Raw genomic sequence first — 141,381 nt, 5'->3', positions numbered from 1 at the left:
TGTTATTGATCGTGAAAAAGATGAAGGGACAGTCCACTACCTTCCTCTTCCCACTCTTAAATCCACTACCTGGGTTCCTCAAAGGCACACTGGTGTGTGCTTACCCTCTCCCATGCCCCTGGTGCTCCCTGCCATGTGGCTACTGATATGCAAAGGCCATCAAAAAACTTCCAAACTTCTGAAGAAACAAAATGACACAAGATCGCATTGCTAGTTGCTGCAGCTTGCTAGTGTGTACTATGTGTGGACATCCTGCTGGCTCATCATTGGCTTGGACAAATAGAAGAACTGACTACAGTTTAAAGGCTGTGTTTTAAACCACTTAGCCCTGCTTCGGTGTCTGTACCTCTAAACTTCCCTGCACTGGCCCTACACTGTAGGGTCAGCACCACACCAAATCCCATTTGTCCCAAGCACTAATGTCATGGCCTTAAAGCAACATATCATGGTGGGGGAGAAAGCTGGCTCCAAATGTAATTGAAATGGCCCAGGGGGATTTCCTTGGTTCTGGTTGGGTCTTCATCACCCCACCCCTCCACCCGACATCCATCACTCCAGCCCCGGACCCTGAGGTGCTCTTGTAATGTGGAGAGGTTAACAGCGAGATCGCCATGCATTCGCCCACTTACTGCTCCCTGAAGCACAACCTTGCGACACCCCCTGCACCTGTACATACAGTATGACACGAGCAGAAAAAATGCATACGCCGTCATGTCAAGTATATGTATTCATTTAGCTGCCATGTGCCAAGTAGCATTAGCTTGAGAGCACCGACTCAGACACGCTCAGCAAATGGATGGACTTCAATGGGGATGTGATCAGAAACGCCATTCTTCCTTCAGATGTGGAGTTCACAGGCTTGATTACACAGCCCCCTCGCGACGCATCCTGCTACAGATAAAATTAAACACCAGCGATTACATACTGCTTTGAAATACCCTGGACCACGATCAATGTGATCCCCCCTTTTTTATAACTCGTCCTCAAAAGATGGAGATTTAAGAATTCATAGAAAAACTATTCAAGTGATATATCTCAACAAAGATTCAATGTTACTAATGAAATGTGATGTGTTGAGAGACAGCAAAGACAACAGGCACTTGGGGGTGTCCTGGTTCTATCTTTGTCATATCTAAGAGACTCAGCTCTAAGGGCATTTTGATCAAAGGCTGCATAGCATTCTTTTACAAGTGCTCAAAATGCATTCTGTCGAATGTAAATCATTAAGTATCAATATTAAAAAGTAACGTCTCATTTCTAACAGATCGAATGCGATGAGGCAGCAAGAGAGTAGAAGCTAATATATCTACTCTATAACGTGCTGTTTTGAGCATATTCATCTGGCTCTCCGTGTACATGAAAGCTGCCAGTTGCCCTTGCCAAGAAGTGGAGGACATTAAGGGAGCCATCCTAGTTGATCTCTGATGACTCAGATCGGAATCGAAGATCAGAAGAAAGGGAGAAAAAGTTGGGGTCACCCCCCTGAAAGGATGGCAAAGTCCCTTGCGGGTACTGGGCTTGCAAGACTTTGCCCCATCTTCAATCGCCCTAACACCCCACCACAGAAAAACGTAGAGACGTGGATTTTGAATGACAAACACAAAGGGTTCACTTTGCGTTGCCCTTTGCAACACACAGAGCCACAACTATGGACCTCCTCTCTCTCTGAGTCCCCTTTTGACTTGTTTTTGCATCCTGCCATTAGATATCCATTGTAAGTCTCGTAAGCAACCTCCTGAGCTGATTGGTTCAGAGAAGACCTTTAAAGTCTCCATGGCTTCCCAAAGACTGGCAACTGTCAGAAACATCTCTTATGTAAGGCATGGATAATGAATTAAAAAAGATGGAACTGTTTTGGGGAACCATCCACAGGGGTAAAGTGGAATGCATCAAAAGAGCAAAATGCATTCGATACTGCGATGGGCGTGGTCTTCTTCCCCTCCATGCTGCCTCAACGCTGCTTCTACGATATCCCTTTTTTCGGGGGAAATCTGGACTTGCGACAATAGTAGTCAGAATCAGAGAGCTGGGTGTTTGAGGGGCTTGGGCTTAAGTTGACAGTGGAGCCCCAGATGGGGAGTGTGAATAGAGGACTGTTTTAATAAGGCTTGGTACCAACTGAGCTACACAGGGGGCTGGCACCACCACTGACACCAAAACACTGCACTGCAGATGAAGATGAGAGGGAAATCTGAGGGATCAGTCTGACCACATCATAAGATCAGAACACAGTTGCTGCTCTCCGAATCTCTGCTTTGCCATTCGCCAAATCCTCCAAATGATTCCGCTCTTGTTTAACTGTAATTGTTGCATTGTCTTACATAAGAGCCCTTCCACTGGATGCCACGGTTTTAGAAAGCGCATTGATAAGCGACGCGTAACAGATTACCTTGTGAATGTTCTTAGGAAATGTCACGTGACTCAGTGATACACTTCTTGAGTAATATTTCCCACTAACTCTAGCGTTTCATCTCTTTGACAGGCTGATTACGTATTGTACAACCTAACCTTTACAATCAACGTCCTGCCTTCCCACAACCACCCTCATTACGCATTGTTAGCATCAGAGTTGCACGTGTGCCAAGCCCCTGAGACACTCACTTGCTCTATTTGGAAAGAGAATGAGAGTGAAAATGAATGAAACAACTGGTGACAGAGCAGAGAGCTGCTGCATCCAGTTTACTGTGTGGAACTGTCATTTTTTGTGGGCAGGAGGCAAAGACCAGAAATACAGTATATGGGAACAAATAAGTGGAGCCTGCTGTATGATTGGGGAGAATAAAGTGGAGGACACCTACCTGCCAAGAGACCACACTGAAGAGAAGGCACAGATTAGGGGGCCAGTGTGAAGGAGTCATGGAGGGTGAAGTTAGCTGAGAGGAGAGACAGATGAGAGAGAGGAATGAGAGAAGGTGACAAAAAAGAGGGGTGTGTAAGGGATGGATGAAAAGAAATCGAGTTGGGGGGTAACAACACTACTGGCTTGACCTGGGGAGGATGGAAAAAACCACGGATCCAATTAAAATCACACTTGGTTGGCCTCACTCCCCCCTTACCACGCCGACGCAGCCACGCACTGGCGCTGGTGTAAGCACGCCGGCTGTAGGTTGGGTAGAATGGTAGGGAGTAGACACACATCAACGCTTAAACAGGAAGTGTAACAATGATGAGATGATGCAGCCCATCTACAGCCCTGGTGCGACAAAGCAGGCCACCCTCCGGTACACTGATGGAACCTGTCCGTCCATCACGGTATGGTTTCACGGAGACCTGGGCACTATATACAGGCCAAACGAGCAGTGATTCCGTGGATGGTCATACGAACGCGAAAATGAGCTATGCATATGCAGCCCAAAAGCGCTGTTGATTCTTGTTGCTAGGCAGAGTGCACACCAGTAAAAATGGCGGACATTAAACAGCAAACTGGGAGGAGGAGGGCCCATCATCCAGTAGAGGTTGTGATTAGCGGGGGGAGGGAAGGGTGTGGTTGAGCTTGGTGGTTATGGAATATTGCCATTGCTTTGTCAGGGAAAAGAATATAGAGCTGAATCTGTATGTGCTTTCTGCATAGATTAATTGTGGGTATTAGTGACGAGAAAATCTCATTTCAGGGTATTCCGTTCTGGCCTTCCAGTGTATATATTCCAACTGCGCTTGCATAACAGATCAAATGGAGAAATAGATTTTTTCATGCTAAAGAAATCGACATTTTCTAGGCCACAATTATGAACACAATGGAATTGCTGTCTTCCCCCAAACAAAATGTTTTCAGAGAGAAGATTTGACATTTTGAATGGGAAAAGAGAAATATCTATTGTGATTTAATAGAGATGTCATAGTTTTTTGGGCTGAGGTTTAGGTAGGATGAGCTTTGAGTTGAAAGAAATACTGCAGCTTTGCTTATATGCCTCAGAATGGTTGCAATCACAACTGGTACTGGAGTGCCATTTATTATGAACCTGTGACAAGCTTATGATACAGAGAATACGTATTAGAAATCTCATTTATCTGCTTCATTGTATTTTGGATTACCTTTGACATTTGAAAGGTAAAACTGCTCATAATAAGTCACAAATCAGCTGTGTGGAAACGGTAACGGATGTCATTTTGATGACTGTATATCTGACTTCCCTTTGCAAAGAGTTGTATTGACCTGAGAGCTGAGCGCGGAGCGTGAGGAGACAACGTAGCTCCTTTAGTAGTTACGACCCTCTCACAAAACCAAACTGTCTCACGTCCAGCCACCCAAACTGTCTGTCTTATCTTTGGGAGGGATCCTTGTGGTGTGCCTGGCTGGACAGTCCAAGCAGATGGCTCTGGACTCTGACACGTTTGAGTATTTATTTCCCTCGGCTGACATGGAGGGCGGAAACCCAACCGTGGTCTAACTCAGTGGGGTTTGCAAAAGACCGCATCAAAACACTCTTCTTCTTTTTTTTTTTTAAAGAAAGCCTCCTCATGAATTTTGTGTATGGCATACTGTACCCTAATGCAGCACACTTCCGCTCAGATGAAATTCCCCGTAAGTGTATACCCTTTTGCAAAGTGCTTCCATGTAAGGAACTAGACTGTGTATGCTGAGGTAGTGACGGCTAAGGTACTGAAACGAAAAGCAGACTGTGGGAAGAGAGATTTAGTAAGTTTAATACATAATGGAACACAAACACATATGTACATATATATATATATATATATATATATATATATATATATATATATATATATATATATATATAGTGGCAGTGGCCTATTGACATTAAGAGGTTGCAAGTGATGGGTGTACATATGACTGAAAAGAGGATGATAATTTATCCATTAATTTTCAGTTGTAACCATGACATTTCTGCAGGCTCTGACAGCATCATTACATGAACACTGTGGGAGGAGGAATTAGGATACGAAATGGAACATTGGGGGTGTTTCAGTTCAATACATTTTCCACTATATTGGGTGAGATAAAACCTAGCGTTCTACTCAAGTCATTTAGTCCATCCTGTGACTAATGTAACTATGCTGTTATCCTCACTTCAGTCTAACAAAAAATCTGAGATACATTGCATATCTCCCAATTAAATTAGTTAAACTGCAAATAGGTCAAAAGTGTAAAGAACCGACACGGGTCCCTTCCAAAATGAAGGACTGCCAAAATATTTCGGTATACATATTTTTTTTATGTGTCACGATTCTTACATGGCATTTTGTCCAGGTAGTCAGGAACATCCCCACCAACCTACTTGAAATAAATGGCCTAGTTAGCTGAGCCAAGTTAGCTGAGCCTAATTCTGTGGTCACTGGTTTTCAGCCACTCCCTTTTAAGTTGACGGTAAAGATGACCTATGTCTGACAGTTGGAACTGGTATGTAAACTATAAATGAGATAGATATCATTGTAATACCTACCCAGGAATAAAATAAGATTTTGGAACAGTAATACACTAGTCATTTGATGCACTACATTAAGGCAAATTGTGTACAAAGGCAGACAAGAACTATACTCTGATCAGACCGGTAGTATTGTATCAGATTCAAGTGATTCAGAAGCTGGAATTTTGGAAAGCTACAGACACACAGATGTGTAAACAACAAGACGTGGCAGGACACTCTGACGTTAAGACCTAGAAGGGTAGGAGACTTAATGTGAAGAAAAATCTCCCCAACCTACTATATGCTGATTGTATTACTTCATTGAATATTTTGAATGTAAATAATGTATTTCCAGTGTACTAAAATGTTCAATACATTACTCAAAATCATGATGAGAACATGTGTTGCAATACACCATAATTCATAAGTCATTGCATAAGCCTTGTGTTGCCAAGGTCATAACTGAAAGCATCCTCTGTACAATGTAATTCTTAAACTGCTGTCATGCATGTTTCAGTAATTTATAGGAGTGTTCAGCGTTGTTATAATGCAATGTGGTCAAACTTTGGTTTTCAATATAATTTGTCTACATAACTAAAATCTAACAAACTCACACAAGACAATACAGACTTGAAGAATTATCAGGTGGAGTGGTAGTTAGGCTTGTGGAACAACACATGAAATGCATTGTTTAGAGACCAATAGGATTACTGGAATAACACAAAAAATACTAAATTCTTTATTCAACTGTGTAAATGTCATACGTTTTGATTTTGACGAGCATGCAAGCACAACATGGCAATTTTGCACAGAGGCAGCCTATAATCATCTAAAATCGTAAACAAGCCAGAAATATCAACATTTAAATACATGTCAGTGAAACCTGACTTTGTCTGATTAATTTGAAATAGGTTGTTGTTGGCCTATGTCTTACCTTAAACAAATCACAACTTCATTGAGCGCGCGCCTAAGCCATAAAAAGTGACCATGCTTGGCATTCGCTGTACCATGACCTGTGGCCTGTGGAATATTTCTGAAAGAATAAACTACTTTTTTCCCCAACAAACCTGAACTGAATATACGTAGCTAGTCACTCTGAGATAAACAAAGGGTGCATAATCTGAGAGATGTAATTGTGGCAATTTTGCATATATTCCTGGCCCAAGGCATTGATTGGTCTAAATCACATAAGGCTTGATCAAAGAAAATACACTTTAATGAAATATTGAATGCATAATTATTTTACAGTATGTACAGTATCATTCTAATTTAACATATTAATTTTCATCCATGGATTGTGCTCTCAACTGATTGTGCTCCCTAAAAAACTTTCAAACAGGAGTGCATAAAATATACATATGCACAGAAGCTTGGGTGTTTGGGGGTGTGGGGGGGGGTTGTCTTCCTTGATAAACTATACTCAATTCTTGCTTGGAAGAAAGCAAAGCAGCTGAACTCTTTATAATTAGAATGCACACTGCTTTCATCCGTAAACATGATATTTAACAAATCTGTTAAAGAGCTCACAAGCACTTCACGGAGACACAAAACCGTATGAACCATGGGCTACAAACTGAACTTGACCAAAAAATGATGCTTAAATGATACTTTTTATTTTCACTTTCTGACTTACATTTAGAAGTGCATGTTTAATGCATGTTTCCTTTCCGACAATACAATACCCTAAATTTACATTCAACGAAATACACTTTCCTTGCCTGCACACAATACTTTCTTTTGTAATATTTCTGCTACCTTATCTCTTAAGAGCCCTACAGCCTATTAACAGCAAACATTCTCACTGAAATCCCATCTGCTTGTTTTTATTTAAGTATTGGTTACTGGTTATCATGAAAATGATAATCAGAAACATTATATAGCTTTATAGTTATGTTTTGAAATTTGAACAACCCAACAGAGGAAAGATGATTGTTCACTGTACACGTGTTACATAGGCACGTCTCACAATTGATTCAAGCCGAGCCTACAATAGGTCTATATGCGTCACACACAGAACAAATAAAGCTTACAATGACACATTTTTCAACGCTGTATAGCCTTTTTTTTACTATGACGTATAATAACTTCAACGTGGCATACATTTTCATAAACAACCACAGTAAATACAGTAAATAATATGTAACCTCACTATACCAATTATTTCATTACAAAAGGTCCATATTCAAGCATATATTATGAGGGCAATACCGTAATATGCTGACATTCAAATCGAAGATATGTTGTTATTACACTGCTTTGGTGAGAAAGTATCCACGCCACTATGACACGTATACCACCCATTTACAATACTTTTCTGAAATGTAGAGCCGGACGTAAAAGTTCTGGAGCTCTGAGCAAAATTATGGCCTGCTTGGCTGCATGGGTACTGAGGCTCGGGCCTGTAACTGCTCCGTTGTATCAACAATGGATCCAGGAGAGGCTGTGACCTGTGTGTGGAGTAGTCCAAAGTGTTGTCGAATGTGTGATGGAAACGTGACCTCAGAGATGACTCCTCACGAATCTCTGGGGATAAGGAATCTTGAGATGAGGTGAGGGGCAACACGCGAGTCACGGTGTTGGAAGTGGATGGGACTGTTTGAGCTTGCTCCGTTAATTCAGGTGACCTGGCTTCTGAAAGGTGCTCCCTGTCCTCCGAGCGCCCATCAATGCTTTTGGCCATGTAGGACTTGCAGTGTAACTTCATGTGCTTTCGAAGGGAGCTTGGGTGGGTGTAACACTTCTCACACCCTCTGACCTTGCACATGTAGGGTTTATCACTGGAGTGAACGTGAGAATGCTTCTTTCGGTCACTGCTGTTAGCAAACCTCCGATTGCAGCCCTCGAACTCACATTTAAAAGGTTTTTCACCTAAACATGCAAAGAGAGAAATGACCGCTTGTTACTATGTTATTGTTCTGCATGTGGTGAAAGACTGGTTCTTGCAAACTAAGGTTAAACCCCCAACAGATTATATGTTCATTCCGACATATTTGTCTGACCTGTTCATTTAAAAATGAAAGGTCTCAATGTGACATGGGTTCTGTATGCTAACCAAGTATTTAACAGCACACATAAAAAAGTCCAACAAGGCAGTAGTAGGCTTACTGGTTACATCCAGGCTAATGAATAACATGTCAACATATTGTAATGAGTGAAGCTGTGTAAAAATAAAGGTATACCTAGGCAACATCACTCTCATTGTGATTTACCTCAAGAGTATTCACAGGCTAAAGAAAGGGGGGCCATTATTTGCTAGATTGCCAAGCTGAAGGGAGATGAATGCGATATTTATCAGCATGTGTTACACAATGTTACAACAACTCTGTCCTATTCAGACTTTCATGAGGTGAGGAAGTATAATATAATATAAATTCTAAACCTACTGCTATGGAACATTTGAATATTGGCCTCAGCTAGTCAAAGCATGATTACCATCTCTGAATACAAAAGCATATAATCTGAATTTAACCAAAATGTCTTTGACGAATGACAGTTTGTAATTGATGTGCAGTTCAATTGAAGACAAATCTATTCCAACAAGTCATGGTGAAACTAATGTTAACAAATCAATTCCACAGTATAGGCCACAAAGATGTGTGTGTGTGTGTGTGTGTGGGGGGGGGGGGGGTGTCTGCGTGTGTGTATGTGTGTGTTATCAATATATCTTATGATGCAGACTTCTTATTGATAAAAATATACTGAGACAAAAATAAAATGACACAATGCTCAACTACATTGTTTTACTTGGTATTTGCAATGGCAAAACATATTTCCTTTTTTCAGTATTTGTAAACCACATACGTTTTCTTAAGCATTTAAATCCAGTTGATATCTGTGAAAAAACTGACTTCGACTATAAAGGCACTGTGTTGTTTATACCTCATAACCTACTTGGCGCTTGAGCTCTTTACTAGCCTTGTGCCTGCGCGAGCGCAGAAGAGAATCGTCCCAACTGAGACTGCAACTGAGCGAATCGTAAAAGCTACGTCACAACTCTCCGGTGTCCCAGCATTTATTTATATATTTCACTGAATGAGTGGGAGCGGCACCCAAACAACCGGGCCTGTATCAGCCTTACTTCAGGTTCTCTGTCGAACTATTTTTCACTCCCTCACGTCACTCCTTCTTGATGAGTGCAATTACGACGGCAAAAACAGCCACTCTTTCATATAAAGAATTGCTAGTTGCATACAGTATGCACACAATAAAACACCATATTTCATGAATAATAACTGTATACAAAATACTTTTATATGAAATAAAGAATATCTGAAATAAAATACCATTCAATAATAACAATTTAAAGATAGGCTAATCTATAAGTGCTTTCCCGTAAACATGAACTGTTACCGTATCAAAAGTTGTGAAATCTATATTTCAGTTTCAAGAACATTAAACAATATATTTTACTAGTCATATAGGCCTCTACTGAAACCAATAATAAATCATGCATGTTTCCCCAAATACAATTCAGTAAAAATATAAACTCCTAGTTTTTTGGGACATAAGCTAATGTAGCCTAACTGTGATCACACATATTTAAAAGTTTATAAATACATTATTAAAATATTAGTATCGATTATCTACGATTGTAGAAACCTAGGTGGCTATTATTAATATTTGTACCCTTGTAATCGTACAATTATTGTTGTTTGTACTAGGCTATTCGTTTTAATATTATTACAGTACAAAACCATTTAACAATTTGTTGTGTTATTATTATTAAAATCACTGTTGTTACTAACCTGTGTGTGTCCTCTTGTGGATCTTGAGATTCTCTGATCTTGCAAAAACTTTTTCACAGCCGTGGAAAGGGCACGGAAAGGGCTTTTCCCCTGTGTGTACTCTGACGTGGTTTACCAGCTTGTATTTGGCTTTGAAAGGCTTTCTTTCCCTCGGACAATTCTCCCAGTGACACACGTATTCAGAGTGTTCTGGTCCTCCGACATGCTCCACTGTCACATGGGTGACAAGTTCATACATGGTCCCGAAAGTTCTGGCGCAGAGCTGCTTCCCGACCCCTTCTTGGCCGTCACTCCACTTACACACCAGCTCGTGCTTGAGGCTTTGCTTAGAGCATCTGAGGAAAGCGTCACCCCCTCCACGTTGAATTGCCATGTTCAGCGGTTTATACAGACCGAGAAACTGGGTGACAAGTTGTTGGCTGTTTCCCCTTGGGCCACTTATACTTTGACCGTAATGATGCGTCCGAGAGAGGATATCCCCAGGTAGACCTAACATCACTTGGCTTCCGAGGTCTCGGGTTGCGTCGGTGGAGCCATGGGCCTGCTCGTGATAAGCGGTGAAAAAAGCGTGGCTTCTGGTATCTCTATAGCTCGGGAGGTCACGATACCTCCCAATCCCGCCATGTTGGTTCGTTCTTGATGCCAGTTGATCAGTGACGGGTGGCATGCCGGCTCCAGAAAGATTGGCTCCAATGATAATGCCCCTAGGGCTGGGCTCTAACCGGTGGCTGGGGTATCCAGAGTCTGAAAAATGGGGAACCGAATGGTCAACATATGCACTGGACCTCGTCTCGGGATAGTCTCGCAAATTGTGCGAGGGGCAGAGTTTTAAGGAACTGCCAGTGGGGTGCCCCATGTGCTCCCCTGCCAAAGGTGGCAGCCCCACGCTGGGATCAGTATTGCTCTCCCCGGGGTTGACGCAAGAAAGAGGGCAGCCACTAAACCTCGACAGGCTTGTCATGTTTTGTTGTGAGTTTGGCTGTGAGTTTGCAAAATCAACCAAATTAGTGCTCAAGATTTACCTAGAAATCTTGTTTCCATTTTCCCTGCTGTATATCATCTGCATGTGAAATTCTTGGCCGTGAACTTCGCAGGAGCAGGAACAAGACTCAAGTTCGTTGAAGTTGGTGTGAGTCCCATGCCGTTCACTTTGCCCTCTTGATTTGTGGCAATAACCGTGGTAGTAAAAATGCTTCGAAACAGGCCATGGAGCAATATAAAAGCACAGCAGGCAAACCTGTTTTAAAAAAAGGGCGCTTTGGGATTGGTTGGAATGTGCTATGATTGACAGGCCCTGGGTTTGTTTTAAAAGGGACACGCAGGCGTTCACTGCACGACTCCGTTTTCAAATATCGCTGAGAAAATGCTTTGAAATGTGCCGCGTATACACTGCCAAATATTGGTGCCTCTTTAACTTCAGGCGCCATATTACAACGCCTTAAAGTTCGACATTATTTCTATTGCTTATACTGTCTGAGAGAACATAACTGTCGAGTTATGAAAGCTTATATAGACCAAACCCAACCCAAACATATGACAATGACATCTTACGTATAATGGTTCAACCAAATTATTGATACGGAATCAGGAGACATGAGTCCCTATGCATTTGCAAATTAAATTAAAAAAGCCCCAGGTGTTCTTCATTTGGCTCATTCTTAAATATTGCCATGCATTTGGAATAGCAAAGGATGTACAGCCGTATTATGTTAACTCTGATTGGTCTGCCCTGCTAAAACGCAATTCTTATGACTAACAGGCTGTAAACAAGTGTTACGCAGCATCAACTCATGCTAGGATTGTGGTTCTCAAGGTACAGGATTCCTTTGTAATTCATGTTACTTACATACGGTTAAATATGCTCACACTACCAATAACTCAATTAAAGAAGCACAAACAAATATGCAACAAGTAGGCTATTTCCATAGCCTACGTATTGATCAACACTTTGGCTACGACCTCTTGGTTTGAAAATTACACTAAGGGGTTAATTAGTGGTGAAGATCGTTTTTTGGGACTGTCCCATTGAAATTCACATATTATCATAGTCGGCATGTTCTGTACTGTTTGTGGATATTACAGCTGCATTTAGACACTTTTTCTATAACTCGATGAAAACCAACATCTAAATTAATGCCACAGCCATTAACTTACCGAGGTAACAACAAAATAACAGCAAGGATGTAAATGTTTCCAGCGTTGCTTTCAATGTATTTATGGAAGAGCGACCTGGTTCAGTCAACATGTGATTTGATAGTCTATACATGTATTAAAGTATAGGCTGTGCAATTATAACACAATAAACTGAATAGTTCAGGGTCATCACGTTTTTGAACGTTGAACCATTAATTAAGTAAGGCCATATTTGTGTATAAATGCAAAAATGTCTTTATAAAGATAGACTACAGCTTTGTCCAAAGTGACACTATAGTCTTACTACATGAGAACTAGAGCACCTGCTGTCCATTCGGTTGTGAAAAATACAGCTTTCAGCAAATGATAGCTGAAATACGCTGTTGAAAAGTGCTTTGTCAAGAGTGGGTCCAACATGTGAAAAAAATAACTAAATAACACACAAAATTCGACTGGATAACTGGATTAAGCCACACGTGGTCAGTAATCAAATAACAGATTTTATACATTTGTGTTTTCATTATAGTGTTGCACATTTAGAAATAATGGTGATTATCTATCCTCCAACTCTTAATTAGTTGTTCCTATGTCAATTTCACAGTCCTAGGCTGAAGGGAGCAGTAAGGGGCCCTTACTGGGGCATCAAAACCTAGGCCTACACTGCAGGTTGGAGGATTCAAAAGATTTACGTAATCTTCATCTTAACAGTAACATAGGACAATAAATCTGAGAAATAGGCTATACATACTTTTTTTTATTTGTATCTATCTGAAAACAGTCTTTATGAATGGGGTAGTCCTTCCTACCAAACCGTGTCCCTATATTTCACCTTTCCAGTCAGTTCATTTAGTAGGCTAGTGGTTGAGGAGTGGCAACCTGATAACAATATCACGATTGTGACCTAATGCCACAAATACAGCCAATAACGTTGATATGAGACTAATCACATTTTGGAGCATTTTACATTAGCTTAAGCACCTTGTGAGAAACACATCTCATTATAACACATTATGCAACCTCGCCAAATGTCTATGGAGGTATGGGTATACTTAAAATCATTAGAATAGTATCATTAATTTCAGCACAGAGATCATTCAATCTGCAATTTTGAAGGAAAGGGCACAAGGCTGCTAACATTGAATGTGAGTAATTTGCCTCTTATCTGTTAAAGAATAAGCTCATAGAAATCCTCAACCTTCACACTCAAAGACATCAGACAAAGATATGTGTCAGGTGCTGAGGACCACTGGCTTGTTATGATAAAAACAACATTGAGGAACAGTCTAGCAGGTAAAAACTGCATGGTAATATTTTGAGTAATACCTTATATTTCATACATACCATCATTCAAACATAAATGTGACCAAATACAAGTATATAGACAGTATCTGTGGTTTCATGGTACAGAATAAAAAGTTGAATGAAACAGACCAGACAATCTTTCAATCACATAGAAAATATCACACTTCAACACGGTCATTTAATAGACTTAATCCAAGAAGGTCATAGCATCGTGACCTCAAACAACATTAGAGCGAAGTACTGGAATTGTTTGATTCAATATTAAAACAGTATTGTGACAGGATGTGAATGTGACTGTAATACATGGATAGGGTACCAATCTAACTTAAACTTGATATTTTTGCCTCCTCAACAATGTGCGATTACAAATATTCGGGTTAAAATGGCACCCGTCGCCATGTTAGAAAGACGCCTCAGTACAGTTTATGTACAATTGCACAACCGTGTACATCAACCTTCACTTGAGAAAAATCTAGTGGTGCAAGATTGCCTGTAGACATGACATTGCCCAAGCACATCATTCATATTCTATGATATTGTGGCACTTTAAAGTATTCACAAGCTGGCGACTTTATGGATCCATTTGAAGTGGGACATACCGTACCTCCTGGTACTGCATTCATTCTGTATGTGTGAGTGAGCGTGAGTATGTGTCTGTCTGTGAATAATATGATAATGAAGGAGACCACATGTTACAGTATTACCATGACTTTATGAAATTTAGATGAATTAGCAGGTTTGGGGTGAGGCCATTTGCAGACAGATGCTCCAATAAACCACAGCAAGGAGTCAATTAACTTGTTGAGCCATATCACAGCAATTCTTATGAACAGCTCACAGGCAGTAGAAGCCCATCCAGGAGAACTCACCTCTAGACCTCAACTGAGCATATACAGAAATATAGCAACTTTTTGTCTTTTAATGTGGTGTGTGTGTGGGAGGGAAGGGGGGAGGGGGTGGCTTGCTCAACATGAGGATTGGTAAGCCCAATGAGGACTAAAAGTATGTTTTTTGAGATAGTTTACTACCAATGAAGGACTAATAAACTATGTTAATCCTTCCTAAATCACCAACTAATTAGATGAAACGAGTATTACATCTCTTCCGGCACAGTAACACTGCACTCATGCAAGTTGGAATTTAACAAGGATGTAGCCTTTAGTCTGAAAATACAGGACACATGTATCATTATGGCTATCTACAAGAGGGCTTGGGTTGCTTTCATTCCATTGTCCTTGTACATAGTCAGTAGACGATGAGGCTAAATAAGACCATGGCTCCATGATGGCTGTGTAAAAAGTAACCTCAAACAATGTACAAAAGCAGTGCTATGGATGGACTTTTAATATCCTGGTATACCAATATTTCACTGATCATTCACTCTAGGAAGAGGTTAACATGAGTGAATGGTTTAAGAAATGTGATGGTAGGTTCACTCTCCCTGTCACTGTAATTTCAAAACAATCGCAAAGTCAATGCATCCAAGAGGTTGAGAATCATTCATCATTTTTAAGGCCACTGCATTGATGAAGGCCAGTTAGGAAAAGCATATCCATCATTCCCATATCAAACCAGAACAAAGTTACTTTCGAAGCTCTCTCTTTCTTTTTTTCCAATACAAACATGCATCTTGCATCAATTTGGAAACATCCAAAACAGAAATATATTTCTTTCTAAAACACCTATGTTTCCTAATAAATAAATAAAAACTACTTGTGTATGACTGTAAAGTATCGCTGTCATTGAACTTATTTGTATTATTATATTGTATAGCAAATAAGTTGCTGGACCAACGCATGCATTTGTTTGCACAATAAATATGTGTAGCAATGTAATTCACTGCAATGCGTAGTTGTTGTCCAACTATTGTTTATTGCGTTTCAATGAAGTTTCTTCAATGAAGGCTCGTGCACATGCGGCACCTACATCTGCTTAAATATGCAATTGATGGTCAGATTTAGCCTATCCTTCCAGTAGGCTATTTTGCCTATAGCCTACATTGTCAAACAAATATGAACTATCAAATACAGCGTATAGTGTCTGGGAAGACACCATTGCTGATTGTGGAAAATCAAATTTAAACTGTCGTGAGCTTTTTAAGGCTTACGCATATAGCCTATAGTCCAGAAACAGATTCAAAGCGCATGCCCGATAGACGTTTAGACCCGCTGTACCATGATGCTCGAAAAAGAATCCTAAATTCATATTTTTTCTAATTTAACAAATGTGGTCAAATTGAACATGATAATCCAGCATTCAGTATTTTAACGAATAGGTGTGGTTTGCTCATTTTAAACATTTTAGAAACGTTTGTAATTCTAGATTATTATTTAGTTTTTACCATAGCCCTACATTGTAACAATAATAATAACCCGCAACATCTATGGCATGAAATATATGGAAAATATATAAATCTATGTTATGTATGATAAGATAAATGTTAAAGGTCAAAAATACCTTATGACGCTGCAAATAGGCTAATGAAGAGAATCAGCATCAGCATATCACGAAATCTGTTGGCTATTCTAAAAATATATCGTCATATTTTGTCTTTACAAACAGAAATCTAGGCTATAGCATTTAAAATGTATATTCAGAACTATTTATTTGCCAAAATAAGTGAGAAACGACATTGGTTGACTTGAACGTTGCAACTGGAAGGCTGGTCTTCCAACCTGCGATAGGTAGCCTGATCAGGCCCAATTTGGTATATTAGTTAAGTCATTAATTTAAGTTACAGCTTTAGACCTGCATGCTTCAGTTGTCCAGGCCTTTGATATCCGTTATACATAGTCTCCTTATTTTCATAAGTATTCAACTCAGTAACTGCTATTGAAAAACACTGAACAACTTGGTCTTTAGTGTTTTACTACAGCTCATGTTTTTGTCTCTTCTCTGTGCAACAGTTGCTTTCGATTATTTGACGGAGACAGTAACCTATAACAACTTGTGAGTCCATTTCAGAGCCAAAGGTCGAAGCCTCTTGATTGCCATGTTGTCCGCAACCCACAAGTTCAGGAAAGGTGGTAACTAGATGAATGTGTTTCGTTGTAGAGACAACGGTGCACGTGCTTCTAATCGTTAATCATTTTATAGTAACACTCTCACTGTGAACATACCATATACAATAACCTTGCCGACTCCAACAAGCCAATAAAATATCGAGGAGGGAAAGTTAAGGAAACTGAACTGCCTGTCACATGCGAAAGTTCACGAAGGTCGCCATAAATCTCATTCTCGAACACTGAAAGGCAAACTCGCAGTTAACTCATGTTCTCTCCCTCTGAGTGTTGGATGTGTGTGCGCGCTTGTGTGTGTGCGACAAAGAGAAGGGGGGGGGGGGGGGTGAAGGGCAGTAGAGAGAAGGGGAAGATGGGGGTGGATGCGAGTGCGCGTGAGTGTGTAATAGAGAGAGTGAGTGAAGGAGGGAGGGTATGAGAGAGCGTTTGTAACGTGTGTAAAAGAGAGAAGGCAAACGAGTAAGCTACAGAAGGTTTGAGCACGTGAGGCTGGTGAAAAAAAGAGGGAGAAGGAATCGTTTTGCCGTTTATCGTTTGCAGAGTTGGTTGAAATTCTTAATGCAGTCGTGAGAAAAGCGGTGTAACTTACACAAAAAGTTATAGCTACCGCTTGAAATAAATAAGTTAAATGTTTAGTTTTTTGTCAGTTAGCCTACTAAGAATCCCTTTAAATATGTTAAGGTTATGAACACGTGCACAGCTTAAACTTTTATCTCAAACGTCTTTCAAGAGGCAGCGAAAATGATTATTAGGCTACATAATAAATCAAACTCACCTTGCATTTTAAAACACTTTTCTCGACGCAAATGTTGTGGGAGTGATTGCAGGGTGCATGCGGGCGAAAGCAGAATGAAGACTGATTTGAAGACTTCTCTTTTTTCTTTTTTCAGATGCCTAAAATAAAGAATGTGAGCTCCTTCCTGGGACAGATTGAGGGGAAAGGGATGTGAAAGGCTTGGAGTTATAAAGCGCCGCTTGAAGCACTCAACGCGTCTCTGAACTTGATCAGATTTTATGTATCCTGCAGCGAGTCAGCGGCAACCCTGTGAAACTCGCTCAATGGCACGGATTTTTGGCTAGGCAAAAAATCTCAGGATATTACAATTACTGCCATCGTTCTTTCTGTCTTTTATTCCCCCGTCTTACACCCTATAGAGCTTTGCAAAAAAAAATACCCCCCCCACTCCCATCAAGCGGCTCAAGAAAGCCACATTTCGGAACTCTGCCAAGAACATTCATGTTCTCATAATAAGAGCCAAAATGCTCAGATAAAAAGAGATAGATAGATAAACAGATAGGGAGATAAATACATAGATACATTGATGTAAAATTGTTTAGGATAAACCCATATTACAAAATTAGCCTGGATCGTGGCAGAACTATAGTGTTGGTAGTGAATAAATGGGTTTATTCGTTAGGCCTATATGAAGTTAGGCACTGAACTCAAACCGCCAGTCCACTTTCACAAAGTATGTTGTATTAGAACAAATATTTATAATCATTACTGGCCTCTGGTAATATATTTTAAAATGAAGAAATTATGTTTATTTAACTTTTTTAATCGTTTGTGAGATCAACATGCGAAATAAAATAAGACCCATATTTTGCGAGTGTCCCGTTACTTTACCTGCAAAAATAATGCCTGAACCAACCAATCAAATTAAACCATTGAGACGAACTGCCATTTTCAATAACAAACTGTGCCAATCAACAGAAATCTAGCCAATTAACTCCCTTCGTTGGCGTCACGTGCTAAAGGGGCAGCTGAGCTCTCATTGGCCATCGTAGCACTGCCTCCCGAGTTCATTTATGTGCAGGGAGTGAGTGATTGACTTTATCAGTCCAAGGACATCATTCTACTGGAAAGGGGGGGAAGTTTGATCCTCTTTCTCACGGATTGCAGTTACGGGAGTTTTCTCCCCGCTCTACAACCGAAGGATTGTTTTTTTCCCCGATGTGTTTCATTCAGTTTTTTTTATTTTGAAATTTACTGTTTCAGCACACCGCAATCGTGTTCCCGTTATTTGCACCTAGCGTAAGCTCCACTAACCTGGGCTTTCAGTTTAATTTTCTTTTCTTTCATTGTCTACGTTTGATTTAGCCCAATGACTATGCTTCTTGATAGCGGTCCGCAGTTCCCTTCGCTAGGAGTAGGGGGATTCGGAACACCACGACATCATGAAATAGGAAACAGAGACCCAAGCCTGGGACTGAATCCCTTCGCCGATTCCTCTCACTCCGCAGCTTTCAAAATCAGCCCGGTGGCTCACGATATCGCCTCCAGCCAGACTTCAGCTTTTACCCCGCAAGCTACTGGGTATGCAGCTGCCCTGGGACACCATCATAGTGGACAGGTTGGTTCGTACGGCGGGGGAGCGTTCAATACAACCCGGGACTTTCTCTTCCGAAACCGTGGCATGGGAGAGTCCGCTGCTTCGAGTGCCCAGCATGGGATCTTTGCCGCGTCTGCGGGGAGCTTGCACGGACCTCCTGGAATCTCTGATAACCCTGGACACTTGCTATTTCCAGGGCTTCACGACCAGACGGTAAGCCATACTTCACCAAGTGGACATGTAGTCAACAGTCAAATGCATCTTGGTTTACGCGGGGACATTTTTGGAAGACCTGACCCGTATCGCCCGGTCGCAAGCCCTCGGACGGATCCTTATGGCGCTGCTCAGCTCCACAACTACAACCATCCAATCAATATGAATATGGGGATGAATGTGCCGACACACCATGGTCCAGGGGCCTTCTTTAGATATATGAGACAACCAATTAAGCAAGAAATGTCATGTAAATGGATAGATGAAAATCAGATGAACCGACCCAAAAAGACTTGCGACAGGACTTTCAGTACAATGCACGAGATGGTGACGCACGTCTCAATGGAACACGTTGGCGGCCCCGAGCAAAGTAACCACATATGCTTTTGGGAGGATTGCCCGAGAGAAGGGAAATCTTTTAAGGCCAAGTACAAACTTGTGAATCATATTCGTGTACACACTGGAGAGAAACCCTTCCCCTGCCCATTTCCTGGATGTGGGAAAATATTCGCCAGGTCGGAAAATTTGAAAATTCACAAAAGAACACACACAGGTAGGCCTAAGCACTCATTCAACAAACGACTGTCATTTATTAGCCTAATCATAACATGTTGTTTTATTTGAACAAGACGATTCATGGGTGTTCTAATAATTAATGACAGGCTAGATGGTTTGTTTTAGCAGCGTAGGCCTGGGACGCAAAGGCCCTATTGTAGGTTATGTTTTGTTATTCTTGGTTTCAATTAGAAAATATGTTGAATAGAAGATTGGGTTGTCCAGCGTTAGGAATTTATTGTGGCCCATAACATTTACTACGTGTTGTTAAAATTGCGTTAACTTGATCTATAACTTAAAACAAAAACTCTTAGTGTCACCCTGTGCATATGCGGAAGCCTGTGTGTGTGTATGTGTGTGTGTTGAGGTTGAGTGGGGCACATATTGCCCAAACGCTAAAGTGTGAGCAAATTAGCCTAACTAAATTTAGACGGAGCAGTCCTGGTGCGGGTGTTTTTGTGTGACTGAACACTTGGCCAGTTTGTCACTTTCCTTGTTTACCTTCCAAACCTTGGGCTAGCCTATTAGCCTAAACCCAACTGTGTTAATGAACATAACCAGTTAAATTAGATTACAGTGTTTTAGTACTACTCAAACTCGATTCATAATAGGGCACTTCAATGCCACAGCCATCTTATTTGAATGAAAAACGCTCAGTAGCGGGCAAGCAATGTTTCTGTCATCAAGCTTGTGAGCGTGCATGCTTGTTGCAATTACAGTGGTTAAACTATATATGCGTTTTATACTAAACTGTGTTTATCCCATGTTACAGGTGAGAAGCCGTTTAAGTGTGAATTCGATGGGTGTGACAGACGCTTTGCTAACAGCAGCGACAGGAAAAAGCACATGCACGTGCACACATCTGACAAGCCATACATCTGCAAAGTGTGCGACAAGTCATACACACACCCCAGCTCTCTCAGGAAACACATGAAGGTAATTAACATCTTCATTACACCTTAAACACATTAACACAACGTTGTCCCCTAGCTATAGTTGAATACACCCATTTAGCTTTCAGGAGATGCCTCTTCAAAGTAATTTCTTTTCGAGAATTAAAACAGGAAAGTAATGGAGTTCATGTCTTGCATGACCCTATGTAATAGCAAGCAACATATCAAATGTCCAGTTAAAGCGTGCTAACCAAGAATTCAGCCTAAAGCAATCACCATTGGAACCCCTCATTTATTGTCATTTTTCACTCTCATTACTGCAGGTACACGAGTCTCAAGGTTCCGAGTCGTCTCCAGCAGCAAGCTCTGGATACGAGTCGTCCACACCACCAGTGCTGGTGTCAGCGAACACTGAAGACCCGACAAAAACACCACCGTCAGCTGTACAAAACACGTCTGCTCACAGTGATGGACTGCCACCCAACTTTAATGAATGGTACGTTTGAAGTCAGAAGCAGCCTTTCAGTGTGGACCAAGAGGTTTAGGAAACCTTAAAAACTACTCACGTTAAGGTGTATAAAATGGGATTTGAAGATCATGAGGAAATGAGAGCAATCCAGCGGAAGCAGCCCGCATCTGTTCTCAGGATACGAAATTTGACTTTTATTCCGAGTTCGAAGAAAACAAATAAATCCTAAATAATAAAATAATACTTTCTAAGAATAAATAAAATGTTTTTCCTTTTTTAGTTTACAGATTCCAGATTATTTTATTTTTCATTTTATGTATTTTCTCAAAATTTATTTAAAAAAGGAAATAAAGAATATTTCACGGTGTTTTATATAACGGTGATACATACTGTCGCCTTTCAATTGATTGTTAAAACTTCAGACAGTCTTAAGAAACGTGCCAAAGTCTTTGTCTTGAACTTGAACAAAAAATAAATCATAAATAAATATATACTCGTGAATGTATTTCCTTGTTTGATGGGGTCGAATCTGTTGTCAACGTCCGTTTTCAGGTGGAGAAATGTGGTATTAGGTTACGATTGTTACCGTTGAATATAACGTTGCCTTTTGTTAATAACGTTGTAAATACATATCCATGATGCCATATTTATCAATTTGTAATTTAATTATGGGTATACGTTCTGAAACTGAAATGATATTTATGGAAATGTTTTCTAACAAGTCTGTACAGTTTTGGGTCATAACCAGCATAACATTGAACAAAATCGTCAACTCAAAAGTTCCAATATTGCGATTGTATCTTTTTTTAACCAATACATGTGTCTTATTTGGATCTAAGATATCATCTATATAAATATTATGGATTTGTCTATATGATGCTGATTTTCCATCACCTTTTACTTTAGCTTATGAGACCATTGGTCATGTAAATCATCAATTCTTTAAAGCTGAATTGTTGTCAAGTGAGTTGACAAACTATATAAACTATTCTGTCGATATCCGCATTTTGGTCAAATTAACCTTTTGTGTACTTTACTTTTATAGAATCAGAGAGTAGACTTCAAGTGTAGCATAACATCAGTATATGAGACATCCATCAGCCATTGCACTCGCCGCATTTGCAGATGTATGAGTACAAACTACAAAGTTCATGAATTCTAAACCAAGGTGACAGTATTTGGAGTATTTCAAATTAAGGTCAAATACCCAAACATATGAGCGAGTATGGCAGTCCTTTATAGTTCCAGCAATGTCTTTGTGCAAGTATGTTTAAATGTGTCCATCGGCAACAATGGAACTGTCACAACACAGTATCTTCAAAATAAAAGTTTTTTGTCTGTCAGCTTGCATTGTTTTAAATGTAATTATTCTGTGAAACTAAGCGTGTTATCTGTTATAAGTACTGTGGTGTTGCATATAGAGCAGTTTGATTACACATTTGCTTGTTTTGTGTGAATAACTTGTCAATATGACATTTCTGTGTGAACAAAATTTAGACAAAGGAATACTAGATATATGTGGGTTGGGGAGAATATGTTCAGTGGCTCAAAGAGTTACAGCATTGCATTGTAACCTATTCTCAAGAATTGAATCTTATGCATACACAAAATATATTGTGCTTATATGAGAACGATTTCAGACCACCAGCATTACTCTTAAAACAAAATGTAAAAAACAGTACCTCGTAAGTGACAGTGATATATGAAATACGTTTATTTAAATAATTTAAGGAATATATGTTTTATATACTATTTTATATACCTTAATTTAAAACAAATACCTTTTCTTATTCCACCACCTTTCATGCCCAATGTTCAGAAGTCCAAGAATATTTCTGATGTATAAAAGCAGCTAGAATGTGATGTTGTAACACTTTCTGGGAGAAATGGGTCATGCTCCAAGTTATTCCTGAAAAGCAAAATGTTTTACTGATGAACTGTGTCACTGTGCCACAATCGAGGCAAATGACAACAGTAAGCCTATTCGTTTTTAGCTGACAGGGACATTGGTTTCTTGTACTTTTTAAAGTAGGCAATTGTTTGTTGGTTGATTTGTTTTACCAACTATTTATGAAGAAATGTGAACATCAATTTTGACTGAAATTAAAAAAAACTGAAAAGCAACAGCTGCTACGTCGATTATTCCTGTCAGTGGTGTAGCCTATTGCTCACAGTTCCGAGGCAAATCAGTTGTTTTCCAGACTGTTTGAGGCGCCAGTTCACTTGAACTTGACACTGATGAAGGCGCCATTTTAGCATCTTGTTTCTGGGGAGAGGGATGGCAAAGTTACCAACTGTTAGCTTTCCTACTTGGTAGGCTACTCTCTTGGCAGTGAGCGAATCATTAACCCATGGGAATGAAAGTTTCACTGCAAAAAGAGTACTTGCAAATCAGACATGTCTGATCAGTTGAGTTAAAAGATGGGCAAATAAGGACACACTATGACCGTGGAAGTTTGATGTAACGTCCATAAGCCAAGTAGAGCAATTCTTAAAATAATTCAGTCCAAAACATCACGGACTAGAGACCACTTTAAAGCAAACAATGCTCAGTAGCGTCGCCAAGTATGGAAATACATACATGACTTACTTAAAATGTTTTCCTTTTCACATTATTTACAAACTATTCACTTTGCTGTCAAACGATTACGAAACTTGCTTTAGTTGATACTATTGCATTGATGAATAGTATTTTTATTTTCATAGTTTATGAATAAAGCCCATATTGCGCAGTATACGAACCCCCACAGTGTCTAACCCCATCTCAAGCCGGCCCTACCCCCATCTTCAACTATAAACAGATTTATTATTTATTTAAATTCTGTTATTCCCTCTTGCGCAAGCGCATTCCTGTATTTCACCAGGACATTTTTCTTAGTCGTGCAGTTCAAGTTCTTTTCTGGTGGACCCCATGACGTCAGAAATGGGACATGCTTTCTCTACGAGTAGCTCTGAGAATAACGGTGTTCATTGCCCAGCTCACAATTCTGAACCACGCGGTGAATTATAACGGAAGGATAGACGGATCATACCTTACATTGCACATACATCCGAAGTCCGATAATGATGGGGTATGGTCTTTTTGGGGAGAGAAACTGGGTAGGCTATATCCAAAAGAAAAACATGAAAGGGTTCCTTTCGTAGGATTCTCAATGGATTAGAGCGCACTGGTAGTCACGTGGTAGGAGTTTTGTGGCGGCTGTGACAGCAGTGCAGGCTAGATGAATAGGCTGCAGGGTTATGTTTGAATACCAGTGTTCATTCATCTAGATTTCTCATTTAGACTTGTTAGATTAGGTTACGGGCACCATGCGCACAGTCATATAGGATAACAATGATCCATCTTGGCACCTCCTATAGGCTAATACCCACTAAAAGCTTCATGCATAGACAATCAACTATTTTAATGCAACGGGCGGATAGTCGTCCTATAAGTAAAAACGGACATGCCATCAAACCTGTTCTGCAACGAAATGATTCTCATAACTCGTAGTTTTATGAATTGATTGACTCAGCCTGTCAACCCTCGCCATACCTTCGTTAACCCCCTCTCGCCTCAAGCTCATAGCATTTGCTGGCTAAGCGGGAGAGCGCGCTGTAAGAGGATAAAGCGATACAAGCAGGTTCCAAACGGTTTCTGTCACGCAACCGAGTTTGTGATCTTAATTAACTCAGTGGCTAAATTATGTTGCCTTTGGAGTGCTTCAAAGGTACTCACAATGTATATTCTAGTAACATAGAGCATTGCTCTCTCTAAATATTTGGAACTCACGTCTCAAAGTTATCCCCGTCAAATAGCCTGTGCTTCTGGGTCTACAGCTTAGAGGTAGACCAGTGTGGCACAAATGCACACAACTCAGTAACCATCTTTTTCAGTGTCTTATTGAATCCTATTACGTTTTACATTGTTTATGGCATAACAATGGTGGTCAACCCCATGTTATTTGCTTTACGAGCCGTGGATATCACTGACCTATTTCTCAAAGAAACAAAAACTCCATGCATGCAAAGCCAAAGTAAGATTCAGTTCCTAAATTTGAATTATTTAAGCATCCTTGATATTGGATATCAAATTCAGACTATTCCCTGATGTATATTTATATTTATTAGAATTTGATATATAGTAGATAATACATAGTGATGATAGTATAAAAAAGTAAATACTAAGTTTTTTCCAGAGGAACAACAATCAATCAACATTTCCTTCACCATAGTCATCAATTTGCAGGGCAATTGATTGCCTTGACCCTTGTGTATTCACCTGCAGATCGCCGGACGGGTGTTGATATGCAGGTAGGCTTGTTCATTGAGCACAACAGGATGTACTTCAAAATCTTCTTTTCTCCCAAACGTGTTACACGGCTTTTGTGATGCTAACTGAGTTAACAATGGCATTGTTAAGCTATTTACAACAATGATTAGTACATTGAGTGTTTAGAGATATTTACATTTCCAATATATTTGCATGTTTTCGGAAAAGATTCAATTTGCAATGTTAAGGAGGCAAGGAAAAGTGCAATTTTGAATCTGGGAAGATAATAAACAGGGGAGATAAATACTTACTATAATTCTGGAACATACTGTAGGACATGTAGGCTACATTGCTGTCTCGGTTTCTATCTGGGCCTACCATTCGAGTGTTATCTTACAAATAAAGTAGGCCCTAAGTTTCTATTTTAGTGCCCCCCCCCCCGACATACACACTGTCCATTACAAAACTTTCAGCTTCATGGTGTCATCACTACTTGAACATGTCAACCCTCCCCCTCGCCTATTTCGCCCCTAAATAATGTTTCTAGTGTTGAATTGGCACAAAGTGTAAAAGTATAAATCACACGTCGATCAAGAAACGTGTATTAAATTTCTAACATCTGGGAGTGTGTCAAGGACTTGATGAATCTCTCATCGGAGCAGGCGTTTGAGTCAACACTAATAGGTCCCCAGAGTCGGGGTCGAGGCAAACGCTCTTTCAGCAAAGCAGATGTTCAGCAATATTGCAGAGCGTTTGTCTTTTGACAGATATATTCTCAACACTTTTGAAAGGTGTCAAATGAGCAATTGACATCATTTTACGCTATAGCCTACGCCCAACACATCTACTGTTCCCTTAAGTTGCCTTGCAGGCGCAAACTTGACGTTTGGTGGCTTTTAATAATTAAATTAAAGAATGTGCTAATCTGCATGTGCAAAATAAAATAACATTGACCATGTCACGTTTATACTCTCAAGTAAGTTTACGTCTGATACAGCCTTCAAGTTACCTATGCTGTTGTTAACCTGCATAGTTTTGCTCTCCAATAATGTTTGCACCTGAAAGCCGCCCCGTCTTTTGTTATTGGGCCACGAGAAAACCCCACTGTGCCAATGTCTCGCCTTGGGCAAGGGATTTCAAGCAGATCACAGCTCTCCCGCCCTCCTCATCCATACAAAGAATATATAGGACAATACGAGTTAATGTCATCGATTTGAAACGGTTCCTTAAAAAGGGGGTTTAAAGGTTATATACATCTTTAGACTGGGGACATTTTACATCGCGCAGAGACGTTTACGCAGCGCAAATTCCAAAACGTTCTGGGCACAAACATGTTGGAAAGCCTTTACATACCCACAGATGCATTCCGTCGCCACAATACACTCCACATCAATCATAAAGTTTCCATTGAGGCGTTGTGTTATACATCATGGTGACGAAGGAGAAATCACTTTCCAATAATTATCATTTAACTTTCCATGCATTAGGATGCCTGGAGTTGGCACAATTAACCCGAGTCGCCAATTTCAGCAGGTGCAGTTTTACGTTAGTCAGGTAGCCTACATAATTGTTATAAACATGCCTTTACAGTTGTAGTCTTTTCTCCCAAAGACAAGCATACTGGAATTCCAAAGTTACACTGATACAAACGGCCTTGCTCCGTATAGTCCTATAATGTTATTTAGCTTATTTAATAACCTCAATCCTTGTGTTTTTGGTTGGGTTCAGATAACTATCAACCAGCTACACTGGCAGGAGATGAACAGACAATGAAGTATGAAAACAAACTGTATCATTAAAGTTTCCAAAATCTTTCCAACATATCGGTCAAGCACAGGGTTAGCAAAATATTTAATAAGTCAATGCTCATGTATCCATTTGTTTTCAGTCTAGAAACTGAACATGTTAAACTCTCGTCTGACTATGGAAAACTTATCCCACAGTTCTGCTCATGTGCCATGTTTAGTTTCACTGGAATCATTTAAAATGTTTATATGTTTAAAGTAAAACAATAAAAAACACATTTGGCTGTAGTTATTTGGTCATACTTCTGTTATCTGCTCAAATACAGTAACTCTTGGATACCTTGGACACAGTATATATATTTAGGGTTCCATCTTGGTTTTATTTAATTCTAATTAATTACATATGATGTATGACCAACAATGGCCGTTACATTTTTTTATTATTGATGGATGTGAATTTTTATTAAGTTTTAGTGTGTAATATGCACTCATCATTTTGCACAAATGAGACTACATTTCTATATAGTTCAATCCCCACTGGGAATTCATTTATCAATTAATGGGTATTAAAACTCACTGACATGTTATTGTTTTTCAATATGTTTTGGAACATTTCCACTTGGTAGTAATGTGTTTAGTTTGGGGTGTAGGTGTTTCAGGTTCGATACACAATCATACAGCAATTTTTTACATTGCCGTGCTCAAAACACACAAGAGACCCCGGGGGCAATGGCCTAGCCAAAGGGGGAAACAACACAGTGCCAAAGAGTTTGATATTGAGTACAGGGGAAAATAGACAAATCCCAACACCATGAGGTTAGGGCAGGTCGTAGGTGTGCTCTGAGTGTATGCGAGGGTAACTATGCAGGACCCCAGGTGATCAACCCTGTTGGGGGGGTCTGTGAAGGATGGTCTGAGAGCATGCTGATGAATCACTTATGATCCATCACAACTGTGCTGAGGGAACATCTGGAGATGGAAGAAAGATGAAGGGGGGGGGGGTTAATGTAATGACACCTGCTTGGTGTGAGAGAGTCAGATATTCAACAAAGATACAACTCAGGTTCTGGGGCACTGCACATGCTGCACAGCTGACATAACACAGTCTATGCCCTTCCTGCCTTGCTCTCATCCTCTCCACATAGCAAGTACAGCTCATATTTTCACTGCAATAGTTGAGTGTTTTCTAGTGTCATTGTTATAGCATCGTTTAAAACGGGTTCTGGACGCATGTGCTTTGTCTACAATAGATTAACATACAATTTGGCCTTGAATAAGCAAACTTCTCTCCTTATTCACATGGACGTGAAGCATGCGTGTATCTGTCATTAACTTGGGCCTTGCCAACTGGATGTAACCGGTCTTCCACCCATTGCTCTTTTACTATAGCTGCCATTCTAAGAGAACACAATGAGAAAGTGTGGGGTGTATACATGGGTAAAGTAGGGACAGAGGGATAGAAGGACAGAGGGAGGTAGGAAAGGAAAGGACAGGTAGGAGGGCCTGGTAAAGGGGGGTGGGGAGCCAGGTGCTGGCGGAAATTGCCAGGCTATTGCCAAAGCGACCTCATGCCAGGATAATGCAAGGGCCATAGGTGTCCCAGAGCCAATCCCAACCCTCATGCTGATAGTCTTTCAATGCCTGTGGGACAATCTTTCCAGTAATTGCTTTTTCCTGTTTCAATTCTCCACTGGACCAGCCTTATGAGGGACAAAAGATGAGGATATACTTTGTTTGTTTTTTCAACTGGCATTTTAAGAGTGCACAGTCCTGGCATATTTATTGTACCATGTAATTCTAAATGTCTCTATTTTATGCAATTATCATTGGAACTTTTTTTTTCGGTTTGAGCTGAGACATTACTTATGTATCTTTTGCAACTCACTCTAGCTTCACATTAACTGTCTGTTTCTTCTTTTAACCCTTGTGTTCTCTTTGGGTCATTGTGACCTTTCAGTCATTGTGACCCCCCACGTGTTGCAACGACTTTACCTCATACAAAAATAAAGTGAAGCTCTTTCTTTTAGCCCTTTACTGCCTAATACAAAATTCCGAACATTCCATATGCTGTTGAAATATGATATGCATATTAATATTCATATTTTATGGATTTTCATATAAAATCATACACCTTAACTGTTTATACCATCTTGAAGAGGAGAACTAGGGGATTTTTATCATGTAAATGAATATATGATTACTTAAGGCAAATCATATTTTATCAAAGTGGTTTCAGGTAGATATTTTTAACAAAAACTTCTCCATCCACCATACCTCATCAGACAACTGAATTTGTCACCACTTTAATTACAAGATAGAGAAAAACTTTGAGTAGGTGGAATATCCACAAGTCTGTGGGCAATGTAGAACAGAAGACAGATTAGAAATACCTTATTTTGATTAAAAGTTATGACCATTCTTGTGACTAGTGGAGACATGGGGGAAACCGGAATTATCCTGTCCCAAAAGCAGCTAAAAGCAGCTAGCGCTATGGCTAGATACTCCTCTCGATAAGTAAAAAACGTTCGAGTTTCTTCCACAATCGACCGAATTGGCCAAACAAGGCATGTACATTTAGCTTAGAGTATACATAATCTACCTAGTTAATGTTGTTTTTCGAAGTTTTTTAGAAATCTGCTCAAATCGAAGCTAAACAGTGCTACTACCGTCATTGCTGCCTGTCACAAACGGCCAAGCCGGACACGTCATTCTTTCCTGAAAACACTCGCGTCACTCCCACAAACAAATTCTTCGTAAGTAAAAAGTTGAGACTTTTAATAGACAATATTGACAACACATATTAAGGAACTTGTCTTAACTCATAATATCGTCTCCGATTTCAATTCGAAGCTGTATATCTAACACTGTAGGCAATCTCCCATGGTCTCCGCTCTGGCTCCGCCTCAGAAAACAATGGCTGCCGTTGCAGACGATAGATTTATTTCCCCCTCCCACTAACCCCTTAACCAATGATATGTGCTTTGAGCTTAAGTTGTCATGAGTATCTGGCAGTTTTCAGAAATAAAATCGGTGATTGGATGGCAAAGTTATTAAGGCGGGTTCTATGGGTCTTTTTCGACCCATATTTGAATGGTCCGGCAGGAAAGGGTTTAACCGTCGGGCTGTCCCACACACCCCTTCAGCTCGAAGGTTGAAAGAAAATGCTTTTTTTTTTGTATTGGGTAAAGTTGTCGCAGCACAACGATGGGTCGTTGTGAACCTTCGGGTCATTGTGACCGAAAGGCAGCACAAGGGTTAAATTAGAATAAACGTAGGTTGGAGGTAACAAGATTGAAGAAAAAAAATACTATCTGAAATATTGTACATAGTGGAGTTATTTGTGTATTCCTGTAGAAACTTCACGCATGTTCTTATTTCAGTAGTTTGTAAGGGATTGTCCTTGATTGGCAACATCCCTTTTCTCTCCCACAGTTCACTCGCTTCTGAGAACAAGGGACACCTTAATATATGAACGATACTTTAAATTAAATGAAGAAATTATATCAGTCCCACCGTTATGATGAATTACATATTTCGTTTTCGATGGAAGGGCTGGACCATGTGCCAACTGAAACCCAAAACTGTTCTATATTTTACTTAAACTACCTTACAAGAATAACAGACCATTTGACAGTCTAAAATGTTTGAATGTTGTGGAGCTTGTTTGCTTGTTTTTTGGTGATCTGTACGTTTTAAGCCCATAGACTACAAGTTTTACGTAAGAATGCCTAAGCATAATATTAGATTGTACAATGTTTCAAGTAATTAATATTTTTATATCAATATTGTATCCATCCTCAAATAGCCTTTTTGATTTCGATATTGTTGCATCGATATAGTTGCTATTGTTGTTGTATCCGTGTTTAAAGTACTCTTGCCAATACAATATATGACTTATATTAATTTTGTAATCAATAACTAAAACGCAAACAATCAAAATTGCATTTTAATGGACCTAGGCCTAGGCCTATATTAAACTTTCATTAACGTGTCTCGTGTTTAGTTAACGCAACGACTACGTTTTTTGGCACAGAACAGGTGTACAATTTTCTGATGTGACGGTTTTCACATTTTAACCTAGGCCTACTGCCTTGCAATTCTCACGAAAATAAAATGTGCAGCCAGTGGTTCGTGTTATTAACGATTCACTTGGCATGTCCTTGAAAGGCTCAGTTGAACCGAATGTCAAGGAAACCTCAATCATGCACTATATGGGCAAAATTGTACCTATTTTCTGTTAAAATTGTTCATGTGTCAGTTGCTTCAGTGAGCGAGTTGAATGAAACTCTTGCGATATTAGTTGGTATAGCTTATCTCAGTTATTATTGTAGGCCAAGGCGTTTTTATTAACGAAGTCATTGAATGGTGGGTGGAGTGGAAACAGATAGTAGATTTAAATATGTAGCCTATTTTCCACAAATCTTAAAATTACCCATACAGGGATGCTTTGTTGTTGTTAACTGGCTATTTGTTCAACTTTTGCACGTTAATCTTGACATTTTGAAGATGTTTTTCATCCTGAAATAATATTGTCCTACATTACACCTAATGGCATTCTCATGACCACAATATGTTGGTTTACACTTCTGAGTAAGATTGAGATGCAATTGAGCCACGAAACGTCTACAATTTGTGTTTATTGCAAACATAAATAATGTATTACCCTCCTGTCTGGCTGTTACACATTTAATATGCCGTCGTTCATGCATTAGGAAAAGGTTGACGGAGTAGAAGAGTGAGACTAGTAAACTGTGTAAAAGTGATATTAAAACAACTTTCGGATTGTGTTCTTGTAGGCTAAGCGTCCAATGGTTCTCAAGGAAGTTCACTTTTCAACTGAAAAACGTTTCAATCTCACGAGCTTGTTTCCATTTGTAAAAGATTGCTTTAAAAGAGCATAAATTATAGTAAAATATAATCTGTTAGATTAAATGTAGCCTAAGAGATAGTGTGCTTGTCATATACTTTGCTTAATTTACCTTGTACAGAAAAAACGATTTCGCTGTATTACCTAAATAAGGTGAAATCTGGGGCATGTAGATTCTACTAGACTGCTTGTCGGAGTCAGTGAAGTGTGAAATTGCAACACCAGACAGCCGGCATAATAGCTCAGAAGGGGGCTAATGTCCCTGCTACATTCACGGAACATTTTTATAATGGCTAAATTAAAGGGAAAAAACCATAGGTTTATGCTGTAGTCAGTTTGTCATTGTTTTTGACCGTTTTAGTCCGTCTTTATCTGTATGTGTGCTTTCTATATGTCCATTTGGACTGTTCATTAAGATTCAATGCACTAAAGACATGGCGACCCTGAGTGGTCTACTCTAAATGGAAATAATATGGGGAGTAGTGTAATGGTGTATCAGACCTAGTGTTCCCTTGTAGATAATTTGGGCCCTTTAGAAACCCCCCCCCATCAGCCACAAGCAGCCTGACCTGTCAGCAGAGGAAGAGACAGAACAATTAAAATTAATAACTGAGAGCGGTTTTGTTTCCGCTCCATGCCACCTTGCACACTCAATCAAAGGGAGACACACACAAATGTTCTCTCTCTCAAAAACACACAGACTCTCTTCCACATGAACATGTACAAACTCACACCCACCAAAAACACATGTGTACGCTCATATGCAGACACACACAATTAACAAGAGGACTGTGAAGAAGCCCAAGCTCAGTTCTGTAAGAAATGACAACAGGTGAGCATTGTCTCTGTGAACGGGCTTCTCTGGAGCTCCAGCATCCCATGGCATCTTTCCAGCTCTCACTACCCAGCCTCCTCTCTCTTTAAGCGAGGGTCTCCAGCTAGTACAGTACTCCAGTCAGTCTGGTCCTCCATGGAACACCTCGTATCAAAGGGTGTTTTTCCTCCGAGGTAGGAGACGAGTAGGGGGGGGGGGGGGGGGTGTTGTTAGGATGAGTAGGATAACAACCGATTGGCATGTTGGATCTCCAAATCAGACTCTCTAAATGACAGACTAGATCTCTACAATTTCAGCCACCGATGAGTGAATAGGTCAACTATAAACAATGAGTCAAAAACACATGGCACAAAGAGAGAGACAGTGATAGATTTTTCTCTCAAAATCTGTGCTAAAACAGATGATAAAGTTTGTACAACACTTTGGCTTCCTAAATAACCTTCTCCTTAGTTGCCCTAAACTTCAACCGAGTAAAGGAAACACTCGATCAGGGTGACATCGGGGTTTCATATATTGTTTTGAGTAACGAGTAACTCATTGAAGGCAACAGCAGACGGACCACTGGCTAAGCATTGCTAAGAGCAGACAGACAGACAGCCCAAGCGGTTTAGCCTTGTTTAAAATTATTAATCCACTTCTAATTCCAGCTGGCCCCCTGACTGAAGGACCCTATCAAAAAAATCAACGCGTTCATTGTGAGGTCTGGCAGGAGGGGACTGGGCGTATTCCTTCTGCTCCAATCAGTTTCTAGAAGCCCGCCGATTAAAAACAAGACCCCAAGCTCTTGCTCGACAGGGAAGTAACCAAATCATTAATTCTCCATTAATTTCCCTAAAAAGAGACACGTCAACTCGGCGTAGAGCTAGAAACAAGGATGGGGGCACGGAGAACAAAGCAGTGTGTTGGATCTTTTTTGTTCCCTATTAAAGAATTGGGTTTCTATAGCAGTAAATGGAAACCGTTAGAGTTAGCATGCATGGCTGGCCTAGCCGCGCTATGGAGAGTCCCTGCTTCAAGACTCAGAAGAGAGGCCCCCGGGTGAGGAGTGTTCACCCGGGGCCCCACAGACTGATAGGTGTTTATGAGCTTCCTGCATCTGGCAATGATAAAGACGACTCAGCCAGTGGAAGCATACGGAGGCCCCTGCTCTTCCAAGCCGGCACAGACAGACAACAGAGTCACAGACACATCTGGCAACTCATACAGACCACCACTGACAGGCCTTTAGTCACACTGTATACTCGTCTCACTGTGGCTGTCTAGGTGGTGGGGACAACAGAGACACACTTTGGAAGGCGGCCACTGTCACTGTCAATGTCGCCGTTGATGTAAACACTATGCCATGAATGCACTGATCTAGGTATAACTGGTAAGTGGATATGTTTAGTGGGAATCATGGTAAGATGTTGTGTCACACCTAACGTAGAATTAACCCCCCTCTCTCTTCATGTAACCTCAAATGCCATCTCCCATTATAGCTGTCTCTGCCAGCCTGACAGCCTTTCATATCTCCCCAACTCAACATAACATGGTCATTGTCCATACACTCAGCGCAGAAATGTGAGAAAGAGAGAGAGAGAGATCAAATCCAAGAGCAAAGTTTTTTTCTTTTTTTTAAAGCATCAGATTTCTGAAATGCTTTTTACTTATCAGCCTTCGATTACTTTTAATTGGTTCCAATTTTCTCTCAAAATAGCAGAACTCTGTCTTTCTCTCCTCCCCCTTCTCCATCTCATGTCTGTCTCTCATAATGATTTTTGAGTGCTGCTAGATTGACAGAACAAAAGAGATTGTTGTGGAGATACTAATTATTTAATGAATTATTTATTTATTTTAAAGTCGCTGGGTGGTGATGTGCCCACACTGTTACAGTAGATGGAAAATTACAGGCTGGGCGACACTGAGTGGCATCTGAACAGAGAAGGAGGGGCAGGGGGTAGACTGTGCCCGCTCAACCATCCAAACGTGCCCATGCCCTCAGTGCCATGGCGACAGCCCCCATCCAGCCCCGACCCCTGTGTCTATTTCCCAGGACAAAACTGTCATAGAAATCACGTGCGTTCATTTCAATCCAACTACAAGCCCGTTATTGCAGAATTCTTTTCTAACTCCCAATTTAAAAAAATGAATCTTCAAGAAAAAAAAGCCACAACCATTTTATCCCAGCAGGGGCCCAAAAACATAGGCAACTACCAATCGTAGCCCGAAAAACCCATTTTGGAGCTGGACAAGCTCTCATCAAAATGATCTGTCCTCTCCCCAAACCAATAAGTAGGCCATAAGGAGAGAGGGAAGAAACGCCCAGGTCATTATTGATTTGACAAGTGAGTGAATAACTAATCTCCAGTGACTGGCATCAGCTGTGGCCAGGGTCTATGTGACTGCTGCTGAAGTGGAGGGGAGAGGGAGGGAGAAAAGTGGGGCAAGGGAAAGAGAGAGAGAGAATTTATATCCCAAGACTGACCCTTCCTCCAGCCATCAGTCTACTGTACCCCTGTTAAATACCCCATGTCCTGCTCTCCTGTGTCTTCTCAATATCCTAACCTCTCCCTCTCCCCTCTCGTCTCCCCTCCTCTCTTCCCCTCCCCTCCTCTCCCCTGCCTTCCCTTCTCCTCTCCCCAGGGCAAAGCTTCTTTATAAGAGCTACATTTATGATCCCCAGTAATAACTCTAAATGTTCCTTGCAATCCTGGATTTCGTATGATTTCTTCAGCAGAGTGCTGGGTGATTTATGGTCATGTCCAGCCTCCCTAGTGCTTCTGGCCAGCAGTCCACAAGGCCAGCTTTCTTCATGGAGTGTAAATCACCCTCATGTTGGCACAGGTTCCAGCAGCTGCCCTGTACTAACCTGTCTTGTAGCCTTATGCTTCAGGGAAGGCCCCAAGATAAAGCTTTATTAAACTATAAAACATAGCATTGAAGATAAGCCTACTGGCTGTGTGGCAGTGGATGTGGTTAGGAGACGGTTTTGAAGACACCGGAACTTTCTCCTCCATATCTTTCAAAAACAGAGGAAAGAGTGCCATTCTGGTTTGTTTCATTTATTTTTCTTGAGGTGGAATAACTGGGAATGCCTAAATTGGGGAGAACAGAAGTTTCAGAGAACATTTTAAGGGATGTCCAGCCTGTGGGCTGACTGTCTGTGAAGTTTGGAGAACTCTGCCAAGTGAAAGCTCAGACAGACAGCCCCCCTAGCTCGTGGCTGCCATCACCTCGCCAACCTTATCAGATCCATTTCATTAATAAAGACTTTGGGGTAGATAATGAAGACATTTCCACAAAGTTCTTTGACAGTGTACTCCCGGTGAAGACACACACCCACACCCAGACAGAGATAGAAGTGTACATGTGTGAGCAGACAAACACTTACACAGACTACACACACACACACACACAGACAGACACAGAGGGTCTGTCAAGACACTGTCAAGTCACAGGTCAAGGCACTATAAAGACTGCCAAAGCAGGGGCTCAGGGAAGATGAGTTATGTGCTTGAGATGTCTGTGACCTTTGCTTCTTGTCCATATAATATCACTCAGAGCACGGAGAAACCCAGGGGGCTCTTCAGTCCAACACACACCACTGTACACCTGAGCACCAATCACAGCAGTCCTCAGAAACTGTCCCCACCCCCGTCCCTCTTCTTCAACTATGTCTTGCGCTTCTCTCTCTCTCTTTCTCTCTCTCTCTCTCTCTCTCTCTCTCTCTCTCTCTCTCTCTCTCTCTCTCTCTCTCTCTCTCTCCAACTCACTCCCTCTTTTACTTAGGAGATATTTCCCAGCATTCACCCCCACCATCTCTCTCTCTCTCTCTCTGTCTCCTTCTCTCTCTCTCTCTCTCTCTCTCTCTCTCTCTCTCTCTCTCTCTCTCTCTCTCTCTCTCTCTCTCTCTCTCTCGCTCTCTCTCTCTCTCTCTCTCTCTCTCTCTCTCCACACACACACAAACCCGGGGGCCACAAGGAACTCCAAGTTTCCATTCATGCTTCTCATTATCGGGGCATGTTGGGATTTTATGAGCCCTTGTAAAGAGCTGAATTACTGCACTTTAAAATGGATCCTGACACTATTATGTGACCGTGCTTATGGAAAAGCCTTTCATTGCCGGACCGAGGGCCTAAAATGGTGGACGACAAAAGAGCATGACTTGTTAATTATTTTTAACTGCCGGATAAAATGATTATGAACTAAGAAAGGTACACAAATGGCCAGTGCCAGAGATGGTAATTACATCATAAAATGACTTCCTCTTTACTGAAATAAGAACTTGTCTTAGCAGGGATATAAACTTCTAGATAAGTGTATTATTGTCGTGTAAACAACTTCACTCATACTCAGCACCAAACAAAGAGATTTTGATCTTTGGTGACTTGATGACAACTTAAGGAAAACTTGTTTATTTGATTCATTTGTCTGGCTACTAATTATATTTATGTACTCAATAAAACAAAAGTAAAAAATTAAATAAAAATGCATTTAATGGAATTGTTGCCTTTATGGTCAATTATTAAGACGGATAGCAGTAATGCAAATTGAAGTAATTTGTTTTTCCTTTTGTTTATATTACACTGACGAAAGAAAAAGAAAATTAAGAACATTAGCATACTTAGCTTTAGTGAGATGATAATTTGTAAATAATCAAACTTGCAATATTGTATAGGTCCTAATTGTTAATCACACAAAATTGTGTTTCACTCATGACAACCCAGAGGAATAATTATACATGAATTAAATTATTTATTTACTGCTGAGCAGTGGTGTGTGTATGTGTGTCTGTGTGTGTATATGTGTGTGTATGCCTGTGTATGCCGCATGCATGCCATGTGTGTGTACATGTGCACACGTCTTGTCTGAGTATTCCTGTATGCAGAAGCAAGGCAAGAGTGCAAGTTGTCAGACTGGTCAGAATAAAAGCTGTCAACCAGTCACAGCAAGCCTTGCTGCTCCATTCTGATCCAGAGTGCCAATGGAGAGCCTCTTTTCCTGGCTCCCTTCTTATGGTGAAGTGATCTGCTTGACAATTGACGCACTCCAAGAGACCATCATTGGTTAACAGACTTAATAAACAGCACCCGCCCATCCTTTTTTGCCCCTTCATTCTCCCGCCATATCTCCCTCACCCCATCTCCCCTTTAGCCTGCACCAAGACCACCATCTTCCACCCTTCCAGCCTCCATCTGACCTTCAATCCATACAAAGCCTCCTATAATGCAGTGTTAGCGTCTGTGGTAAAGCAGGAACTGTGTGTGGTTTCATGGCTACTAAAGATACTCTACAGTCCAACACAGTAGATGAAATATCAACCTTCCCTCTGATTTCTTCACTTATGTCATGATTCATGGTCTGAACAGCATTGGTCTGAAATAAATTATCGACAACTCTTACCACCGATCTGTCAACTTTTCACCACCCCCACCCCCACCCCTACCCCACCCTGTGCCACCAACCCTTCAACAACAGCCTTGCTGCTTTGATACAAGGGGGTTGGGGCTCACTGTGATGTTAGTCCGGTGTTTCTGCCTTATCCTCTGAAGAAGGCCTAATGTTCCTTGGCCTCCCTGTGCGCTGCTTGGTTTACTGGGGTGACCTGTGTTGGTCAACATGGGGAGACTGTGACATTGTGGGAGAGCCTTTTGAAAATGAACCAAAGTTTGGGGCAGAGAGAGCAGCGGACACGTCTTAGCTGGCCTTGTTTTTGGCCGACAAAGGCGTCAGAATTTGCGTTTTACAAGCATCAACTCAAATTACTTATCTCTTCTTGTCTGCCACAATCACAAAAGGAGGAGGAACATATAATTATAACTTTATAAGAGGCCAGACATACTAATAAGTATGTTTTCCCCAATCCAAATTCATAATTATGACCATAAAAGAAAACTGTTTACAACACAAATAAAAAACATCGATAAGCATTTTCTGCTCAGCTCCCATTGTACAATTGGACTTCAGACTTTTTTGTTAAGCATTTCCATCTCCTTCTTCTTGTCTGTTGAAACATGTGGTCAGCTGTTGTGCTTCCATGTGGTCAGATGATCAAAGCCTGGGAGCGGCAGTAATTGTCCCCCGCTGAAGCGCTGCCCTGGCTGGGATCAGGGACTCAGCAGGTGGGGGGGACAGCCATGAGAACGGAGGGAGAGGGTTGAGGAACGCGAGAGGCCCTGCCTGGCTGAAATAAAGACTTCCTAAGGGCTGGTCTCTGACAACAGAGCCCCAAAGGGAGAGTGAAAAATGAAGCCTCCACACATAAGGAGGGGTTTTCACTTGGGGAGCTGGGCCACGGTCGGGGGGGGGGGGGGGGGGGGGGGAGGGGGATGGAAGCATAAGAGAATGGGATTATAATATTTGTTCAGAGAGGGTGAGAAACGATTGTGAGCACATTTGGCACCGGGGCTTAAAACTAGAGTCTGTGTCGAATGCGGTGGAGAGTTTTTGGACGCTTCATGAAATATGGATGCTGTATTGCTTCACCTGCTAACCCTGGCTTCACGAGCTGCCCACCTCCATGAGCTAACAAACACTTTGACACAAAAACATAGCCAAACAAATATATGCTCTTTCACACAAACAATATACACTCACAACATACACATTTATTCACACTCTATCTCCGTTCTCTATCTCCGTCTCTTGGTTCAACTCTCTCTCTCACTTTCTCACAGTCACACACACTGACTAAGACAGGCAGTCTAAGCATACCTTGGCCTGGTCTTGTTTACCTGCAGACCAGAGGGAGCTGTGAAAGCTCACAAGTCGGGCTACTTCGCATGTTTGTGGGAGCCCGCAAAACACTTCTCACTGCTGTCCGTCATTTTGATTGCTCAGCACGACTCCCCTCCCCTCTACCCAACACCCCCCCCCCACTATCCAACTCCACCCCCCTTGGCCAGATGGCTTTTTTAACTGTCTGTGGTTTCTTGCACCTCCACAGTAGCACACTAAATGCCTAGGAGAAGAGCGGAGAGGGGAGGAGAGGAGAGGTGAGGAGAGGAGAGAGGAGTGTGGACAAATGGTTTGTGGAGGTAGCAAAGCAAAAAAAAAGGGATTAAAAGGGGTCTTTTCACAGATACTTCAAAACTACTTTGGGGCTCATCTCCCCCCCCTCATCTCCCCCCCTGCCCCCGTCCCTTCATGACAGCAGAAATCCTCCAGCATACTTTCACAATATCAAAGCATCTATGCAGCTAACAGACCACCGTGAACACACATGCATACACAATTAAAATATTCTGTAAGATGAAAAGGACACCAAAGTGTTAAAGGAACCATGAAGAACGCTAAACACTGTTTATTCGAATAATAATAAAACTGAAACCGTTTTTTTTTTTACCGGCCATGTCATTAACTCACAGTTCTCTCATCGTACTTTGTGTTCTTTGAGTTTAAGCCCAAGTCAATGACATATAAATAGATACATATTCTGTAAGAGTGACTCATCATGCCAGCACACAGCACATTGACAGGAGCTGCTAATTTAAATAAGCCAAGATTTATCCATGACAGATTGAGCTGTACAAAACAGAAATATGTTTCATTCAAAATGCAGGTTACGTCTATTCCTAAACTATGCTACAGAAAGACTGGGAAAGTGGCTTATTTTAGGCAATTCTCTATTAAATGAACTGGTTTAGTTATCAGCACATGCATCGCAACAGCACAGTAAATTCAAGGAATTACTGGTGAAGTAGATTGTGATGCAAACAAGCGTCAAATGTCACCTCTTGACTCACTCCAGCCAAAGGTTAGATTCTTGACTTCCCGCCGTCAGCTGTCATTACGTTGCCTAGCAACAGGTTACCAGCTATAATAAGCAACACTAAATTAAGATTTCCATTTTGTTAACTCAAAACTACTTATTTAATTACTTGCAGATGTTCTTTGGGCATGGTGAAAGTGACAAATATTTTATTAGTAGACAAACTATTACATCTGTCTTTTTTTCATTGCTCCGTTTTACAAGAATGAAATAAACATTTATTTGCTTTTTGAGAAAACAATCTGGCTTGCAATGTACGCAATGTAAGATGAACTGATAACATTCTAAATTAATTGACCTGAAATCATTTTTCTAATAATACTGTATAATTTTGCATCTCATGCACAAGATGGCATTTACAACATAAGCAGATCAACCATGTAGCGTCACTGCATCTCTCCATCCCTCACTCGTGCATGAGCCAGCTGACGGGTGTCACGTCAGGCGCAGGGTGGTGACCCTGGTGCTGATGTCATGTCACTGAACAGGGACGGCGGGGTCACAGAGATCGCTCAATTAGCGTGCGAGACAAAAGGCCCAGCATGGTCCGGCCCAGTCCCCATCAACCCTACCAGCCGAGCAGCCACCACAGTCAAGCCCCACTGCCAGCTACCAGAGTGTGTGGGGGCGGATGGATGAGTGTGTGTGCCTGTGTTTATATATATGTGTGGGTGTGTGTGTGTAAGTGTGTAAGTGTGTGTGCATAAGTCTGTGTAGGCGTGTATGTGCAAGTGGGTGTTCATAATGTGCATTTGTGTGTGTGCGCATGTTTCCTTTTTCTGTGTGTCTCTATACCTGCCAGGCTGTCTATTCACTTGTCTGTCTGTCTGTCCTTCTGTCTACCCATCTGTGTGGATTTGTTCCTTCCTGCCAACCTGCCTGACTGTATGTCTGCCTGTCAGTGCATTGTTGTCATCCTTGCTCCGAAAGGACAGCGATTCAGTATACTGTCACAGATTATATACTGCTATTCATATGGCTCCAAATACTACACAATGTTCATCTTACATTGACAATTGTGTTAAAGTTAAAGGGATATTGTTCTAGATATAGATGTCGGTAGAATTGGCATCTGGAGCTCTAATTAGCATTTTTTTCATTGATGGGCCCTAACCTAGTCACTGAGATGTAGGGCACTTTAGAGAGAGGCACTTCAGCTGCCTTTGATTGTGAAAGAGATAACATGCACTCACATAGATTTACACACATACACAGAGGGAGAAAAAAGAGAAAGAGAGATCAGAAATCAACTGCTCTCCATATAGCAATCGTAAAAAGTGTGTAACTAACGTGTGTGTATGCTTGTGCGTTTGTGTTCTCTGATCACATGACGGAGTGTGGGTCTAGGTGAGCTTCGTTCAGTAGGAGAGGGGGCTCCTGGGGGAGAGTGTGTGTGTGGAGGGGGGGGGCTGGATAAGACTTTAAGCTCTACTCTCTTTGTTGTTCCAGGCACGTATTCCCATTGCTCACTGGTGAGGATCACGGTAACCTACTGTCACCAAGATAGAGGGGGCTCGCTGCCAATCAAGTTCTGTTTTTGAATCACGAATATGTAAAATAACAATAACACAACAACAATTTCAGTCACTTCCTGGAAGGCACATGATCAAGGAGTGGCAGCTGCCTGTTGCTAGGGAAGGCAGATTTCTCTTACTCCCTCTCCTTTCCTCCTCTCTTTTTTCTGTCATCCTTCCTATCCCCTGCTCGCACTCTCTCTTTTAGAGACCGAACCTCAGTGATATCATCCACAGTCTTGGGATTTGGACCACAAAGAATGAAGATTAAAATGGGTATCCAAACTTGCATGAACCAAATGGGAAGGTACCGTAGAAAGAGAAAACGTGTGGGAGAGAGAGTGATATGCAAAGGGTTATATTCATAGAAAGTAAAGGTTTCCTTAGGACATGGAATACCAGTGTAGTACAGTATTTCCAGGACAAATGCCAGCTCTCATCACTGTCACAATCCAACAAGGGCTCCATTCGACCTCCCAACCTTTGCCTGGGCCCATGTTGAACCAGAGTCACAACAGTTGGCCCTCCAATTAACATGTGAACGCAGCAATGGCAATAGCAACTCCAGCTGCTCTCCCAAAGCATCTGCAGAGTAAATACTGTTATCAAAATAAACATGCCCCGAGACCACATACTCTTATATCTCTACCAGACTCGTTTGCATATACCTTTGCTGATTATCATAGAAAAACTCCTTATGCTAATGCGAGCATTCCAGTTTGTTTTTCCTGAGCCTCTGCCCTTCACCTCACCTCCTCCGGTCTCCCCCCCCTCCCCCGCCCCTCCCCCAAACACACAAACACACCCATCCCCAGGTCCTATCACCAGTTTACACTTCACTAATGGTGGCCTTTTGGTGCCCGTTAATTGCCCCATGATTATCTTTACGCTCTCCAAACAGTCACGCGGTGCCTGGTGTCCCAGCAGACAGGCTGGCTTGGCCAGGGGAGGGAGGAGGGCCGAAGGAAGGCTGTAGAGAGGCCTGGGGAGAGCAGAGCAGGGCAGGTCAGGAGGGCCACAGAAGAGACACCTAGGGTTGGGGCCAAGTCCTGAATCCAGGGAGAGGTTAGACCTTCATCACGCTGATGGCTGATCTAAGCCTGCAGAAGGCAGCTCCTACCTGAGTCCGGCAGAGAAGGGAGAGGAGGGCAACATATCACACCCCAGTGTGTTGACTCAGGTCCTGCATATATTTGATTAGCGGTAATCCAATTGTAGTAGACAGCTTCCTGTTAAGAGAGGCGCAAAGGGTCTAAATAAACAGCTTACAGGGCTATTAAACACTAAAGAGGGTTGTCCGCAGCCCCTTGTCTGCACCTTAGCCCCAGCTCTAGCCCACAAAGGCATCCTAACCCTAGCACCAGCCCTACCCCCTGACCCCATAGACCAAACGTGTGTCACAATACTGCAGTGAAGTGACCGTGCTGGACAATTGTGTTTGAGATGCAGCTACGCTCAGTTTGGGTCATGCTACGAAAGAGTTAGGTCTTAACAAAAACATCAGAAAGAGAAAAAATAGAGAGTGAGACAGAGAGAGAGGTTCACTGTAAAGCTCAATTTTACGTAAAAAGCTTCCTATCCTATCTCCCTTTAATCTTATCTTACCCGGAGGTGCTATTAAGGTGTGTTTTGGCAATTTCATTTTCAAGGGAGATCAAAAAGTGTGTCTAACATGTGTTTTCAACTTGCAAAAAGGTGTTGTTATTAGATTATTATGATAGCCATCTCATTCCCTTCCATCAAAGCCATTTTCCCCCTTACTTTACAAGCACCAGTAGGTATAAGAGGGTATATGTTGACATGACTTTTTCTATGTTCACACATTCTTTATGTGTTTCATTTGTCCTTTGTGAGGAACAAAGAGGCCGGAATGGTCGTACTTATGGCGGAACAATTGGTCTGCTTGTCTAACAGTTGGTTCCTACAGAAGGCATGGGCTTTAAGTACGAATAAATCAAAACCCAAATGATAACGACACACTGACGAGAAAATGGCCGATAACCATGGCAACTGCCTCTTCTGTCAACTGTTCACGAAGGCCTAAGTACAGTAGGAAACATGGTGGTTAGCTGGCGCCAACCCGCCACTAATCAGTGCATACCAACACCTCCGGAGCGACCTCAGTGCCATGCTTGCTAACAGATGTGTGTGTGTGTGTGTGTGTGTGTGCAGACGGTGAGTGTGTGCGCCTAGCGTCTCCTCGCTGTGACACTACTGTCCCACGCCGTAGACATCTGGGGACTATGGGACAGGACCCGCTATGCCCACGGAGGCCCTGTCACTCAAGCAGAACGCTCGCACTGAGACGCTAATAGTATGTGTGTGTGTGTGTGTGTGTGTGTCAAAAGCCAAGGCCTCCCACTATGTCTGTCACTCACTTCTTGAAACAAAGAGAGCACCATTACCCTTTCTGTCTTCCTGTAAGCGCCTTTCTGTGCACAATGAAACTGTTGAACAATGTATTGAATTTCTATGCAATTGCTTAAACTATGGCATTTTCCTTTTTATAGATGGATGGGGGGGGGAGTAGAAAGCATGCAGCTTGGCTAAATGTCAGAGAGATAGATTATGGAACAGAGAAAAAAGTGTACACAGCAAGTTTCTTTTGACAAGGACAAGGTGGATTTCTTGACATCCTCATGAGGCCACCATGTCCTCAACAATTATTTAATGGGCTATCTAGCCAATTAGAGCTGCCCCTACTCGGTGATCAATAGCCAGCAGAGAAAACTGAGCAATGTGTACAGATGTGTCACAAACACAAGACATCTGATCATCTTCAAAGATTCCGAGCCAGACACAGAATTACAATCCAACTCTTAATCAAAGAGATGATGACACACACACCCTACACGAGCATGCCAGTGCTCTCCGCAGACACACTGTTCTGTGTCGTAGTGGGTCTGGACATTCAGTGCTAATCATCCGTCAACACACACTCTGTCATGTCCACAGTGGAACGAACACATCAGAGTTCAGTTCCTTAGGTTGTTTGGAGGTTTTTGCTTCCAGAGAGCAGCTCTCACCGACACCTCCCCACGCCGAGCCACCCTTGGCCATGCCACCCTCGACCCTGCCAAGGAGCGCTGCAGCATTCTCAGCGGCAGCAATGGTGTTGGTGATGGTGGGGGTGGTGGTGGTGGTGGTGGTGGGGGGGAGGTCTGTGCCAGTGCAGATGCCCGCAGACGGACCACCTTGCCCGAGAGACGCTCGAGCTGTCTGAAGGTTCCGACAGAGCTCTCCATCACCAAGCATCCCCCCTCTTCCTTCCTCCTCCTCCTCCACCCGTCCCTCTGCCATCTGTGACACACACACAGACACACACACACACAGATACACACACACACAACCACCATCACCCACCAACCGAGGCCCAAGGATAGGAAGCCACGTTAGCATCCTGGCTAAGACCGCTGTGAGGCTGACTGCTGACACACATTAAACCAGGGCTAGAGAGAGACGGAGGGAGGGAGAGAGGGAGAGTAAGTAGAGAGAGGGGCAGCCAGAGTTGCTGAGCCAGATGGTTGGTCTAAGCTAAGCTAAGCGCTGGAGATTGAGATGCCAGGCAGGTGATTTTTTGTGGGGTTTTTTGACAGGCGAGATAAAGAAGACCTTCCGCGGGCTGCCAGGGATGCCGTGTGTGTGTGTAGCGTGTGTGATGAGTGGCAGGTTGTTGGTTGGCGGGGGGGGGGGGGGGGGGGGGGTGCACGTGTGTGCCCATGCATGTATGTCTGGCAATATTCCAGGTAGGCTGTCCATGTGAGCGTGTGTGCGCATGTGTGTTCGTGATATGGGACATTGGTGAGTGAGAGTGCACGCATTTGCTTGTGCTTACGCTGGGACGTGTGTATGCATGTGTGTGTGTTTGTGTCTAATTGTGTGTATTATTTGTCTGAGTTTGTGTGTGAGTGTATTTGTGTCTGTGCGTGTGTGAGTGTGTGAGTGTGTGCGTGTGTGCGTGTGTGTGTGTTTGTGTGTGTGAGTATGAGCCCTCTCTGGCTCTGCCACAGGGCTGCACTTGCATCAATTACAGTGGATGGCGATGACATGTATAATTACAGACCAGGCTCCACTCATTACACACACTCTGTCATGGAGACTAGCAGTTACCAGCAGCTCCTCGTCTCTTCTACTCTCTGACTCTCCTCCTGCCCTCTTCTCCTCCACTCTTCCTAGCGTCTTCTCCTTCTCAACTCCTCCCTTCCTCTCCTCCTCTCCTCTTGCACTCCTCTCTTCCTTTCCTTCTGTCCTACCCAGCTTGTTGCCAGGTAAAAGTGGCACAGGCTGAGGTGAGAGTGTGTGTGTGTGTGTGTGTATGGGGGGCGGCAGGGGGAATACGAGTAAATGGTAAATGGTGCCGCTAACATAAACACCCAGGTAAAACTCTCTCTCTTACACACAAACACATACATACACACACACGCACACACACACACACACACACACACACACACACACACACACACATGCACACCAACACTCTCTCTCTCCCACAGACGTCTCATTCGCACATATTTGGGTGCTCACACACACACAAGCGCATGCACATACATCCACACACACACACACAGCCATCCGGCCTCAGCAAGCTCTCCTGCTGCTTTGTCTGATAGTGGCAGCTGCATCCAGTCTCTCAGTATCATTACAGTCACAATAACAGAGGAGGATGGAACCAAACCTCGTGCATCCAGCCAGATCTCTGCTGTACCCACGTCAAAGAAGCCTACTGTTTAATACTAGCACTCCCTGTAAGTGGTGAAGTAACACGACTGGTTAACTTTCCAGCTAAATGTATTTGAAATGTAACCCTTACATTTACAGGTTATTCTCATTGAGATGTATCTCTTTTTCAAGAGAGACCTGTTCAATCACGGCAGGGGGAACAATGTTTCAGACATTACAAATGTACCAACCACAAACTTGAACAAGATAACTCAAATTAACAATTTACAAAATACACAGTACATAAAGACAAACTAGAATTTGTACTGTACAAATGCAAAAGCAGTTTACATTTACTTTATGTATCTAACTGACAGGAGCCAGAGAAATTGATTGTTGATGCCAAAAGTGAAATCCACCATTAATATTTAACGCTCGGGTCTGGGTGAGGAGAATGCATTCCGTGATCACTTTGGGGAATGAAGACAGTGCACATTTGCTCATAGAGGACGAGAGTTATCTCGCACAGATGAGCCACACACACACACGTTTACACACACACACACCCACACACACACAGGCACAGCGACACACTTGCATGGCTGTAAGCTGTAACCCATCCAATATGCGGAGCTGCTGGGGAGCGCTCTGGGAGGCAGTGCTAGACAGCAGCACGCTACCCTCCATCCAATCAGTGTCTGTCGTAGCCCTCCATGTGAGTGGACCAATCCAGTGCACCAGACATTGCCCCCACTCCCGCCCCCCCATCCCCCATGGTCACACACACACATTTAAACCCTCCAATCCAGCTGTGATTATTGGCCAGGAGCCGAGATATCTGGCTGACTGGGGTGTGGCATCAATGGCAGGAGTGTGTGTGTGTGTAGTGTGTTTTTGTGTGGTGTGTGTGTGGCTGTGAAGAGAAGGACATTCTCTGATAAAAACAGAGCAGCATCACAGAGTGTATTGACTGGTGGAGTCTACTGCTTGGCATGCACGCTAGACGGAGAGACAGAGAGGATGGGAGCACGCAGGGGGGGGTTACTACTTTCACATGAGGGAGAGAGAGAGAGAGAAAGAGAGAGAGAGAGAGAGGAAGAGAGAGGAAGAGAGAGAGAGAGAGGAAGAGAGAGAAAGAGAGAGAGGAAGAGAAAGGGAGAGAGAGAGAGAGAGAGAGAGAGAGAGAGAGAGAGAGAGAGAGAGAGAGAGAGAGAGAGACAGAGAGAGAGAGAGAGAGAGAGAGAGAGAGAGAGAGAGGGAGAGAGAGAGAGAGAGAGAGAGAGAGAGGGAGAGAGAGAGAGAGAGAGAGAGAGGGGAGGGAGAGAGAGAGAGAGAGCAAGAGAGGGAGAGAGCGTGACTGTAAAACAAGCAAGAACAGGCAGTCAGTGAATCATTCTCACACAAACATCTCTTGGCCCTGATCCCAAAAAGACAGATAGACAGACAGAAAGAGCAAAAGAGAGAGAGACAGAGGGAGAGAGGGAGGGAGAGTAACAAGAAGACAAGGGAAAAGAGAAAGCAAGGGCGGGAGGAGAGAGAGGAAGGAAGAGCACACTGAAGTACCTCCTCTGAGACCACGTTGGGATTTCATATGGCTCTAAAGGATCACCTCTGACAATGAGAAACTCTATCAGCACGATAGCTAGCGTGGGGGGGGGGGTTGAACAACTCAAACACAGCAGCACATCTTCATCACAACTGTATGAGTGTAATGACACCAATAGGACGTACCTGTGCCTGGCTGTCATGGTGATAGTAATGTGACTGACTGGGGTCCCCTGGGGGTCCCAGACTGAGCCGCACAGGTAAGACACCACCAAGGTGAGATCCCACCATCAGTCCTGGGAGGAGACAGAGGGCGTCTGTTAGGCTAACACAATGTCCCCTAGGTAAGCCCCATTAAGTATGCCTTCTATTGTGGACTTGTAATGAGTTCTTGCAGCACGGTTTGTAGGCAGGGGTGGGGGTGTATGTGTGCTGGCTGTAGACAATGACAAGTCAATAACTGTCCATGTGTGAAAGCGATCAATGTACTTAGTCTATAGAATGAGGGAGCCGTGAATAGACTGCCTGCTAGTCTTTCTGTCCTGGTTACCAGGGTACCAGTCACCAGGCTCCACTCAGGAGTTAGGACATTGCCATTCAAGGTGCTGCTTGCCTTCACCATGACCTTTAATAGCTTATTGATTCTTATAAAAGCAACATTGGGCAGACTCCAACCCTCATTTGTGCTTTTCCACATCCCCTATTTTTACTGTGCCTGGAATTATCAGGGTCACGGTTGTTGTGGTAACATGTAGAAGAAAATAGCTGGCTGGCTTTCACTGGTTTAGTGAGAGAGAAGAAAGGACAAAAAAACAAGCATGAACATAAACACGCAAACAACTCCCTTGTAGGGTTAAGAGTGTGTTAAATGTTGAAACATGGCATCAAGAGTGATTTGTCTGAAAGGGTAAAAGGCATAATGGCTTTTAATCCCCCAGTGGAACCCCCAATCCTAACCCCTCTACCCAGCATCAGCTCCCAACAAAAACCGTTGCTCGGTAATCAGCTGTCACATATAGTCCCTGGCTCCCCACTGCAACCTGGCCAGTCTATTGTCATGTTGCCATAGACTTGTTAGGTGAAACCAAATTTCACATGTTAATTCAATGTGGGTTGCCCTGGTGATTAGTAGATCTCTCTAATTCTGCCCTTTTCTCTATCTATCTATCTATCTCTCCTCCTTTACCTCCTCCTCTCCTGCCATTTTCCACTTGGCGAAGCAGGGAATGGGTCTTTGTGTCGGCCATTCCCAGCAGACATGTCAAAGATGCCCCTCCCCCTCTGTCCCGCACACCCTAACACAAGCTCTTTTGCTCTCTGGTACCCCTCTCCCAGCACAGGGTATGGGGGGGGGGGGGCATGGCGTGGTCGGTCGGTCGGTCGGTCAGAGGGGTATTGGGTTGAGTCATGCATTGGTGGTTGGGCAGGGGAGGGGGGATGGGAGGTGGCAGCGTGAAGGCATACAGGCACACATAGGGGAACACCCTTCCCTCCCACACTCGCACACGTGCACCCTGGCTGGTAATTACCCTCACAGCAGCCTCTGGAGTGCAAGACGCCTACAGGGGGCCCCTAACTCCTTTAGACAAGGGCCACAGCACTCCCAAGGCCCACCCTCTTTGTCCCCCTCTCCCCAAACATGTATTAGTTTTGCTCGTCTTAATGACGTTGATCAGGCGACCATCCTCACTTTTGTCCGGCTTCGTTTCGATGGTGCGGGCAATGCTACATCACGCCGCCATCTTTGAAGACGCCACACACACAGCGTGACTAGCTAGCAATTTTTTTTTTTTAATCTCTTCAAAGCCAATTAGGGATACAGTTGACTAAAACCATGAAAATGAAGCATGTTACCCTAATTCCAGAGAGGGACACCACAGGGGCCAAGAGAGTTTCCACTAAGTAACGATGATGGTCGATATTAAGTCTAGCGCATTGACGCCATCTTGAAAACTGAATTGACAGATGCCTTAAAGTAGGGCTCCTTTTGAACCAGAGGGGGGAAAAAAGTCCACACTTTCATTGAGCCTTAAACAGGCACCATCCTAATCATCCCTCGTCACAATTAAGCACAGCAGACAGCGGCTAACACTGGATGACATCTTAAACCTGTCTCAATGCCCCTCCCCTTCCCATCCCTCCCCAGTGTTCAGCACCAACCAAGCATTACATAGACATACATTCAGCAGGCAGGCGGCTGCCCCCCTCCCCTATACACACACACACACACGCACACGCACACACTGTGGAGAATAGAAGGGGACAACACTGGACCAGGCCAGCCCAGACGGTTTAGTTTGCACTTTATCAGACCCCACAAAACGGAGACGCCTCATTGAGCCTAAATCTGCTGGTAGTTGCCTATAAGAGCAAAACAAAGACCAGGGTGGCCTGGTCGTTCTTTTGTGCTGAGGCAGCGAACCAGAGAGAGAGGACATGCACACACACACAAACACACACAAACACACACAAACACACACACGTGCAGGACCGGCCTAGTGGAGAGGATGGACAGGGGAAACACCTGACAACAACAGAGAGAAGACATATTTCTTTAGCTTTGCTTTTGTGTGACGAGCATAGTTACACAAACACCAGAACAACTCTGAAAGGTGCATAAGGACAGTGTAGAAGAACAACAGCAGGGAATACGTAGTAGTAGCACACATGAGTTATATAATAGACTTTCCTAACTGTCTAGCCAGAGCAATGTCTATGACTAGTCCTCGAGAACAGGTCATGTGATGTAACATACTATTCCCTGAGAGTAGAGACTCTAAAAAGCACGACAAGTTTTTTTCATCCTCCATCCACCACCCCTCTCTCTCTTTCTCTCTCGGTTTGTCGTTACTACTACCATGCTCGCGGCCGTGCAAGGGAGTGGGTGCTTGAATGTGTGTGAGTCTGGGTGCGTGAGAAAGTAAGGCCAGAGTGCCTGGGTCTGGGTGTGTCATGAGTGTGTGTAGCGAGGCAGAAGCGCGTGTGAATGAGAGTGTGTGTGTGAGTGGATGTGTGGATGAGCGCTCAAGTGAGTAATGCACATGGGAGGCAGGAGTGTGCCAGCAACGAATCTCCAGTCAGGCTATCAGATAGACTACAAACTACTACTGCTAAAGAAGGTAAGTTGAGTGAGCTAAATTTAAAGGGCCAGAAGGTAGACTCCTCCTGATTCAACTGTGCACAACACAACAGTGATGCCTTCCTATTATGGCCCTTGCGAACGACTGTACAAACACCGTAAACAGACAAACCCAGATACAGTATTTACACCATTTGAATAAATAATCATGAGAAAGCCCAGATCCAGATCAAAAGAGAGTATTCCTCAATGGGGATATGTATGGTAATTAACAGTACACTGATTGAGCCCCTAAAATAGTCTCCTGCCCTCCCCCCCCTCCCCCTCTCCCCCGTTCCTCTTCTCATGTCATGTGCCCCCGTGCAGGCTGCAGGGAGAGCCCCAGGAGTGGGAAGGGGCTATGGCCAAGGGGGGGTGGGGGGTCTCCATGACAACGATGAAGTTGAAACTCCCTGCAAGAAGGTTTGAGGAGGATGGGCTGGAGGAGTTAAGGGGGTTTTGGGGAGGAGGCTGCTGTGGATTTGGGCTGAACTCTTGACTCCCTCCTTTGGGGGCAATGGGGTCGTTCGAAGAGATGAGTGTATTGTGTCTGTCTGCCTGTAAATAAATGATGAAACCAGGGACATAGGGAAGAGGGAAGGGGCGTGGTTTGAGAGGAAAGAAGCGAGGTTGTGGTGCCACTAATTAAAAGGGACAAGATGACATAAATACACTGCAGGGATACCTGGGTTTATCACAGACTTCCTCAGGTTCAAGGCTGGCTGCACACGCAGCACTGCTCATTCATGGTGAGCTTACTAACGCAAAACGTTCACCACAGAGCCCAGTGGCTGGTCTGGGGGGGTCAACTGAGGTACGAGTTGAAGAGTCGCAATGTTGCACACTTTTTAGTTCCTTCTCCAACTGCAACTACAGAGTAAATACAGTCTGTACCTGTCTATCATGTCAAAGCTGTTATCAGGAATATACGGGCTGATCGACATACTGACAAATGGTTCTCTCTTTCTTATCTTCCCGGGAACTGTACAGTCCACAGTGTCTTTGGGCAGATCGCTTTGAAAGAGTAGCTGTCAAACAGAACATTAAAATGTATGAGCTTTGCTGCATCAATCACACTCTGGAAATGGTGCTTCCAAGACCGAATCAATTTCCATGGTGCAAGTCCATCCCGTGCTTCTGATGGTCCATCTCACACTGTGTTCAAGTCTTGCTCCTCTCTCACTCTCACTCCTGGATTTGATAGCAGGAGAGGGAAGATAGGGACAGAGGCAGGGGAGAGAAGGGTGTTTGTGTGTGTGTGTGTCTGCGTGTGTATGTGCGTGTGTGTGTGTGTGTGCACGTGTGTGTGCGTGTGTGTCTGTGCATGTGTGTGCGTGTGTGTGTCCTCCATTTCCAATATCACAGACAGATGTGTCACCATTGCAGGCTACATCACACTACATACACACAGCTGACCCCCCTGGACCCAACACCTCTCTCATGTGCAAGCACACACACACACATCCAAACACACACAGGCAGCCATTCTGGTTCGCTCCACTCGCTTGTAAAGTTGCGATTTACACTTGTGTACTAAAAACAGCTCCACACAAACAAACACATTAAAAGTCCAGACAGCTAAGGCCTTCAATGTATGTTAGTGATTCTGACAAATTGATTGAGGTAGATATAAACCTAATAGTGAAACAAAAGATGCAGCCGTTAAATGTTATGCAAAAAAACAACGGTGGTTAATCAAGCTACAGAGAAGCAGATGAGGCCTGAGGACTTGGGGGGCCAGGTGAATCAGCAGATCCCCCTATACCTCACCCTGTGTGTACCTACAAGGTGTGAGGTCTGCTGAGGGGGAGTCCTTAAATCAAGCGAGGAGGAAGGGGATTCCATTTGCATTTTAAATACACCATGATAATCCTGTTTACCTAGTTTGGTGCTGTTGCTGCTGTGTTGAGAGACGCTGGGTGAATCGAGGCTGGCTGGAGGGAGGCTGGGTAGTGGGAAGCTGGGTGGAGAGAGGTTGGGTGGAGCTGTGTAGAGAGAGGTTGGGTGGAGCTGTGTAGAGAGAGGTTGGGTGGAATGGAGCTGGGTGGTTGGAAGACAGCTGCTGGACAGCAGCCCAGACAGTTCCAGAATAACGCTTTAATACCCCAACCACTCTCTCTCTCTCTCTTTCTCACTCACTCACTCACTCACCCTCTCTCTCTCTCTCTCTCTCTCTCTCTCTCCTCTCTCTCTCTCTCTCTCTCTCTCTCTCTCTCTCTCTCTCTCTCTCTCTCTCTCCATCTCTCACTCACTCACTCACTCACTCTCTCTCTCTCTCTCTCTCTCTCTCTCTCTCTCTCTCTCTCTCTCTCTCTCTCTCTCTCTCTCTCTCTCTCTCTGTCTTTCCCTGTCTCTCTCTCTCCCTCCCCTTTTCTCCTCTCCCTTCATCCAACTCCCTCATCTAAATGCATCTCGCAAAGACAGCACCCTCCGCCCTTGACCTGCTGAGAATGGGGTACGGAGGGGTACAGGGGAAGGGTAGGCAGGGGGAATTTAACACGAGGGTTCCACATTCCTCCAAGGTGATAATTGCCGTGGCCACAGGCGGGGGGCCATCAAGCGCAGGGTAAACAGTCAGGGGGCCCCCACCCCTTCCTAGTCCCCCTGCCATCCCAACCAAGGCCCCATTCCCACCCTCCAAACCCCTCCGCTTCTCTCTCTGATCGACACCCCTGGCAGACTGCCGTCCCCCGGCTGAGTTATGCCCCTGGCAGCCAGACAAGCCTCTTCACACCTACTAGCAACACAGCAGACAGGCAGGCAGCCAGGCCATTAAACAGGCTGGGAGTATCTGAGGAGATGACCACCAGCGCTCCAGCAAACATCAGCTGAGTTTAATCACCCCCCTCCATCATCTCTCCAGCTCTCCCCTCCCCAGTGGATAGGGAGCAGCCCTAAGCAGGGAGTGATGGATGGAGCGGACGAGTGTGCGCCGGGGACTCCCAGACCTGCCTCTGCTTCTCCATCTCCACTGGGAGAGAGAGAGAGAGAGAGAGAGAGAGAGAGAGAGGAGAGAGAGAGAGAGAGAGAGAGAGAGAGAGAGAGAGAGAGAGGGAGAGAGAGAGGTGTCCACACTGCTGCTCCCTCTTTTATCGTTTCTGTCATCCATCACTTACATACCGCCATCACTCTATCCTCTGACCAATCTGTTACTGTCTAATCAGAAGCTGTTATATCCTGAGTCCAACCATGCTGGTGGTGGGTGTGTTCTAACGGTAGCTGAGGTGCCAATGGAGGAACGAGGAAAAGGCGGAGGGAGGGAGGGAGTGAAGGGGGGAGGGGAGGGAGGGGCAGATGGTCAGGTTCAAGGTGTTCAGTACAACACATCAGAGTGTATATCTACAGCTAGGTGGGTGGCTGGATGTGTGGCTGGAGGGGCATTGTTTTAGCTGAACTAGTAAGATCTGATTAATTTTAAAAAGTGTGTGTGTGTGTGTGTGGAGGGGGAAGCTGTGTTCCAGATGAGTTGGCAATTTGAGTTAAGAGACATTGGGAAGGGGATGTTGGCTGGGGGAGGGGTGATTCAGTTCAGTGGGTTATTGTAGATCAAGTTAGGTGGGAGGGGGGGGGCTCGGTGTCTGTGTGCGTGTTTCCTGATTTGCGCCCACATGTGGTCCCCCACCCCCCACCCTCCCCCCCAGCCACACACTCAGGGAGCTTATAAAAAGCTGAGGTGGTGATTAAGAAGCAGGGATAATGGCCTCCACAAAACCAGGAATGCGTTTAACGGCCGCAGCAGCTCGGGAATCGTTCTAAAGCGGAACGCCGCTGCTAATATCGGGAATCATTCCACTGTTCTGAAGCAGTAATGCATTTACTGTAACATAGACCTTCAAACTGCAGGTCTACATGGGTATTAAGGTGGCTTTTCAAAGGGAGAAAGTGTAGTCATCCATGAGAGGCAGAACCGACGGAGTAGATGTATGATTTATGTCTTCCTGCCCTGACGGGTGACCCTGGGAAGATTTGGGTTGCCTCTCTGTGGCAGTGCTGACCTGACTACCAGGTTTTACATTGTTGGAATATTGTGAATCCCACCAAATCCCGGATTAGAAAAGTCAAGCACACACACACTCTTCCCCTCTCCTCCTCTGAGGCCCACGCACACAGACACACACTCTTTCACTCACTCTGATTCCCCTCTCCTTCTTTGAGACAGGCAGAGACAGATACACACACTGACTTCCCTTTTCCTCCTCCCAAACACCCACAGATGCACACACACACACACACACACACAAACACTCTGCCGGTAGAGCATATGCTGCGTGCTCAGCACAGCCAAACCCCATCACTTTCCTCATTACAGGAGCTTCATGGCTTCTTAGGGCTCTGTGCTTTATCAGGGATTTTACATTTCCCAGCCTGCCACTTGACATGGCTCACCCAGCTGTCAACAATCAGGCCCTGAGAAGGGTCCAACCTCGGTCTCCAGGCTGCACCTTGACTGGAGTGGAGCACCTTGGAGCCACAGCTCCTGCTAAGCCTCCATAATTACAGGTCACCGATCTCTCGTCCGCTTCCAGCAACAGAGAGAGAGGAGGGAGAGGGACGCGCACAGGGGCCCCCGAGGATCTGATATTCCCACTAAGTCATTTGCATCCCACTCTGAGTGTGTGTGTGTGTGTGTGTGTGTGCGCGCTTGTGTGTACGTGAGGCCACGTACAGCATGAGAGAGCACATGCCTAGTTCTCGGCACAATTCCATGCATGTGCACGTTTGGTTCACATGCAATGGCACAGACCCGCATGCACGTTTGTGTCCATACGCTGCCCTGTATGCGCCTGCGTCTGTTTGTCTAATTGAGAGGTAGGCAAAAATGTTGCCTTTAAAGTTTCCAATAAATATCCTGCCCGTAATTTCAAACACCTGCCCATAAAGCCCAGAGGAATGCTAAATGAAACCAAGTTTGCAGAGGCAGTCTCCTGTCTGGGGTCTCACGTCAAGACAGCAGGATTTGTAATGGTTGTAACTAGGATTAGGCCGTCCAAGCAGAACAGGAAGCGGGAAAACAGCACAGTAACAACACACCACTTTACTACTCAAACACACCTCGAACTAACATCAAACACCCGACTTTTCATCTAGCTAGAGGTTACTCAGTGAAAATGATGCCAATGATGCAATGCAATTATTTATGTATTAATGGTTGAAGGAATGAATGAGTGGAAACATGATGTCATGCCAGAGCAGTGAGACCTCTTTAGAGGATGTGTCATGGGCTTTTACCAGTCCCGTGGTGCTGTGAAGGGGAACTGTTCCCAGAGCTCTGTCTCCCAGACTGAGATAAATATAGTCAGACAGATGATCACTGCACCCAAAACACAGCTCACTGACCCCTTCAACCCAATGACACACTAGCTAGCCACCACATTAACACGCACATGCACACACACACACACACAACATTGTGACACACACACATTCAAACACAGTCTAACATGGGGTGGGGGTTGTGATCGGGTCGGGTGCGGGAGGGAGGGAGGGAGGGGGGGGGGGGGGGGGGGGGGGAGGGAGGGAGGTTGTTGAACTTCCTCATCTTTGGGACCCAGGGCCGGGGGTGAGGAGCTGACCCCAGGGCAGGGGCTGAGAAGCTGTTGTGCCCCTTCTCTGGTTTCGATTCCCCCAAACTCCTGACGCCTTCTTCCCCCTGCACCTGTCGACCACCAATAGACCCCCTGCCCAGACCATTTCAGCACGGCAAATATATGGCCATGCTCGCTAGCCTGGCCCAGCTAATTACCACTGGCCCCAAAGGCCAGGCCAGGCCAGGCCAGGCATTTAGCTCCTGCCATGCTTAGCCCCAGTCCCTGGTAGTTGATCTCACACTCCTCTGCACAGCCTGGACTGCAGGTCCACACAGAGCCTGACAAGGTCATAGTCCACCCAGAGATTAAGCACCCCTGTCTACACGCAAGCATGAATAATAAAGCTATGACTGCAGACATGCAAGCAAACAGCAGCATGAGTCATACACACTGGTAATCCCATAGGCAGCTGCACGAAGGGCATCACGCCAGTCTATGCAGCAGCAGCAGTTGTGAAGAAAGCATGCAATATTACTCACGTACGCTAATCGGAAGCATCATTTTGCTCGCATACATCAGTTAAAACATTTATGATAAGAAGGCTTGTTTTCACTTGGTCTTTCAGTCTGTATTGAACTATGATGTGATGAACTATTTACCTAGTTAAGTTATAGGTACGATGCAATAACTTTTTTAACAAGATTGTATAATATATTTGAACCCAGTTTACAAATAATAGTAGCACAAATTATGACAAAATATGATATGCTTATTCATAAGATGCTGAATTATAATGATAGATAAAATCAACAATTCCTTCTGAATCTATGCAAATATATACAAGTTATTGGTATTTTATCTAATCATTTATATATCTCAGCCACTGAATTTCAGAGTCCCTCAATGCCAAGAAATGTGTTACGTATATTGCAATCCATTATGACTGTAACAGTTCTTCCACATACTAGGCTATCTAAAAGAGGGCGGACAATAACAAATGCCACGTGACCGACTGCAGCACTTTCAGTCTAGACAGACGGAATTGTCGACTCAAAGCATCCTCGCTGTCCCGCGGAGGAGGAGAGATGCGCCAACTGATCGTCAACACTAGGACATTACACTCCAGTCACCGGTATCTAGTAGTACAAGATAATTTTTTAAGGACATGCTAGTAAAATTGTTTAAATTGTTAAAACGATGCACAACAATGCGTTACAGCTCTTTGTAACAATCTCAGCGGTTAAGTATCCACTTCAGCCGGTCTGACGCGTTTCCAACCCCCCTCTGTTTTCTGACAGAGGAACCTGCCATTCAGGCTGAACTCGACTGTGTCACTTGTCTCACTGCAGAACATCCAGATGTGCCCACCATATCCCTGCAAACACGACACACTCGGATTTCAGGAATACCCTTTTCACAATACCAGCTCTATTCGTTACTGCGTCATTGATGTCAGATGGGAAAAAAAGTATGGCACTGCATCTGAACTTGCGTGGATGAAAGTCACGGTTTTAAAAAGCGCTCAGTCAGCACGCAACTCACTCAGTCTTCAGTGTGTCTGTCTCGCCTGCGTGGTTCTCTCCTGCATCCATCAGCGAGTATCACTTCTGAACCTGCAGCGGAGCATCCTTTAGACAAAAAGGTTCTGGACATGCAAGTCAACCCGTCCTGCGACATGTTCTGAGTTCGGACCCGTTGATGTCACTTCCTGTCAATGTACTACATAACAAACCAGTAATCCAGAAATAAAATATTATAATGAAGGTAATTTATTTCCAGTTCAAACGGCGGACGAGTTCACAAGGTCACGCAAAACAATACGTAATTGAGATTTATGCCGTCTTGACATTTGTGAACATTTAAAGTGGTACCTAACGTCTCTCCGATCATCCGGTGACACCAGCCCGTTATACTTTATATAATCTCAGTGTGATCCAGCCCTATCCCTTCCCTCACCGCAGTCGAGTTGCATTTCCTGGTGCGATGTGCGCATTTACGTTGAGGACATTATGCAATGGAGGCAGCATCATCACCTACTGTTTTCATCTAATATGCAACATTAAAGAAATAGTTCAAGTTGAAAAGCAATAATTGCAGAGAAAAAGGGAGTACTCCCCATGAATCTTAACTTTCTTATACCAAATTACATTACCTTCAAAAATGTGTCTCCTTAATGTTATGCATGTGGTCTGGTACTTAAATTATTAAAGTTTGGCCTTACATAACCGTGGCTGTTGACCGAAGTCTATCTTTACTCTGGTTCTCAGTCACCCAGATAAGTTTGCGCTGATGTACATGAACTAGAGTAAGCTGATAGAGACAGCACCCCTGGGGGCGGGAGGGGTTACATGACTGGACTTCTGGGTAATGAAGAGGAGGTGCAGGGTGGACACTTCTGGGGTGAGGGCCGGGGTCGGGGTGAGGACTGGCTGCTGTGTGATGGAGGTGGGTGAGGGCCAGGGACCCCTGGGAGCAGCCCTATCTTCTTTCCAGACCCAGGTCTCTCCTCTTTACCTTTGAACCCGGGCCCAGCAGCCTATCTCTGATCTACGATGGGGCTCCCCTTACACCCGTCCTCACGCCGGCCCCCCTGATAGATGACCATCAGCATGCCAATACTACACTGTATTTCAATTTCCTGTGCAGGTTGGAGAGGTCTTCCCAGGGTTGACTGGAGTTCAGTGGCCCAGCATGGTGCCTGTAGCCTTCACCACCCCCAAAGCAGCCCCGGCCCCGCGCCACGCAGTCCAGACCCAAACATTGAGCTGAGAACATTCCAGAACCCGGGCCCTCTCCATGTCAGCAAAACAACCCCTGCAGCCCACAGAACCCCCCCCCCCCACACACACACACACACACACACACACCATCCCTCCTTCACCAATCACGCTGCAGCACATCCCATGCTGGTGGGATCCAGAATACCTGAGTGAATAGAATCTGTTCACACGTAAGACATATTGGCTTTCGTACATGTTTTTTCTAATTAGGTATTTCTATCATAACTCAACACAAGTGTAAAGTGTAATCCAAGGGGAGTGCAGAAAGTGTATTAAAGTGGGTCCTTTTCTATACAAATACCTTGATTGGGAGAAAGGCCGGTATCATTGTTTAATCCAAAAAAAGCAAATGTTTCACTTTTTTCTCTGCTACTCTGAAGCACACATAGTGTGGCAGTTTTCTGCAGGAAAAAGAGGACTGTTATGAAACCCATAATAATGAAGCTGTGGTTCAAGTTTGACATTATTATCTGGGTCAGTTATATTTATGTTGCATGGTGGTTCAAGCAAACAGGATTATGTACATTCCTATCTATGTGACTAAAGAGGCAAATATCCAGCGTGTTTTAATGTGTGTGTGGGTGCGTGTGTGGGTGTGTGTGTTTATTATAGTGATTTGTGATTGGAGGAGGTTGTAGTGTGCCCACCACCACCACCCCCACCCCCCTTTGAGATCCGTGATTGGCTGGACTGAGTCAGGGGGCTGGAGGCAGGCAGGAAGGAAGGCTGGGAGTCAGGCAGTGCAACCTAGTGGTGCGAGAGGGGGATGGGGTGTAGGGTTCAGAATATGTTTCATACTAGCCACGCAGGCACAAATACGTACACACACACACACTGACAGACACACAAGTCTACAGAAAAAAAGTCCAACCGTCCCTACCTAAACTTCCACACCTGCAAACATAGAGTTCCAATGTGGTTGTTGTTTACTGGTGTTACATTTTTTATCTGCCAGCAACACGTGCTCTTTGTGAGCCAAACCTAGCTTAATATTGAGCCTTATTATGGCATTACATCGCATTTGATGAAACCCGTTTCCTCTCCAGCTACTGTTCCAATGAAAATATTGTATAGCCACGTCACCCCTCGATAACCCCCCTGCCCCACATTACAAAAATCGTATTTGTCAACCCCCCCCCTCCCCTCTCCCAGCCTCCATTCAACCAGGCCTGCCATCCTAGGACCAAATGGCGCTGATGGCAACTTCAAAGTCAATAGCAACAAGGCTGTTTAACCTTCAAAACAGTGACAACCTAAATAGACACAGGTTGATTCCATTGTTCCGCTATGTATTAGACCATACCTGTGCCATTGATTACCACGAACCCCAGTGAACCCTGGTGAAATGCAGCGTCAACCACCTGCCACCAAAAAACCCTGACAGGGTACAGTCACCCTGCTGTGGACCCCCTGGGATGACCCCCTCCCTCCCCAATCTACCCCCTCTCAAACTGAAGATTATCCCCCTTTCCAGATGTGTTTTTTGGGGAACGATTGAAGGGGACGGGGGGGACGGGGGGGTGGGTGGGTGGAGTCAGGCTGTTGGGTGTGGCTGGAGGCTGATTTGGGAGGGCGAGGGGGAGCATGTGTACACATTGAGAAACTCCTAAAGCAGGGTTTAGTCGGACTCTACGCTACAGGCAGAGGCACCAGTCCCCTTTGCCTGTGAGGGGATTAATAATGAATTAAGGCACCCCCAACCCCCCCTCCCCCACCTAAAAAGATATTCATGCATGCTAATGCATCCATTATTTATGGTGTGCATTCGGGCTGGCTAGTGGTGGCCGCATGCAAGTGAAGGGGGGGGGGGGGTTCTCCGCCCACGGATGGGGTTCTTGGGTTATGGAGGGAACATCCTCCCATTGTGGTGGCTTGGGTTGGGACTGGGGCTCGGGCTGAGACTGGGCGGGGGACACGGAGAGAGGTGTGTGGGGGGGGGGGGGGGGGGGGGGGGGGGGGGGGGAGGGGCTGGAGGGGCCTTACTGCCAGACAGCCAGTGCATGGGGGAGTGGGTTGCCAAGTGCAGGGGGAGGGGTGGATTAAACAAATAAATACATGATAAGAAATAATCAGGCTGGGGGAGGTACAGCTCAATGGAGACAAAGAGGCTAAGGGGGTGAGCAGGGGGCCACAGGGGGGTTAAGTCAGACCGGATTTACTGTCTGGACTGCCCAACTCTGGACCCAAATACTGGAGGGGTCGAGACAACTTTTTTTCTATCCCTTTTGGTTCATCTGTTCGGTTTGTTAATTCACATGTGGTATGTTGTACTTATTGAAGAGTTAACTAAAGCTCCTCAGCTGAGAGTCAGACAGATTTGTATGTAGAATGCATATTATGTCCCTGTGGATAGGTTTGTAAATATTGTTGGTTTATATACGGCACATGCTGGGGAAGTTCTGAAAGCAGAGATTTTACGCGAATCAACGCAGAGACCACGAAACGTCACATTTGAAGGCAAATGATCTGCGAAAGCTGTGGGCTTGACAGAGCAATGGGTAGACAGAGAGGAGAGAAGCAGAGAGCTGGAAATGGAGGGCTGGCTGGGGGGATCAGTCATGCGGGGTGGCAGGTATGCACAGATGCAGGATAGAGAGGTGGAGTGATAAGATAAGGAGAGAGGTGACACGAGGCAGGCATGTCCTCTGATCCCCATGTTAGCATAGATAGGAAGTCATGGGGATGATAGGTTCCTGGTGTGACGGAGGGGACAGGACGGGGACCATGACAACCCCCGTTTGTCTCCACAGATACCAAAGGGGCCACGCTGGCCGGCATCATGACTGCTGTCTGATACACAGGACATCACACAGCAGAACCTCCACACGATACTGGGCTCGCATTAGCTGTCTAAAACACATTTTAACTCGTTCATTTACTTAGTTCATTCCAAATACTGCGGTGTACCGATTGACCCTGAAAAACAGGGAGGTGGAGCACAGGCAGCAGAACTCTCTGCTGCCAACATGATTGATCTCCGGCGGATGGGCTCTCAGTTCACAGTGTGTAAGTCTGACTGTCAACAGAGATCAACACATCCCACCCAGGCAAGCACTGAAAGGCTAGCGACAATTCAATGTTTTCGTCTTTGGCACTTACGTGCATGAATACACATCTGTTCCATACTAGCTCATATCTGGGCTAAGAGGTTATCAGTGTGGCTTTGCCCCCCCACCTCCGCCCCCCAAAAAACAAAACTCCATGAGATCGACCCCTCTTTTTTCCTGTGTACTCTCACGAGGGTCTGTCTTTGTTTTAAATAATCTATTGTGAAAGGAAAGAATGTCTCTAACAAGGCAGTTTAGAGGAGCTAGATGAGGTAGTTTTATGAAAAAGCTTGATAAATGGATGGAATTTTGACTCTTAAACGGGTCATTCCTATCTAAATGAGGACGAACCCATTAGCATCTCCTCATTGACGGGTGCAACGCAAACATGGTTCCCGTGAATTAGCACTTGAGGCCAGACCTCCCAGAAGAGCATCTGCATTGAGCAAACATTGCAACCTTTGTTTCCCCAACAACCACAAGGTGAAACACTTAAACCCCGTCCATTTATTTTTTTTATACCCGACCTCACCACACAGGAAAATCCATAAACGCTGGAATGATGTCAAAACAGCATTGTGAGGTTTTGACAGTTTTAATTTTCCACTGTTCAAAGTGAAAACTGCTCGAGCAACATTTCCTGCTCCCCGGGGACTTTTATGACAAATGCAACAGCATCTTAATTATACATGCGACCACCGTAGTAAACGCTGGAGCATTAACTACCATCTTGTTAACATGGGGGGAAGCTGCCCTAAAAGTGCTATAAGTTGTGCTTTGTAATCCTTTCTCTCCACTCTTGTCTGCCGATTGGCACCATTTGGAGGAAATATAAAAATTAATGTGGCAGTACATACACACCCTGTGTTTGGTTTGGGCCTGGTTTGAATGAAACTAGTAGCACAGCAGGGTCTTTGGGCATGCCAGTGATCTAACTGGAACTCACATCATGTACAACACACTCCAAACTACACTCTCTTACAGTAAACCCAAGCACACACTCTCTCCAACTGTCATACACACACTCAAACACATGCATTCCAAGTGACACACTGTAACCCCCCCACACACAATGCAAGTGACACACTGTAACCCCCCCCCCCACACACACACACACACATACACACACACTCGGGCGTGCAGCTGGAGTTAGAGAGGAGTCGTCCATGTCCCTGACCTGCCCCAGGGTGTCCTCCAAGAACGCTTTGAGTCTCCTCATAATGGTGAACCTCCAACCTCCTCCAGAAGAGCCCTTCATTAGGTTTCAAAGGCTTCCTGGTTTTACATTACTGACCAAACACTCCCCAGCTGTACACAAGTGGTCACTCTCACTGAGACCTTCTGGGGCCTGGAGGGAGGGGGGAGGAGGGGGGGAGGGTTATCAGGCTCCCCCTGACGTAACCAAACATCCCAGTCAAAAGCCAAGTACCAGGAGGAATGTCATTGATGCTGATGTTTGGTTAAACAGGTCAGCTCTCCCATGTGACAGGTGTGATATTACTCACACAGCGGTGGATGGAGGCCAATGGTGTTTTCTTGTGAGCAACGCTTCAAAAAGCTCGGGCTCCGTTACAAAGAGCATCCTGGCCCATACATCCACTGGGTAAAGCATGGAAGGAGGTTGTTCAAATGTTCCCTACCGCACACTTTCTTATCAGGCTCGACCCTGTCCCTGTCATATTTCTGCCTCCCATCAAGCTGCCTGTCAGTCAGCATACTGGCAGAGGTGACCTCCGAAGGCCACAGCACCAAGAGGGTCCCCATCGACAACCCTGAAACTTTGAGATATATGACCTCATGTTAAGTGTTGAATAGGCAGAGAAAAGGTACCCTCCTGAATCCCATTATTACTACTCTCTCCATTGTTTCTCAGCCTGCCTTATGTCCCAAAAGTGGCTTTAAAAGACGTCGAGAGAAAAGAGCCCTCTGTCCTGGAATGGCCAAATCAATTATCATAGCAACTGGCTTTGCTCGTTAACATGTCAATGGTTCCTGGGCCTGCATGCATAATTCTGCTGAGTCATTGTGGTGGCCCCTGTGTTGCCCGCTGACAGGCCACCACAGGCACGGAGGCCTATTGTCATGGGCGCATCCATCTGGATCAAGGCCATTAGAGGATATTTGCACTTCCTCTGTGCCTCCTGGCTCTTTGTGACATGCAGCAGAAGGAGCAGGCTGTGCCCACCAGCACTGGGCTGATTGAGGTGCAGATTGGCCAGAGGGACAGCCAGCCCACCAGGCAGCTAGCAAGCCGACCAGTGCTCCTGTCAGCCCCTGTGATGGACAGAGACAGGCTGATGGTTGGCCGGAGGACCCCAGGCTCCCAGGGCGATTGATGGGACAGTGTGAGGAAGGGAAATGCCCCGGCCTCCCCCCATTGTCCCTCGGGGATGTCGGAGGCTGGAGCTCTGTGTCAGAGGTTCGGCAACATAGCACACTTCTGTTGTCAGCCACTGAGGACATACAACTGCCCCCTCCTTGTGAACACACTGACACAAGCACTCACGGACACACACACGTACACACAGGCTCAGACACACTGACATGCACACCCGTGCACTAGAACAGGCTACAGCAGAAAGCTGACAGTGTTTGGAGAAAAGGCTAACCGACTGCTTTTGAATAAAACATGAGTGAATGTAGACTTTACAGTTTCTTGATAGTGACCATATCAGTGCAAAGGATTCCTATGTACATGACTGGTGGTTTGGAGACAGACGGAATACGCTGCTGCTGGTAAAGATAGGCTTGGTGTAACTTCACCCAGCTCTCCACTGTCTTCACTGAGGCCTTAGATGCCCTTCCATGCACACAGCGTGTCTGCATGTTAGAGTGTGTATGTATACATTTGCGTGTATGTGTGTGTGTGTGTGTGTGCATGCGTTCATGTACTCTATGTGTGTGTGTATGTGTGTGTGCGCAGGTGAAATGGCTTCCAATAAAAAGTGATTATCTGGTAATAGTATAAGCACATATCCTTTTACTCCCAGGGCAAACATGTCTTTGGGCCACGTAGAGTAGAGCCAATTCTGCATGAACACATAAACATGGAAAGCTGTCAATCCATATCTTCCCACATGTAACCTATACTCCTGTCCCTGACCAGGCAACCTCGCCGAGCTGTGTTGGAATGCTGACAAGACGGAGATAGAAATCTTGATTTGATTAAGCACCAGGGTGGAGGGCTTGGGCGCCGGAGCCAAGGAACAGGCGGGCGGGCAAAGTTGTTGGGTAGGCGGGGGCGGGGGCGACTGGTGAGAGGGTGAGTGGAGGGGTGTAGGAGGGGGCAAGGGGGGTACCTGTGGGCCCGGCTCCTACTGGGAGTAATTTGGAGCAGACTGCTCCCAATGTGTTCATTAGGTTGTGATTGGGGCTGCGCGCAGGTGGGGAGGGCTTGCCCTGCCTGACGCTGAATAGTCCTGATTGTGCTCAGCATAAAACGCCATCTGTTTCAGCGGGGGAGAGAGGGAGAGGTAGGGGGTTACTACTGGGGAAAAAGTCAGCTCTTTTTTGATTTTGAGCGATTTGGTTGACGGTGAAGGGAGTGGGGAAATGGGAGAGAGAGAGAGAGAGAGAGAGAGAGGGAGGGAGAAAGAGCGAGGAGAAGTGAGCGTGATAGAGAGCGGGGAGAGGAAGACCACACCGTGTGCAACTGTCTCTAATTCTTGCCTTTTTCTTAAAGTGTAACTCAGATCATCATTTTTGGTGACTGTTACCCTTCTACGCGGCGAATGCAAAGCCGAAAAACATAGACGCCAAAAATCGTGCCAAACATTTATGCTGCCTTCCATTAAGCCTCACCAAGCCGGACACCACAGTTTGAGAGAGGAGCTAAAATGGCGTCGGCTCCCGAGCGAGCCTGGTTAGCGGGTTGGGAACCAGTGAGAGCCCAGGGCGGATGAGACAAGGGGATTGACTGTAGCATGGCAGAGTTCATTATTGGGTCGCCAGCCCCAAATCTGGGGATGTTTTTTCGTTAATCCTTTTTTCTCCTCTCAAAAACCAGTTGTACACACACTAATCTACATGCTTATGCACAAACGTAGCCCCATCTCCATACACCCTAAGCCCCTGCAAACACATCCATTGAACTTCCCGACCCTCAGTCTCGCTGTTACATACCCGGCAAATGCAAAACAAAACCCAAATATATTTTTTCTACTCTTTTATTTCAGATGTGTCTTTCTTTTTTTTCTTCAGTTTTTTTTCTCTCTCACTCCAGGACCCTGGGAAGAAAGAAAGGGAGCGGAGGAGTAGAAGAGGGCCACTGCTCGCCGCTCGACTTTTGAAGCGTCTTTATCGGGCCTGGCAGCGCGGTCCTGCGTGTCCAAGCCTTGCCGTGCTTTTCATCCTTTGTGCCGTCCAAGGTGTGTCCAATGCGCCAGGGCTTTGTGCGGGCAGGGAGACGACACATCGCATTCAGGCTTCTGTCTCTAGCGGGGGTTGGGATGGGGGGGGGGGACAAAAAGCCAACTTATAGAAGGCCCCGGTGCTTCAAAGCTGAGATGCACAAAGGCTTATGCAGCGTTACTTCATGCAGAGTTGTGCCAGATGTAATTGCGGGGTTCCCGGAGATAGGGAATCACATGCAATGCCTGGCCCCGCCCCTGACACCATGAAAGGGCCACAGCTAAGAGGCTTCAACTGCAACGGCGACTGAAAAAAAGAGAAAAGTTTGCCTCACTTTGATTCACCATAAACAAGTGAGTAAATAAGCTATCCTTAAGGCCCCACTACAAATCCACCACTTGCTGATTCGAATAGGCAATTTCATGCATTGAGCTTGATAGATGCTGGCTGAATGGCTGCCTGCAACAGACACCAGGCGGGGTAGAACGCCAGCAGACGACAAGCGATTCCCCTCCCTCCTCCTATCTCCGCCATCGTTTTCTGCGGCAGGCTCTTTCAAGTCTAAATGGAGCTTTCTCCAGAAAATGATGTGGATTCATTGTTAATAATCTCAACGGTTGGCTGTGTGACTGAGGCATGGGACTCTGGGACATGTAGGCCGCAGAAGACAGAACTTCTGATCAACCTGCCTCGTCTCCCTCTGTTTCCTGTGGCCTCCTGTGGAGATGGAAGGGTGTGGAGCGTGCATCTCTAAGTATGTTCCTTGGCACCAACACCGGTAGCGTTTGGGAGACAGGTAAAGGGGTGCACACTGTGCCTTTGTAGTGTGTGTGTATGTGGGTGTGTGTATGTGGGTGTTTGGATGAACGGTGATGGTTGTGGAGGAAGGGGCGGTGCCAGCACTGAAGGTCTGCAGATGGGGGTTCCCCCCGGAGTGGGAGGGGCAGAAACACGCCCGGCGTTGTCGGAGGCAGAGGCGAATGCTTTGTTTACCAACATGGCACCGGCTCCGTCTTTGCTCGGTGTGTCAGGAACCCTACAAGGCACGGCCATTGTCTCCTCGCGTCTCATCCTCACAGCTTGCCACCGGAGCCACGGTAATGACCAAAGTGTCCACATGCACAAGGTTAAGGGTCACAGTTTTCACAGGATTGGACTTTCGCAAGGTTAAGTCGCCAAAAATGGGGCCTCGTTCTGTGACGAGAACACACGCCGCAAAGGTGCCATCCTGAAGGAGGTAGACATGATCATGTGCCCTGCCTGGTGAAGGCCTCTGCCCTCGACACTCTGGCCTGCTTCGAGACAGTGCCGGGGAGCTGACCTCCTGGCATGTCCTATTCTGGGCCAGCGGGATGTACAAAGGCGCTCTATGGCGGAATGAAATCTTCCCCCTGATTAGAGTGGAAATGAAGGATCCCGTGTATATCCAAGCGATATTAAATGGCACCTGTCAGTGCAGGGGCGCTAAAGCCTCGCCTGGTTCTCCTTTGCATATCAATGAGGAGGTGCCTGTATGAAACAGAATAATTCATCCGCCTGTATTGCCCTACTAACATCACTTTCAATGGAGGGAGACGCAGCCTGCCGCACTGACCCATGCACGGGTTCAAAAAAAAGAAAACGACAAAATGGAGGCGCCATGCAGAGCGGTTACATAGCATGGTGGGTCGCACGCAGAAAGAAGCAGGAACTACGCCCACGCCATGTTCCGTAACGACCGCCATTACTGCAGATGGCTGGAAACGAGGACGAAAGTGACTCACTAAAAAGGGAGCGTCACATTTAGCGTGTACATTGTGACACGCTTGGCAGAGTACAATGCAATAGAAGGCATACAGTGTCGGGAAGTTGCAGGTGTAGGTCACTGTGGAGTTGAAGCTTGGAAACACACTGCTGCAGTCAATGTCCACATTCGACTTTCCACCCTGTGACAGGCCTGCAGAGCCAAACACAGACCCAGTCTGGGGGCACAGTACAAAGCACAGCAGGTCTCAAGGGTCAGACTGTCCCAAGGCGACCACTGGTCTCATCCCTAAACCTAACTCCCCCTCTCACAGGCCCCCTACTGACCCAGCCCTCATCACTGAGTGGGCCCCAGCGGCCTTGCCCAACCCCCTGGGTCCTCTCCAATAGTCAGGTAGGGTGAGGAGGGTATGTGGGTGGGTCATCTGGAGCCCCCGGTACGTGACCGCCTGGTGAGGGGTGTCACAGGCCAGGACAGGGACCCAGCAGGGAGAGGTGGGGGGATGTGGCCAGGCCTACACACAGCCACTTCCTCAGTATTTCATAAAAGCCCTTCACACATTTTGGAGAAATTCAAAGAAGAGCAAGGGAGGGTTTCACCCCATGAGAGACAATTAGTCCCAACCCAAGCAGCCTTGCTACCAGGGTCTTTACACCCACCATAGACAGTCCTTCGCCCTAGTCAGCTCTGCTTTACACAACAAGAGGAACTCTGTTGATGTGTTTTGTCTTTGTTTACTGTGAGTTATTAAATATTTAATTCATAGGTGTTGACCACAGTGGGTAAAAAACAACAACTTTGAAACCAGAGAATTACACAGGAGGCAGAGCAGAAAATGTAAAAGGAAAAAAAAGGGAAGTCTACTATACCACTATCAAAAACAATTGATCTGCCTGTGAACGTGTTTATCTGGCCTGATAAAGGATGGGGTTCAAATCGTTGAGGCAGCTAATCCAAATCTCCTTCTCCTTGTCTGACCAATCAACCAGAGATAACGTCTCTCTCTCTTCCTCTTGCATCTCTCTATTCTCTCTCTAGCTGTCCACTCTCTATCATAGAGAGATCCACTCTGACCTCCTCTGGAAAAAAGGCAACAAACCAGCCTTCAGTCCCATGTCTGATTGATACCTGAGGTTACAGAACAGACTGATCTTCAAACCTCCTCAACCATGCAATTTATCAGTGAAAAAGGATAGAAAAACTGAAACTGCAATACGGTCTAAATACCTTAATGGAAGAGTATTAGATGTTTTAGCGTGGGATGAGGCGATTAAACATGTGCATACATAACATGTTGGGGCTGGTATCCCCTGCTGGTAGAAGGCTCGACAAAGCCTCACTAACAGGAATACCTCGGGGATCGCTAATGATTAATTAGCTTGTGTCATTAAGTGAGGCAAATGTCACCCTAGCTTCCTGGGGAAGCTGTCACACCACGTGCACTTGCTTGTCTCCCAGAGGAGCTCCAGGGAGCTGGACTCATTTACCAGGCAAACTCTGACATCTAGTGGCCAGATACAGAACTACAACATCATCTCTTAGACTTAGATTTGTTTAAAATCCAGTCCACATTAAAAAGAAAACATGAAAATATGATGCCTTTTCTAACAGATAACACAAATAGCTCTATCTTTCACATGTTAACTGACAATGGTTTTGGGAACTGCAGACATAAAAATGCTAGATAGGACTAATCCCTGGTTTAAGAGGCTCACAAGCACAGGATGAGGTGACCCCTGACCTCTAAGTGTCATTCACCCCGCCAGTAATGCAAGAATTAGACGAATTCAATTCCAACACCAGCATGGTATCATCCCATCCACCCTTACATCTAAAGATAGCATGTTATCAAAAAGTTCTTACCGGAATTAACGATATCCACTGTTGTCTGGGAGCACACACTTGTTGCAAAGCCAGAGGAGCTAACTATTCTCCCTATAAAAAGAAGGGAGAACATTTCAACAACACTATCTCATTTGTTTTTCATATCCAGTTTGTCCACTGGAACACTCTGAAATGGAGGTCAGTGTTTGCATCTGGCCTGTTAGGAGAGGAGTGAGAAGGGCCCTCTCTCTGAATGAGGGTGAGAGGGCTGAGTTGGTATCCAGGGAGAAGCATTGAACACACAACCCAGAAAAGATTCACACAGCACAGACACGTTCATACAATACACACCAACACACCTAAACTCCCTCTCTCTCTCTTGCACACACACACACACAAACACTCACTAACACTCTCTTGAACTCGGACTCACGCACGCACATATAAAAGCACACCTGTCAGTGCCTTTCCACTGTGTGAGCACAAGCAAAAGAGTCTGGTCCTCTCTCAGACTCTCTCTATGTGGTAGTTCCATGTCTGTTTTATTAAAGCAAAACCATTCATTTCCCTTTTTTTCTAACCTGTAACCCTGAAATAATGGCATGAGCAATTTTCACATTTATGCACTCCCTCTCTCCCCCTTTTCCCTCTCTCTCCCTCTCTCTCTCTCTCTCTCTCTCTCAATCTCTCTCTCTCTCTCTCTTTCTCTCTCTCTGTCTCTCACACACAAACACACCCACACATTCTTATCCTAAATCTGACCCCTGTGGCTTCGGTATACTGTGGGGGCTGTCCCTAATCTGCCTTTGAGGCTGCTGGGCGCTTTACTAGCATTGCAGATATTACAACAAGGACGTGGTTCTTTAAATATCTGTAAACGTATACAACTGACCATGTCAAAGGTATTCCAAAAGTGCATGAAGTGACTATTGACTAAAAAATTACTAAATTTAAGTGGATGTGTGTCTTTAGACAACTGTTTTGGAGTGATCTAGGAGAGAAACAGACAGCAGTATGTGTGTGTGTGTGTGTGTGGCCTGAGGCCTCTCCAGGAGCCTCCAGCGATTGTGTCTGTCCGCTGCCCTGTGACGTCCACTTCCAGGGAAGTTTGTCCAATAGAAAGATTTAATTAAAGTGCACTTTGCTCCAGAGTGGTATTCTCTCTTTGCAAGTCTGCACCACAACACCGCTTGTCTCAAATTAATTAGATTGGGGCCTTGGGTGGCGGAGCAGGCAGATCTTCAATGGTCAAAAGGAAGAGCTGTCCGTCTGTGAATGGGGGCTCCCATCTTAGAGGACACTTTATTTTTCTACACTTGAGGTTTGTTGTCTTTTGTGACCATTATCCCCTTTCACCATTTGCTTTCATGCAGCTGTGGCCCTGCTTAAAACACTCTTTGTGCCTGCACCATGAATACAGGGAATGGGTCCATGGCAGGTAGCCCTTATAGCAAGTTAATCTTCTGAAAGAGCCTCATACAAGTACTTTTAAATTCTGTCTGGGCCACAGAGGGCTCATCATCAATCGGACACTTCTCTCCTTTGTGGTGACGGCCCTCTCCCGTGAATGTAAAGCCCCCAGACGGTAACAATGGCTGCCAAGTGTGGCAAAGTAATCACAGTCTGGGGAAAACACAAGTAATTACTTCTAAACTGTTTGGACTCTGGAGACAAATACCATTGTGAGAGCAGGAAAAGTGAATAGGTCCCTTTCAGTAGTGCTGGTTTCCACTCTCACCCGGAGAAACCTCTTGTTTATCTGTCAGTTTGTAGGGATTCAGTGTTCTCCCGACTACTAGTGTTGTTGTATTGCCTTTTAGCACTAGATGGTGATATTGAGCTATGATTCTGTGAATTCAGGCATCCAATTTTACCACAAATCATCAAACATATGGCTCTCTCTCTTTTCCCTCCTACTCTACACTGGTGTGACGGTATTTGTGAAGCCTGTGAATGAGGAAAGCCTTGCTTTCCAAAAGACTACTTCCCATAACACTTACAGTGGGATGCCAATGCAATGTTTGAAAAGTATTTACCACAAGCAGCCAGGGATGTCTCATGGTGTACCTGAAGAAAGACTTGAGAAAACTGTTTCCCTCTGTGATGTCAGCCAGTGTCAGTGATGTAAGGGGAAATAATCTTTCAGACAACAAACAGACACCGGCGACCTTTGACCCCTTTATCCACTGACTTGCCCAGTGAACCAGAAGGTCACCAGAGGACAAGTTGGTTCAAATCCAGATTGTGAGCTATAATCACGACCACACATTAGCAAGCATTAGTGTTATCAGACTGGTTTAAATCTTCACAACCAGATCTGATCTCATTAAAACAAGCCTGCTTCCATTGTTGATCAATGGGAATGTCTCTTAGATCCCCATGCTAGGGACAGAATCTGTTTCATCTGTGCACAGGGAGGTAGTTTGTCAAAAATAAATATCATGTCATTGAGCACTGTGACATGTCCTTTGATCCAAATCCACAGGAACTTCCAAATGTTCTAATGAGTGCTACATAGGTAAAAGTTTGCGTGGGAGAGGGAAAGAGAGAGACAGACAGAGAGAGAGAAATGGAGAGTATGGTGAAAAAACAAAGGCAGAGTATCAAAACATGCGATACGAAAGAACTCTCTGGGTCTAGCCCTTCATCTCTGGAGAATGTGTGTCCATGTGTGTATTTGTGTGTGCAGGTGTGTATTTGTATGTGCATGTGTGTGTGTGTGTGTGTGTGTGTGTGGCCCCTGAGGCAGTTAGAGCCACAGGACCAGTTTAATCCCATAAACCAGTGCAGGGTGTGGGGCCTGCGGGGGATGCCTTTGAACCAAGGGCCATGAGCCATCAGGAGGAAGAACATCTTCCTGCAGTCACCAGCATCTAATATTCAGTCAAATCTAACATGCGGTGGTGCTTGCTCAGCCCTTCAAAGGACTTTTGATGCCTCAGATACTGCAAAGACTTGTAATAAGAGGCCTCATTATCAATGTGGATTATAATGCCATGTTTAGGCCACAGTTTAATTGGATCGCACAAAGTAGTCGGCCACTGCTTTTTCCCCCTTGCTCTTAAATCACAAAGGTCCTGATTCAATATATTTTGTCTAATCAGCACATGTGCGCTTGTATGTGTGTGTTACAAAATAGGTAGATGTTATATGTCAGGCAGTAAACTCCATAGTACAGGTTAAAGAGGTTGTCATCAAGTCATTTCTACTCTGAAGTCTGGTTACACGGTAGCCTATTCCAGACATTGGCACGAGACCAGCTCAGCAGCTGTCTCGTTGGATTAGTCGAACACCTGCCCTTGACTAAGACACCATTGAGATCAAAAGAAATCCTATCAAAATAACAGAAAAGCAACTATGCAAATCCAGACAGTCTGTGTTGCTGGTTTTTATCAAACAAAGATTAAATGGTAAAAGATGCACATTTATGGCGTATGAATGAAAAACAACAAAATGAGAAAACTGGGACAATAGACATCTGGATCATGCAACCGCGGCAGTTCAATGTCTAACATGAACCTTGCATTTATTAATACAGTTCCATGGGCTTTATTTGGGATACAAAAAGAATGTCCGTTGAATATCCGCTCGTGTGATGAAAAGAAGCCTTTTCATGTAAATACCAGACCGCGAGCTAATGTCACTGATTTGCAGATGAGCTACAACACAGCGCAGGTGTCGTCTGATCATCACACCTCGGAGACTGTACAACCAACCAACAATGGATGAGTAAGCTACTTGACGAAGCATTTCATTACGACTTACCAAATGAACGTTTGACTTTTGATGAACTCGAAAGGTTATGGCTGTCTAAACGACAACCCCCCGCTAAGTGATGACATGAAGCGTATGTCGATATAGCTGTGAAGAGGTTGCCATTGACGATACAGCGGTGGCTAAAATGGGAGCGCGGCGAAGCGATGAAAACCGAACATCATCAATGGGGGACCTTACGACCGGGTGCTGAAAACAGAAAATCCCAAACAGCCCTTAATATTTCAAAATATGTCTAATGGAATAAAGAAAATATGACAATCCGAAGGTAAACCTTAATTTAAGTGTGACTGGTGTGTTTGTTATCCTCTATGTGAAACCTCCTATACAACGGAATCAATGTAGCCTATGTTGTGGTTTCAATATTTAGGTTGAACAATGGCATTTTGCAAAGATTGTAGGGTTCCTCGACATTTCTTGGCATTTTCAAATTGGCAGCATACAGGAGCCTAGTTTTAATTTTAAGCATGTATATATTAATTGTAGGTTATTGATGGCTTGCATATTTGATCGGGTGACAATGAATAATAATTATTTACATTAACGTAAGTCTCTTACATAAGGCCCATTGTACTTGCAGAAGTATCAATGAAAGCCTCATCTGCAAGTCTGATAAAGCCTGTGTCCAGAATCCTAAATACATAATGGACTCCAATACTTATGTAAGGGTTACTAATCTCTAACAAATTGTGTGAAGGGGACAAATCAGCTTCAAGAGTGTAGTTTTCTAACCTGTAAGAGCATGGGGGTCTGTCATGTTTTAAAGCAAACCCTGTGTAAGAGCTTGTGCTTCTCTCTCCTGTCATCCTTTTCCCCTAAGATTGAAACAGACTGACAGATAAAAAGGATCCTTAGACTGTGTCAAAGCAGTGGAGTCTGCTGGAGCTGCAGCCACACATGCACTCTCCCCCAGCCTGTCGGCCAAAGCATGCCTACCTCTGAGGCCTCCGGTGTGGGCAGTAACTCTAGTGCCATGCCCTGGGACCCTGGCTCTAATGGTGATGTGCCCTGGCCTTCGGTGGCCAACAGCGTGGTGAAGATGGTGCTCATATCCGTGATCGTGTGCGTGTCTTTGTTCGGGAACGTGGTGGTGTTGCTGGTGTTTCAAAGAAAGCCCCAACTGCTCCATGTGGCCAATCGATTTGTTCTCAACCTGCTGCTGGCAGACCTGCTCCAGACCATTCTGGTCATGCCCTTCGCCATCGCCGCCACCGTGCCAGGTGTCTGGCCCTTGGATGCCCGCCTCTGCCAGGCCCTGGTGGTGCTCATGCACCTGTTTGCCTTTGCGGGGGTCAACACAATTATCGTTGTGTCGGTGGACCGCTACCTGGCCATCATCCACCCACTGTCCTACCCCACCCGGATGACCCCTCACCTGGGCACAAACCTCATTGCATGCACCTGGGTGCTGAGCCTGCTCCAGAGCACGCCGCCTCTCTATGGCTGGGGCGCCATCAATTTTGACCCCCGTCACAACGTGTGCTCTGTGGTGTGGTCCTCCAGCCTCTCCTATTCCGTCCTGGTCTCCACCTTCTCCTTCTGGCTGCCCGTGCTCATCATGCTGGGCTGCTATTGGATGGTATTTAGGGCCGCAAGAAGGCAGAACGCCCTGGTTCACCCCATCCAGACCCACAACCACCCCAACCCGCAGCCCCAGCCGTCAGACTCCCAGGCCCCCTGCTCCTCTAGCCCCCAGCGGCAACCCCAACAGGCTCCTCCATCGGAGAGCTCCTTCTCTGCCGGAGGGTACCCCATCCGGGCCAGGCACAGACGTTTCCACTACCAGTGCAAGGCAGCCAGGGTGGTGTTTGTCATCATGGCCTCCTACATCCTGAGCATGGGTCCATACAGTGTTCTCAACACGGTGTCTATTCACTCCAGTGCTGCCGTCCCCCCCTGGCTGGCCTCTCTGGCCCTGGTGCTGTTCTTCCTGCAGTGCTGCCTCCACCCCTACATCTACGGCTACATGCACCGCAGCGTGAGGAAGGAGTTCCTCGCCCTGCTGTGTGGGCCTCTCTGCCGGCAGGCCCAGCGCAGCCAGACCTCGGCCGTGGACAGCTGCTTCACCGTGGGCACGGACGGCCGCTCCGCCGCCCACCCCCACCTGCCCAGCCTGGCAGCCCGTGTCTGCCCCATGCGCACCTGGGAGGAAGGGACCACCTGCTCCTCCCCCACCATGGACAGGAAGTCCAGAGACAGCCGCAAGGAGACCACCTCCATCAGCCTGAGCTCAGAAAGGGAGCTCACCGTACACAGCAAGTAGAGCAGCCACAGCTGGGGTGGAGGGAGGGATGAAGAGAAGCAAAGATGGAGGGGGATGTTTAGGTCGTTTCCCCTCCATTGGCGACCAGGTTTTTCAGCCTGGCAAACCTTTTGCAGATTTGCCTTCTGGTCTACAGGGTTGTTCTTTTTGACATTGTCTGTTGTGGGTGGTTGTATGTTGCCATCTAGATGATTGTACCAATGTTCTTTTGCCACATACAGCAAATTATTCTGGAGTTTTTGGAGTATATAAGAGTATTTGTTTAGGATGAGAAAAAAAAATACATTGCCAGTCCATCCCATTCAGTGAATGTGTTTAGAAAATGATTAAATAAGTAAATACTGTATTTTATTATTTTTACTTGTTGACAAAGATAAAGATATTATGACAAGTTAAATTAATTGGGTAAAGGTATACTATAAGTGCTCTGTACATCAATCAGAGGGATTTATTTTGTCTACCATCAACTAAACCGATCTCGTCTTAGTCTCAAAACATATCAGTATTCTCGACTTGAAATGACATGCCATAAATGATTTATATGACTGTTTCAATTTGTTCCACTGGGCATTTGATACTTAGAAATACAGAGAGAAAAAAGAAATTGCGCTAAACAGAATCATTTGTGACAGTAAAAATATAAACAATAGAGTTGAACACAGCACTGGACAGAACTGAAAGAGGTTCCCCCTGGAACGTTTTCACAAAAAGTCACATTTACCTAAAAAGATTTTGTTTTTAAAATACAGACTAGATGGACTCAATTGTATGTGTAACAGAACACAAACATGTGTTAATAAGGGAATAAGGAGAAAGCCTCCAATACAATAAGACAGTACACAATGGACACACAATAATTAGTCAGTACAACAATTGATGTCTTGGAACTGGTTGAAGTGACCAGTGATCGATGTTATTGTGGGTTTGGTATGAGTCTATAATGAGGGGTTATTATAGGTAGCTGTCAAAAGCACAACTCCCTCTCCCACATTTCCTGACTTTTGTGTCATCTCGTTTCACATGCCCATATATCTGGCATGATGCTTGTAAGCCCCAGTGAATCACAGCTGGTCTAAAGCCACCTCTGCAACCACACTGAACTCAGGGTATTGTGTCAGGAGAAGTGTGAAGTGCCCATGTTCTCCTTGAAGCCTCTTCAGTAGGGGGAATGTCACTCTCTGCACATCTGTAGTCGGTATGGTCTGGTTCAATTTCAAAGCACCTCTACTGAAGAAGTTGAGCTGTGGCTCGTTGTGATTGGTTATTCGGTCCCAGAGGAAGGCCACACAATAAGAGTTTGCCTTAGCCATTTCACTGCCTCTCATCTTCAGTTCAAAGGAGGAATAAGAGCCCACAAAATGTCTCCCTCACCTGTCTGCCGTGGGAGGGGTTCCATCCTCTCTGTAGCTGAACGGCCGTCCTATGTGAGTGGTAAGACTATGTTCTTGACTTTCTCCGGCACTGCGATTTGTACAGATAAATTCAAACAAGATCAAGTCCTAGAGAACAGACATGGTATAATAGTCTATATAACACGAGGTTGCAACATGAAGAGTTCCACCCAAATTCATAGATTCCTCTTCCCCAATGGACACACTTGGGGTAAGCTGTCCACTTTCTGAATGTTAGCATTGACTGTAGCTGGATGAGAAGGTCCTCCTGCCGTACATTCAATCCTACAAAGATACCTCATAACCCCCCTCATACGCATACGTATGATGTCTAAGTCCCACTAGGCTCAAAGCCATGGACAAGGTGGATGTGTCTACCTGCTAAGACTGTTTCTGATACCTCAGCTTCTAATTAATGTAGAGAAGCCTTCATCCGTTAAAGGGGGAGTCTGGCAACTGAAGGCTAATAGGCTGGAGCCACTGGTTGTAATATAATTGGTTATTCTTAGCCATGGTTCTCTCGTATAAGTGGATATCATGCCCTCAAGCCAATGTGAATTGTATGCATGATCTGGAGCGAGTGAGCATTAAAAATGCCTGAGATGGATTTGAATGCTGCAAACCTGTTTATTTAAGAAAGGTAACTCACCAGAACAGTTGACAATCAAACATTCATAAACAGAAAGGCAACAATCACTGCGGACACCATTGTTGAGTATTATGTGATATGTCATTATATACAGTATGTAATATATAACACAAAAACATGTATGGGAATGTTTTATATCCAGTGCTTAAAATCTAGAGATTTGTGACTATTTCTATTGTTTTTTATTTCCATAATTTTCAGCTTGGTCAAAAGATGTTGGTGTACAGTTCATTTATAAAAACAAATAAATTAAATGTAATATTCAAGTACGCTACAGAATCCATCACTCCACAGGTAATGAAACGAATAATGGGTAATTGGGACAATCGACTGAAGTACATTCCTAAGGCACCAATAAATTAAACAAGCCTCACATCCCAATTAATCAAATGTGTTTTATTTATTATGTAAAAACATTATCACCTTAGGTGATGACTCTACACTGCTAGAATGTAAAAAGCAGCAGTATTTTATACATACAGATACAGTAAATTAATTGGTAAGATCTAAACGGGTACATTAATGTTTGTGATGTTGTTTTGGGGTTTGTTGCACTGTACAATAATCTCTCAGTCAAACTGAAGTCAACCATTAAACAAAGCTTCAGTTTACAATATTGCAGTACAGTAATCTACCATTGATCTACCAAAATATGCTTGACCAAGTCTGCTATTTATTCTCTTCATGTACACCAACATACGGTACAGCCATTAAATTATGAATTTGGAGATCATAGCATGGTTTCAGATGCATTTCCACTGGTTAAGAAAGTATAATACAGATCCATCAAAAATAAGGAATCTAAAGCCCCTGTCCCCACCCCTAACGAACAGGGAAAAACAACAATATAAAAAGATCACTTTTTTGCTTCAAAGGACAGATTTATAAAGGTGACATTCTTTTAAGCATCCACATTTACATTTTCTAATTACAGTTTAGATGGCCAAAAAACCCAAACACAAATAGACATGTGGGTATATACTGAATATTAAAGCCAAATAAAAGTACATGTATCTATACATTAGAAAAAGGAAAGAATGAGCAGCCCAGCTCCCCCCACACCAGACACCCACTGACACAGATCTTTGGAACTCACCTTGAGGTGCAAGTCGAATGAACCCAAATGAATATTCATCAACACGAATGAGATCAAAAATAATTAAACAACAGCAACATATCAATATGTACTTTCTGGCCACATGAACTGGGACGGTCTCCGCTCTCATGGGGTCTGGTCTGTGGGCTGGTTCTGGTCAGAGTCCAGTCAAACTATTTCCTTCAACAATGGATTACTACAAAGGCAAGCACTGGGAGAAGCAAGTTGTCCAAGCCTTCTGGTCGTTAGTCCACCTTGACCACACTGTAGATCTTATTTACAAACCAGAAGCAGGCAAAGAAGCCGATGGTACCTGAGGAGGAAGCAGGGCCGACGTGGCGTTAGGTGAGCTTAAGTATCAATGTCACAAAGCCACTTCTTCTGTGGTGTTAAAGGCACAGAGGAAGGAAGCCACGTAATTGGATGAGAACACATCTGTGAGGAAGACCTGGGGGACGAGCAGTGTGCAGCCTTTTGAACAGGCGTGCGTCTCGTCTCCTCTGAGGGACGGGCTTTTAGCGAGGAGGCTCTGCAGGTGCCACGCTGCTCTGGGAGGTGGGGACCACACATGAATGAATAGAAAACACTAAACTAATGAAAGAGCATCTGGGGGCAAAGCTCTTCAGGAGCACAGCCGTGCTATAAATAACCTTGGCGTCACAGCTTAGTCACACAGCGCTGGCACAACGCTACCAATTTCCCCCTTCGAAAAAGTTGATAAATTCCAATTGAGTGGGGTGGCTGGGAATGGCGAGATGAATCTACAAAGTCTGTCAAAGCACCGAAAGCTTCTATTTGTCAAAGAGGAATTCTGGAGATAGCCAATTTGTTTGAGCTGCTCTCTGGAGACTAAACAGATAACATTCTGATTGGACAAAATCCTGGGAAGATGATGAATTCATCTGACTTTGAAAGCACTATCTGAAAGCTCAACAGGCCCCAGACAACAGACCTCGAGAATTACATTTGGATCAAAGTTGAGAATGAGCAAAGAGTTATTTTTACGCCCTCTGTCTAGGCCAGATTAAGATTATTCAGATCAAAATTTAAGAGGGTGAGAAGGAAGATCTTTTGTCTTGGATTTATTTCTCTGTGCTGATCCTCAGCCAGGCAGGCCTTCCCCAATACTGCTCATCCGGGTCTTACGATAGTGGCTGATATTGCAGGAGACATGGGCACTGCAGGACACATGGGCACTGCTTTACAAAGTGGCAGAAGAGCAGAAAGGTCTGTGAAGACTATGACTTCACTGGGATGTTCTGTCCCAGGGATGGGCTCTGGCCTGGCCTTGCTTGGACCACCTAAGCATGTGGCCTCCTGTTTACGTCTGCTCCGTGTAGGCGGTCCTGAAGGCCGGACTTGGCCGGAGAGTGCAGTTACCAGGTTACCATGTCAACCTGTGTCTCTCTCTAATAGCTGTGCTGTCCATCCATCTGTCCAGGGAAGGAGTCATGCTGTTCACCTCGGCTTCCTCATAGCATTGTCATGTTGGCTCTTACGCCCACATTTCTCCTCTGGTACACGTCTAGATCTGGAGTACCGGGCACGGTGGTGGTGGTGGGTGGGAGGGGGGTTGCCATAACAGCCGTAGTCAGGGATCCAGGATGCATCTATTATAATCCATGGCAACAAGTGAATTGGGCGCTGCCTCAGAATTCGCCTCTGTTCCACTGAGACACAGCAATCATTCGACTAGCTGACAGCTGATACATATAGGAGGGGTCTAATCATGTGTTTGATGCCTGCTCTATCATAAACGCAGAGAGATGTCATCTATCAGCACGTTTCTGAGAAGAGAGAGCTGCCCAAGCGTAGAGCTAGCAATTAAATTCTGTTTCTTGAAAAGGAAACTTAATGGACTCTAGTTTTACTGGCACAACAAGGTAAATAAGAGGCTTGGCTAGGACAATGTAGCCTGACATTGGCCGGGTTTCCCAGATTCGTTAAGAAGATATTAACGCTCAGAGCTTCTTTGGAGCGTTCTAAGAACGCTCTAGAACGCTCTTAGAACGTTCTTAAGAAGCTCTTAGCGTTAAGAGCTTCTTAACGAATCTGGGAAACCCGGCCATTGTCATACTCATAATTCTAGTCAGAATATGAGTCTGATATCTCTCCGTTGGGCTGTGACTATGGGGCGTGTTTCAACCGAACTCGTAAAACAAATGCCTCTTCGCTCAATTGGATAGACCTACAACCAATCAGAGCAACGTAATATGTTTGTTGAAAAAGAATTCAACCCAAGCGCTCTTTCGTGACGTGGGTGATTACGCTACTGTTGATCATCTGTCCATCATCATATAAAGCCCGCCCTGGCAATTTCATTGGTCCGCCCAGATCCTGGTTTTATATAGTTTGTCCCCAATACGAGCCCCTCCAGACCCAACTTCCAGACCAATTTATTTTGTGGGCGAGGCTAAGTTGGGCTGGAAGCCAGGCTAAGGACAAAGAGGAGTGGCCAACAAATTTCCACTGCATCATAAACCACTTCCTGGTCTGTGATGTCACTGAAACAGGATGGAGATCCTGCATCTGTCAGTGAACAGAGACCATATTGTACTGCTTGGTGACGCTAAGTGATGGCTACACCTCAAACGACAAGCAAACCAAATAAATGACTGTGGGCACACCTTCACCTCCCGCTGGTGGGTCTCCCCACCTCTTGGACACACACACACTCTAGCTCCTGCAGGGACCGGCTTACTATTCCCATCACAGCCAGCGCCAGGCTCAATATGTGTCAGAAGAATGTGTCAATGTTTAAGTGCGGACGTGAGTGGGTGGGTGACAACATCTTTGGGAAGATAGGCCATCATCGAACAATAGGACAGCAGATGTTTCCCCAAAACACTTGTTTTAGCACCATCATCTCCCATTCCAAGGCACAAATCCTTCATTGTGGCCTCTCCAGGAAGATAGAATAAATACACGTATTAAAAATGGCTAAGCACTGACCTGTGAAGAGGAAGAATATGAGCACCATGATCATGGTGTAGCCGAAGTACAGGATGGTGCTGGCAGCGCCCACGATCTGCAGCTTGGAGAAGAAGTAGTGCACGGCGTAGACAAACAGGTAGACCGCCGTGAAGCCGCTGGTCAGGAAGGAGCGCCACCACCAGTGGTAGTCCTAACAACGACAACAACAACATTAGATGAAGGCAAATAACTGTGTCGAGTGTACACCTTGCAATCTGTTTAACGGAGGAACCTGTCATTTTCCCTGGCATAAGGCCTGCATCATACAGCGTGCATAATCTGGTTAATCTTTATAGCCCGGGGGAGCAGATGTGCCGTTGCCCTGGGTCCCTGCCGTCTCTCACCTCTGCACACAGGTGGAAGTAGCACAGCAGGATGGTGGCCTCGGAGCAGGTGATGAGGAGGATGATGAAGACCAGGAACAGGAAGCCGAACATGTAGTACATCTGGTGCGACCTGGGACACAGCATCACAAACGAGCAGTGTCAGCAAAACGGGCAGCTGAAAGGAAAGAGTTGATTTGGAAAGCGCGGTGGCTCCTACCAGATGCTGTTGAGGATGAAGAAGAGCTGGATGAAGATGCAGCCGAAGGGCAGGATGCCCCCCATGACGATGCCGGGGATGGGCTTGGTGAAGAACGACTGCTCCGGGATCTGACGGGGGATCTGATTGGTCCTGACTGGCTGCTCGATCGCCTGCAGGGACACAAGACAGCAACAGGTCAGGAAAGCCACAGGCAAGAGAAACATTTCGACTTCATCGATTTCTTATAACTTAAGATCTGACGCCAGAACCCTAGAAGCACTTAGGACTCCAAATACAGCCTGGGGCAGTGGGAAACACTGGTCCGTGCAGAGAGGGGTCAGAACTTACGGGTTTCTTGAAGCCGAAGTAGGCCCCCATAAAGGTGAGGGGAACGGAGATGCCAAACCACAGAGCCAAGATGGCCACCAGCGTGCCGAAGGGAATGGCTGCTGAGGAGCCCTCCCCCCACAGGATCAGGTTCATCAGGAAGAAGTCTGCAAACACGATCCTGAGATGGGGGGGGAGTCCATGAGAGAGGGAAAGGTAAGAGGAAACAGAAAGGGAGATGGATCAGATGTCAGAGGTGATTTGTATGTGGTGTGTCAACTGAGATGCTGGTTGTGTCTGGGAGAGAAGCTAGCCTGGAGGCAGGCTTACCCTGGACACAGCAGCGCCGTCAACAAGACGTTGGTCTTCCATTTCTCCCCGCCGAACGCTGGGGGCACACAGGAAAGAAAGTGGACTAGTGAGGGCACTGGGGATGACTCAAACCTTTCGAGGCTAACCGATCCTGATTTCGGGATTCTCATTGATGCCATGGAGATGGCAGGTATTCATTTCAGCAGTTGGTTGTGTGCCTGAGGTTGCGTCAAATGGGACTCACTTTTATATAGGCGGGCTGAGACGTAGCCGGCTGGGGTTCCTAGCAGAACCCAGAGGACTACAGCACAGGTCATCAGAGCTCCACGGTTGGCTGGGGACAGGAACCCCAGACAGGCGAGGACTTACGGGGAGAGAGACAGACAAAGAGGGAGAGAGAGGTACATTATTTCATGAACCAAGGGATTTGGGCTTATTGCTTTGCAGACGGAGGTGACGGTCCTCTTACAGAGGGTGATGAAGGTCATGATGAAGATCTGCGTGCCCTGACCCAGGAACACGGAGAGCAGCATGCCCTTCCTGGGTGGCCTGAACACGTCTCCGTGGACCTGCTTCCACCCTGACTCCTCCTGGGCATCCTCCTGGGGAGGGAGCACACAGCCAATCAGAATCTGATCAGAATCAGGGCCACGTCTGATAACGCATATGGTAATCGCATTTTAGCCCACCCAATCACAAAGAGAGAACGTTGATTCTTCCTTTTAACACTTGCTAGCAAAGTATGAAACTGAAGTGAACATTTTTATTGCAGCTTTTGTTGTTGTTGCCAATTGTAAAAAATTGTATAAATGCTTGCTTCAGTGTAGCTGGAGACAGAGAAGAGAGATTCAAGTTGAGCCTTCAGGGTTGCTTTTGTTTTTTACTAAAAGCAAAAGCAGAACCTGACATGGACAACAGCCATTTCTTACTATACTGCTCTGGTTGTGGCAGCTCAAGAGACACTTGCCAGAAGAAAAAAACCACCAAACCACCACAAGGTGAACTCTTTAAGCCTGTGACAAGCTTACATAGGATATGGAAGCTTTTCCTGTGGGTGGTGGAATCTTTACCAAGTCTGCCTGTGAAATATTACAACAAAGGTTTTATGACAAATGCAGTGTTTTGGGGGAATCTTGTGCTGTTAACCTCCACCGATGGCTGCTAGATTAGTTTGCAAACCAACTAAGAATAGAGACAGAGTCATTTTGAATAAGGAATGAAATAACTACAATGTTTCACAACACATGCTATGGTAAGTGTTGTTAGAGAATTGGAGAAAGTACAATGTTTCATTCAGTTTCACACAATTCTCTTATTGTTTTCCACCGAAAAACCATGTGTGCATTTGTGTTTACCTGGTCCACCTGGTTGTATCTGGCGATGTCTTTATGCAAAGTCCTCAGCATGATCATGGCCACCATACCAGACAGGAAGAGAACAATGACCAGGGAGTTCATAATGCTGGAGGAAACACAGGACAGTTGGGATAACATGAAAACGGCAGACATTTTAGTGTTGTAGCATTTTGGTTCTTATCCGTACCGAATATCCAGAAGGTTTAACACACCTGAACCACTGGATGTTGGTATGAGGCATTGACACCAAGATGTAGTCCCACCTCGAGGCCCATTTAATCTCAGTGTTTGGCTGTGAATGTGGACATTTTGATTACTATGCAACAGGAGATCCACCCCAACCAATACTTGATCTACCCTTGTGTAGTCCAAACACAATTTACAAGAACTCAGAAAACAGTTATGGGTGACGCACCTCAAAGGTGACAGAGTAAGTGTACGTAATCTTCACATCACTCTCAAATTCTCCAGGAACCTCCATGGGTGGCCCATCACAGACAGGGTTATTTTCATCAGCTTCTGCAATACTGTCACACACAAATACACACACACAATTACAAAGAAAGCTCCCCTCTGTGCTGCACATTAATCCCTGTATAGAGATGCTGACCCAATTAAAACTCCATCATTCTGGTCGACATTTATTATGAATGCTCTAACAATTGAAGCATCATGTAAACACATTTACCTAATGATGCATGTTGCATTACAACAAAGTTAAAGGTCAGTGTTTCGCCCTCTTCTGGTGATACGTGGAAAAGCACGACACCAGGGCAGAAAATGTGAGGTCTTCAAGGACAAAGGTATCAGCTGACTATTTGGGTCTCTTAATAAACTACTAATCGAGAATTTTCCCCATTTGTCCAAGTGAAAATGAAAAAGTAGACAGAAAAAAAGACAACATTGTTCTGAAGCGATCGGGCATTACAAGTTACAATATTTGTTGTTTGTCTGCAGGCATGTTCTTACCTTTTGGGTTCCAGGGTGGCTGCCACCAGTCGAGCCCCCTTCCAACCCTCATTCTCCCCACTGTGGTATTTGATCTTTATGTCAACGTGATTAAACACGTAGAAAGTGTTCTTCTTGATGAACTCGGACTGAAAAAAATATGCCGACCAGTCAATTTACAGCTACTCAGTTTCTAATTCAGGCATAGACTACTAATGATTCTGTACACACTGGAAGTATTCAAAGTACCACAAAACTACACTTATTCAAGCTGGTCATCTCACAATAGAGTGGAATCAGCTAAAGTTTGAGAGAGACTTACATTGATGACACAGGCATCTTTGACACGTCCATCCGAGGTGACAAGGCAGCCAATAGGAAAGCCAGGATTACAGTATTTCTGACTGTCTTCCACTTCATAGCACCATGTGACTGGCATGTTGTCAATGATCCTGAAATACCCATTGTTTAATGTTAGATCACACTGACTTTACTGAAAAAACTTGTAAACACTCATGGTGTGGTGCCAGAAGACAGTAGTATTATGCCTGCTAAGTACTGCATCATGTCATAGTAATGTACACAGGGGCAACCCACCAGTGATGCTGGTAGTTCAACTGCATTCCTCTCTTGAGGAAATCAAGTTTGTCTTTATACTCAGGTTTGTCCTTTGAATAGGTTTTTGTGCACGTTTTCTGGCATTTAATATCTTTCTTGAAAGAGAACTAATGCAAAGGGGGAGAAAGGGAAATTTCTGGTTATACTGGGTGTTCAACATGAGCAGGAACCAGTAGAACAGGATAAACGATATACAGGAGATGACGGTAGAATGCAGTTATGAAGCAATGTTAAACAATCAGTATTTCACAAGGCGTCACCAAACTCACCTTATAGGGCGATGTCTCAATTCTTTCTCCAAATAACACCTGTCCAAGGTTCTCTGATGGTCGCTTTTCCATCTCATCTTGGCAGAAGTCAAAGCTTTATAACAGTTTACAGAAAATGTTAGCATCAAAGCATTACTGTTAAGTAGTAAAGAGTAGACTGATTAGAGGTGCAATCACAATTGTACTTACACGTCATACTCATATGGAAGGACGGATTCAACCGAGTCAAGACGGTTTACAAAAAGCTGGATGTCAGTCTAAAAAAGAGAGTGGTGGGTCCAGTTTAGTAAATTACAAAATAAATACATGTAGTAGTTAGCTACAAGCTTTGGGGTATGCTGGCTGCTATTAGCTAGCTAACACATTTTTGGTGAACCCTTCCATTCCTAAAGTATGTGCGATGGAAAAGTAATATGGCATTAATGCATTGGAACTGATAACTTGACGTGACACCAATGGATCCGTTTATTTGCTGGAACAACGTAGTTGTGGTTGTTTTCTGCAAAGTATAGCGTTTATTTATCATATCTTTTCTCAAAAGCTAAAATAGAGCGGTTTCTTATTTGAACTCGACTATACCTTCTTAACCTTACAAGAACGTATTTAAATTGCAAGTGTTGTACCTGACCACTAAAACTATGAATACAACAAGATAGGGAGGCAAGTTGTGTTTCTCGCATGACATGAGCGATTCGGGGGATACTGACGTTCCAAGGATTAGTTTGGTTCCACATTAGGCTAGGCTAGCTAGTAGCAACATAGCGAGCAAAGCAAATGCTAGCAACACACTAAGCTCGCAACATTGACAAACATCGTACAACACCCAATTTGTAATAGACAAAATACAATGTGAAAGTGTGACTTTACCTGACAATCATCTGCTTCTGAGACTTCACAAAAACTCACAGGGGCTAAACCCGGAAGATAGAACGCAGAGCAAGAACTGAACGCAATGATCGAGAACGCCAGTACAAAACCCGGGTCTATCCTCCTCTTCATTGTATCAGGCATGAATTAACAATTATCTATAGACAAATATATCAAGGTAATTGTGAGATTAGGAGATGCTACAATGTTATCTATCCAGCTTGGTAATGTTGTCTATCGGCCCCTTTGGAAGCGGCCCTTCTAGTTTAGCTAATTAGCCTGCCTGCCAGACTAGCTAACCTCTTAGACAGTAACACGACGGCCTACTGGACACTACGACGTTTGGTTGTCATGAAGAAGTAGGAGGGGCGATACATTTCTTGAGGGCAAGCCCCAAACTTCATGTTGATGTACATATCATATAAACATATTTATGTCTACTAACTACCCTCTGCATGGGACATAGCTATGCTGATTTATAATGCTCTTCTAAAATAATATACGACTCTGCTCTCAAACTTAATTTTCTTATATAATGTCCTTGGAAAACATACATGACTACGCGCACTGTCAAACGTGCACGATGTGGTTGCCAGATTTCTGTCGTTTTTCTTTAAATACCCCCCTCCCCCCATTTCAACGTTTCATATCAATCTAAACATGTTGTTGCTCGTAAAGTGACACTGTCGGTGTCAACTAATACAATGTGGCTATAAAGGTATCGACCACATAAATCTCAGTGTATGTTGTTCATCTGTTGATTAATTTACTAATGTATATCCAATCTAGCGGACTGGGTAAAAAATCTGGCAACACGTTAGGCTCTATAGCTGCGCGGTTGTATTGAGCTAGTTGTTAGCTAGCTAGTAGTAGCTGTAGTCAAGATTGGAATTGGAAAAGGTAAGTAACTCACCACACGCTCACCTGATATTTCACAAAATGCACAAATACGTTGTTTAATCGGGTATATCTATAGAATGTTGAAAAAATAATTTCTGGATGTCATATTTAGTTTTTTAGTTTGAATTCACATTGTGCCTGACCACGAGCGATGGTAGGGCCGTCCTTACCACTGTTGGCCTACTAGTAGAAACTATTGTTTAGCTTCCATCAGTTCGTCTCCACTTTTCAGTCAACCTACTGGCTACATGTGTAGTTTGTAAACTCAAAAGCTAAATGCATTGCTGGTGGTTTACTTTTTAAATTGTATATTCACTGGTGTAAATCCACACATCTTCTGTTGTTCTGTGAGGGTTAGCCAGCTAGCTAACCTAGCACCACAACTACCAGTAGTGATTAGCTACAAACGTTGGAAACTCAGATTTGTTTACCCAAAATGTTTATTTTTTACTTGCTATTAAATTTTTTCCCCAAATATTTGGACGGGGCGCAATATTAATGTAGATATTTGATTCGGATTGTACAGTACTGTAGAACATTTCACATTGCAGTAAATAGACTGCCTTCATTTTGGCCATTCATTTATCGGCCATTTTGTCTAGATTAGCTAGCGTTAGTTGGCTAGCGTTAGCTATCTTATCTACAACATTACAGTTCTCTGCTGCAATAAAATGCATTTTTACAAATAGAGCCATAGTAGTCTAGTATTATTCTTGTGTAGATTGGCTATTTCTTAAGGTGGCCCGACAGGAGAAGTGTGTACGGTATGCAAAGTTAATTATTTTTCTTCATCTCCCAAATCTGTTGGTTGTGGGTGTGTGCCATTTTTATAACCCAAGCCAGCTAACTTGGGACATGGCAGAGGCAGATAGACCAGGGAAGCTCTTCATCGGAGGGCTGAATACAGAAACGAACGAAAAGGCACTGGAGCAGTATTTCAGCAAATATGGCAGGATTGTGGAGGGTACGTAAACGTTTACAACCGATTTGGTCTACATCGACCTGCATCACCTCACAGGCACAGCATGTGCACATTAGCTTAAGCAAAGTGTGTAAATAAATATAAATAGGTCTAAACGCATTGTATTTGTCTGCATTAACTTAGCATTTGTGGTTTCAGTTCTTTTGATGAAAGATCGGGAAACAAACAAATCAAGAGGTTTCGCTTTTGTGACTTTCGACAGTCCAGCAGATGCAAAGGATGCTGCACGTGAAATGAATGGAAAGGTTAGTTTAGTGGCGTTAGGGTTTTCAATTGTTAATTTTGAATAAAACATTATTGTGCATTTTCACTAACCCAAATGTGTGTTTGTATAGTCACTTGATGGCAAACCAATCAAAGTGGAACAAGCCACTAAACCTCAGTTTGAGACTTCAGGCAGACGTGGTCCTCCACCGATGCATCCTCGCAGTCGTGGCCCACCTCGGGGTCTCCGAGGATCTAGAGGAGCCCCAAGTGGGATAAGGGGCCCTCCAAGCAGAGGTACCCACTCATATGTTCATAGCACCGTAAACACTGATACCCAGTTGAATAAACCAGAACCAAAGCAATGCTGACATTTTGTGGTGTTGCTTTTGTTGAATTGATATTGCTCAGATGTTAATATTTGTATCTCTTGTCTGCCACAAGACTACTATGATAACGTAGGGAATGTAGAACCCTTCTTTAAAGGGATATCCTCCAGAGGCCCCCCTCCTCTGAAGAGAGGACCTCCAATTCGAAATGGAGGGCCCCCTCCCAAGAGGCCAGCCCCATCTGGACCCATGGGTCGACGTAAGTGTGAGTCTCTTGAGGAACTATTTGAAGATGGAAGGCTGTATAATGCTTTGCCTAATTGTCCTTTTTTTTGGTGGGGGAAATTAGCGCCTATGTCCAGGGACAGGGACCCGTATGGCCCCCCCCCTCCTCGCAGAGAGGCAATGATGTCCAGAAGGGATGATTACCCATCCCCCAGAGAGGATCATTACAGCTCCAAAGAAAGGTACGATGTGTATCTGTCAACATGAATGCGCTTATTACATTCTAGTGATTTTAAGAGTAATGCATGGATTTACAGACCTTTGTCAAATTTACAGCTACTCTAGTCGGGAATACATGAGTTCCAGAGACTCAAGAGACTACGCACCACCTTCAAGGGATTATTCATATCGGGAATACCCTCATTCCAGCTCCCGTGACGAGTATGGGTCCATGTCAAGGAGTTACAGGTATTCACTGCAGTTACTCATATAACATATTGAATCAATTATTGAATTGATGCATATGTTAAATACCGATTCCCTTTTTCAGTGAGCGCGATAGCTATGGAGGAAGCCGTGAACCCAGAAGCTATATGGACCGTCCCAGCGCTGGCTCGTATAGAGAACCCTACGATGGTTACGGTAAGATTGACCACTTGAATGGGGGGTTGGATGAAGGGTGATCTCAACAACATCACACGTCCTGCCCAATGTGCCCTGGGAGCTGGCAGCTGTATAGGACTTGAAATCGGTACATGGAAACTTCCAACAAGTCTCTCCTTGATCGTTCAATGTTCATTCCAGTATCACAAGACTCCCTCAAGGAGCCACGTAATTGCATTTGAGGGTGAAAAAACAACCCTCACAAAGCCATCAAGACCTGTGAAAAGCCACCTGTCCTATCTGCGGTTCTAACAACTGGAATTCTGAGAGGAAAAAAGCTACTCAACAGATCAATGGCATGCTAAAAGGGGTTTCATTGCGTGTGTAAAGTTCCCCAAGCTTGGATAATGTACTGCCTGTAGCGTCCAAACTCCCCATAAATATTTTTTCCCTCAGATCTTTTACACATTGGAAATGTAAAATCTATATAGCTTCAATGAATGTACAGTAAGTGTCACTGGCAAAAAAAAGGGCACATGACAATGCAGGAAAGTGTGTGAAGTGAACCTTGCCAATTACCTGACCCATTGACCCTGCAGGTAACTCACGCAGCGCCCCACCTTCAAGGGGGCCCCCACCGTCGTACGGTGGCAGTGGTGGAAGCAGTCGCTATGACGACTATGGCAGCAGTTCCCGGGATGGCTATGGCAGTCGCGACAGTTATCCCAGCAGTCGGAGTGATCCCTATCCCCCTAGCCGTGGGGAACGAATGGGCAGGCAAGAAAGAGGGCCAGCTCCCCCAATCGAGAGAGGCTACCCTCCTCGTGAAGCGTACAGCAGCTCAAGTCGCGGGGCGCCTCGTGGCAGCCGCGGGGGCAGTCGAGTCGATAGAGGAATGGCCCGCAGCAGATACTGAGATGGACTCAAAGCGTGCGCTAATCCTGCGTTATCAGATGACCTTTTTATGGTGGAAAGATTGAAGAAGGAAAAATCAAAAAAATAAAAATCTATACTAGCTAATTCAATGGAAGAGCTTAGCTTTTGAGTTGTTTATCTTCAGTTTTTCTTTTTTTCTTTTAACTGTTAAATTGTTTTATATTGCCCCTGCCCATGTAATGGTATTGTTACCAAGTGATGAGTGTTAAGTTTTTGTACATTTAGTGGTGTTAACTTGCTTTGCCCCTGGATGTGGCTTTCATACACAAATAAAGTTTTTAATCAAAGACCTTAATCGACGCTGATGGATGTTCAAAAAGATCCCAGACACTTTAGTGTGAATGTTCGACATTGACCAGCGCAACTCAAATAATTTCAATTCAACTGAAGAGAAACCGATCATGCATCATCAGTTATGAGTTCCTCTTTAGAGTAATCTTAACATAAGTGCTTTAAATTGTTGATCCTGTTACAAGAGAACAAGGCGAATGTCACCTGTCACTTTCCCAAACAATCAGTATAGTTCTCCCTCAGTGAAAATGGATCCGTCACCATAAGACAAACTTGCAACGACCTAACCAAAGACGCAACAACCAAATGCAAGTCTTTCTACCCGACTGATAGCCAACAGCTGGTAAGCAAAGCAAACCTTTTTGTTTCTCGTCTATAAGTGAGTTTGTCATTGCAATCTCGGTTCTAAAGGCTGGTGTACGAGAAGAGTGCCCCAGGGACAATCACAATCCTTACTTGTATTTGGCTATATTAAGGGTAGTTCCATGTCAGCAACTGAATTTCATTTGCAGAATCCTAAGGATTTGAATCTCTTTTCAACCAAGATAAGTTAAGTTATTCCTTATGGTCAACTGAGCAGTCGCGGATGGAGATCCTTTTTCCTGGATACTTTTTTTTTTTGTTTGTTTTTCCAACTCTATCCCAAGTATTTAACAAATGGCAATTTCCTATGTCCAGAATAGTTAAAGACACTTGTTTTTAATCGATTGTATCAAGTTAAGAGCCCAAGTCCAAGCTTGTCAAAAGCATGCCTTTTCTAACACATGGAGACCACTGGGAGAGCAGCAACATCCTAACAGCCAAACTGGAAACTCAGGAGCTTAAAACCAATTATCAAACGGGACCGTTGCAAAGGAAAAGTTACTTAGTGGATTATTTTCATGACAATACCAAGTCAAAGAAACTGCAGAATATTAATTTCATGACTCCTTTTGCAGGTTGAACAGCTTTATGAAACCATTTCCTGGCATTGTGATTGTCCTCAAGATGATGGACCAGTTTTCATTACAGAGTGAATCTTAGCAGGTACGTTCTCAACTACTAAATATATATTGACATAGAAAAATGTGTAGATGCAGAATCTGGATACGTATGGGGAAGTACACATTTGATTTTTGTTCTACATCTTCACTGTACTACAGATTCCTTTGGCGAACTTGTGTTGGCACGGCTACCTATGGAAAAACGGAGTGGCAGGCTGCTGGATGTGGACAGGGCCCAGCCTGTGAAAATACACTTAATGACTTTTACCTATTACCAATAAAATGATTTGAACTATATTAAGTAATTCTTATTTCCCTGTTTATAAAATAAATACGATTATCATATGATAATGTGACATTTTTTGGAGGCTACTTTTATTTACCTTTTGAGTTGTAATAAATGGAAATAACTTGTGTTAGGACATAAGACTCTTGTTTACAGCACACGTACAGTAGGTGGAGAGTCGTAGCCTGTTTAGACTTTTTCATAATCTAGAGCCTGGAATGTTTCCATTACCTAATATGGTGAGGTTTATCTGATAAGTTCATTGTCAGTTTCCGATGTTGTTGTGTGCTTCCATGTACAATAATCGGACAGTTATATTCACAGTAGTGTTCATTCATGATGGAATCCAATGTATTACTTTTAGGTCTTGCTACAGTGCCTGTTAGCCGGTAGGGGTAAACTCGTACTAACGACGTTTTTTCCTCAAGCAGAAGTGTGATGTACGGATGTGGGTAGCATATTGATAGTGAGTTGTTCAACTTGCCATTTTTACATGCTGGAAATGCTAAGTCAAGACGCACAGTTGGAGGAGCAATGAATCCAGAGGAGCAGACGGTAACGTGGCTGATATCATTTGGGGTGCTTAATTCCCCCAAAAAGAACATAGCGGACCCAGAGGATTTCTTGAAAACATCGCTGAAAGATGGGGTCGTTTTGTGCAAGCTCATGGAGCGGCTTCTACCGGGCTCTGTTTCTAAGGTATCGTAAGTAGCTGCAAAACATCGATGAGTAACGGTGATGATGAAGAAATCTTAAATTTTATCAAGCAGTTAACAGTCGTGAAATGGGAGGCTTTCTATCTGGCGAGTGGCGACGCCTCTGTAGTTAGGGAGGGGTTGAGTTTCTCACTGAAGAAAGCTTCCTTATTGTGTTCCATATATTACTTTAGAATAACTCGTAAAACATAGTTTATCTCCACACTATGAACTTAAAGTTACGGTAAAGGGTTGATTATACAGTAGGATAAATGATTATGTTGTAGCCTATGTTGTTATGAAACTTCTAACGCTGAATTGTTTTCTGACTTCCTGTAAAGTGAAAACAATGTTCCGCATTCTTATAGATGCATGAACATAACATGCAGTTATGCATTCATTTGAGCTGTTCACACAAGATCAGACGTTTAATGTCGTTTGATATTGGATAGAGCAAGACCATATATTTTGTAAATGATAGGTCATTATGAGTTGTAACGCTAGTTGGCACGCATATAACAAATATGACCAGTTTGCACAGGTCCACGTGCACCATCATACCAGTAGCCTATACCCATGGAAAGGGTATGATAGCCTAAATAAATGTGATAGTGTCAAAACAATTTTTGGTTCTACTAAACAGAAAAATATGCTTTTAAGTAGACATAAATAGAAGCTTTAAAACATATTAGGAATCATCAAGATATTTGCTGCCCATAAGTGCTTATGTACGAAGATTCTAAGAACATGCCTACGGTGAGCCGATGTAATTATACTACTTCGTTCAGTCAATTTGTCTAACTAAACTTATTGTAAAGCGAGAGAACTAATCGTCACTTCCTCTTCGAGTTTTGCTTCCTGGTGCGACCGCCCCCTTCAGCCAGAGGTGGGTTTATGTTTGCATGAAGGAGAAACGTAGGAAGAATCCAGTTACTTTGTAAACTGTAAAGCCACCAACATTCAAAAGGATACTACAGTAAATTGCTACTTTGTTTCCTTTTGCTTATTGAGTCGTATAAAATACAAAGATCATCTTATTCGAATGTCTTTACCACTCAAATCGTTGAGATCTTGAAGGTGTGTTTTTATATATTTATTTCATGCCCCTGTCTTTAGTACTGCCAAGACCCAAGAAACGAAGCGGACTGCATCGCCAATATTCGAGAGTTTTTGAAGGGATGTACGTCCTTGAAAGTAGAGGTAAGTGGCTATTAAATTATACCGTAGCTGTTGTTTTATCACACTTACATTGAAAGGCTGTTGATTTTCTTTACTCAACCACTCGTGTCCTTTAATTTGTCTGGGTTCATGTTAACAATGTTTCAATAACCGACATGTAGGCTATTCTTTATTAATAGCAAGGCTTATATGAATGGAGACATTATCAAGCTCAGGACATACTCATTTCAGGACATTGACATTGCTGGTCAAATAGGTGTCCTGGAGTTAAGTATTGTTTCAGCACAAATTGATATCTGCAAGCATATGTTTTGGTCACATGTACATCTATGCCATGTGGAGTGGGCTGCTCTCACAAGCAACAGTGCTGTCAGTCTCTCCCTCTAAACACAGACAGACAGATATACGTGTACAGATGCACTCACACTGTTGATTGCTGCCTCTGTTTAAAATGTGGCCTTGCTGTCTAGGATTTTTCTCCAGTGGGCATTTGGATCACAGAAAATTACAAAGTCAGTCCATTCCTAATCCTACATGCGCCTGTCACAATGAAGTGAGAGTGAAAGCAGCATGTGTACTGTACCAGTGGATGCAGAGTCATATTTTGCATCCACTTAGGCACAAGCTATCTAAGACAGAATGAGTGTTGTTTAAAGTGATACGTGTAGAAAGGAAGCTCATTCTCTGTGCTGTTCCCTTTACTTTTGCTGCTGCGCTGGATGTTCACTTTTTCCCCAACTTTTTAAATAGTCTGTTTTGGTTTACAATCACATAAGTTGGTAAAAAAAAGACCAATCGAATCAGCCTGAGTCTCTGCAAGCCTAGTAGGTATACTGTCTGGCCTGACCAGTTACCTTGGGAGGTCCTTTCTGCTTCCATTCACCATCCTACTTCTTAGCCCTAATTAGACCCTTTGCTTCAGGGGTTTGGAGAGCCACAGTTGAATTTGTCATCCAGGGTATTTTCCAAGCCACCACTGCAGCTCTCAGCCCTGCCCATGTCATGGTCAGTGATGTGATTGGTATAAACGATCTGTCTCTGTTTTTAGAAACGTTTTTTTTTCTGCCACAACCAAATTATGCACATGCTGCTGGCACGTCATGTGACTGGACAAAGGGGCCAGTCACACAGCTTTCACTTCTGCTCCAGGATGCTGAATAGGGGAAGACGCCGCTCAACGGTTCAAATTGCAGTCCAGTTGTTGACCGTGTTAAGTGGCAAAGTCTACAGTATCTTATTTTTTTACAGTAGAGATATAGTGTAAGACCAGTGATTCATGGCAAGGATCATAACTACCGAACTCTGTCATTGTCCTTGACATGACATAACATCCAGATGGATGTGAAAGTCACTGTCAAATTGTATATTAATAGTTGGAGTAAAGTTATAGTAATAGTTTTATATATGGTCCCAAGGTGTCTCAGCCATGAATAGCCTGTGTCCTGTTTTTGATTGTGACATACTTAACATATGGCTAAATGTGTCTTTAAAGCCTTGTCAAAATGAGTTAGGGCCTGTAGATTGCCTAGAGAAGGGTTCACAGTTGCTTTAGCACTGAGGGGGGAGATACACAGAGCATGCCCTGTGTCTTGCTGCCTAAACTCTATATTTAAGATGTTTTATTTAAAAAGTGAAACCTTATCTGACTTGGGTAAGGCGATAGCTGTCTGAGACTGAGAGACAGAAAGCACACAAACATTGCGTGTTCTTGGAATGGGCGATGAGGAACGAAGGGCACCCGTTTCATCACAAAACCACTAGGTCGCAAAATATGGGTCACATTCTACATGACTGCCATTATCACTCGTCTTGTTTGAAGTAGTCACATCCCATTGTGTGCTGTTTGGGTTTCTGCACTAGGGACAGGGTCTCTTTATAGCCTGTAAGCAGCATCACTGTTATCAGATAAAGCCATTCTCTGCCAGTGATATTTGACCTACTTATCATGTTGTTGTTTACCACAGTCATGTGAGGGTTTTTCCTCTTTTCCTCTGATGTTGTTTCTTTTTTTAGTTTTTTTTTTTTTTTTTTTACACTGAGGTGTCTTTGTCTTTGACCAGGGCTTTGAACCAGAGTGCTTGTACACTGGACAGAATTTCGGCAAGGTCCTGACCACTTTGCTGGCGGTCAACTTTGCCACCCAAGGTAAGAGAATTACAGTCCTTCTCTCCGGTGTGTGTCCTGAATGTCTTTATCTTAGAGCTGTGTTTACCTGACTAACTTCTCCTCCTTCTTTTCCCGTACACGGTGGAAAGTATCTAATGAGCTCTCTAAGTGCTGTCATTTCACAGTTACATGGTAAACGTACACAGAGCCCAAAAGCTCCTAATGCATAGTTTAGGCACCTAAGTTGACAAACCCTACACAGGGCCGTGTTTGTGTGTGCAAGGGGTGCAAAACATGCGTGTGTGTGTGTGTCATTTTGAGTTAAGGCTGCCTGTGCTTTAGAGCCCTTGTGAATCACAAATAATCCTGTATGTGCTGTTGTGGGGCAGCTGGTCTAGCCGTGTCCGTGCTCCCCTCCCGCAAGGCGCCATATTCTCTGATGGTCAGCCATGGCGAGGTGTCTCCTGACCCGCATGTTGCTGCTCCCCTCCTCCTCTCCATCACAGAGGAGAACACTTCACTGGATACGAAGAAGACTTTGTGCTAATAGCTGGAGAGCCTGTGCTGCACTGTCTTCTAAGCAGTGAATGTTGTTTATACAGACTCCATGGTCATCAGGAACAGTTCAGGATGTAAAGTCAGAATGATAGCTATGCCAGAATGCCATTCAGTCTGTCTCATTTACCCTGCTTGTGTGAACACCAGTTAAAAGAGAGAGCCTTTCTGTCTTTAAAGTGTAAAGACTTTCAGAAAAGCAATAGCATGACTATCAGTCGTCACATGGATCAACGGGATGTTGCCTTTAAACAAGCCATCACAGGCACAGACGGCATGGATGCTGCGTGCCACAGCTTGAAGACCAGAAGGATTGCCTGTAATGTCCTCTGCTCTGCGCTTGATATTCAAATCAAATGGAGCTGGAACGGGCCAGAAGCCATTTCGACAGCCTTTCGAAAGTGAGCTGCTGTCGATTGGAGGTGGATTAAGTCACACGCTCTCTAATGTGATCAGTGAGGAGGCTCCTCCGTGTTTCAGCTCAAGATCAGCTGACAGCCTTTAGTACTGTGTGTTTGTTTGTGTGTGTGTGTCTCTCTCTTTTTTGGGTCTGCATTTTTGTGCCTGTCTCTCCAGTTTTGGGGTGTGTGTGTGTGTGAGTGTGTGTGTGTGTCTGTGCCTCAGGCTGCAGGACTTGTCTGGGCATGTGAAGACTGGAGCCATGTGGAGTCAGGAGACCTCGTCACCTCACAGATGAACACTTAGACAACACTCCTGTTCACACACTTAACTGCTGGTTTCAGTAGGACATCTCCCCCAGAATAGAGGTCTGTCTGACTGGTTCTTGTCTGGTCAGGTTGGTGTTGCTTCACTGCCAATCTTCAGTGTCCATCAGCCCCTCCCAGTGCAGCCCCATGCCAGGGGCACTAACAGGATAGATGTTGCTAATCCGGCTTTTTACATGGTATTTATCCGAATGTATAAATAGCCCTAAAATGATCCACTCTGGTGATAGTCAGATTAGGTGGTGAGGTGTTAATCCTGTTTTCCCTACATGTCTCCCCCCAGTTCGCTGGAAAAAGATTCAATAGTATCCTAAACTTCAGTTCTCATGGAGTTGGGTTGTGAATATTTTCTTCAGAATTCCTGATATTCAGACTTCTTGTCATGCCTGATTCTCACAGATTATACTCATGTGTTCCAGGTCCGTCTGGACTGTGGTAGTAAATGGGATTGGAAACAGACAGATATGTAACGTAGCGTGGCTACGTGTGTGTTGGGGGAATGTGTGCCTGTGTTTTGTGTGTGTGTGTCTCTGCATCTGCCAGACAGTCTTGTGAGACGAGAAGCCAGCTGTCTGGCGAGCAGTCAGGTAGCAGGCCAGCATGCGGCTGCTCTGGTCTGGCTCTGTCCTCTCTGTGAAGAGGAACTCAGTCTTTTCCTGTCAGGCTCTCTATGTATCGAATGCCGGAAATCTGAATGACTAGCTATCGTTACACTTACGATCTACATCAATGGTTCTCTGATGTCGTGTGGCAGACTGTGTAGCTGAGCCGGGTCAGGACAAGGAGACCGGGGAAGGGGAGGGGAGAGGATGCGGTGATGCAGACGTCTGTGCTGCCTCTGTCCCCAGGGCTGAGTAGAGTACCGGGCCTGATGCATCGTCATCCACAAAGCGCTAGCTCTCAGCGCTCTCTGCTCCAGCACTCTCCTCTGTGTCGCCTCCCTCCCAGAGCCATGTGTGTGATAGAGAGAAATGGCATTTTGTAACCTATTGAGGTATATCTGTTTTTTGCGTTCGCCATGCTTTGCTCGTTTCTAAATTCCGTGTGTGTGTGTGTGTGTGTAAACAGACTGTGGCGCCGAGAGGTCATGTCCACAGGGCGGTGCTCCCACTGCTAGTCAGTCCAGCTCCTCACACACACTCTCCAAGTCCAGATCCCTGCGTAGACAGTCCAAACCAGCGGTAAGGAATCACCACACCCGCACACACACACACACACACACAAAATAAACCAGCAAAACACACCTACATCTATAACACAAACATGTCAAATACACATGTAAACGTACGCAAACAAACAGGCGCAAACAAACATATTCAACACACACAGAAGCGCACTCAAGAACACGTCCCTGCTTTTGTTGGGTCACTAAACCCGAGCCACCCCTCATCCAATCAGGAGATGTCAGAGAACGGTGGGGGCGGCCACCTGATGGTGAAGGCGCGCTTCAACTTCAAGCAGAACAACGAGGACGAGCTGTCGTTCAACAAGGGTGACCTCATTTGTGTGATGCGCCAGGAGGAGGGCGGCTGGTGGGAGGGCTCGCTCAACGGCCGCAATGGCTGGTTCCCTAGCAACTACGTCCGAGAGGTCAAGCCATCTGGTAAGTAACCCCCCCCCCCATTCCAAAATGCACCCTCCCCCACAAAAGTTACACTATATAAACTATAATAGCTTTAGGCCGGGTGTAAATGTGATATCGGTTACCACATCAGCCTGACGCCCTTCCGTCCTCCCCATCCACAGAGAAGCCCTTGTCTCCAAAGGGGACCCAGCTGACCAAGAACTACTACAGTGTGGTGAGCAAGCGCCCAGATCAGGACACCGAGACAGACCTCACAGCACTGCACCTATCTGTGTCTGCTGGATGGCGTTATGGACGCTGTGAGTTTCCGTTGCAGGTGGTGCAGGACATCCTGGAGCATGAGCGTGAGTTTGTGAAGGAGCTGCAGACGGTGCTGAGCTGCTACCTGCGCCCCCTACTGGCCAGCGACAAGTAAGACAGGACAATAAGAGCTGAATAGGAACTCAACGGCCAAACTGGAAATCAGCAATCAACCTGCTGTCGGCTGTGTCGAATCATCTTTCACAGAACGGCCATGATAGGTTTCCACGTAAACAGTGATGTTTCTTGTGGGTGTTTTTCATGTGAGTACCTGATGTAGTCAGTGAGCCTGTGGCCTGTGTGTTGTCCAGGGTGAGCAGTGCGGACAGCGCCAGCCTGTGTGGGAACCTGGAGGACGTGCTCACCTTCCAGCAGGGCCTGTGTGTGGCTCTGGAGGAGTGCACCAAGTAAGTGTGTGTGTGTGTGTGTGTGTGTGTGTGTGTGTGTGTGTGTGTGTGTGTGTGGGGAGACAATGACAAATACCCACTGCTGATTGGTAGGCTCTGTTGCGTGATGGCATGGGGGATTTGCAAGTTGTTTAGGGACCTTTTACTACTTTAGTTGTTGCTCCCTCTAGTGGCGAGTAGGCATGAATTCATCACATTTTACACAAAGCTCAAATGGTATCTTTTTGTGTCTCTTATTCCCCCTCCCCCCCAGGGTTCCAGAGGGGCAGCAGCGAGTGGCAAGCTGCTACCTGAACCTGATGTGTCAGATCAGGACCCTGTACCTATCCTACTGCTCCAGCCACCCTTCTGCCGTCTGCGTGCTCACCGACCACAGGTCTGCCTCACACCCGCTCCCCCCGCACACAGGCCAGGCTGACCCTGGGTCCTAATGCACTGGGCTAGCTGGCCAGCACAGACGATAATGCCGTTAGCCTCAGATGTAGCCTAACCCTATATGGCAATCAGTTCTGTACGCTGCAGCTAAGATGAATGATCATGTCTCATGCACTCAGAGTTTCTCTTCTAAGTGTTATTGAAAGCCTCACTTTCACCTGTCATAACTCAAAGAGCCACTAGGTGGCACTAGGCTTTCTCTGAACGTGGCCAGATGTTGCCTGGTTCTGTCTTACTAGTTGGGTGAGGGGGAAAGATCTGTAAATTATCCTTGGAAACCTGCATCTGATCTTCAGCTTTGGGGCGTCTCTCACCTCCTCTCTGGAGGTCACATGGGTGCTCTGCTCATGAGTTAGTGGTGGGGAGCTTGATGTGAATCCACAGCTGTTGCGCAACATAAATTGCACATTTATATGACAACTAGCATATACTAGCAACACTAGCACTTTTTGGGGCCTTTCCCCTGAATTGTAAGTCTTTGTTTGTTCTGTGATATGAACAATGAAGTGTAGAAAAAAGTGAACAATAGTGAAAGTCTCTCACACTCAAAACACACACACACACACATATATATATACACGCACACACTTATATACACACACAGGAAGTACGCTGACAGGATATCAGGATATGTAGTTGCGGTTAAGTTGGGGCACATGAGGCCCTTTAGAATTCACAGTAACTTACTTTGCATGTTTCATACGCCTTTGTTAGACACATCCTGCATGTTTGGGTAGCCTCTTCAAGCTACATTGGTTTGGAGCCGAGTAACTGAACCTATATTTGTTTACTGACTATGTTGCAAGATGTGTGTTTCCTTTCCTTTCCTCAAGTAAACGAGAATCGGTTTAAAATAGAAACTTATGAATTCCTAGTTAGAAATCAAACTTCTTGTCCAACCCTATGTGTGTGTGTGTGACAGCGAGGAGCTGGACAAGTTCATGGAGAGTCAGGGGGCCAGTGTCCCAGGCATCCTCACCCTGACCACCAGCCTGAGTAAGCCCTTCATGAGGCTGGACAAGTACCCCACTCTCCTGCAGGAGCTGGAGAGACACGTGGAGGTAGGTCTCGTTCACCCATCGCTGCCTTCTTCCAGTCTTCCGCTGGCCAACCCCAGACCAGCATTCCCTCGGTAACAGATCATGGGTTGCATAATGATCAGATGCGTGTTCCTGTCCTGCAGGGGGCCCACCCAGACTACGGTGACATCCTGAAGGCCACAACGGCTTTCAAGAACCTGGTGGTGAGTCTCAGAACATCTGTGGAACCCCTCCTTCTCATACGAGTGTGTTTGCAAACCTGTTTGCACAGTGGACATCCTCAAAATGCTTTGGGCCACATATCGATAGTTTACTGTGCAGCAGTGATACACTTTTCACAGCTCTTTTTGTCTTTATTTATGTAAAAAAAATGTGTCCGTGCATTGCTTTGAAATGCGGTCCAAAAAAAGACACTGTAGTACAGGTAAGATCTTGGCAGATCAACTGATTCAGAATCAGAAAATCGCCATTAAAGTTTGCACAGACAAGGAATTTGCTTTGGCAGGAAGGTGCATACAATAAACATATAGGAACCTAACATTTAATATATCTATACTAAGGGTTCATAAACTAGCAGTACTAAGTGGAGTTAGAATTAAATAAAATGTACAATAAAATAAAATATAAGTTGCCGTAATTTACAATATAAAAATACAACAAGTACAAATATTACAAAAAATACAAATGTACAAGATACAATTTTGTAATGCAGTGTGTTTTAAGTAGGAAGTCATTAGAGTCAGTGTGGACCCTTGGCCTTGTTGAAGAGGCCAACAGCTGAAGGGAAGAAACTGTTTTTGTGGCGTGAGGTATTGGTCCTGATTCCACAACAAACCTACATAGACCAGCCATCAGTTCCAATCTTCCTCACTGGCCTACATAAACAAGCAGTGCACCTATAGACTTGTCGGATAAGGAGGTGACCTAACACTGTTAGATCCACCCTATTCTTTTCTGTATGACTGGTTCGTAGTTCAAGGTGCATGTAGGGGTAACGTGACCCTCACCTAATCTCCTCACCTCACATCCACCCGTCGGAAGCGAGGGAATCACGTGTGGCCTAGAGCAGTAGGTGTGGAGTGACAGCATGAGTGGAATCGGGAGTGCAAGTCAAGATGAGATGTAATGCTGTTGTTTCCACAGTCAGGACGTTGTAGGGGAGGAGGAAAGGGGTGACTCACGAAACCCTCTAACTGAGTGTGCAAATGTGAAAGGGAGAAAGACACATATGGGGGGGGGGGGGGGGGGGGGGGGGGGGGGGGAACGAGGTGCACGGTATGTGAAGAGTGTGTGGGATGGGTTGAATGTTCCCAAAGGTTAACTTATTTGTACAACCTGCGCCTCACCAACTACATACTTATTTTTGTCGGAATGAAGCAAAAATAGAACTCAGATGCGTTGTCATTTTTTGGAGTGAGAGAGTGGGGGAGCCCCTTTCTGCTCCCTGACAATAGCTCTGTGTTGCTCAACCCGGCATGTTCCTCAAGCGTCTGAATGGAACGTTGGCCTTTCCATGTAAACCATGCACCATGTCACACCTGTTTGGTTGGAACAAACAAGACTAGCTTCACTCATCCTACCAAAGGACATACACACAATTAAGACATTTTGGGGGCCGCACCCCTGCAGCTGAATTCCAAACACACCACTTTGAACAAACACTTGAGACTCTCTTTCCTCCTGCCCTTCCCCCCCCCCCCCCCCCCGACTCCTCTCTCCCTCCTGCCTGACTCTCTTCCCCCCGCCCGCCCCTTATCTCAGACCCATTGCCAGGACCTGCGCAGGAGGAAGAACCTGGAGCTCCAGATCCTATCGGAGCCAGTGAGAGGCTGGGAGGGCGACAGCATGAGGACCCTGGGCAGTGTGGCCTACATGTCCCAAGTCCACATGCAGACCGGAGCCAATGAGGTGAGGGCATTTAGAACAACAGGAAGCATTGAAGGATCTTCACCTCCAGTCGGCGTGTATTTCGCTTCATGGTTGCGGTCAGGGTTAGATCTGTGGGCCTTCTGCTCTCTTTAATAACATGAGGCTCAGAAATGAAGGTTATTGCCGATTCCTCTCCTGTTGTGTGGTTGAATGATGGCTCGTCCTCAGGGCTGGTGCCTGCTCTCAGTTGTGCTCCAAGGTCTTTCTCCAGGCTCATCCAGGTTCTACCTGGCAATGTGTTCATCAACTCACCACCTCTGTCATAGGCTTTCCCGGTGACAAACTGTAAATGACTTGGAAACAAGATTCGTTTTTCACTTGAGATATCATCCATCTACTTAACTTTCCATTTCACTACAGCCCCTTCTCTCTCACTAATGAGCATGTGGGTTATGTAAATCAGAAAATAATCAGCATTAGCTGTGGGAGCTGGATCCCTAATAGCCCACATGTCAGTCTAGAGCAGAGCTCCCCCGCAGCCCGTCTCTTCTGCCGTGTCTCTGAAGGTGTGGGCTGGAGGCTCTGGCTGTTCTCTTACAAGTCAATGTACGCTTTCAGTAGACTCGTGAAAGGAAACCTAGTAGTTGTCAGCCCAACTGGTCCCATCTGGTTACTAATTCCTAGTTCACCACCAGCATCAAGATAAAAACAACACCTACATCTTCTGTTGTAGTCACGGATGGTTGCTGATTTGTTGCTTGTGTGTGTGTGTGCCCTTCAGGACAAAGAGGAGCGCTACCTCATGCTGTTCCCCAATGTGCTGGTTATGCTGTCTGCCAGTCCACGAATGAGTGGCTTTATATACCAAGTGAGTCTGCCGGCCCCCAACCACACACACACAACCACACTCACACAAACACACACACAAACACACACAGACCGACAGACATTCAACCTGACCCTGGCCTCAGACTCCTCTACACTTCTATAGATTCACCTCTCCTTTATCTGTCTCTCTCTCTCCCTCTGTGCCTCAGGGAAAGCTTCCTCTGACAGGCACCACTGTGAGCAGCAGGGCAGAGGACATAGAAACCGGCCACTTCGCCTTCGACATCACAGGTGCGTCTCCAGAGCTGGGACTTAGCTGGGTGCTCTCTGGTGGGCTGGTGGGTGCAAATAGAAAAGCAGTTATGCCAATCTTCATTCATCATTGGCGCCCTTCTGCTCTGCCAGTAGCACTGTCTGGGGAGACACCGGCTGTTACTCACAGTAAAGCAGACCCTGACAATGTCAGTGCCCCCTCTGTGTCATTGTGATTAGATACTGCATTGAAGCTCTGAGCTGATGAACTTTCCTTTAGCCTACTCTCCACACAGCTTTGAGTTGAGGCTGGCTGTCTGACTGCCAATCATTAAAAGAACACAGTATTTTGTCGTTCAGCTTTGAACTGCCAGTTTGCGCGACCAAATTAGGTCAGACCGCAGTACCTGTTGCATGTGGGCCTCAGGTGATTGGGAGTGAAGATGGTCTGTGTTTGTCGTGCGTGTGTGTTTGTCGTGTGTGTGTGTTTGTCGTGTTTGTGTGTGTGTGTGTGTCACAGGGAGCATGATGGAGCGCACCACCGTGCTCTGCAGTAACCCACACGAGTTGCAAGAGTGGCTGGAGCACCTGCAGCCCTTCACCAAGGGGGGGAGCATCATCTTAAAGGTAGCACCTTCAGCATCTCCTGTCTGCCTGTCTCTCTAGCTCCCTGTCTCTCTCTTGTGCTCTCTCACTCTCTCTCTCCATTTCTTGCTTTTTCTTTCTTTCCAGTGAAATATATGGTGGGTCTCAAAGCGGGTGTTTTGAGTCATACAGACATTCAGCTAAGATGTCAGGGCATGTGTTGACATGTGTTAGAGCTGCTAACATGCTTATAGCACCTTTTGAGCAGCCGTATTAGCCGTGTTCACGACTCTTATTTGAGTACTTGCCTGTCATGTTGTGCCAGGTTGCTTTGCGTTGTCTTGTCCAAAGAGTTTTAGTGCCCAGTCTGACCCTGTGTGGTTCTGTGTGTTTGTTTGTATCTGACAATAAAATACTTGAACTTGAACTATTTCGGTTCCTTCCTGTTGCTGTGTTTCTGTCTTGGGTAGAATGAGGGTAAGCCTCTCAGCATAGTGGGCACCCCCACCCACCTCCCCAACTTCAGCCCGCCAACGTCGGCCGTCCGAGGACCCCTGGAGGCCCCTAGGACCACCAAGCCCTGGTCGCTCAGCTGCCTGCGCCCCGCCCCCCCCCTCAAACCTTCTGCTGCGCTGGGCTACAAGGAGGTGAGAAAACACAGAATCACACTTCTCACTGTGTTTTTGACACAAGCGTTTGGAAAACCCCAACTCAGAGCTTGTATGTGTGTGGGTAGTAGTTTCTGCATATGAGTGGTCAAACTCTCAGCAAACAGCTCACCTAGGAGGGTGCGGAAAAGAGGATGGCTCTACTGGCCTCGTCTGTGCATCTGTTCCAGTAAACGGCTGGCTGTCTTGCCCGTCAGAGACGAATGGGTCTACCAGGCCAGGCTTCTGCAGAATTCCATGGCAGCGTTTGGTTTGACCCAGTCAGCTTATAGTGAATTTTGATTATTTGCTGATGCTGCACTAATAATTGCTGGAAACTGGAAATCAATGGCACTCAAAGAACCACACTACATAACAGTAACACACACACCACACAATGGTGACACACAGGAACAAACTACTGCAGTTCATTTGAATAAACTTGACAGAGGATATTAACGTTGGGTAATAACTGCAACCCTGGAATAAGCTGCAGTTGTCCTGGCTCCGCGAGGTGAAAGCAGTCAGTGGGCTGCTGGGTGTTCCATCTGGACTCTGAGGATTGCATGTGATGACCGCTCTTTCTCCACCTTTTCTCTCACTCTCTTTTCATTCTACTCTTCTTGTCTCTTGTAGATCCACCATGCTCTGTTTTGGGGAAGTGTATGGGGGGGGGGGGGTGTTGGGTGTAGTTTAGTGAAGTGTTCCCTGTTCACACTGTTCACATCATTCTACCTAAGCCTTCTCACACCATTTTTACATGCACATTTTCCCCTTCTGTCTCTCTCTCTCTGTCTCTGTCTCTCTCTCTCTCTCTCTCTCTCTCTCTCTGTTTCTCTCTCTTCATACTGGCATCTTTAGAGGATGTCTTATATCTTGAAGGTAAGGTTAGCTCTTTCTTTCCCTGTGTGTATGTGTGTGTATCTGTGCCTGTGTGTGCCCGCCTCAACAGTAGCGTTTGGTGGCTTTTTTTGCATTTGTTCTCCTCTGCAACCCCCTCACCCCACACTCTTCTCCACTGTGAGTTGTTGGGTTTCCTGTGCGCTTGGTAGTCCTGTATGCCTCTCTCTGTTCTCTTGTATGGGGCCCATTTCCGTGTATCTCACATCTCTTGGTTGCTATTCAAGGAACCCTGCTGAATGACTTATACAAAGGACCATCCTGTATTATTGAACCTTTCCCTCACAAAAAACAAAGTTTAGGTTGTACCATTAAGTATTGTTCAGAACTACCTTTATAGACATGCTTAGCATCATCGTCCATTCTAAATACCCTTCCCTCACTCCCTCACAGGGAATACTATTGAGTGCCACTATCACATATACATAGGTACAATATTCTGGCCATGACCTTAATGGGCATTTGTCTACATGCTTCACATTGTCTGCCCACTGATCTTCAATGTTGGCGTATGAGGCACTTCTAAGTAGTTGATGATCCTGTCCTTTCTAAGAATTAGACATTTGGGTGACGGTTTATGAAGGATTTGCGCTGCATTAGATGTGGTAAAGAAACAGAAAACGTGCATACTTTTTCTCCATCTGCAAAGCAACTATCCTGTTCGCTCATAGTCTGAAGTGTGGTGTTTAAGAAGGTAGTCGCACCTTTGCCGTGATACAATCAATTCAAATGAGAAAGCCACCATCAAGGTATCCTCCGACTGAGAGAAGCATTTTACATTTAGAGGTGGTGAGAGGAGGGTGGCTTTAAAAAGGGCTACTTTAGCACTGATTGCTGCTAAGTTATGCAGTCACCTAATTAGTCCATTCAGCATTAGACTCGTTAACGACAAAGGTTGACTTATTTACCAGATGACATCGTAGGCCACTCGAGTGCGTCACAACACTATGAATAAATGACTAATCGCAAGCTGAATTGATTGGCGTCTGGAAAGGCAATTGTAAATCCCATGTCTGTTGTCTTTCTGTTTGCGTGTGTATTCGTTTACAGGCATTGTGTGTCAATGTCTGCTTGCATACCATGTCTTTCCAAGTCTCCCCGTGTTGATGCGTTTGTGTCTGAGACTCTGCCTTTGTGGACTTTCTAACCTCTATCTTTTTCTCTTACTCACTTTTTCTCTCTCGGTCTCTCGCTCGCTCTCTTTCTTTCTCTATTTCTCTTTGCACTTTCCTTCCTAATGGTTCAAAGCAGGATTCTAGTAAGAGCCCACGACCCATGAAGAAGTTCCTCCCGAAACGCAAGACGGACAGGAAACATTCTGACGACGACACCCTGTTCAGGAAAAGTTGTACGTTTGCTGTTACCCTGGGAAAAGCTTTGCATGAGAATGAGCTGTGGAAACCAAACACTAGAGATTCCTACTAGGTGTTAGCAGATCAATGTAACTTCCAAAGTTTGAAAACCTCCAAAAAGTTATATTATTTCCAAGAATAATATTAAACTACTATTATTATGATTTTGTTATTATTACACACTAAAACCAATTGTTTAATAGATTTAATATAACTAATTGATGAGTTGAACCTGATTTGCGTGTGTAGAAGGTCTGAATGTAAAGTATGTTCAGTATGAGACAGTACAGTATGGTCTGTGTGTGCTTGATTGACAGGCACAGCAGCTCTTGAGGAGGACGCTCAGATCCTGAAGGTGATTGAGGCCTACTGCACCGGGGCCAGCCTCCACCAGACCACCACAGGTGTGTGTGTGTGTGTATAAGAGAGAAAAATAGTCTGCACAAGTGTGTGCGACGTTTTGATATGCCCAAGACTTTTAACTACGGTGCAGTATTTACTACTGTATGACTTAATAGTTGATGGAAATCCTGGGCAGGGACTTACACGCGTGTCTCTATCCACTTGGCAGCTGTGCGGAAGGAGTGCATCCCCCAGGTGCTACTGCCAGAGGAGGAGAAGATCATTGTGGAGGAAATGAAGAGCAACGGTCAGACTGTCATCGAGGAGAAGTAAGGCTGCAGTCCCTCTTCCAAACACCCCCGCCCCACACAGCAGTGACATCACCACGGAAACACCCCACTTCCTTGTAATTGATCTGATATCATGGAGGCTGCTGCTTACCGCTACAACATCTACTAATCCTGTTGAGATTATTAAGGAATAGATTCATGGTTCTCCATACCATTATCATTGCTAACCTTTGTTGTTTATTGCAGGAGCCTGGTTGATGCTGTATACGCTTTAAAGGATGAGGTTCATGAGTTGAAAAAGGTATTACAGTCAGTCATAGAGAGAATGCTGTCCAGCATATATAGTGTGTATGTATATATAGATATATATTGTCGTAAATAATTATTCCAGTTCCCGTGTATAGTGAAAATAAATCAGAGTGTCGAAGTGAGGAAAATCCTAAGTCCGTACAAGTCAAAAATAAACTAAGTCCAAAGGTTGAAAATTATTCCAAGTGTAGACAAGTGAAAAATAAACTAAGTCCAAACGATGAAAATTATTCTAAGTGTTGACCCGTCAAAAATCAGGCTAAGTCCCAACGTTGAAAATTATTCCAAGTCCAAACCAGTCAAAAATCAGGCTAAGTCCCAACAGATGCACTGAAACTCAGAGTATTGATGCAAAGGTTTATTCCAACACAGGGTAAAAAAGGTATCCAAGTGAGTAAGCTCCCAAGAGCAGACTGGCAAGTTCCCTCCAAACGTCCTCTTATATACTGTATTTTCTGCCTATTATTTGTGTCATTTTTTGCTATTGGTACAACACTGTTGGTCACAGATACATTATGCATCCTCACATTATTGGTACCTTTCTGTTGATGACCATTTCTACGCTTCGTCACCCAATTGGCCCCTATACTAGGGTTTCTGATTACAGAAGTTGTGTCACGTTGGCATCTCTGTCCTTACATAAATCTGACCATGTCCAGGCTCGTGTTGGGTGCACACATATCTTAGACTTTCTTCTAGTTGGTATGGGATGCTTGTGCTTTATAAACATAGAAAACCCCTTGACACAGACCTAGGCCTGACCTGGGTGACAGTTTCGGACTTGGTTTGGAGGAGTTTTCCTGCAGCTTGGCCCTATGTGTACGTTCTAATTTACGGCTAGGCCTCTGCATTCCTTAGAGTGGTACTCCCCTATCTTCCTTTGCTAAAACCAACGTTTCACACCTCTATTGTTTTTACTCAGTCAGAGCTTAGCATCACATTTCCCATAATACAACTTAGAGTATAATATAAGGAATAATTGAGACATTCACTTTTCAATTAGATAGTTCCATAAATGTAACCCATCTCCATCATTTTCAGCAGGGTGACGTAATTTTCTTCATCAATTTATATATAGATATATATATATATATACTGGTGTGTGGCACTGCTTGAACATGGATGTGATGATATACACTGTACTGTACAGTAAACCTATAACGGAATACTCTGTGTTCCAACTACATGTTTGTGTGTGTGCACACATGCTTATCATGCAGGAGAACAAGTGGATGAAGCAGTGTCTGGAGGAAGAGCAGAAGTCTCGTAAGGAGCTGGAGAGGGTGGTCAAGAAGCTCGCCAAGGGCAAGAACGACTGTTTCTGGGAGGACGGCACCCACTGAGCATCACCATGCAGTAACCCCCCCCCCCCCCCCCCAACATCATGTGCGTTTGTGTGTGATGAGTGTGTGTATGTGTGTGTGTGTGAGTGACAATGCACCCATATGGTCCACAATTCAGCCCTGCTTACTAGCCTGAATAGGCAAACTTCTATTGGGACATTATGGTTTTCAAGCTTGGCTTCACATGCTGGACATATCCTGTTGTCGTCACTCCTCCTTGTCACCATGGGTGTTTCTGAAGCGCCACAGGACACCAACCCCAGAGGACCAATAGTTGGGGATTCATTTACCTGTCCATATGTATGGCTGCTGGCACCGTGAACAGTCAGAGCATTGAGCAGCCATGTAGAAGGCGGAGAGTAAGTCAGCACCCCTGGCTTCAATAGGAATCACAATAGGAGTAAGAAGCCATGTTTAGGTCCCAGACGTGGGGATGCTCTGGGTTCAGCGAAGAGTTTGACACCTTCAGCCGACACTGGGCTTCCCCTGTCCCGACCATGTCTGTTACAGCAGTCCTTTGAGATTTCATATGTTGTATTGTTTTTGTTGTCGTGGTTTTTGAGGACACCCCTGCTACACAGTCAGGAAAGAGAGGCTTTCACGACGTAATTACAACTTTTCTTTCTGATTGAATGCACCTTCTAGACATGAGACTACATTTCTCTAAGCTGTTTAGCTGGCCTCAAAGCTTTAGTACATTTCAGATGGGTCTGACCTATGCCTTGACTATCACATATGTCTGGGTGGTGCTCAGAACCAAATGCTACAAAGCTTATATGAGTAGTTTCTTCATAGGTTTCTACATAGGCTGTGTATCTTACAATCTGCATGGATGTACAGTATTTCTATGATATCATGCATTAGAAATGTGATATTTCAAGAAAGTCCTATGTATTCCAAAGCTATCAGGTACATAAATGTATAACATATTGATAAGACATTTAGAAGTGTGAATCATGTATAGGATACACACGCAAAAAAAGACAAAAAGATTGGCAATAATGTCTCCTATACTTTCTTACTGAAAAGATATACAAATAACAGTTGACTAATAATTCATGGCTTTGCTTTGTTATCGCGGCTGAAGAAAGTATATTGCTTATTTATTTTTAATAATACATTTCTTTGTGCAGAGTGTGTATATGGATGTAAATGGTACTAGGAGCCCTTGTGGGTGTTGGTTTATGAGATTCTGCCATAAACTCGGTTTGTTCAGCCCTACCCACATGGCTAATGTGCAGCACCAGCAGCATGGAAAAATGGTCGTTAGCGGTACCACACGGAAACATACCGGTAACCTGATAATTGGTGAGATGTGGAGGATGTGTCAGTTTATAAATAAAAGGGGGTTGAGGCCGAACCACCGAGTGCATTTGGTATAAAGTGTTGCTCTAGATTTTAAGCGAACACTGGTTTCTCTCCAGTTCTGTCTTTATGAACTGATACAAAGATGGCCCCATATTCATTGTCAATAAAGAGCGATGGTTTCAGTTATAGACTATTGGTAAAGTGCCTCTTGATCCAGTGTATAACGTCAATATGGATTAAGGATGAGACTGGAATGGAATGTTTGAAAGGATTGTTTGCAAAGGTTGTTTGTACATGACAGGTGGAACTAGCCAGGTGTTGTCATTGGGCCAGGATAATGAGTAGTGTTGGTGGATCTTCTGTTATTCTCACGTCTACCTTCACATTCTCCGAGGACTTCCTCTATAGAGGAGGTTTAGTGCATGCGCTGTCGACTAGTAGAGGCAGGCATGCATTACTGTTTAGCCAAGGTTTCACTGCTGCTCAGGCATGATAGACCCAGTATGTCCCAAACATGATCTAATTGCATGGATTTGGCAATACCAGTCACAATGATGACTCACACCCACCCACACACACATATCCTCCCTCCAAACCAAAATGAGCCAGCCCATGTTCATTTGCCACTGGGTTGTCTTGCTTGTGTGATTGTATAGCATACTGTATCATGTGTCCCGGTGTTCTGTTGATTGGCCTTACCGTGTCAGATTGTCCTACTGTAGTTCAGAGATACGGGGCTAACTCAACCCTGGTGTGTGCATGCGCCGTGAGTCCAGGTAGGAAAATCTGTCGGGTAGGATCACATATTAGGACACCGGGTTTGATTGTCAACGTTCAATCGACTGCATGTCAATGCTGATGGAACCCAGTATCAATCGTTCCTGTTTTATCGCTTGAGAATATTACCATGGAATTTAAAATATTTTTTCCTAGTGTCTTCTCATTTCCTCTATGTCCAGTGGCCTCAGTGAGCACTTACAGGGGCGGGGCTTAGAGGGGCGGGGCTTAGAGGGGCGGGGTTTAGAGGGTGTGAAACAACTCCATCACCCGCTCAACAACACGTGTGTGTATTGTATGACAAAAGTTGTTCTATGCAATTATCATTGGTAAAGGAATTGTACTGCCTTTTTTCTAGACGCTGTGTACTTTCATGTTTTCAGTATGGTCATTCTTTTAATAAAATGTTTCTGTCTATAGATTCTTTGTCATTACTTGTTTTTTATGTAAACCTTACTTTATTTGGTTATTTCTTCAGATTAATCCAGTGTTAGTCAGCAACACATTAATTAACAGCACAGCATATCCATGTTGGGAAATATGAATGCCATGACACGTCGACTCTGGACCCTGGATACGTCTGCACCAAGTTCATACTTCGTTGTGTTAATGCCTTTTCACAGGGGACATTCAGAATGGAATGAATGAGTAGAGAGCAGCACTTCCTGTGTGTAAGAGACTGCAGCTTTGCAAAGCTGCCGTGTTCACTGATAATGAAGACTCACACTTTCCAGACTGTAATTCAAGACCACAGCTTACTACAGATCTAACCCAGGAAAGATCAGTACAGCCTACAACACCCTCCACACCTCAGACTGGAAGGGAACACTCATTTATGTCATCTAAAGCAGTGGTCTCTAACCCTGGTCCTCAGAACCCACTGTTCTCAATGTCAAGGTTTTAGATGTTTACCTGCTCACACACCTGATTCTAATCAATGGGATGTTATCAAGCCTGATCATGTATGTGGAGGGGTTGAATGGTCAACCAGGGTTGAAGACCTTAAAGAACTCAGTGCTCCTAAGGATAAAGCCTCATAAGTCACAAGTCATTAGAAGTGGAATGATATTTATCTGAGTTCTGATCCTTACTCCTTGATTCCATAACTGTTGTTGACAAATCACATGCAACATCACTGCCATATTTTAAATATGTCTTCATAGAGGATATTTGTTTTTGTGGTTTATTACCTTTGGAGATGCATTTGATGTGGGTTCAGTTCTTAAAGCTTTACTAAAGTCACATTTTAGGTCATGGCACTTCCTTGCTAATGCACAGGTGAGACAACAATGCAGGGGTTATCTGTCTGTCAACACATTTCTGTCTTCTCAGTTTCGCTAGCTCTGTGGTTCAGGTTTGAGGCATTGGAGAGGGAGGTAGGGGGATGTGAAAGTCGGAGGACCTTTGGTTTGTGACTGACATGAACTGAAACAATCACCTACTGTGTGAGCAAGCCAAAGAAGCAGCCTTTTACTTTCACACTTGTCTTGAACAAACTACACATAATACTGGGTAAAGTACGATCTTGTGGTAAAAGAGTGGGCTTTAAACACCATGTCATTTTCCATCAAACACAATCCTGTAAAAGACCCTTACTGTAAACCAGTGTTAAATCCTGTCTGTGTGTGCTTTTCCTGTCACTAATAGACAATAGTTGGTAGAATTTACAGTGTCAAACTGTAACATTTGATTAAATGATTTGACAACTTTGCAAACGTATATTTTTCTTTTTACTTCACACCATCAACCATAATAAATACAATCATTGAACTTTCCTTACTATATAAAAATATAAAAAATCTGGTGCAGTGAGTCATGGTATCACTCATCTAACAAGAATAAATTACAGTTCAAAGAAATAGTCGTTTCACCGAGGGATGGCTAATCAATGCATCCATCAATGCATCCAAAAATCTAGTCCTAATTGATCTGCTTTGATCCATGTGGAGGTCCATCTAGCAGGTCCTCTCTTAGTCCCATTTAAAAACAAATGAGCTGTGGACTGTATCTATCCAGACTGCCGATCAATCAGACAAATATCTGGTCTGTTAGACAGAAGTCCCAGTCCATTCTCTCAGTGAATGTGCACAATGTAACGAGAGCAAATGCAGATGGCGTCCACCTAGAGGAGCATCCTACAGTTTATATAATCCAAAGATGGTGGCGTCTTCATCATAGTCCACCAGGTTAGGATCCTCTACCCACACACCGAGCTGGTCTCCCTTATTCAGACTCACCACCTCGGCCTGCGAGGCTGTGCACATCCCCGGCCTGGTCACCAGGTTGCAGTAGGCTTTCATCAGGACCTTCTCTGACTTCCCGTTCTCCCATACTTTCACAAAGTGGGCCATCGCATTCTTGGCTCCATAATTGGAGAAGGTGACACGGGAAAACACAAAGTAGTCTCCAGACTGCTTCAATATCAGTCTGTTCTTGTCAAAGTTGTTCTGGACGTTATTCTTCTTAGAGTGTGCAGTGTCCCACAGCAGATAGTGGGCTGTTGGAAATAATGAATATAGACTTTTGATAAGAACTGAGTCAAGACTACCCTGACATGAACTATAAGATGTATGGTGATTAGAAGGGTCTCTTACATGTCGAGGTGTCTGTGGCTTTTAGAGCAATCATGCGTGCCATGGTGCCATAATAGGAGATTTTCCCAGAGAGAGACTCCACTAACAAAAGGAAAACAAAATGCATCAGATATTTCCTATAACATCAAGCAAAGGAGGAAGAAAAACATGCAAAAAATAAGTCAGAATGTTACATACCTTTTCCTTGAGCTGCGGAATCCTTAGAAGGAGAAATGGAAAGAGTAAGCATTACCATCAACAGCTTAGAAGCCGAGAAGTTTTTTGGTTTGGATCCCAAAAATACTTCTTGAGATCTGCACTCACCTTTGTCGCTCTATTGTACTCATTCAATATCTGTCTGCAGCCTGGCTGTGGCCGGATGTTCTGCTCACACTCCTTGATGAGTCTCTGCAGGTTCTGCTCATCCTGGTACATGAGCTTGATTGTGTCCTGCCACTGATTCCAAAAGAACACATTTATGTAAACTGTTTTGCTGTGGAACATATGGCACTAACTTCAGATATGACTGCTTGTGAATAAGGACATACTTTTCAGGAAGTTCAGACTTTTTTAAGAAACTCTCTCAACCAGTATCAAATAAACATGTGAAATGTGTTCATTTCACTGAGGCACTCTCGACTTTCTTCTCTGAAGCTGAGAATATTTCGAATTAAAGACATGTCTACTGTTTCAACAGATTCATAAAAATACGCAATATTCACAATACTTCTAGAAATGTGTTTGATTTCCTAGTGTTTTATCTTGACTCAGGCAACTCAGGAATTCTTTGAAAAACATTACACATTGCATTTGCACTACACAATCAAATGAAATATTTCCTTATATGATGGATATACTGTACCATAAAAGCAAATATAAAAACAAGTATTTGTTCATTTTGCTCTTAACATTATCCCGTTAATATTTTCATTATATATGATAATAATTTCCACAGTTATTACACAATTCCAATAAGTTATTGTTGCTGCACAAAAACTACAATTAAACTACTATAAAACATCACTGAATGTCAAAGATGATATTGTTCGTGCTCTATTAAAGAAGATCCAAGTTCTTACCTTGTTTCCAGAATGGTATAGGTAGACAAATCCACCAAAGGACAGGATCAAGTGCAGCACAACTACCCCAATCACAAACCTGAAAACTGGCTTGCTGGGCCCTGTTTTCAGCCTCAGGACTGGGGCCAGGACTGGGACCGGGGCTGAGGCTGTCTGATGTCTACCTAGCCGCGGGGGGACTGGGGGTGGAGGTAGGGAGGTCTGGTAGGTGTTGATCATGGTGGAGACAGATGGAGGTACCAAGAGTTAAGACCTAGCAGGCTTGGCATCCCATGTACTTGTGAATAACTACTCGCATCAGCAAACCTGTACAACTTCCGGAAAGCTGTTGAATATGTAAGAGAGACACTGTGGGTGTGTACGTGTGTGCGGTGATGGGGCAAATTAGGTAAAAAATTTTAGCAGTATAGATTATTTTGGTACATCTTTTGAAGAACAGAGAATGATAGATTTCCTGCTAGGGTGTGAAATGTTCACAGTTTACTAGTTTGAGCTGTGGAAATGCAGAAATACTGTGGCATCCATCTGTCTTAAATCATCTTTCACCTTTTAAGATGAATGAGCATCAAATAAACCACACATGGTACAATTCACATTTCACAGGAAACTGAACAAGAAGCTTAAAATAATAATATAATAATCATGCATGAAAATGGAGCCACCATATTCTACGGCATCGCCGCATCGATACAAGAGTTCTTTGGAAAATATACAATACATATCTTCACACAAAATTAAGTGACTCAGAACTGTAAATGTGACCTGTGTCATACAGACAGCACTAATGACCAGGCAGTAGCTGAATTAATCTGCTTGAGTGTTTTTACACCAGTTATCCAGGTAATACTTATGCCATCTATGCAAATGCTAAATTTATAATTTCATTATAATGACAATGTTGTCTGCATGGCTCAACAGCATATATTAGACCTAGTTAGAAAACCATTTTGGGAGAAAAACAGACAAATGACAAAAATGAAATGACAAATAATTTGAAGTATATATTTTAGTTACTTTCGACTCCTAGATTTGTAAACCATCTCTTTGCAAGGCAGATGCAATGGGGTTAGGAAGACTGTAGGAGTGTTCTGGGTCACTGACTGCTAGTGTCATGGCAGTATACTTCAATTGGATCAATATAAAGAAGATTAGTATAGATCCCTTCATGAGATATAAAGGAATATGTTAACACACATTCACACAGTACACTTTCTCAGTAATAAAAAGAAGAATTGTGATGTTAATCAGAGAACAGGAAAGACAAAGGGAAGTACAAGATTTTCAGCAAATGGGAAGTTGTCATTTTCCATAATTCAATTAAGGCAGGTTCCATAAAATATGAACACTTTTAATTTTAATTGGATTCCAAAAATGTATATTAGTACTGGCAGAAGAAATGGCACAAGGTTTTGTTTTCAGCCTGTTACCAAGAAACAATTATGAACCAATCCCTAATGATATAAATCCCTTCTACTGTGATAAGCATAGTACATCAACAAGCAACATTTCTGTCACAATTTTTTTTACATGCGGTCTGACAACATTGCTAAACAGATTTACAATTCTAAATTCAATACATGGGTAACAAACTATAAAAGCATATTTGATTGGCTATTAGTTTCATGGCTCATGGCTTCCTCTAGTGGTAAAACTGTGAATCTAGTGGAAAAGGGTAAGAGCCTGGCTTATCAATGACAATATGAAAACAGGAACAAAAATTGCTAAGGTGTATTGTATATTAGCCCAATATAAAACTGGAAGCAACATTTGTACATATATCAATGACTCCAACCTAAGTCTAAGCCAGTATTTAATACAATTACACCAAGCAAGCCACTTGCTGGCCAACAAAGACACATGTCAAGATAAAAAAAGAGCAGAAACAAGATGGCACTAACAGAACCCTCAGTCGGTTACAATGCTCTATCAAAAAGCTACCAGCTGGGGTGGACTGGTGTCTGACATGAAAGGGTTTAGACTGACATATTATCTTCAACAAAACTAAAAATAGCACATTAGGACCCTGGGATGGCTGGTTAAGAAGGGCTGACAGAAGGCCCTTAGGGGGTAGTCAAGCACCCATCTAGTCTCAATCTGCAAATAAGCCTCACAATACTACACTTCAGGTAGCACTTCCCCAAGGGCAGGAGAAGCTCTCAGGGGTTGTAGTGGACCACCAAGGACAGGGTGCGGTGCTGTCTCCTAAGGGGGGACGGGGGTTTCCTGGGGCTCCTGATGCTGTGGGCACGCGGGGAGCCTTGTGACGGATGCTTGTGGGTCAGGGATGAGCGTGAGAAAGGGGTCAGGGGGGTGGGATGCTCCTCCTTGCTGCTCTGTTGGGTGTTGAAGCCGCTGACAGGTTTGGGCTCTCCGCTGCATCTTATAAATGCCAAGAAGCATCTGTAGAACTGACAGAGACATCAGAGTCACTTAAAGAAAACCTACATTAAAAGATTTGATTGAAAAGAAAGAAAATGCACTGATGAGGGTATTATCTCCTCAGACAATGATTCTGGATCAGGGGTTTGACTGCTTAGACCCTCCCAGCAAGTCAGAAGGAGCGTTCTGGGACCCTGGCCTGTGATTAAGTGTGTTAGCAAGTGAGTATCAAGGAAGGGAGGCTGAAGAGGGCTGTGCTAGGACAAGGAGTCATTACTCTGAGGATGTCCTCAATGTCACAGGAGTTATCGGTGCTATTGTGGTCTCCCTTTGCAGTGTCACTCCCTTGCCCCCTTGGATACACACTATTATTATCTAGTCACTTTGCCCATGCACAGAAACCAGGTTACCTAAGAATCCAGAACAGACATTCTAAGATGTCCATTGCTGCAGGAAAGATGGCATAGACAGCCCAGGAGGCTCTTCGTCATGCCTGTCTGTGACTTTTGTGGCAATTTATCAAATAATAGGTCTACCTGTATTCCAAGGTAAAAAAAAATTATGAAGAAAGTAATGTGGACCGAATTCTAGTTGAGCACTTCTAGCCTGAAACATTTGAACTCTGGGCCAAGATGTGTCTGTGAGATTGACCCTCTAGCGCCCCCTGTCACCTGGTTGTTGAGGAGCACGTAGATGATGGGGTTGATGACAGTACTGGTCTTGGCCAGGATGGCAGGAACCACGCTGGCCACAGGGGTGACCAGGCCCGACCTGCCGAAGGTAGCCAGCAGGGCCATGATGCCGTAGGGCATCCAGCACAGCAGGTAGCCAGACACCATGGACAGAACCATCAGCAGGATGTGCTGCTCACGTCGCTGGGCCGACAGCAGGTTGATCCTCGTTACCTGGACAGACAGGGGGATGAGAGGCTGAGGTAAGTGATAGATCCTTAATTAAGCCTAGTTGAACCATGGACCAACCCAACCACTTGCAGACCAGTGTCTTGAAAGCTCGCTTTGCTTTCTCTTAAATAAATCCCCAGTTTACAATGCTACAGGTAAGGATTTAGCAGAAGCAAATAAACACCAATCCGTAATTCGTCATCCGTAATCCCATTGAGAGTCTGTTGCTCCAGACAAAGCCATTGTATGTCTGGTGATACTGTAATTTGTATTAATTTAGCGTCTGCTCATCAAGCCTGTGATTAAGCCACTGATTATTAGCTGAACTCAAAATAAATAATTAATACGCCAAAAATGTGACAAGCTCTGCTATGGTAGCCTAGACATAAATAGAAGTGGACAGATGGGACTTAGACGATATGTCCAGATGCTTCCTCTGACCCAGTGCCACCTCCCCTGTCACTTAACCATGTGGTCCACATGTGGGCTGCTCAGCGTCAGGGTTCAGAGTGGCCCACATCCGTCAGACTGCCAGTGTCTACAAGCCATTTCTGCTGGATTCCCACTTCCTCATTGTTGATTTCACACCTTGTGAGTAACCGAATCGCCCGATCTCCACCCAAACGTCCATCCAGAAGTTATGGTTTGTGAGTGTCCAAGCTCAGAGAGACTAGCCAATCAGGGATCCTTAAGGGGTTTCCATCCCAGTCCATGACTCTGCCCTGACGTCATATCCTTACGAAGTCAACCTCTTCCATGCTCAATTGGCATTTCCAGTGTTTCAGGTGGTGCAACTCCTTTTCTAACCTGGTACATTCGGGTGGATTTGTCATCCATGTAATAGCTATTCAACAGCAGCTCCTTCATCATAGAAGGTTGATACTAACTGGAATCACTGATGTTTGTACCCAGTATTCTGGTCCAGTAGAGGCCACCAAGCAGGCTCTTCAGAACAATGTCTCTCCACAACATTCCCTGGAACTGAATCAGATTAATCCTATCAGTAACTACCACCATGCAGCTTGATAGGGCAAATTACAGGTGATGATGCTAAGCCAACATAAGAAAAATACCCATTGAAGTAAAACACTGCTTGGAAAGATTATTTAAAAGCTCTTGATCACATTTCACTGGCTCTGGCCATTTCTGCATGTCTTCCCCTCTCTCTCTCCCATACATTTCCTGCCTGGCTTTTTAAAGGCCATTTCTATCATCGTGGATTTTAGAAGAGGTAGACAACGCATTAGGGCTCAGCAACAATGTGCAATCACTGCGCGACGACTGGTTCCATGTTCAATTATGTTATCATTTTGCTGCCAGCTGTGTGGGTACATGCAAAGGCTTCCCTGACAAAAACCTGACTAGAATGACAGACGGGAACCCAGGAAGAATAGAAATCCAGACATGTTCCATGCTGATTCACGTCATTTACAGTCATCTTTCTGAAGAGCACAGAACAGCAGGTTCTGTCTCCAAGAAAAGCCTGAGAGAGAATTGGGGGAGATGGAGAAGATGAGGGAGTAGGGTAGGAGGGGGGTTGAAAAAAGACTGGAGGAGGGTCACTGGAGCGATAATCAGGTAATCAGGTCTGCAGAGCCGCTAGCCAGGGCTGAGCAGGGTTACCGCTTGGCAAAAAATGAGCAGCTTACATAACGGCTGTCACCAATAGTAACGGCTTGCGTCCGTTGTCTAAAAATATACTCTGGCGTATTCACGTCACGGTGGCAAAGATGCGAACCACCCGGCCTGGACACCAATTGGAAGACCTTAATTACATATTTCTTGTGTGAGTGCCAGGTTTATGTAACCCCCTCGGAGAGTGACTCACTGAACCTTAGAGGGGTTTGTGACCCCTGCCCAGAATCCCCCAAGAAGCCGCCTCCATTACATGAAGGATTAATCAATAGCGGAGGGGTAAATATAGACATACGGCTTCAATGGATGGCTCTAACTGAAATAGGGAATGAAAACTCGGCAACAACTGTTAATTGGACCCTGGCCACAACTTCTCACTTTCTATCTGCTACCGGTGGCCATTTTAGGGATACTGAGCCCTCTCAGGGGGAGGTGGTTGGCGTAGGGGGTGGATCTTTGAAGACAACATGAACATGATTTGTACTATGCTTCCTGTTAGTGTCACACAATTTCCTGCTGTGATGTGTGTCTCAATATAGACCACCTTTTAGAAGATCTGCCATGTTCAAGGCTCTGTGGGATCTACAGAAGTCTATGGTTTGAGTTTGGCCAAATCATGTTATGCAGAAATAGCAACTCTTCGTAAATATTCCATTCAAACCCATTTGGAATCCTACTGTGAGTGAATCATAAACCGCTTAAAACGACAAAACAACTCTTTTATTCACAAATATTTTACCACTCTTTAGCCCGGTAGATGAACGGTAGCTCACATCGGTGTTTTTGTGGAAAGTCATCGAAAGTGATGCTTTATACTGAAGCATACAAATTTGATCACTGGTTTTAACTCTTCAGATTACGGTTTCTGCTAAATGGACTGTGTTACTCAACATGAGGCTTCCATGAGCCACAGCACTAACACCTATACTTCTGTATCAGTCTTGTCTGAACAAGGTGGAGCTAGGGTGTTGACGGGCCAGGCCGGACAGGTGACTCACCCCCCGGATGGCCACCAGGATGCGACTGTAGGAGTAGACCATGAGCAGGAGTGGCAACAGGAGGCAGAAGATGAAGAGGCACACCACGTAGGAGACACTGGCTGGCGAGCGCTGGTGCCACTCTACCGAGCAGGAGGTACCGGCGCCCTCCAGGCCATAGCTGCTCCAGCCCAGGAACGGCGGCATGGTCCACAGCAGGGAATAGAGCCAGGAGCCGGCTACACACAGCCAGGCCTTGCGGAAGTCGGACAGATCGGCCTTGGTGCAACGCAGCACGGTGGCGTAGCGCTCGTACGACAACATGGCCAGCGACACCAGGGACACGATGCCTTGGATGGATGGATGGAAAGAGAGAAATGGGATGAGGTTGGGGGTGGGGGAGTTTGGGGGGTTGCGAGAGAAAGTGGAAAACTAAGAATCGCTTAGAAAAGGTAAACCACACACGATATAGTGTGCTTATGATGCTCAAGATGAACAAACATGAACCTAGCCAATATATGCAGTCAAGAAATGTAGTATTTGCAATGTGAATGGGGGTTGAAGTGCCACTCAAGACAGTATATGAATATTTCTATACATCTGGAATCTGAATCATTTACTGACATATTTTAAGGTTAGTGAGCACCCCCCGAGGAGGCCATCAAACCCAATTCAGAGATTCAACAATGACTGAGCCTCCATGTCCCTACAGGCAATAGATGACACTGGATAATCATTGATGGGAATCAATCTGGATTAGACTTGGTGTTCTCCCAAAAGCTTATTTTAATGTGATTGTGGGTGTACTGGGTCTGTGCTGTGTGTATGGGGAGGACGGAGGTCACAACAGTAACAGATCCCACAGGAGCTCAGAAGAAATATTGACAGTATATGCCAGGACCTCCTCAGTGATGTAATTAGTGGGGCTTGGAGAGCACTGGCTGATAGCAAAGACAGAGCACAGGACTGTTAGACACAGAGAAATGCATACAAGACGCCACTGCATATTCATGTTGGATTGTGTGTGTGTGTGTGAGTGTGTGTGTGTGTCTGGATAAAGACTATTTGTCTATACTTTGCCTATCTCAACAAGGAAAAACGAAAAAGTATGGCAATAGTAAAGCAAAGTATGATTCCTCATCTGACTGACAGTGTGCTGTCACCAGATGATGACAATTCTGCCAGTGAAACAAGCGTAGGAAAAGGTTTCCCGTGTAAAGTTTCCCTTAATTAAGGGATTGCTTCAACAGTACCTTATAAAGAGCGTGTGTGTGCGCCATCATTTTAAAAGGATGCTGGAATTCGGTATAAATGATTGACAGCCATTCCCTTATGCCATTGACAAAACAAGATGGCACTAATTGTTTAGGACTCCAGGGTCCCCCTTCACCTCAAGCCAACCCTTCAGCCCTGTGTGTGTAGCTTAGGTGGGGGTCGGTGTGTGTGTGTGTGTGGCTCTTTGGGAAAGATTCAAAGACTAAATGCCCATTGGGTCTCAGCTTATTCGTATAATTCCTATTGGGCTAATTAGGCTACTGTTAAAATATTGCAGGATCCAAATGTCACAGCACAAGAATATCCTGTACAACCTTGCACAACCACCAAACTAATATGTTTCCACAGCTTCTAATTCATTATTGGTTGAAAAATGTATCGTTTTCGTAATGAACGGATCCCGTGACAAATCGGATCCCTATTTTTGTGAAAATAGTATTCTCAATGTCTCAATGAAATATCTCAATGCAATCGACCTTGTAGGTCGACCTAACTGTCTTAATAGTGTTCTTGATAGGCTGATGCGCCTGGGTTTTGTATGCGTCAGCTGAATGGGTGAATTAAAGCCTGCAGGACTTTTGCTTTGACAGGATTTACGCTACTAATGGATTCCACGTGCAAAGATATTTGTTATGAAGTATCGTTTAAGAAATATAAACCTATAAAAAAAAACATTCTACGCCAGGGTTGAATAACCCAAATGTTTGCTTTGGCAAATATCTGATGCTTCTGCCGAAAATGAATAGGCTTGGTAAGATAACATAACTTGTCAGAACTTTACACTTACAATTAGTAGATTTGTTTCAATCCAAGAGGATCCCAAAATATCGTTTTTATTTGTCTGCTTCTTACAAGTTTTCACTTACCGAAAAGCGAATTGGCGAAGCCATACCATTTGCATCCGTAGGGTCCAATAAGCCATCTCCCTCTTAGACTTGCAGCGAAACTAAACGGAGTGCCGAAAATACAGACGAGAATGTCGCTAAAGTTGATGTTCAACAAGATTAGGTTTATAGGCGTCCATAGCGACCGAAACTTTGCAAAGATGATCATAACTAGAAAATTGTTAACTATTCCAAAGACTAAAATGAGACCAAGGCATACTGCCACCACCGTGTGGCCAGTCCTACTTAAACCAGAGGTGTCCTGGGGCACCAAGTTGTCCTGTACGCTGGCATTGTTGCTTCGGTTGGAGAGGAAGTTGTCGATGGTGCTGAAATTCAAACCAAGTAAATGGACAACCATATCGGCCTCAGCGCACGCAGAGAGGACTGGGAATATGAGGAGCAGACGCCCTTATAGTCTATCAAACTCGTGCACAGCACAGTTTCGTCAACGGTTGCGCGTTAAGGCATGCTAGTTTTCATGTAGGCCTATTCCTCCCTAAAATAATAGAATTGTGATTTTGCATGGCTCTGGCAGTTATGCATGCAGTGTAACGCGAACGTTACTAATTAACCTGTCATCTTTACAGGTCACAAGCAGCTCCAGTAGGCTATTCACTGGGTTCCGATGACTCGATTATTCTGTAATCACACGCGTTATAGGGTTAAGTAAAACTCAGTACAAGTCGCGTTTGGTAGCTCAGCATATTATCACCGATGCTAAAGACAGTTTATTTAGCCTTTTCTTGAATCAAATGTCCCCAAGCACATGCAAACACATAGATTTCCTACAGGTTTGTTTCCCCAATTCCTGGCTAGGGTATGGATTTATTCTTGGTAACCCAAATGTCCACATTGTCATACAGCATAAACTTTCATGATGCTTATTATGTTTTGACAAATGAGAGAGTGTGTAAAATTGTGTCACCAACTGAAAGCGTTACACCATTCAGCATTTCTTTTATTCACAATAAACCCCATACTTACAGCAAGTTTAGCTACCATACAGAGATCTGGTCACACAAAATATACTGTGGCAGCTTTCTACGAGTAAACTTCTCTCATATGGTATTTCAACATCACAAGAAACAACACTTAAGTCCATCAATATCCTACTTTGGCTTTTCTCTCATTCATCGGTGGCTAAATGTGCAATACCAAACAAACATTTTTTTCAGGTGCTCATATTCATGAAAGATCCTTTTAAAACCGCTATGACGTTGCGATCAATAGTGTCGCCATATCATCAAGGAACTGTCAAGCAGGGATGGACTTTCTCTTTCTGCTCATTGTCAATCAGCATCACTGGCCCTCTAAGGGTCATTGGTCTGTAGCCCTTGAAGTGGTCAGATTAGACTGATCTTGATTGATTCCAGGGAGAAAGTTACTCGTTCTGGCTTCTCCTACCACATAAGTTATGTTTTTTCCAACCACTGCTACGCTGACGACACACAGCTGTACCTGTCGTTCCCCCCAACTGATCCAGGGATCTCAGATAGGATCGAGGCCTGCCTCACAGACATCTCCGCCTGGATGAGACCCTGGCACTGACCTTCCGAGCGGTGAACGGGACTGCACCCGACTACATCAACTCTCTCCTCCAGCCTTACACCCCCTCCCGCCACCTACGGTCTTCTTCTGACCCTCTTGGGGTCCCACCACTCAAGAGCGCCCGGTCCCAACACAAGCTCTTCCCCTGTCTGGCCCCCCAATGGTGGAAACAACTCCACACCTCCATCAGAGACATTGACTGTCTCCCCACCTTCAAAAAAAGGCTTAAGTTGTTCCAGGAGTACAACGGTACATAGGAATGATTCGCTGGACCCGATGTTAGTTTTATTCCAGGATCACAATGACTCTTATTGAGAGACTTGTTGCTCTTGCTGGTTAGTTGTAACTGATTTAAAATTATTGTACTCGCTGTGAAATATTTTACTGTTGATTGCTTCTCTACAGGAGAAGCAATCAACACTCTTGCACTTTTTGAGGTTCATGTTGTTTAATTGTAACTTGTTTAACAACATGCTCTTATGGTTCTTCCCTTTGGTACTTATTAGTTTTTTCACAATGTATGATTCATGTTTCGGCTATGTTTGGGGCTATCTCGTTGCTATGATCAATGACCTATGCACTTTTGTAACGCTCTCTCTTGGAAGTTGCTTTGGATAAAAGTGTCTGCTAAATGAATAAATGTAAATGTACTTGAGACCTGATTGAGTGGCTTGTCCACCTCATTTTCATGGAACAAATGTACGTAGTCCATCATGGTTCCTTATTCTGGAGTTCCACTGGGGTGTTGGGTGTAGGTAACCAAGCAACACTGAGCCTGCTCAATATTTTACAAATAAATATCTGTGTGTCTTTGGGCATCAGGGTTCCTGCTTGTCTAAATGAAGACCCTGTGAATGACTCTTCTTCGTGTGCAGGAGTGGTACATTTGCTTTTGATTGTCACCTTAGGTTAGTGTAGGTCTTGTCTTAGGCTAGTATAGGTCTTGTTTTAGGTTAGTATATCTATAGGTTAGTATAGGTCATAATGTGTATTATTGTATATTGCATACGTTTTTGTATATTAGGATGTTTATTACCATTAGCAAACACAAATTTTGATCCATTTTATTTGAGCTAATCATAGATGTAATTTTCTTAGTACTTAAATGTTTTGTTATGCTAGGTTGCTTGCGTTGTCTTGTCCCAAGAATTTCAGGGCCTAGTCTGACCTTGTGTTGTTCTGTACACCTAACAATAAAACTTGAAACACTGGATTTGAGTTCTTTGAGTTCTTGATGTTAAGAGATTAAGGTTTTCGGTCAAGTCCACAGAAAGTCAGAGATAGAGAATTAATTAACCTCTCTCATCCACTTTTGGCTGTCTGTCATGGTTTTCTCTGTTGTCTCTGCCAGCTGGGACCAAAGTCATAATTGTACATGTGCTACTTCTATAATGGTCCATAGGAGGGCTGTAGGAGTGCTGTAGGGCTGCCTGGTGACACTTCTTGCATGACATGCAGTAGCTCTTTCAAACCCTGCTTGTACACCCTTAGTGTAGCGTAACCAAGGATTGAGTATGTGGCTGATCAATACCACAATATTGGCTTAACCTGATTCAAAGGTCAGAAACAGAAAAAAGTACATTTTGAGACAGCAGCCAGAAGGAAATCCATAACTTTGGCCAAATGCCACCGCAAGCTCACCAGATCTATGGTGAACTTCTGTATGCAACTGTGAAAACAAAAGCCACCTTGGTATTTAAAGATCTGGAGGTGATGATTGAATGTATTAAAGAAAACAACCCCATTGTATTAGGTTGCTGACTTATAGTCTATGGTCTACATTTTAGGTGTCTTATAGATAAAGTAATTAGGGTGAATTAATTTATTTTTTCTTCCGTTTTTTACACAGCCTTGTGACACTGAAATAACACATTACCATCGGAATTAGAAAAGTGACAACTTAATCTGAGGACCATTATGTTATAAAATCATGTGCAGGGCGCTTATTGTTGCACACTGACACAGTGACACCTCTGTACCTCAGACGCACCATTCAGCGTCGAAACACAGAGATAAACAGGAGAAATAGCAAGCCCTCCAAAATGATTGCCTGTGTCCTTAATGACAAAGGCAGACGGTAAAGCTCCATTCGTACAACATAAATGCCAAAAAAGAGAGAAAGAAATGGAATTGACCTTCAGTTTGTTATCCTATCTTTTAAAAATATAAAGGATCCATAACAATTAGCTAGAAAAAAAGTAACTATTATATTATGATAATAGTAATTGCTGGATTGCTTTTTCTTTTACAAAGTTTGCTCAGATTCTTGTGTGACTGATGATGAGACGTTCACCGGAGTACTAAATATATTCACTTTGCACAGTTGACTTTTATGGAGGGGAGGATGGGGGCTAGTAGGAAATTGTCACTATTTAATTTGGACCAGTGTGGTTGCAGTAACATATGGGAGGGTGCTAATATTAGTGTCAAGCCATCAATAATTGACAAGCAGGCATAGCTGCTCCTCCCATCTGGACTGTAGCATAGGATTCCCAGGCTACATAAGAAGGGTTGCCTGGAGGGCAATCAGACACTAATAACCAAGCCTTTATCTTCTAGCATGTGTTTTGGGCTAACTCACCATTGAAAGTGATGCACTTGTGAGACCAGCGGATGTCAAGGTGAGGCCAGATTAAACATCTTTCGTTTTACAGCAAAGGTTTTAGGTGGACAATAACTAAGGCAAAGATAGCAAGTACTGAACAAAATCAACATTCATATTGTTGACAACCTTTTTCTCCTAAATGGGCTTTCACTACTAAATGGAGAGGATCTTAACAGAAGAAACCATAGAAAAACGTGCATGTTTACACAAAATTCATGTAAAGCTCATTTAAGTAATTTTTGTAGTCGATAACTAATCTCACTACTTTCTGACAAAGATTATGCGTAACAAAACAGCACTAATACTGTTGATATAAGTTTTTAATGACATTGACTAGGATTTACAAAACAGTTTATTTAATCTTGGAAAAACCAATTTATATAAATCACTTTGGATTAAGGTGTCTGCCGAAAAACATCAGTGTTTAGTGTGTGAGGACAAGGGTGAAGGAGATATGAATAAAGATCGGATATTCTCAAAAATACTGGTGAAAGGTACGCCTAACTTTGAGAGCCCTGTCTTCTAAACCTTACTGCTAGCATAGTGGATGCTGAAATTGGACACTTTCTGTCAGTGACACTGAAGTGTATTCAATATATATTCCTTTTATCCCCTTTGCCTCTCTCTTTGTCTTCTCCATGTGTCAGTGCTACAGCAGTGTCACAATTCAATAATGGGCTCCCAATAACTTTTTTCTGCTTCTCTTTTATGTCACTAAGCAGGAAAATGGGAAAGTGATAGTGTTAATGCATTTCACTTTGTTCTCAGCCATAAGGTGGCAGCACAGTTACACATACATTTGAGTGGATCTTTGACACATTTGTTTAAAATACATTTTGTTATCTAGGGAAGATTGTGCTACAATATAGATATTTTCAATCTGTATTAGTTATTGTACACAAGGTACCCTATCCAGTGACAAATCTTATATGAAACAGCATTTAAGAACATTCACAGTAATAATAGTGAAACTTCCAATTTGAACATTCCTATTTTTAAATGATACCCACCAGACAAGTAAAGAAAAAACACCAACATTTTCACAAAATAGTCTGAGAAACCTTGGATATTAAATGTTCTACTATAAATTAACACTTGTTTATTTTTTCTTTAAAAAATAAAATGTACCATAATAATAAACAGTAAAAAACAATCTTTTCTACCGACTGACCAAAATGTGATAATTACTAAGCAGTATGTAGGCTTTCCATGTTGATTAACCTTGTGTTTGACAATGATTTAAGAACTGGTTTGCGAACAGGTTTGCCAGAGACTGTTCCATGTTTGAGAGGCAGTTCCAGTGGTGGCATTTTAAGGTACTGAGGTCAGAGATGACGAGAGAGAATGACCAGCATTTTTCCTTGTTAAGAGGCAGGAGCAGCCAGTTTGGCAGGAATCTGTCTGACAGCCATAAGAGACAGACAACAATATTGCACTGCATGAACATCCTCATGATGGTCTGTTTCCCTGCACCACCACTCTCCCTTCAATACCAGTAAAGGTCTCTCTTCTCCAGGCCTACGCCTAAAAAAGTAAAATACATGTTTAATTTCAGATCAGAAAGCTACTGCAAATTCAACTGAATGCGGGCTAAAGTAATCTATCAAACTATATAGGAGTGTGTGTGTTCTGTATTTTGTGTGTGTCTGTTTGAATGTTTGTGTGCATACATACATACATGCATACATACATACATACATACATACATACATACATACATACATACATACATACATACATACATACATACATACATACATACATACATACATGCATACATACATACATACATACATACATACATACATACATACATACATACATACATACATACATACATACATACATACATGCATACATACATACATACATACATACATACATACATACATACATACATACATACATACATACATACATACATACATACATATGTGTTTAGGCGTGTGTGGGGGCCGTACCTGGGTCCAGGTTTCCAGTTGGATCCATGGGGTCTCTGAAGCCTGGGTGAGTCCAGCTGGGAAGAACACTGGGCTTGGAGCCTGACGCCATACTCCGACTCTCTGTTCGGTCACTGTGAAGAAGGTTGAGCAGGGAGTTGTTGTATTGTTGCCCTGTCATGCCTAAACCTTGGGACAAAGCATGGGTGTAGGTCATGGGAGGGAGCCCCAGGCCTCCCAAGGTCCAGGGACCAGCGGCATCGTCTGGGGGGCTGAGAGCTATGGGGAGGCCAGGGACAGCCTGCTTGGAGGTGCTTAGCTGAAGCCGACCAGACATGGGGGTATAATGGGCCTCTGACCAGGCCTGTTTGGAAGCTCCCCATTGACAGGAATTGGATTCAGGCTCTGAAATAGATGTCATGAAAACACTCATTTAATTAAGAGACAATATAGACTGTATGTGTATGTGTGTGTGTGTAAACTGTAAAATGTGAACTGTGTGTCAAATATGTGCCTGGAGACTGTAAGAGTGCAGACGTCCATTGGCTGCAGTATTGCTGTGCTATTCAGAACACTAAAGCTGAACTAAACTCACCTGGTTTGATAGACTTGCGGTTCTTTTTGCTCTTTCTGACAGATTCTTTGGACTTGCATGCTTTGTTGAGAGCTCGAGTAAAGTGCTCGTCCACCATGCTGCCTATGTCACCCTGGAAATACGTGAAGAGGACACTTTGCGGGTGCTCTTCTGTCTTCACAGCTATGGGGCTAGCAGAATTCCCCGCCATGCCAGATCTGACCTGTCTATTTCATTGAAAAAGGAAACAATAGATAGCTATCAACTTTATAAGACTGTAAGGCACAGAAAAACAACAGTCTGTATCTTGCAGACATTTCTAAGTTGTGTTAGGTTAAGTTATGTGTGTTGTCTGTGGTAGGTATTTTGCTACATCCAATTAGTGACTTATGAATTTTGCTGCCACTGAACTTTTGTCAGTCCATTGTAGGTCTATTCACTAGTCATTTGTACACAATTATAACAATTTCAAATAGAACTGAAGAAAAAAAAAGAACTTTGAAGAAAAAAGAAAAGAAAAACAAAGCTGCCTATCTTGGCATTTATATTATTTATATTTATTTGGGTGGAAACGAAATCTGTCACAATTCTTACCCAATGTGAGTTGTGTGTCCAAAATGCCCTAGGAAGATGAGTTGCTCAGAAGCCGCTTGTTTTCCTACTATTGCCCAAAACTGTTGCCATCTCCAAGATTACAATAAAGGTAGTTTCGTTTCCAAATCGAAATGCGCACGCTGATAACGATATATTAGGAATTGACCGACATGCGCCTACGCCAAGAGCCCCACTACATTCACGTTCGCTGTGCTACATGGTTTCTGCTGTCGCAACTTATTGAAGACTCGTAGGGTGTGATTCTTCATGAACTCAAGAGGATATGAACAGAATGTCATCAAACAAGTTTCTCCACAGCCAGACAGCACATAAAAACATTCTTCAAAAGCCGCGCTGTTAGAAACAATCTAGAAGACCTAGGCTACACTTGATTTTTCATGTCGATAATTTGCATTTTAAATTAATAAATGTTATTCAAAGTTGGGCGAAAAATGCAAAACAAGCTATTCTACTCCCAGAAAGCCAGTAGTAACATAATTGAAAATACTTTTATTTAAGTTATTTTGACTTACTTTTGAATTGTATCTAAAGCTAATAAATATATTGATACTAGGATTTAACAGCAACCACCATAACTTATCACTTTATTACATGTATGTGCTAATGGACTAAATTAACTTCAATTCATGATCCACATTTAAATTAAAATACCACTTTCATATACACAGTAAACAGTCTCTTTATCCAAAAAGAAGATGAAACAAAAAAGGCACTGTTACAATTAACAATAAACTGTACAAATAAGCTTGTTTTTTAGTTAGACACAGACATTAAATTTTTAGCGTTTTTAGTGCCATGGCTAAAGTATTCCATGTATCCATGTTGTTTTATTGTACTGAAGCTTTAACAGCTTACTGAAGATGAGAAGTCAAGACAAATCCTGGACTCACATTACATTACATTACGTTTACATTACATTACATTACGTTTATTCATTAAGCAGACGCTTTTATCCAAAGTGACTTACATTTACATTTAGTCATTTAGCAGACGTTCTTATCCAGAGCGACTTACAGTAAGCACAGGGACATTCCCCCCCCAGGCAAGTAGGGTAAAGTGCCTTGCCCAAGGACACAACGTCATTTTGCATGTCCGGGAATCGAACCAACAACCTTCTGATTAATAGTCCAACTCCCTAACCGCTCAGAAATCTGATCCCTTCTTTTCCCCCTAGAAGTGGACTGGCGCAGAACCAGTGGACGAGTCAGAGATCTTCCTGCTGGAACTGGTGTCTACAGACCTCAAAGAAGGGGAGTTCACCAACTGGTTCTGCTTGGACCTGTCGCCTAATGTCACAGAATGACTCCAGTCTAAGGAGGGACCAAGTTTAATGTTATTACTTTCACCTAAACATGCAGATAGTCCAAATATACACAGCTAACACTTCATAAAAAGTTGCTGTCTAAGAAGATTCCTTTGCATGGCTACAGTGTCTTCTGGTTAGGGTTTTAGCTCTCCACGGGCAGACAGACAGACAGACAGACAGACAGGCAAACAACCAACCAAACAAATAACGGACTGTTCTCTTTACCTGAATAGTCATTAAGCCTGAATCTGCCACAGCACAAGTGGATTCTCCACTGCTTCCGAACATTCTCTTTCATCAGACAGTGGAACACAAAGATGAAGAACCCTGAAACACAGAAAGAGAGTTAACAAGTTAAATCTTACGTCCTTCCTCTTCAATAAACTTCCTTCCTTTCTTTTGTCATTTACTTTGTTTTCTCATTTCCTTTCTTCCTTTTCATAATAATAATAATAATAATATTTATAAGGCACTTTATATGAGCTAAAATCTCGAAGTGCGACAGGTTAAAAACAAGAAAGTCAGACCAAAATTATGTTGACCAAAAAAGAAAATGGGACAGAATAAAAGAGTAAATCAACCAAAGGCTCTGTCTAATCAATGACACACTGACAGTGTGAGTCTCAAAATGTTTCTAAATACTGCCTTTTAAAAACCTACTTACGAAACAATAAAGTGAAATCAAATTTCTGTCCCTTGGTGCTCCTTACCCTGAAGACTGTTGAGGATGGAGAAAAAATAGAGCAGCGGTACTTTGGCCGGACCCAAGGCAAAGAAGGCTAGTGGCCAAGTGAGACCCAGCAGAAAGGTGAGGCTGGCTGCCGCTCGCAAGTCCTGCAGTATGCTCCCCTTGTTTCCAGCAGGTTTGTTGGTCCGCATGTTGCGGATTTGAACCAGAACCACGGTAAACACAGAAAGGTTTATCAGCATGACGAGCAGAACAAAGGCCAACACTGTGATGTAGAAGACCACATTGTTCTGCATCCAGCAGCTGATGGAAGAAAAATGAAATGGAGAGAGAAGGGGATATGAGGAGAGTCAAGTCTATCGTCTGACCGACTTGTAAAATTCAAATCCAGAGTCGAGAATAAACGTTTTCCAAACATCACACTTACAATGATTCAGAATTCTGCATGTCGTCTGTAGACTTCCTGGACAAGTCATTGCCGTAGGCATCCATGTCTATCGCCAGGACTAGGCTGACAATCACCAGGGGAAGGCCTGTGTAAACATCAAAGATTCAATATATGAATTCCATTCATTCAGTTACAAGACAACCAGTAGCATTTTTCTATTGACTATTTCAGTTTTCTCTTAATCTCTCTTTACATATAGTCTACAAATTGCCATCTCTCCAGCCTTACCCCAGCCAAGGGCGCAGAACTTGAGAATGTAGAAGGGGACGTAGATGTTGAAGACCTTGACCAGAGCAAAGTACATGTGGACGGCCTCCAGAGCCATCCAAGTGAAGGATGCCAACATGAAGTAATGCAAGGTGACTGCAGTGGTGATGCAGAGGCCATAGTTGTTGAAGGATGAGAGCCAGGAGTTGAGCAGGAAGACCATGTTGAGCCCCAGCAGAGCCCCTGATAGGTTGAGTAGGATCTTGGACGGGTAGTCTTTACGCAACTTCCTGTGTGAGAAGAAGGAACAAACAGAAATGGTGTTAGTGGTGTGTGTGTACGTGTGTGTGAAGAGGAAGGGGGGGGGGGGGGTTGGCGTTTGAGGTCAAGGCCGTAGTGTTAGGTTTGGTGTGAAATGGAATATCCTAACGGAATTGGGGAAGCAGAGATTGGTTTAATGGCACCTTGAGGGGAGAGTGATACAAGAGATTGATAGAGAGAAGACTACACGACAAAGAAGACGTGGAACCACCCGGTATGTGTAACGTCTCTGTGTTTGATGGTCCACATGGTAAGCTTACCCAAAGGCAGTGTAAGTCAGCAGACTGATGCCCAGGAAGATGGAGGACACACCACAGCCCAGGTAGGAGATGATGGACAGGATCTGGCGGTCCACTTCACTAATGGGTGTCCTGGACACATCCTGTAAGACAACACATGCCACTTCTAGTCTGATAACAATGCCACAATGGGGAGTCAGGTGGCTGAGCGGTTAGGGAATCGGGCTAGAAATCTGAAGGTCGCCAGATCGATTCCCGGCCGGGCCAAAGGACGTTGTGTGCTTGGGCAAGGCACTTCACCCTACTTGCCTCGGGGGGAATGTCCCTGTACTTACTGTAAGTCGCTCTGGATAAGAGCGTCTGCTAAATGACTGAATGTAAATGTAAATGATGCAAAGAGCATTACCAGGATCCATTTCCAATGGATTGGGAAAATGTGTCTAAACTTTTTGACTGGTACTGTACGTATGTATTATGGCATGCCTTTCCATTCAGTTGTGCGAGCACGAGGAATCAACCACTCACCAGGAGCACACCAAAGTGTGTCAGGTGATTACAGCGACAGCTGGTCAGATAAGCAGAGCTGCTCTCTGTCTCACAGCCTTCACTGCTCCAGCCCCCCTGCCCATCTGACACACAGACTTTGGATTAGCAGGTTCACACATGTACAGATACATGGATACACATTCACACATATACATACACACACACACACACACACGCACACACACACACACACACACACACACACACACACACACACAAACACACACACACACACACACGCACACACACACACACACACACACACAAACACACACACACACAGTGCTCCAACGCAGAGCATTTGACATCCCTCTAAATCCTGAGTTGTAAACCTGTTCCCTTCATGCATGATCATTGCAACATAAACCCTGCAGAGAGGAAGTTAAAGCAATGAGGAACTTACTGTTTTTCTGGAAGTCCCAGTACACGCACTGCACCCTGTCGCTGGTCTGTGGGACGTACAGCTTATGTCATGACATTCAAGAAGCAAAACCACAGCTCAGTTATTTTTGATATGATCAATTTGTCACCTCTTTTGGCTTGAGGTTTCTGAGTATAACTACTACAGACTCATTGAGATTGCTGACGAGGCTGTTGCTGACGCTAGCAGACACTACATAGGTATTTAGTGTCAAGTTGCTTTCCATGTCCTGTAAATTAATAATATACAGAGAACAACAAAACCATTTTGGTTATAAACATATATTAGAATATACAGTCGTGGCCATAAGTTTTGGCTATGACAAATGTTGTGTTTTGCAACAACTATTTTGCTGGTTCAGTAATTGAGGAAAATATTTTCACATGTTTCTATAGAATACTGGAATACAATAAGGCACATTTCATATTTTTTCAAGCTTTTTTGGGGCCAACATTTTTAATAAATGCAATAGTCCCCTCTTTTACAGAAGTCCAATTGCTCTTAAAATCCAATCAGAATGATAGAGTGATTTCACCGGGCTAGAACTAGTTCATACTTTCCCCTGTGCTGATGACATGACTGACTGAAATTAGTGAAGTCATTTTATGCCAAGGCCCAGGAAGCTTTGCAAACACAAAATGTATGTCACTCCCAATACTTTTGGCCACGGCTGTATATTCAATAAAAAAAGATTTTGATGCAAAATGATGAGAACATTTAACAAAACTACACAAAAGTAGATTTTAATTAGTGTCATTATATGAGTGTATGTACCTTGAATAGCTCTTGTAAGCCATAAAATTGGAACTGGACTCTGCGTCTGGTTCCGTTATTGTGTAGGATTGTCTCTAGGGCCGAGGGTAGGGAGATGGAGGCCACAGCACCTTCAAATGGATCGCTCACAAAAGACTGGTTGACAAAAATCTACAAAACAAAGTTTAATAAGTTATTTGCCATCCTCTGGTTGGAAGTCAATATACTGTCTACTTCATATTATAAACAGTATCATAAAGGAAATCAGATTTGCCATTGAATCAGTGCAAAAACATTAGAGATAAAACTGTGAAATGTCATGAATTAATTGATCAGTTTATCAATAACGAGTATGCTTAATATTTTTGTTGCAAGTTAACCAGGTATAATGCTGGAGGCTGAAGACCAGAAATCACATATCCTGTTGAGTTTTGCATCACCCTCTTTGTTTAGTTATGAGATTGTAGTTTGTTAGAGGAAGGAATTTTTCCACTCATTCAAGGGCATGCCCTGCAGATTGGAAGCCAAACAGCCTTATAAATCACACCACAGATTATTAACTGGAACATGATGTGAAACGACACACATTGATTTGACTGCCTACAAACACGCCAACACACACACAATAGTGGAGTTTTCATGTGGCTACCACAGATGCTGTGCCGCATGGTTTCTGACCTCTGGGACTAGGCCAGTGGAAAAGGAGGAAACACCGAAGGTCAGGCCATGGAACTGGTCTGGGTCCACGTTAACCATGGAGACGGCCAGCGAGGGGACAGTCACGTTGGCTGACTCCCCAGAAAAAACCATCTTGTTCCCAACACTTTCAATCAGATTCAGGATGCTTTTGGAGAAAGGAGAGGCAAAGGAACGGACACAGGTGTCCAGGAGGATAACAGAGGGTCAGAATTGAATTGAAGACAGCAAGGCCAAAAAATAAATGCCAAGCTAAATGTTCAATGTTCCTTAATCATTGAAATAAGAATTTGCTCTCTTCATTCACAATCTATTCCTGTTCAAATGTCAATAATTCACCTATTATCTACTGCTGACAAGACAGTTTTAGATCCCAGGAGGTCACTAATAATTCCAATGATCTTTGATCCAAGCTCAGGGGTCACCGTGGCAACCCCCATCACTTCAGCTAGCTTTTCGACCACTGTGTTCAGCTCCTCCCCTGTTAGGCTCCCATCAGAAGCTAGCTCACTGTTCACCAGGTCCTCAATCGTGCCCACCACATCAGCTGTGTTATCTGGAAGAGAAAAATAGCACATCTTAATTAGCTCATTAATATCTGGGTTTTTAAATGTACAAATACAGGTAATTATGTACGTTGTATGACTATCTACAATGTTCTCATTAGATAGCAGTGTATTTAGTTGGTGGCTGTGGACTTACTTGCTGTGACGATGAGGTCTCCCAGGTCAGAGAAAGTGAAGACCGGCTTGCATTGACTGAAGTCTGGATCCCTCCAGGTGGCCTTCTCAGACTCAGGATCTAAGTCACTACAGATAGAGGAAGATGATGAGAGCAGGTGATAATACACAAACAGTACGATATTCTATGCAAAATTATAGCTGAGGTCAAAGTTATGCATATTCAGTCCTAAAGCTTATCTTCTAAGCTATTATTGTCAACCGGGTAAATAAACGGTATTTTGCCCTATAATTCAGTTACGGTTTTTCTGTGGCAACTCTGAACAATACATTCATAGTATGGACAATTGTTCAAAGGAAACATTCATTACACTATAAGCAATTGATAGGAAATGGTCTCCTGTCTGACGGTCACTGCTGAATATGGGAGAGCTCCATTAAGGTTGACTGAGCAGGTAAATGATTGTGTTGAGACAAATCACCTACAGTAATTTAGGGATATATCTCTGTTCACTAAGCCATCTCCATGGAAACAAGTGGTTTCACAGCTAAAGGCAGTCGTGCTGGCTGCACAGTAGGGAAACACAGATAAAATAATACTGAGACCACCTGTGCTCTCATCTAGTGGAGATGGCTCAGTCTGTGTTTGTTTTGAACAACACATTTAGAATCCAATTTTCATTTTGCCTGCTTAGTCTTTTATGAAAAACACAGCACGCTGTGTACGATATGATTACCATAACCCCAGAAATCCTGGATTTCAGTCAGAAGACGTTTCCCAACTGTTGAGCAATATCAGGCACAAATCCTCATATTGGCAATTTTTTGTTTCTATTTTTTTCGGAAAATAGGCTCACCACAGCCTATATCCTTTCTTAGCCGGGTTTTTATAACAGCCAATGGAGGTGTTCTCCTCTGGTTCACCAGAGGGCCATATGTATTCCCCGTAGATACCCTTGGTAGTGTCCTCTGGGCAGCTGCCCGGCTCTACAAAACAGACACCGTCAATAACTAACATTGTCATGGCACATGGCACCCAATTCCAATACCTAGAGAAGAGAAACCCTTTGATTCTATGTCAGAACTACATACCTATGTGTGTTATCTCAATAACTTCTGCCTGGATGGTGATAACATTGTCAGTGTGCTTTGTGGTCAGCAGCTTGTGAATGAGGTCCTTGGTCTCTGTTATGTTGCGTGTGCCAAACGCCTGAATGTGGAATGAACATTCATACCTTGGGGGCAAAATACAGGAAGGGTGGATACAAATAAGGAATGAAAAAGTCCACTGCCATATTCAATAAACCACTGGCAGCATCGTAGATCCAAGCTAAGCAGCTGGAGTTAGAAAATCATATGTTTGGCCTCTGTCAACTGTACTTACGCTTTCTCACTCAGCCTAGGAATCTAAAAGAGAGAGAGTGCACAAAAGTGGATCTGCTGTTCATAATAACTTGATAAAACCTTCAGTGCCGCTCGGTTGTCAGCTATTGCCACAATCTTTAACATGTTTTGTGGACAGAGTTTAAATGAACATGCTCACCATCTCAGATCCATGAGTCTCTTCATGATCACTACCCCTACAAACAGAATAGACACAGACATCTTGAAATGTGGTATTATGAAGCTGAACAGATTTTCAGATATGCTTGACAAAGACACAAAAGAGACATTTGTGACCACATGCATGTCCACATAAGGCCGACCATGGCTGGATGCAGTGGTTGAGCCTCACCTGACAGCCTCCTCTAGGATCTTCAAGTGTAATATCTCCATTTGTTGTGGCTTGAGTTTTTCCTGAAGCTGTTTTGCCCGAAGACAAAAATAAACTGTGAAGGATTGCGCTCAGAGAAAGAAAGAAAAAAAGTTTGTGGTCAAATGTTTCTCACCCATTTCTTGATGGTATTCATTGGTTTCTGAATCTCTCCAGTCATGTTCAACCTCAGTTTAACTCTGAAGAAGGTGTCCTTGTAGTCTACTAGAAATGAAAGTGCAAAATATCATTTTATTTCCAAAATTGCCATCTAACTTCATTGACAGGAACATGGGAAATAAAGAAAAGCTATGTTATGTGGTGAGGGACTACTACCATTCTAACATCCTACTTTTCCAGCTAACAGCTTTGTGTGCAACGTGTCACCAAACCAACCACCTTGTTCCCTGAGATGTATTACTGTTTGCCTTGAAGTAATACATGGCTCCATAGCACCACATCAAATCATCTACAATTGAATATTACACACAGTAGTTAAGGAGGTGTGTTCGTGACTAACCAACTATTGTGTAATTGGGGTGCTGTGGTTCTCTAGGGGTGGAGAACAGAGTGATTCCCAGAGTTGGCACAGTCAGTAAGGTCTCAGGGGTGGCGGTGACAGTAGGTGGTGGTATTGTTCCTTCAGGAAGAAGAAAGGCGTTGAGTCCTCACTTGACAAATCTATTTTCTATGTGTGTGAATCTGTATTCTTTTGCTTGCATGCAGGTTTGTGTCAGCATGTGTTTGTGTGTGTGTGTGTGTGTGTGTGTGTGTGTGTGTGTGTGGGTGTGTGGGTGTGTGAGTGTGTGGGT

General features: G+C 44.0%; 10 protein-coding genes and 1 long non-coding RNA gene across 20 annotated transcripts; 4 read left to right on the top strand and 7 right to left on the bottom strand.

Moving 5' to 3' along the window:
• Positions 1–6,964: 6,964 nt before the first annotated feature.
• zic6 (zic family member 6) lies at positions 6,965–11,069 on the bottom strand. Its single transcript, XM_047025422.1, has 2 exons — positions 10,109–11,069; positions 6,965–8,231 (listed from the first exon to the last, which is right to left on the bottom strand). The coding sequence occupies exons 1-2, from the start codon at positions 11,067–11,069 to the stop codon at positions 7,588–7,590; spliced, it is 1,605 nt and encodes a 534-aa protein (XP_046881378.1). The 3' UTR covers positions 6,965–7,587.
• A 7,416-nt stretch (positions 11,070–18,485) lies between these two features.
• On the top strand, positions 18,486–21,177 carry zic3 (zic family member 3 heterotaxy 1 (odd-paired homolog, Drosophila)). The gene is made up of 3 exons (XM_047025435.1): positions 18,486–19,662; positions 20,437–20,600; positions 20,881–21,177. Exons 1-3 carry the CDS (start codon positions 18,669–18,671, stop codon positions 21,061–21,063), a joined length of 1,341 nt encoding a protein of 446 aa, XP_046881391.1. The 5' UTR covers positions 18,486–18,668; the 3' UTR covers positions 21,064–21,177.
• Positions 21,178–75,289: 54,112 nt separating this feature from the next.
• gpr101 (G protein-coupled receptor 101) lies at positions 75,290–77,816 on the top strand. The gene is given in 2 exon segments (XM_047024534.1): positions 75,290–76,625; positions 77,776–77,816. Coding segments are annotated over 2 exon segments (1,377 nt in total).
• A 1,229-nt stretch (positions 77,817–79,045) lies between these two features.
• LOC124477637 (transmembrane 9 superfamily member 2) lies at positions 79,046–88,300 on the bottom strand. 2 transcript variants are annotated; one of them, XM_047035609.1, is made up of 18 exons: positions 87,955–88,300; positions 87,277–87,344; positions 87,088–87,181; positions 86,798–86,925; positions 86,523–86,652; positions 86,222–86,349; positions 85,668–85,779; positions 85,465–85,544; positions 85,253–85,358; positions 84,926–84,976; positions 84,367–84,499; positions 84,142–84,261; positions 83,916–83,973; positions 83,607–83,766; positions 83,277–83,428; positions 83,078–83,189; positions 82,713–82,884; positions 79,046–80,073 (listed from the first exon to the last, which is right to left on the bottom strand). In XM_047035609.1, exons 1-18 carry the CDS (start codon positions 88,096–88,098, stop codon positions 80,006–80,008), a joined length of 2,016 nt encoding a protein of 671 aa, XP_046891565.1. In that variant the 5' UTR covers positions 88,099–88,300; the 3' UTR covers positions 79,046–80,005. The 2 variants fall into 2 exon arrangements, with proteins under 2 accessions (XP_046891565.1, XP_046891649.1); XM_047035693.1 differs by lacking the exon at positions 84,926–84,976.
• A 299-nt stretch (positions 88,301–88,599) lies between these two features.
• Positions 88,600–92,428, top strand: rbmx (RNA binding motif protein X-linked). Of its 5 annotated transcripts, none has more exons than XM_047035901.1 (9): positions 88,600–88,854; positions 89,662–89,818; positions 89,975–90,081; positions 90,172–90,337; positions 90,485–90,634; positions 90,719–90,836; positions 90,931–91,062; positions 91,145–91,236; positions 91,797–92,428. In XM_047035901.1, exons 2-9 carry the CDS (start codon positions 89,710–89,712, stop codon positions 92,111–92,113), a joined length of 1,191 nt encoding a protein of 396 aa, XP_046891857.1. In that variant the 5' UTR covers positions 88,600–88,854; positions 89,662–89,709; the 3' UTR covers positions 92,114–92,428. The 5 variants fall into 5 exon arrangements, with proteins under 5 accessions (XP_046891857.1, XP_046892080.1, XP_046892000.1 ...); XM_047036124.1 differs by having other exon boundaries at positions 88,602–88,854; positions 89,694–89,818; positions 90,512–90,628; XM_047036044.1 differs by having other exon boundaries at positions 88,602–88,854; positions 89,694–89,818; positions 90,512–90,634.
• Positions 92,429–93,949: 1,521 nt separating this feature from the next.
• arhgef6 (Rac/Cdc42 guanine nucleotide exchange factor (GEF) 6) lies at positions 93,950–113,941 on the top strand. 5 transcript variants are annotated; one of them, XM_047040056.1, is made up of 22 exons: positions 93,950–94,392; positions 95,505–95,588; positions 97,628–97,712; positions 100,022–100,134; positions 100,352–100,556; positions 100,700–100,752; positions 100,855–100,949; positions 101,150–101,245; positions 101,499–101,621; positions 102,603–102,741; positions 102,864–102,923; positions 104,482–104,628; positions 105,371–105,457; positions 105,627–105,708; positions 106,190–106,296; positions 106,725–106,901; positions 107,763–107,783; positions 109,053–109,149; positions 109,471–109,557; positions 109,725–109,824; positions 110,032–110,086; positions 111,315–113,941. In XM_047040056.1, the coding sequence occupies exons 1-22, from the start codon at positions 94,228–94,230 to the stop codon at positions 111,435–111,437; spliced, it is 2,301 nt and encodes a 766-aa protein (XP_046896012.1). In that variant the 5' UTR covers positions 93,950–94,227; the 3' UTR covers positions 111,438–113,941. The 5 variants fall into 5 exon arrangements, with proteins under 5 accessions (XP_046896012.1, XP_046895922.1, XP_046896181.1 ...); XM_047039966.1 differs by having other exon boundaries at positions 109,050–109,149; XM_047040301.1 differs by lacking the exon at positions 93,950–94,392 and adding an exon at positions 95,356–95,364 and having other exon boundaries at positions 109,050–109,149.
• Positions 113,942–115,234: 1,293 nt separating this feature from the next.
• On the bottom strand, positions 115,235–117,469 carry cd40lg (CD40 ligand). Its single transcript, XM_047040423.1, has 5 exons — positions 117,175–117,469; positions 116,420–116,551; positions 116,294–116,315; positions 116,117–116,197; positions 115,235–116,019 (listed from the first exon to the last, which is right to left on the bottom strand). The coding sequence occupies exons 1-5, from the start codon at positions 117,391–117,393 to the stop codon at positions 115,658–115,660; spliced, it is 816 nt and encodes a 271-aa protein (XP_046896379.1). The 5' UTR covers positions 117,394–117,469; the 3' UTR covers positions 115,235–115,657.
• Positions 117,470–119,330: 1,861 nt separating this feature from the next.
• tmtops3a (teleost multiple tissue opsin 3a) lies at positions 119,331–125,587 on the bottom strand. The gene is made up of 4 exons (XM_047024526.1): positions 125,209–125,587; positions 123,089–123,417; positions 120,225–120,458; positions 119,331–119,582 (listed from the first exon to the last, which is right to left on the bottom strand). Exons 1-4 carry the CDS (start codon positions 125,585–125,587, stop codon positions 119,331–119,333), a joined length of 1,194 nt encoding a protein of 397 aa, XP_046880482.1.
• A 4,097-nt stretch (positions 125,588–129,684) lies between these two features.
• On the bottom strand, positions 129,685–132,752 carry vgll1 (vestigial like family member 1). Its single transcript, XM_047018933.1, has 4 exons — positions 132,491–132,752; positions 131,918–132,123; positions 131,344–131,727; positions 129,685–130,906 (listed from the first exon to the last, which is right to left on the bottom strand). Exons 2-4 carry the CDS (start codon positions 132,105–132,107, stop codon positions 130,869–130,871), a joined length of 612 nt encoding a protein of 203 aa, XP_046874889.1. The 5' UTR covers positions 132,108–132,123; positions 132,491–132,752; the 3' UTR covers positions 129,685–130,868.
• A 187-nt stretch (positions 132,753–132,939) lies between these two features.
• adgrg4a (adhesion G protein-coupled receptor G4a) lies at positions 132,940–136,691 on the bottom strand. The gene is made up of 8 exons (XM_047018920.1): positions 136,670–136,691; positions 136,246–136,349; positions 135,742–135,863; positions 135,182–135,450; positions 134,933–135,038; positions 134,528–134,808; positions 134,043–134,144; positions 132,940–133,821 (listed from the first exon to the last, which is right to left on the bottom strand). Exons 4-8 carry the CDS (start codon positions 135,381–135,383, stop codon positions 133,682–133,684), a joined length of 831 nt encoding a protein of 276 aa, XP_046874876.1. The 5' UTR covers positions 135,384–135,450; positions 135,742–135,863; positions 136,246–136,349; positions 136,670–136,691; the 3' UTR covers positions 132,940–133,681.
• Positions 136,692–140,005: 3,314 nt separating this feature from the next.
• LOC124473767 lies at positions 140,006–140,605 on the bottom strand. Its single transcript, XR_006956738.1, has 4 exons — positions 140,552–140,605; positions 140,360–140,396; positions 140,201–140,223; positions 140,006–140,051 (listed from the first exon to the last, which is right to left on the bottom strand). It is a non-coding gene; the product is annotated as an uncharacterized LOC124473767 (long non-coding RNA).
• Between the last annotated feature and the right edge of the window lie 776 nt (positions 140,606–141,381).

This window comes from Hypomesus transpacificus, chromosome 1, assembly GCF_021917145.1.
Source record: "Hypomesus transpacificus isolate Combined female chromosome 1, fHypTra1, whole genome shotgun sequence".
In the NCBI taxonomy this organism is placed as follows: Eukaryota; Metazoa; Chordata; class Actinopteri; order Osmeriformes; family Osmeridae; genus Hypomesus; species Hypomesus transpacificus.
Note: the sequence above shows the minus strand (reverse complement) of the source record. Positions and strands in the feature narration are given on the sequence as shown.

Excerpts from the sequence above, each read along its gene's own strand:
- zic6 (XM_047025422.1), bottom strand. The coding sequence starts at position 11,069 with ATGACAAGCCTGTCGAGGTTTAGTGGCTGCCCTCTTTCTTGCGTCAAC. Across the intron at positions 8,232-10,108 it reads CCACAAGAGGACACACACAG|GTGAAAAACCTTTTAAATGT; the intron begins GTTAGTAACAAC and ends TTGCATGTTTAG.
- zic3 (XM_047025435.1), top strand. The coding sequence starts at position 18,669 with ATGACTATGCTTCTTGATAGCGGTCCGCAGTTCCCTTCGCTAGGAGTA. Across the intron at positions 19,663-20,436 it reads TCACAAAAGAACACACACAG|GTGAGAAGCCGTTTAAGTGT; the intron begins GTAGGCCTAAGC and ends CCCATGTTACAG. Across the intron at positions 20,601-20,880 it reads CTCTCAGGAAACACATGAAG|GTACACGAGTCTCAAGGTTC; the intron begins GTAATTAACATC and ends TCATTACTGCAG.
- LOC124477637 (XM_047035609.1), bottom strand. The coding sequence starts at position 88,098 with ATGCCTGATACAATGAAGAGGAGGATAGACCCGGGTTTTGTACTGGCG. Across the intron at positions 87,345-87,954 it reads CAGAAGCAGATGATTGTCAG|ACTGACATCCAGCTTTTTGT; the intron begins GTAAAGTCACAC and ends TCTCTTTTTTAG. Across the intron at positions 80,074-82,712 it reads CATATTCTTCCTCTTCACAG|GTACCATCGGCTTCTTTGCC; the intron begins GTCAGTGCTTAG and ends CTTCCTCCTCAG.
- rbmx (XM_047035901.1), top strand. The coding sequence starts at position 89,710 with ATGGCAGAGGCAGATAGACCAGGGAAGCTCTTCATCGGAGGGCTGAAT. Across the intron at positions 90,082-90,171 it reads CACGTGAAATGAATGGAAAG|TCACTTGATGGCAAACCAAT; the intron begins GTTAGTTTAGTG and ends GTGTTTGTATAG. Across the intron at positions 91,063-91,144 it reads TCCATGTCAAGGAGTTACAG|TGAGCGCGATAGCTATGGAG; the intron begins GTATTCACTGCA and ends TCCCTTTTTCAG.
- arhgef6 (XM_047039966.1), top strand. The coding sequence starts at position 94,228 with ATGAATCCAGAGGAGCAGACGGTAACGTGGCTGATATCATTTGGGGTG. Across the intron at positions 109,150-109,470 it reads CACCCTGTTCAGGAAAAGTT|GCACAGCAGCTCTTGAGGAG; the intron begins GTACGTTTGCTG and ends CTTGATTGACAG. Across the intron at positions 109,558-109,724 it reads CCTCCACCAGACCACCACAG|CTGTGCGGAAGGAGTGCATC; the intron begins GTGTGTGTGTGT and ends TCCACTTGGCAG.
- cd40lg (XM_047040423.1), bottom strand. The coding sequence starts at position 117,393 with ATGATCAACACCTACCAGACCTCCCTACCTCCACCCCCAGTCCCCCCG. Across the intron at positions 116,198-116,293 it reads TTCCGCAGCTCAAGGAAAAG|TGGAGTCTCTCTCTGGGAAA; the intron begins GTATGTAACATT and ends TCCTTTTGTTAG. Across the intron at positions 116,020-116,116 it reads AGCCACAGACACCTCGACAT|CCCACTATCTGCTGTGGGAC; the intron begins GTAAGAGACCCT and ends TATTTCCAACAG.
- tmtops3a (XM_047024526.1), bottom strand. The coding sequence starts at position 125,587 with ATGGTTGTCCATTTACTTGGTTTGAATTTCAGCACCATCGACAACTTC. Across the intron at positions 123,418-125,208 it reads CTTCGCCAATTCGCTTTTCG|GCATCGTGTCCCTGGTGTCG; the intron begins GTAAGTGAAAAC and ends CATCCATCCAAG. Across the intron at positions 119,583-120,224 it reads ACGTGCTCCTCAACAACCAG|TTCTACAGATGCTTCTTGGC; the intron begins GTGACAGGGGGC and ends TGTCTCTGTCAG.
- vgll1 (XM_047018933.1), bottom strand. The coding sequence starts at position 132,107 with ATGGCGGGGAATTCTGCTAGCCCCATAGCTGTGAAGACAGAAGAGCAC. Across the intron at positions 131,728-131,917 it reads CCGCAAGTCTATCAAACCAG|AGCCTGAATCCAATTCCTGT; the intron begins GTGAGTTTAGTT and ends CATCTATTTCAG. Across the intron at positions 130,907-131,343 it reads AACTGGAAACCTGGACCCAG|GCGTAGGCCTGGAGAAGAGA; the intron begins GTACGGCCCCCA and ends TTACTTTTTTAG.
- adgrg4a (XM_047018920.1), bottom strand. The coding sequence starts at position 135,383 with ATGGTCTTCCTGCTCAACTCCTGGCTCTCATCCTTCAACAACTATGGC. Across the intron at positions 134,145-134,527 it reads CATCCTCAACAGTCTTCAGG|GGTTCTTCATCTTTGTGTTC; the intron begins GTAAGGAGCACC and ends TCTGTGTTTCAG. Across the intron at positions 133,822-134,042 it reads CAGGCTTAATGACTATTCAG|ACTGGAGTCATTCTGTGACA; the intron begins GTAAAGAGAACA and ends GTCCCTCCTTAG.